General features: G+C 41.8%; 1 protein-coding gene and 1 long non-coding RNA gene across 5 annotated transcripts; one reads left to right on the top strand and one right to left on the bottom strand.

Annotated features, from left to right (window-relative positions):
• Nucleotides 1-54333: 54333 nt before the first annotated feature.
• tbx3a (T-box transcription factor 3a) lies at nt 54334-64365 on the bottom strand. Its single transcript, XM_042337505.1, has 7 exons — nt 63833-64365; nt 61695-61962; nt 60322-60468; nt 58066-58142; nt 57484-57644; nt 56056-56726; nt 54334-54880 (listed from the first exon to the last, which is right to left on the bottom strand). The coding sequence occupies exons 1-7, from the start codon at nt 64213-64215 to the stop codon at nt 54407-54409; spliced, it is 2181 nt and encodes a 726-aa protein (XP_042193439.1). The 5' UTR covers nt 64216-64365; the 3' UTR covers nt 54334-54406.
• Nucleotides 64099-107158, top strand: LOC103184375. 4 transcript variants are annotated; one of them, XR_006085263.1, is made up of 5 exons: nt 64099-64163; nt 68950-69068; nt 82192-82284; nt 104569-104652; nt 106859-107158. It is a non-coding gene; the product is annotated as an uncharacterized LOC103184375 (long non-coding RNA). The 4 variants fall into 4 exon arrangements; XR_006085264.1 differs by having other exon boundaries at nt 64101-64176; XR_006085262.1 differs by lacking the exon at nt 64099-64163 and adding an exon at nt 68456-68836.
• Nucleotides 107159-138631: the final 31473 nt, after the last annotated feature.

The raw sequence follows: 138631 nt of genomic DNA, 5'->3' as shown, positions 1-138631 counted from the left end.
AAAAAGGATTACAAAACTACTCGAGACATGAGCCGAAGGAGCTTGTAAGTTAGCCCGTGCCTATCTCTGTTCTCTCTCAGTGGACGATTAAAGGCCTTGTATCTTTAACACGGCCCGTTGTTTGGCGCCAAGTGATGTGTTATTAATCAGCATTTGTTGCGGGTTCGATTTTACGTAAAGGCGATCGAGCTATAATTCTTTGTGACAAGAGTTAAAATGGTTTAAAAGCATTTTTTTAAAAAAAAAATCTGTTTGCATTCGTATTTTAGGCACGTGAATTGCGGCCTGGATACTTTTGATACTCTGTGTGTGTGTATATATATGTATATATATATATATATACACCACTTCGCCATTTAAGACGCGTTGTGTGAAGTTTTCTAAATGTTGAATTGATCACATTACTTCGAGAGAAAAAAAATCTCTCTCTCCTTGCAGATTGCAAATGTACTTCCCTGCAGATTGCAAATGTACTTCCCTGCAGATTGCAAATGTACTTCCCTGCAGATTGCAAATGTACTTCCTCGCAGATTGCAAATGTACACGTATAAACACCAAGCCTCGAAGATGCAAGCAACGCAGTCTATACAGGAGAGAATCGTTGTGATACAATGCTTTGCAGTAGCGAATCAATCGGGTTCGATATCTTCACTCAGCGCTAACTCACATCGCAAAATTCAATGTGTTTTTTTTTTACCCCCAACCCCCTTTTTTTTTTGCTTCTGACGATTTTGCCAAATTGTCGAAACACAAAACGGTTTTGTTTTACCTGAAATGCGACGAGATTTAATTTATTTTTCCTTTGCAAGACTTGACAGATTGATATTACATTTGTGTTATAAATAATTATAGTTAGAAATAAAGTTTTGCAAAGAAAAATAAATTATCTTTACGTTATATATATATAGATGTATTTAAATTGATTTTAAGTACTTTTTCCCTGAAGCTGTATAAAGGTGAAGGCAAGACATGCATCCAATTTTGGAAATTTTCACTCCTTTTGTACAGCGGACGTCTCATATATTAATTTCAGTGTTTTTTATGCTCAAAGCACACATTTAACACGCACACGTCAGGATAGGACACACAGGCACCTCTCAGGAAAAAAATCTCTCCATGGCGAGCACACGGCTAAATACTTAACCGTCTACAAAATACACAGTCACTACACTTTATAGTGTATCCTGTGAAGCGCTTTGATGGTTCCTGTCGACGTGAAAGGCGCTACATCAAACGCAAGGAATATTATTATACTATATCATAATAATATAACAATATAATAATAATCTAACGTTCAATAACCCGCGATTTGAACTTAAACTATTTCGTTTAAACCAATCCTCGATATTCCACACGCAAATTAATATTGAAATCCAGTATTCTTAGGAGATTCGAGACATTTCTTTACTTCAATGTTTTTCTTACTTTTAAAAAAAATTCCCATTTTTTGTGTATGTCACAAATTTAATTGTATTGATACTGTAACAGCACCTTATGTCAGAGCGATCATACAACTTCACGATTGATGTGAATCTATTTATACATATTATATATATAAAGGCAAAATGTATACATCTAAAAAGAATTACGAAAGTTTGGAAAGATTCACAGATTATAATTATGTTTCGAATTTAATTTCTGATCAAATAAATGGGTAACATAAACTCGCCTTCGTATTGTTATGGTTCAGATTTATATCAATAGCAAGGCTGGGTTTGCCTTCAAAAGGAAAATTACATCAACCCATTAACAACCTAAAGCCAGTCGAGTTAATGGAGCTTTGGTCACTCAATCCACCACTGTTGTGGGACACGACTGTGCGCAATTGGCTGTTACGTTTCCCCCACAAAGTACACTGTAAATCCACAGTGTATTCTGTGAAGTGCTTTGAGACGTCTCAACGACGTGATAAGGCGCTATATCAAACGCAAGGCTTATTATTGTTGTTATTATTATTATTGTTTCTCTCTTTTACCTGAGTGTCTTTTTGTCCCGGTGCTTGAGGAAGATTCTCGAAGATTCGGGAGGATTTCAGAGGTCTTTACACACGATCATTCGAATTGAAAGTGGAATTGGTGAATAATATTTACGATAAACGCGCCTGGTGTATGTTGTGTGGGGTGGGGAGGTGGTGGGGTGGGGGGAGGTTGGGGGGCGTGATTGCAGCTTTCTCTGGTCTTGCACAACGCACATCCTTCTGTGCGACACAGAGTCGGGTTTTGATTTGATATGGAAACTATATTAGTTCCTAAAATGGCAACAGTATTAAAACTACCAACACAACACATGGTCTTCTAAGCAATGCGCCTATCACGTTCAGTTTTCTTCCTTCCCCCGGGGTAACTTTCCTCCTTACAGATGGCGGTTCAACAAGTCGGTGACTCAACAGATGGCGATTCAACTATTTTATTACTACCATTAACATTGGGGGAAAATGATATTTCAATTAATGTGCAAGGAGAGGTGCCTGGCGCAGATTACAACATAGCTGAAGAAATGTACGAGCGTGTAGACATGATGCGGCGTGTGATGAATCCTAACGTTTTTTTTAATTCGCCAAAGGCTGATTCAAGATAATGAGATAATATCTTTACAGGAGTAACGACAGTGACTTTTCAGCATTTACAATACCCTTTACCTTAGATTTTAGGATATTCTGTTCCGTTAACATTTTATGCTTCACACGGTTGGACATATAATTAAGCGATTTATTGGAACTATGTTAATGTATCGTATACACACACACATACATCTATATTAGAATGTATTATTATTTTCATATGTATATATATTTACATTGAGATGTTCATTGGAAATCAATTTCAGTGCAAACGTGCATATTTGATACTTTAAATCGGAATCTGTGCTCATTCCTTTCCAAAGACCCACAAAATGCAGTCAATCCACTTTACAATACTGTGCATTCTCTGAAGCGCTTTGATACGTCTCAACGACTTGATAAGCCACGATATCAGATGCGAGGAGCATTATCATTAATAAACAGGTCGATTATCGTGTGGTTTAAAGCTTTATGTTTAAAGCTTAAACATGAGAACATTTGCTCTTAAGCATAAAATAGCTACACCCTTATTGTCACAACATTGTTATCATATATTTTTCACGGCTTAAATTGCTAAATTGCCAGCACGGTTTTATAATCCCACTCCACTGTTCGGTTCCCCATACATTTGACTTGAACTTGCGTGGCCAGGGTTGAAAATACCATACCATATCGTATCAAATAGGTTGCAGCAGATGTAATGTTGCTAGCCAAAATATCATTAAAAGTCAAAAGCAGATATATTACGTGCAATAATCCATTATTATATTTGATTTGCTCCCATAACCCACAGACGCAATATACAACCAATTGCAACCCTTCATTATGGACTTCAACATAACAATTAAAACGTCCAGAATCGAAAAATATAATAATGCACACTGTAAAAAAGTCTCTCGTCTTTTTAATAAAAAAATGATTGCGGTTCAAGAATACCTTCTGCTTATTACAGCTCCGAGCGTTTGTAAGCAATAGCCTGTTTTGAAAATGATCTAATAATGAAAAAAATGCAGAAATTGGTATATACAGAGGGCGCCTGGATATTCTCGTTAACTCAACCCCAAGACAGGCGACTCTCGAGAGTAGTATTGGGGAGATTGGATGCTGTGGCCCATATTGCGTGGTTAGTGATCCAGAGATACTATACCTCGGAAAACCTGTTGCACTCAATGGTCAAGAAACCGCCAGTCACTTTGCAAACTAACAACAAGCTTTTATTTTTCGTTGCTGACTCTCTCCTGCAGTGATATATTCTTAACAGAGAACAGTCATAAAATTCCCAACGACATCACCCCGCAGCCCCCCCCCCCCCCCCCCCCCACCACCACCACCACACCCCCAAACACGCACACACACATTGAATACATTACTCGTTGGGTCTTAATTTAAGGAAATTAACTGCAAATAAGAAATGCGAAGCGTTTTCGTTTTCAATTCACACTTCAATTTCGATTCGGTGGATTTCATGTCTACATTCCGACTTCCTTCGCGTAAATAACATGACGGATAACTTCATAAATAATTCATAATTGGAGCGTGGATTTTTTTTTCCCTGCAAGTTAAAAAAACAGTGGCGGGTTCTTCGTTGTCTGGTGGCTATTTGCAAACTTAGTTTCTGGCCTGATATCTAGAAACTATCGTCTTGATAGGAGCATCGTTGCAGTATTCAGTTTAATGTAGATTTCCCTTCCAATACAATACAATAGCTGTTTCTGAGAGTTTGGAAATTTGCTTCGGGCGCATTAAAGACAAAATACGGGTTACAAATTGCCAGGCCTCGGGAAAAAAAACTCGTCAAACATATGTATTTTCCCTCTCTTTTTCCTTTTTTTGTTACATTTGAAAACAAGCGCCACAAATCACTGCTGATTTAATGCACTTCATCCAATAAATGGAGCTATGTGTATGACAGGCCCGGGCGAAAGCTTCCAAAGTTATTACTTCCCATGTAAAGACTTGGTTTTTAATTGCCTGAATTCCCCTTTTCCATAGGCAGAATCTGTTGTGGGAAATGTAGCCGGAAGAAATACATCCTAGCAGAGATAAAACACCCTTGAGCAGATCAGGATCTAGTCAGTGGGATAGGGTGTGGGGGGGGGGGGGGGGGGGGGAGAGGAGAAAGGGTTCCAGCGACCGCAAATGATTAGATCAAAACAGAAATGGTTGGAGATAGCAGGATATATACATTGCTGTTATTTATACACAGTCTCTCGTCCCAGCTCTGTTTTCTAGCAGTTCGGAAAATAACTTTGACTTGATGGATTGACCAGTATTTTTTTTAGCATTTAGAGTCTGCAGGTATTGACTTTGATATACTATAAAATGACTAAAGAAAAAAAAATGCATCAATTAATTGAAATGTGTAGTAGAACTGTATAATATCGATTGGGCAAAATACCCATGATCCCTCTAAACACTCGTGTGTCCTAGAAATTGCTAGGACTAACTAACCAGTAAGCAATTAGCTATTGTTCTGTGTTTATCATGTCCTTCACAGAAACATGCTTCAGAAATGATCTTATGAATGATGCTTTGCGATGAAAAAATACTACAACGCAGAAACAGGCCATTGAGCCCATTAAGTCTGTGTCAATGCATTTCTGTAAGTAATCAAATCCAGGGGCCCTCCATGATCATCCGACCTTTAATGTCATTTTTTTTCAAATATATCTAGCCATTTCCCTTTTAAAAAAAAGTTTGCGGACTCTGCTTCAACCAGGACGTGTGGCAGAAAATTATACATTCCGACTATCCTTCACGTAAAGGATTTTTCTCTCTAAAATTGTGCCCTTACATTTAGAATAAAAACGATCATCCTTGCATAAGGTTTAGAGTTTTCTTCTACTTTCCTTTGTTGTTGTTTATAGCAGATAGAGGCTACCTTACTCTGCCTGTGCCTGGATGGTTAGAATATTATCTTATCACCTCTTGAGATCTGAGTTTGAATCAAGACCAGTCCCGATGGGATGAAAGTCTTTTCTTGCCTGCCAATTATAAGGATTCTAAAGCAAGCGTGCTTGAACGGTTTTAACACAGTTCTTAATGTGTGAGAGTTCGCAGCACATAGCTACACACAATTCAACATTAATTGGCAACTAATGGGTCTATTATGCCATACAGTTTGGGCCAATTTCAATGGGATTTCTGTTCCAAATTGATGTTGCATTATTGTAGTTTCAGCCATTCCAAATTTGTATTCAAAGAAACATTGTGAAACCATCTCAAATATGTAGTCTTTCCTAGATTTGCTTATCATTTGCAATATGAATGTATTAATACAAATTATGAAAAATCAACTCAAGGTTGATTTTAAGATTTGAATTTTATTGAAGCGCCTGCAATATATTTGGAATTTCAATGAAGTCGAAAATTATCACCATGAGTGCAAAAACTGAACAACTTTCTTTTCCTTGCATTGATCCCAGAAAAAAATGGATGTTTGGAGCAGCCAGTTTCACCTCAGTCCAGAGGCTCACATGGCTCTGCAACCATCATCAGTGTCTGCGGTATAAACAATAGTAATAATAATAATCCTTGCATTTGATATAGCGCCTTATTCACGTTTTTGAGACATCTCAAAGCGCTTCACAGAATATACTGCATAGTGAATTGACTGTATATTTTGTGGGCGAAACTTGACAGCCAGTTGCACACAGCAATGTCCCACAAACAGTTGTGGATAAAGTGAGCAATGTTTTAAAGGAAATATTACCCCTGGAAAAGCGATCCACCAATTGACTAACTTACTGCTAGGTAAACAGAGACGTGTGGAGTAGGGAAACTTGTCCAATGTTTCACCTTGCTGGGAATCAAACTCAGGTCACTCGCTTGCGAGTGATCCATAAGTTGGCAATTTCATCCAGTGAGGGGATTGCGATGGCTAGTATAGGAAATCAGGAAAGTCCCACATGTGCAGTGTGAAGTGTGGGCACATTCCCATTGTTGTGAGGCAGCAGAAAGTGTTTTATCTGGTTCCTTAGTATTGTTAATCTTGGCAATTGACTGTTCTGGGTGCCCCAAATTGAAAAAGAATTGAATTCTCCAGAATGCTATATGTCTACCCTGACAAATGCAAATACCTCCAAAGTATTAATTATACTGTAAAGAACAGTACATATAAGTAAAACAAACACAGATGCTTTATATTTGTTACATTTATTAAGGTATTTATGGGGTGAATAGTAAAGCACTATTTCTCATTGTAGTCTGTGCCAAGCATGTTTAAAAAAAAAGACCAGGATTTGGTTGAACAATCGCACGGTATAATAAAAGTTTTTTTTAATAAAAAAAAAGGAAACACAGAAGTCTTTCACGAAAGGAACTTTGATTAACTACACAACTAATTCGGTCAAATTGTATAATTTATTTTTCTACTTTATTAGCTGTGTAAGCAATGTCATCTTAATCCAACAAATGTTAACTTTTATATTATACATTGAATGTTGATCTATAGTGAGTATATATGTTACAGAGGTTTACAAATAACATATTACAATATTATAATGTACCGTAAAGTGCAATGGGGTATAGATTTTATTCCATTTATCGATTAATCTTTATACTGCTCATTCTGTCTACATTTGCAAGAAAAACTCAATTGTAATTGTGCGTTATGACAAATAAAATCACCCAAAAATATTCTTCTTGATTTGCTGCATAAGATAAATTATTTTTGATTCCCTTTTAATCAAAACATATTCCTAACCTTTATGCAGAATCCACCATATTCATCTTCAGAATGTGACAAGAATTTCATCTATTGAAGTTTCAAGGATCTCATGTGTGATAATCATTGAGTGGTGATGCGACTTTTCTCATTTTGAGAGGCATTTACCATTGTTCACCATTGGTCATGACTTATATTCTATATGTTGAATATCTGTGGCCGGGCTTTCAGCCTCTCTGCCCCCACACTCTGGAACGCCATCCCACAGTCCCTTCACCTCACTTCCTCCCTTGCACCCTTCAAGGCCGGTCTCAAGACCCTTCTCTTCGACTATGCATTTGATCTCCCTCCCACCTCTCTGTCTTCCTTCACCCCTCCACCACCCCTCCCCCATGCTTGGGCCCCGACATCTGACTGTTTAGCGCTTTGGGACGTCCTCCTGATGTGAAAGGCGCTCTATAAATGTAATTTTGTTGTTGTTGTTGATCTGAGGAGCAGATACATCCAATATTTTGCTTAATAAACAAAATGTGCTTTAGCACATCCAGCACTCTGAAGTATTTTGAGGTGTCCTCCTGACATGAAAGGTGCTATATAAGTGTAAATTATATTGTATTCACTGCCAGCCTCCAGACTAAGAGTATCTTGATGGCAACAGGTGTTATCCTGGTGGCATTCTTGCCTATGTCAGAAAATTATCTACTTCATTCATGTGTCAAACCTGGAACCGAACAATCAAAATGTGCTTTTATTTAAACATTTATGGACTCTACAGTGCTCCAGAGGCAACTCTTCTTAAAATAACTATCTTGAAGGAATACTCTAGGAATGGCACCCTATGAAATTGCCCTTGTGTAATTATCCGAAAAAAATAAATTTCACTGTACATTTTTAATATATATATATATATGTTACAGAGTTGTAAGCCTTACATTGAGGCAGTTGACCTCCCATTCAAGGAGGCAATGCTTGCTGGATATCAGGGCAAGATACTGAAAATGAGTCAATGCCCCTCACATTGCATTGAAAATTCCATCGTAGCCGAGGCTAAGTGACGATCAGTTCCATTTCGGTGCCCAGCCTCAGCACTATGAAGAGGACAATCCCTGGAACTGGAAAATACATGATTTAAAGCAAAATCTAAATGTATTTTTTTTAAGTGCACATGGAACTGTTTTGGTCAGATGAACAGTGAAGCAAATTTTTGTTGAGAGCAAGTTTATTGGAACAGTTTATTGGCTCCAACTGCATTAATAGCATATTAGTTGGGACTGTTAAAACAAACTGGTACCCTTATGCTGTCTCAGAGCCAATGCTTCTGGCTACTGGTTAGGATGGAAACATTAATAAGAAGCCTTCTTATAATTTTGACTCTATGTGTTGATGGGCATATTTATTTTTCTAGTGACAACACTTTGTCAATGTAATTTCTGTGTCAATGTGAATCAGCCCCTTGTGCTGGAGCACAATAATAGATGAAGAAGCACAATTATAGGCTCAGTATCTCAAGGCAAATCTACCATAAGGAGTAATGATTGTATATATGGAAGTTTTTCTGATGCAGTGGCTTGTTTCGCCCACTAAACATACAGCCAATTCACTTTACAGTATGTTCCTTGAAACGCATTGAGAAGTCTTGAAGACGTAATGAGGTGCTATATCAAATGCAAGTATTATTATTATTTTATTTATTATTATACCATGTATCATTGATACATACCCAACTGGAGACATCAGAAAAAGAAACTGATTATTTCCTGATTGAACAGGAAATGGAATCCCAATACAGGAAGTAGACCAACATGATCTGAGCCTTGAGGGTCTGGCTGGAAAATTCACAGAGACCAAAAAGTTGGAGAATGGAGAAAATGGTTCTCATCAACACTTTACTGAGTTTGAAAGAGAAAAACAAAATTGAATCCAAATCGAGCAATTGGACTGTTTAGATAAGATTTCATAATACAAAAAATTCTCACAGTAACTTTGTATTTTTTTTAATGTAGGGAAAAAAACAAATAAATTTAACACAAATAATTAAACAGATTGAAAACTGAGAGGATACCCTGTAAGCAAAACACACAAAAATTGAGGTGAACCCACCCAGCCAAGTAGTTAGTGTCCCATAATTTAGCCCTCTCTCCCTATAATAATAATAATAATAATCCTTGCATTTGATATAGCGCTTTTCACGTCGGGAGGACGTCCCAAAGCGCTTCACAGAACACACTGTAAAGTGAATTGACTGTATATTTGTGGACGAACGCGGCAGCCAATTGCGCACAGCAATGTCCCACAAACAGTCATGGATTGAAAATGACCAATTTATTATTGTTTTTTTTTGGTTTTGGAGGGATTATTATTAGGCTCTGTGTGGAGTAAGGAAACTTGCCCAAGGTTTCGCCCTCTGCCTGGAATTGAACTCAGGTCTCTCACTTGCAAAGCGAGTGCTCAACCACTGAGCTACAGGACTCTATCTACATAGAGCTAATTTAGCATTCTACCTAGTGTCTCATTGTAAGTAACCAGGTCACCGATGACATGACTCGTGCATAATAATCCTTTGGTGAATCTTAGCAAATCACAGGGTGAGAAAAGATCTTTATAAAAGGGGTCCAGATTTATTTTCTGATCAATGTGGCTTTGAGATTTGCAACAGCACAAAGCACTCCAATTTCGATAGCGTTGTAACCATATGGAAATCAGACATCACAAAACTCCAGTATATGAAGTCTAACAGTAGAATGTAACCACGTGAAAGAAATGGGTGAAAACTGATCTCTGAGCGTTATTAATAATAATAAATAACAGTCCTTGCGTTTGATGTAGCGCCTTATCACTTTGTTGAGACATCTCAAAGTGCTTCACAGAATATAGGAATATACGGTGAAGTGAAGTGACTGTATATTTTGTAGGCGTATATTTGGGGGGATTAAAGTTCATGCAGTATACTTAAGTGTGAGCGAAGTCCATAGAGAAAATATATATCCCAGGTAATATTTTATTGGAAGAAGGCAAGAACCAAGCAAATGGGTAAAAGTGCCCTGTAGCCTCAGACTGTGGAAGTCAAGTAGACCGTATGGAGAACCTTGCTCGTGTGTGTTATCAGCCTCTTGATTTTGTAGAGTTTTGATGTGCAGCGTGTATTTTTGCGTTGGCTATATTCTGAGGTGTAGCATGAGTTGAGCTTCACGGGTGCAGACAGGTTAGCAACGTGTCCACGTGATGTTTTAAACGAGAGAGGGCATTTCGTCTTTTATTTGGGAATTAACTTTACCGCGCTAATAAAAACAAACCTGGGTATAAAATAGCAGAAAGTGACCTGTATAATCAAATAAAACGAAGGGATACTGAGCACTCAACAATCGTATGATAGCAATCCTTGCAATTTGATATAGCAATTATACATCAGCATCTCGCCCCACATTGGGACATATTAGCTCCAGAACATCGACAGCAGAAAAGTTCGAGAATGGTCGAGACTTGCTGTAAAGTCGAGGCTCGGGCATAAAACTGTGATCTGAACTGGTTGTATAAGGTGAAAAGAAAAATTCTTCGCCAAGTATCTTATTTACGTACATAGCAAACAAATGCAAGAAATACAAATTCGCTTGGCATTGCGGAATTGACATTATGTAATGATAACAATCCTTGCATTTGAGACAGCAAATATCACGTCGCCGAGACTGCTCAAATCGCTTCACAGAATACACTGTAAAGCGAATTGACAAATGATAATTGGTGTATATTTTAATAATGTACATAATGCGTTCAAACTCAAGTCACGGAGGGTTTGGCAAAACTGTAAATCCAGCATGTTTATTTGCAGAATATATAATGCGATTGTACAGTCAACAGGATCTACAGAACCAGTGTACTCTGACACTCATGTCTTCATAACACGTCTGCTTGCTTTTTAGGTTACCGTTATTACGCGTGAATTTCTCTCACGGTTTGACACCAGCATTTTATTCAGTCTTTATATTAGAATCTGAAATAAAGCGTGTGTGTGGTTTTTTTTTTAATAAAATGTACCGGGGCTGAGAGTTCAGTGACATTATGACTGGAAGGAAATATGGAACACTTTCATCAAGTGGAGCACTGGGCGGAGGAAATTCCACCTGGGTGGAGATTTACTAGTTTATTTAGCATTTGAGAGGGTCCGGAAGTTGGCAAATTGTCTTGACTTTGATGCCCGCTTTCAAAGAAAACGGAAAATATGAGTAAATCTTAACCCGGGTGGAATTTGTACACTTAAATGTGGAGATGGGGTGGGTGGGAGAGGGGCGATGGGGTGGGGGCGATTACCTAAACTAAGTGGGTCTATTAAATTATATTGTAGTCTGTGCTTGTGCAAAGCGACCTAAATGAGACGTAACTCTATTTGATAACAAGAGAAAATGAAACGATGTATACATTGACTTGGAGCAAATCAACATATTAGCTATTCTCCCAGAGGGAGAACAGGGCTTTCAAACGCATCCCATTGAATCACTATGTGGACTTCGCTCTCACCAAACAGTATTTGGGAATATTTTAACTGAACTAGGATAATAACTGTTCTGAAAAGAAGGGAATAAAAAAANTAGTATGGGTATTCTCGCTTCTACTCCTATTTTGAAAAGTCGAATGAAATATACATGAGACCGTGGCGCAAACGCTTGGAGATAGTGTGATGCGTATGGTACTTTCTCTCTCCAAATATGTAGTCATAAATGTGTAACAGAAAACGTTTAGTCCTCATTGCTGCTATAGTCATTGAAAAACAAACCCTTGAGTACTGAGGCCAGCCAGACTCGTCTGTCTCGAAGAGATAAATGTCCCTCCTACATTCACGGAAGAACACTGTTCAGTTTCCACCATCGATTCTAATTCTTATGTTGACATTGTTTTCGAGTCTACTTGCGAAGCAGAAAAGAGTGGTACAAAGCAAGGCGTAATATCGGATTACAAAAGGGTATCACATCACCTGTCACCCGGAAAGTTTGGAAATAGGAATCTAAAAGGAATTAACTTCTCCAGTCGTTCCAACTGAGTTATGGTTCTGGGCTGTTACTAACTCCCACTACGATTATCATATGTAACACATTCTTTAGACAATGCATAGCTGCCGTGTAAATAATGATAGAGTAAAGCAGACTGCAGACTGATGTCTTTTGTCGAGTGTGTGTGTGTGTGTGTGTGGGGGGGGGGGGGGGGGGGGGGGGGGGTGGAGTAGACCAAGGGAATATTAACTTCTGGAGTTTTAGACGTGTGTTCAGAACTTGTTCATTTGCCTGAAAATCTGGTGTAAGGCTCCGACATTATTCCACAATAACAAGCAGTCGATTCCCCCCAATAAGTCCTGGGAGTCCTATTGTGTTTCAGGCTTCTTTTTAAGTTAGGTCTTGGTGACGCTTGAAGATGTAGAAAGGAGGGTTATCTGATTCCCCCCCGTCCTAACTGCAGGTGCGAGATCAAACGCAAGGGAACACACTTTTTCCCTGAAGGAGGATATTGGCAAATGCTGGGAACGGTTTTCGAATCCAGGTGGAATCGATGCCAAAAGCCCTTGAATCGGAAATCTGCCAAAATGAAACTGCTCGGAAAAAAGAAGTTTAATTGCAGATAAGTGTCAGATTTGTCTCCACGTTGGAGATTACTGTTATGTTCCCCCCTTCCACCCGTCATATAGCTCGCAGCTCTACACTGATAGTACATTAAGGTCTAATCACCTTTCCTACTTGCGCAGAGAAAACACTGGAATCACAAAGGCTTATGGATGTATCAGACCAATTTCTCTTTTGCTGGAGGAGGAAGTGTATCCACGCCATGTTTTCAGGGGTGACCCGCTTATACCGGACGTGACCGGGGGCTATAAGAAGTGGAAAGCGCAGTCGCCCTTATAGTTAGTGCACAATGCGCTCTGCTCTGTCCCTCCTTCGCTTCCCACTTAACTCCAAGCAACTCTTCGCAAAACAGTGCCCAGTTTTATCCATTTCGGTGCCTTTGGGGGTAAGGAGCGACTTGCATTTTGGAAGCAGTGGGAAGCATGGATATTAAAATCAGATATGCATTGTGATGCTTAACCTCCCTCCCCCCCCCCCCCCCCCCCTCCCAACACACACCCAGAGGAATATAATCCCTTCAAAATAAATACAAATAATAATAATCCGGTCACTCAATCGACAAGATATACAGTCAAGTGACTTTACAGTATATTTTGAGAAATCTCGAAGACGTAATAAGACGCTGTATCAAATGCAAGGATTATTAACCACCCAATCTGGTAGAAACCCTCTCCCGAGCACACCACGATTTAGGACCAGACTCAAAAGGCCCACTGAACTGCGTGATATATATGTACGTGTATATATATATATATATCTATATAGGCATTGGCGTGAACTCTGACCACAAGTGCAGGGAAAGAACTGAGGTTTGGACTGCTTGCTACACCTGAGCCCTTGTTAAGCATGAGAGTGATCCCTTAGCAGCAGATGAGTAAACGCAACTGAGATTTTGCAGCCAAAACATGGGTCAGAACAAAAACCTTTCATGTGAAGGGTAGGAAGTGGTGCTTTAGAATGATGTATGCGAGAGCCGAGTCACTCTCGCAAACATGGTCTGAATCTGTTTATTCCTCCGCCATCTTCATTGATGGCCATCTTTACTTACTGACCCTTCGCTTGGGTCAAGCAGCGGGGAGCCTCGATATAACAGGATTTACTAACAATAGCAGTTAGTAAATTAACGGTCTTAACCTTGACACCGACCAAAATTGTGCCCCACGGTCATTTTCCAAACCGATTACAAGGCTTTCAGACTTAATTCTTTTTTTGGTGGTGGGGGAACTGAAGTGGCAGATTGAATCACTTCCTGGGGGAAGAGAGCGAGGAGAGAGAGAGAGAGAGAGAGAGGAAGGGTGGGAGGGAGAGGAGGAGTGGGGGGGGGGGGGGGGGGGGAGGTGGAGTGATAAAATGAACCGGTCACTGCCAACCAGGATCAGTGTGATTTATAAGTGGAGGCATTCAAAACCCATCCCCGGAATGTGCACCTATTTAATTAATACCCACGTTCATTTGGTTAAATATTTTTCACAGTGTTATTTCCCATATGTGCTCTATTTTATGAATGCGGGGTGTGTGTGTGTGTGTGTTTTGGGGGGGTGTATCATTTGTGCAGACCGATTGAACGCAGAGAAATTATATCAAAATACCAATTTAATCCTTTTTCTCTCCCCCAACCATTACCATAATTATTCCGCAATTTATAAGTAAACGCTTCCGATTTAATGGTCTTTGCTCTATGTCCATTCCATTTCACATTATAGCTTTTTTTTTTGGGGGGGGGGACACGAGAGCAATGAAACGAGGCTCATTTAAAGCTCCCAACCACCCTACTATTTCCGCTTGAGCAATTAGAGATAAGCCAACACACCGGTACTTTGTCGGACAGTAATATGGAACAAGAGTTGCATTTGCGCAGCGTTAGAAGGCGTAAAAGCAAGTTGTTGCATTGAATTGTTTGGAATCGTGTAGAGAGCAGCACAGTGTCGCTCTAAGCAGAATTTTTTTTAACGTGAGGAGGGGAACAAAATCTGTGGGGGTGGAATCGAATATCCCACCCGATAATGCACTGACTGTGCCCGGTTTGACCACTGTTCAATACATTTGGATTGAATTATCCAGTGCTCAGCCACAATTTAAATTATCTGGGCTTTAATGCTCACTTAAAGGCCCGGGTCATTAGAGAGAATCTACAAGATTTTTCAGTTGTTAAACGTGCCTGGCTGGTTATTTCTCTTCGGTACTTGCAAATTGCTACCCTTTAATACAAGGAGACTCGCTGATATCAACGCCTTGAGACCCGAGTTTCCACCCAGTCTTAGGCTGCAAGACTGTTTGGGTTCTAAAATTGTAAGATGGCGTAGTGTTGTGGAAAATTCAACACAGTCTTAATTTTAGAAAAGCCCGTTTTCTTTTTCTTGTCAAGTACTGCAACAAACCGGTTTGTGAACGAAGAATGTTTCACTGTGTTTAAATGTCCACCCAATGTCTAATTACCAGCCTTTGATGCCTTAAACTCTTTATATATTGTTAGCATACTGTACAGATTGTTAATCTGCTATTGTTACAGTGCCTCTTACTCAGTTCTAAGTTATTCTTAAGAGCACTCGACAGCGTTAGCCCGTTGCCAGCTGCTCTATTTAAAGATTTTTTCTTTAATTACTGTATTCGGTGTCATCGCTTTGTTATCCTCTGTTTCCAGTTCCGGGAGGAGAAGGGAAGAAACACGTTTTTCTTAGTCAATCCGCCAATGTTTTGCCACTTCGCAGTTATATTGCGACTTGGGTTTGCGTTAGCATCACATGCTGGCAGCGTTCACTCCAGTACTTCACATGCCAACCACATTCATTCAGTTATGGCCTATTACTTCACGCCATTCTTGCAAATAGCTTATCACACCAATATGTATTTATATAAGATAGGTTTCCAATTGAAAGTAGCGCGAATTGGGGTTTCTTGCCTCTAAATTGGACCTCAGATCCAACCGCGTCGCCCACTGGTGTTAAAGCGGCCAAAGATCTTTCACCATTAACGCCTGGTTTCCCTTTTTTAACAGTTATGATGTTAAAAATCAGTTAAAAGTAGTGTGTGAAATAAAACTAGGTGGTGTGGGTGGGTGCAAACTGGCATTGTGCAAAACAAATCAACCGCCTGGCTCATACCAATCAAAGCCTAACCGTTAATATGCTGAATTAATATCACTTTCGGCTCTCGCAACATTTTTCCCACTTAACTGTGAAACACGAAAAATAAAGTAGTGCTGTGCCCTCGATTATACACTTGGTTGTGGGAGCAAAGACAGTCAACTATCGAATGTTCTGGAAGTATGGAGCCGGATTTATGCAGCACAAAGCGGACCCCGAAATTTCCGACTACATTTGTTTGACAGTCCAATCATCCCATTCGGAGCGTATTAAATTAAATGACATTAAATATTACAGCCATTTTTATATGTTATCGCCACTCGTTGATACTTAAGATAAATTAGCTCGTCTTTTTTTTTCTAAATTCCCACGGTTTCATGAGGTGAGGCAAATGCCACCTTTTCGAATTTATTTTACTAGGGGTTACGCAAAAATGATACGGGACATGTCTCCGAACAGATTATTCTATTGCAGTCACTAACATAAAACCCTTTCACTGTTTCAACACCTAACACACACCATACTGCAAGATAAATAAGACTGCCTTGCACTCCAGTATATCACCTGCATTACTAAACCGGTTCCAGAGAAACCTATAAACTCGCAATAAGGCCGATTGAAGGCAGAAATATCTGTACTGAGAAACAAATAGAAGTGCAAAACAGTTTTTTTTGTAAAAAAGAAAGTTTTATTTTCTGATCAGATAAATATTTCTATGTAGATTATTTTAGATAAAAGGTAGGTCGGATAAAAAGGTAGATTGTATTTTCTGGTTAGTAAAATATTAGGGCTTTCGAAGTATGTTCTTGCGAACGCATTCTTGTATATAATGTAGTTGCTTTTGGAAGTTTCCAGAACCAAGCCAACCGTGAAGACTGTTTTAATATATTAGAGAGAGAGAGAGAGAGAATATTCAACCACATCGCTGCCTTCTACGTGTCCCGCAATGTTGATCTTTGCCTTCCAATATTCGACATTAAAAGACCGCTGGAATTTTTTTTATCAGCCCCCAAACCAGAAATACGCTTGTGGTTAATTTATTTTAAAAAAAACTATTTATTTCGAGAGGTATAAAACCGTGATGTCCCACTATCTGCGCGTTTTTGTGGTCTGTTTGCTGGGCGGGCGTTTGTGAGAGATTTTATAACGCACCGTCACCCCAAGTCGCCGCAAAGATGGGAACCTTAGGATTTTAACGCGAGATTCCTAACACAGTTCCTGCTTTGGGGAAACTTTTTTAAAGGTTTAAAGCGGGTGCAAGTTTACGGTTTGCGAGGATTATCGCCAGGAAGGCATTTTACGAAACGTCGCGAATTCAAATTCCAACTCAATGGTGGGTCGCAAATAAAGTATTGCCAAATATCGTCAACTTCCCCGTCTTATGCACAGACTGTCTCAAACGCAGCGTTAACAGAATACGTCAAAGCGCATCAGTTTTTGAAAACTTTTTTTTTAAAAAAAGAAGGGTTTATTGTCAGCATTTTACAACGGTGTCTTTTTTTACACCGGTTTCCAGCTAAAAACAAAAAAAACTGGGTTAAAAAATAACAATGGGGGGTTCTTAAACTTTCCAAGTACTGATCCAAGTCTTAAACTTTGCTTTGTTTCAAAGAAAAAAAGTACTGTTTTGGAATTCCTTCCCAAACTATAATTTTTTAAACATTTCTACTGCTGTTCATGTCAAGCAGAGGGGGTATTTGGGGTAAAGATTTGCAAAGCACTAAGTAGTTGCGATTTGCAATAAGGAACCCCTCAGCTTTGAACAGACAAATAATCAGAACCTGTTTTGGGGTGAATCTAAAACAACTTTGAAGAGATAATTGGCACAAGAGAAAACGATCATAATTAAGATAACCACTTTCCCCCCTGAAGTAGCGGATAGATTTGAGGGGGGGGAGACGCGATGAATACCAGAGGGTTCACAAATTCCAAGCCAAACACACCACAGTCAACTCGCCTCTTGCCTGCTTTTGGGGAAAGAGTGAGGTTTTGAGCGTTTGTGTGAAAACAAAGGGCCCATTTCTCAACCATCTTGGGATACAGCAAAAGAAAATGAGCCATACCCTCTCCCCACTCCCCCCTCCCCACAAAAAAAATCCTAACTGTGCAAAAAGCAGTGACCCAACCTCTTGTTATTCGGGAGTGGGGGTTGCGGGAGGTGGTGGTTGTGTGTGTGTGTGGGGGGGGGGGGGGGGGGTGGGGGGTGGGTGGGGGGAGGTGGGGGGGGGGTGGTGGCACCAATAGAAAGTATTTGACTGTGATTATGAAGCACTAAATAGCAGTTAAGAACGAATTCTGAATGCATGAAACGAAACTGGTTATTTTTTTAATCCATTGACCTGAGTTGTTAAAGAAATTTTAAAAAAAGGAAGTCAGTGTAGATGTGGATGTGCAACATATTCCTTTAGATCCAATTGTTATTTTGATATTTACTTTGGAATGATTGGCTTTCAAATTTACCTCTTGACAGTATATATTGGTTTTAAAGATGACAGGATAAGATTTTGTTCATTGTGTCAAACTCTATGAGGGGTGTGTGTGTGTGTGTGCGGCGAGGGTGATTTTTTTCAACCAAAGTTGTGGGGAGTGAGCAAATTATTGAGCAATTTACAATAGAATAGGTAACGCAACGCCTTTTTGAAAGCTGTTGTCATTGACACCATTAATTGTCATTGAGATCATTAATCTTTCCTATCCCATCACTCAGGCTAAGTATGGTCAAGTTAAGATTTTTTTTCTTTAAACAAAAGTGTTCTAATTTTCATTGGGAGAGAGGCGTGGAGGGGGGTGGAGGGGTGTGGGGGGATTTTTATAATTGTCAGCACCAGGGCTGTTATGTACAGGAGAAAAATTGAAACTCCCGACTACTTTTTGATGAAAGTATTCATCTAAAGAAAGGAACTTTTTCTCGGTCTGCAAATGGACTAATTGAAGTTATTTTAATTAAGTGCTTAGCAACCTTCGATTTACACTGAACTCAAACGAAAATGTCAACAGTTGAAGAAAGGTTACCTGAATTTGACACCAAACATAAAAATGAGTGGCACTTTTAACCTTGTTTGGAATTTTAATGAAATGTATCGAGGAGTTTGCCGATTCCGTTAAAAAAATATGCACTGCAGTATGAATTTGCTTAGCAAAATCGCAAATCATCCTTTTCCTTCCAGTAGACAACACATACGATAGAATACTAAACAAAATCTGGGGTTGTTTTGAAGAAAAAGGTCTTTATCGACCTGTTTTTTATATTTCGTAACGGCAACAATCAATTTTTAGTTTTTTAATTTAATTGTTTAGTGCAGAAATTATTTGGGAGGTAAAACTTGTTTCTATTTAATAAGTTATATTGTGAATTAAAGCAAGTGAACATACATTTGCATAGCCCTCTTTTATATCAAGCGAACAGTGCATAATAAGGTGCCAATAACCCAGGCAATGTGTTTCAATCTGTGTACTCTTCGCCATTTGAGAAACTTATTGTAAGGAATATTATGTCAATGATTTCAGGCACAAGTTCCTGATGATCATACTGTTTCGCCCACAAATATACAGTCAATTCACTTTACAGCATATTCCGTGAAGCGCTTTGAGACATCTAGAAGACGTGAAAAGAGCTATATGAAATGCAAGGATTATTATTATTATAACCTCAGTTTGCTTTGTTGTGTATGAGAATTAGTCAGTTTTGTGTATCTATGTTTGGTGCAGTTAATGGGAAAAAAACCTTCTTATGAATCTCTTGGGACTCCCTCCAATCAGCGCTCTACTGCGTTCATCCCATAAGTAGACTCGATCCTTGGGAGCAATTTTCCATCCCACAAATCATTTCTAAACCAGTATTTTCCACAGTTACCTAACCCCTTATAAGGAAAACAGAATTACTGGATGTGGCACGCAAATATTCTTAAACTTCGCCAAGGCACTACGGGTTCTTTGATGATTTGCTGCTTGTTAGGTAGAAATCTAATCTAAGTTGGTTCACCTTCTAGACTAGCTGAGTCAATCCTAGATCCTAAAACAACTCAAATGAAGATTTCGGGAGCAAGCACAAATGAATGCGAATCATTGTTCTTCCTGTTGCACCTACTCTTATCACAAATAGCTTGAACAAAAAATTGTTTGAAAGGTTGACTTTTTGCTTGGTTAAACCATTAATGAGCAATTCATCCAGGATTGAAGAGTCAAGAAATCACTTGGGCAAGACCGAACTACGACATGTCAGAGATGTTTCTATATTTTGTTAGTTTAACGACCGGAAATTCGTAAAGGCATCTGTAGCAAAACTAACAATTGAAAAATCACTGTACAGACTAGTTTTCTGCCTGTGAGTATGGCTGTGTTGGAATTGATTTCTACTAATAACTGTGGACATTGGTGGGAAGATCCCCCCACCCCGTTTAGGCTGTCGCAAATTTAAATTTCCCAAAAACAACACATTTTACAGTAGAGTTCCACATTGGAACTCCAGAGAAATCTCAGTTTTCTGGCATGTGCGCAAATACTGCTTACTACAAAGGCGTTCACAAGCCTGGCCTCAGTTTAATGTGTACAAGTGCCAGTTCTAATAATAAGCCGAATGAGTACAATAACAGTGCTCCACAAATAACACAGCATTTGGGAATTTGACTACTCGGTCTGAAGATTTTAACAAGATAATGATTGTAAAATATGCCAGAGGAAAAACACTACAATGTACTTGCATTTAACACACCATAACTCTCCATTACGACTTGCACCTTTCCACTTACTCAGTACCACTGTCTCCCCAGTTCTCAATACCCTGCCCTAATCTAACATCACCCACTATTGCTTTAAGTAGGGAGGAGAGACAGTCGGTGCTTGGGTACGGGTGCTCCTGTCGGTCCACTAGCAAGTGATCCACTTGACAAGGTTATCCTTCTTCTGTGAAGAGAGAGCAGGGTCCACATTTATCAGTTGAAATACACATCCAACCATTCAGCTACCGCATACTTGGGCTACACTACCCTGGCAAGGATGATAGCGTTGTTAGTGGAAGAGCATGTGCGCCATCAATGAACTAATACATTCTTGCAACATATCCCACAGCGCATCTGCCCGCAGTATATTATACCTCCTGTCCTCCCCTCCAAGGCCAACAGTCCCCCACATTTTTCAAGCTTTCCCTCCCGTATTGTTTAGGGTCTGGGGACTCTGTGTCCACTGTTCACTGGTCGTATTAATTTTGCCTTTGAACCTAATACTGCTGATGGGGACTGAGCCACTTGGGTTCCACGAAAAACCTTATTGGGGTAAATTCACTTACTCTGCATGGCTTGCACATACTGAAGGTATAGCTTATTCAAAATATTTTGTGCAGGTATTTGCAATGTATAAAGTATCAGCTATATGCTTGCAATTGAAACATGATTTAAGACAAGACTCGTGGTGTAAAACTAGATGGATTTGTTATAAAATATTCATTTGGGATCCTGTCTCCTATCTGCTGGCATTTTCAATCCAAATTCTCTCTGCAAATCAGGCTTTTATAAAGTTTACACTGAAAAAGGCCATTGATCCTAACTAGTTTTAGGTTAAAAATCAGTACATAACCAGAGCATTTTCATTGCTTCTTGCCGAGTTATAACTTGTACATTTAAAACCTTCTGAGTCGGGACCAATTAGTCTTCAATTATTCAACTATTTTCTGCACTAGCTGGCAGGTTATTTTACAAGTTAAATATTGTAAGTATAGACTTCTTAATGCATACTAAGCTAATGATTTCTTCCATAGAGTAGTTCTCTCAATGTTGCGTACCAGTCTCCAGCACCCTTCCTGCTAATCCATTCCAGTTGTTGGTGACACTCCACATGTGGTCAATGAGAATTCTAGGAGTAAGGTAAGTGATACATTACTGTGTATTGCAATGAAAAGGTGGGTGGAGGGAATTCTTACACAGGATAAAGGGTGAGTCAAGAAAAACTACATTAAAAACAAGTTGTGTTCCTAATGACAAATTATAAGAACGTTTTCTTCTTAATCAAAACAAAATTATTACATCTAAAAATAATCTTTGCATTCGATTTTGTGCCCTTAACATCAAAATGCCTGAAAGTGTTTCACAGTTAATTGCCATAAAGTGTAGTGACTGTGTACTTGTAGGTGAATGCAGCAGCCAATTTGCACACAGCAAACAACAGGAATTAATTTTATGAACTATTTTTATTGCTTCTTGCCTAGTTATAACTTGTACCAACAATTTTTGTCTCTAAACTTGGATCAACTCTATCCTCCACATTTTTGGAGGTGTGTGAACTCTGATTATTATGGCGTGCAGCAACAAAATGGAGTTCCGCTTTCTGTAGACAATGAATTCCTTTTGTCTAAATAATCCAGCAGTGGATCAACACTGAAAACATGTAGGAATATCACAGGATTTACATGTTCAAGTTGTGGATGCAACAACAACAACAACATTACATTTGTGTAGTGCCTTTCACATCAGGAGGATGTCCCAAGGGGCTGGGCAATCAATGTTTCAGATTTGAGCACGGGGTCGGGATCGGGGAGGGCAGTGGGGGGAAGGAGGGTGACCGAAGGCACGGTCGAAGAGGAGGGTCTTGAAGGAGGCAAGGAAGGGAGTAAGGCAGAGGGACTGCAGGATGGAGTTCCAGAAGGTGGGGGTAGAGTGGCTGAATGCCCTCCCGCCAATGGTGGGGTAAGCGAGCAGGGGATGTGAAGCAGATCAGAGCCTGCTGAGCAGAGGAAGTGGGCAGGTTGGTAGGGGGTTAGGGGGTCGCAGGGGTAGGGGTGAGCAAGGCCATGGAGGGCTTTGAAAGTGAGGACCAGGACCTTGAACTGTATCCATTGTGTGATGGGAAGCCAGTGGAATCGGGTGACGATGGGGATGATAAGGTTGTGGTGCCTGGTGTGGGAGAGGACACGGGCTGCAGAGTTCTGGCTGATAAATTTTGATTTATTTGATTTTTTATGACATGAATAGAGCAATGTGATTGTAAACGTTTTTCTCCCCCCCCCCCCCCCCCCCCCCCCCCTCTCTCTCTCTCTCTCTCTCATAGCTGTTCAACAGACCTGAGATCCAGATATTTGGAGTATACTTGAGTCCATTCAGCCACAGAGGTGCCAGGATTTGCAGTCAGTTTGTTACTGAGTAGCATGCTATCCAATAATAATAATAATAATCCTTGCATTTAATATAGCACCTTATCATGTCTTCAAGACGTCTAAAAGTGCTTCACAGAATATACTGTAAAGTGAATTGACTGTATATTTTGTGGGCAAAATGCGGCAGCCAATTGCACACAGCAGTGTCCCATAAACAGTCATGGATTTTAAGTGACCAATTTATTATTATTATTTTGAAGGAATTATTACCCCCAGAAAAACAATCCTCCAATCGACTAACAACTGGGTTCCTACTTACTGCTAAGTAAACAGAGACATGTGGAATAAGGAAGCTTGCCCAACATTTCTCCCTGCTGGGAATCGAACCCAGGTCTCTCGCTTGGAGGCGAGTGCTCTATCCATGAGCTGCAGGACAATTATTGTCTGTTAGCTGTGGTTATTAATCCACTTTCTATTTAAACAAATTGTAAGCCATACAAGGAGACATTTTTTTCACATAGACACAGCAAGTGGTCTTGTGAAACAAGATGATATCATCTTTTGATTGCAACTGAAGCGTGGGCCATTCAACTTCAGAGAAGTATGGGTGAAAATTGCAGTGTCTGATGTTATAATTAACGTCAATGAAACTATCACGTCACACACTACATGTTTCTGTTGCTAAACTAGACAATATTAGGTGCACTTAGCTCCGAGACACTGTCACATGTGAAAGGCACTATAAAAATACAAATTGTTGGTGTCATACTAAGAAAGATCCTATTTTCAGACTCTACCAAGACCATGTTATTATCCTTCCTTATTTGAAGCCAAATGTCAAAAACGGATGTTGTAGCATAAACATCTATTCTGCTCATAGAGTGTGATGGTAAGTATTGATCCATTCAGTCAACTCCCAATGTGAAGGGGCAAGCAGTGCAGCTCGGATATAGAAGGTAAGAAATGATCACTGGTTTTGTTTCAGCTACAAGGGTTTCCTTTGCCTTGAGAGTATCAAGCTGATGCCAGATGATATCAGCAATTGTAGGCTTTTGCATAGCTCAGAATAAGTTGACCATGGAAGCAACAATAATCCTGATCTTGGGAGGCTTTCCAATTTGCTGGGGTAGCAGCAGTATAGATGGTTGGGCAGGAGCACACCATCTCTCGGATATGAATGTTATCTTTTCAAACAGAGCAAATGGATTAAATATCAATAATCTATTGATCCAAGCACATGTCCTTAGTGAGCTGGAACTTGTTCACCTACTAGTGTGGGTTTACTGTAAGTAATCTAGTTTAATACAGGCTATTTTGGTCTAATAGCGCTGTGTCCTCTGATCACTTTTGAAATGTATTGACTGTATATTTTGTGGGTGGAAGGTGGCTGCCAATTGTGCACATCAGTGTCCCACAAGCAGTCATGGATTGAGTGACCACATTTTTTTTTCAGTGATGGACTGTACTGCATAATTATACAACCTTCCCTGTATCACAATTGTAGAAACCAAGTTGCATAAAGTAATATTCTATAACAGTATGGAGGGTGACAATAATATGACACCTGCACACTGACACAGACTAATAATATACATTTCCCTTAATTTGAGAAATAACTATTCTTATTCTTTACAGTGGACTTTGGTTTTAGTTTCAACCAACTGTTCCTCTAAGGAGTATGACTCTGCACTCTACATATTACCCTGACCACACGGCTAAATTACTTAAACCCCACAACTCATTCAAATGAACACTAACCACAAACTTGATGGATAGAAGCACTGAAAATCTCTGGCAAAAAAGGTCACTGAATTCTTGAAGATGCTCACTGAGTGCAAAAGGCAAACCTCAGATCTGGTGTTTCTGCTCTCTGGTATAAAATTAAATGTAGAGTTAAAATCAATGCAACAATTGAGTAACAACAATGGGGAAGAGTCAGAGAGAATAGGAAAATGTGAAGATGTGTGGAACAGAAGCAGAATGTTTATCTTGTATTAAATGCAATGTTTTATCTCTTGATATTTGTCTGTAGGCTTCATCCAAAGACAGCTGAAACGGTCAAGAGAAGTGGCAGTCTCCCTCACTTTACTTTTTTTGCAAGTACTGTATACTGTATACCATTCACAAATCGAAATTTTACAATTCTATGTTCTTAAAGGTTAAGACTGGGTGAAAAATTAGGCCCCAAATGACTTCTGTACTGTTTTACAATTAAACCATCTGTATTCTTAAACAATCCTTCTCTGTCAGACCTCTGAAGATGTAAGCCAATCTCACTGCTACTCATTTTCTCCAAGGTCTCCAGAGGGAGAATTGATGATGCCAAGTCTGAACTATGTGAGCTGAAATAAGATAATCAGCCAATTTGGTTTTGCAGCCAACCATTCCACCATTTCTGCATTATTGGAATTCACAGACTCTGTCTATCAATCACATGATAAAGGCTTCCTCGCTGAACGGCCTTTCTAGATAACAAAGGTTGGATGCTGTGAATCCTCCAGCAGCTTCTGTGCCTGTCTCATTTGCTGTCACTTCAGTAACATACTAGCCTACTGATTCTCCTCATAACTAACCAGATCAGGAGACTCACATCCAAGGGCACTGCATTGTATTCCATAAATGCTGAGATTGCAATGGCCCTGGAATTATTGTACCATGTTGGTAATGATGGGTTAGTGCCAGAAGTTTCAAAGTGATAGACAATCTAATAGTTAGCAGTACTTAAGGCAAAAGGAGTGGAAGCTTGAATAACAAGCGACATGGTCTTTTTTTCTGGATGAACCTTGCAAAGTCTAGATCTTTGCCAAGTTTTCAGAAGAATGGCAGAAGATGCCTAAAGTGAAGAAATGGATGGCAATTTGTGAGTTAGTATTGGAGGAGAGGAAAAGTTCTGAATTACTGGGTAAATCAGGCAAACAGGTAGACTGTTTGCACAGTTGTTGGATATCATTCAAGATAGGATCTACCCGATTGGTAAAAGAGGACTGACTGTGTATGAGAGTTAGTGATGTCAGCTCCTTCTAATGTAATTGAAGATTTACAACTTATAGTAATAAAAGTCTGAATTAATTAGTAGCCGAGAAAGATAGTGCGGGGATGATGAAAATGGTTGATAATAAGAATCACTGTTTTTTTAATGTAAAAAATACATATCATGTAAAAAACGGTGTAATCGAAAGACAAAAATGTTCTTTTATAGTGCCTTAATTTATGGAAAAGTCTCAAATTCCTTTACATTAATTACCGTCACATAGAGCAATTTTTCTTTGGGAAAGCAAACAGTGAGAAAATCCAAAGTTTGGAAAAAGTTTGCTAATGGCAAGCTCTTTCTCTCTCTATCTCTCTCTCTCGGGAGTGGAGAAAAAATAATACATATTTCCTCGCAGAGTAACGTGAAATGGGTACCAGGGGGAACATAAACCATCTGGAAGAGTCTGAGAAACGGTCTGAGCGTTGGAGTTCCAGTGCACCAAACCCCTGGGGAAGCTTAGAGACACCTGCACTGTCAGGGGCTCTTCATTGGAGTTGAGGAAGCAGATCGTATATTCATCCCAGAAAACTCCCATGAAACACACACTGCCTATGCAGGTTAGGGAGGATTGGTGACTAATGGAGTATCGCAAAGCGGAATTGAACCAGGTTACATAAACACAGCCACTAAATAGTCACTAGCCATACTGTAAGTCCAGCTCGCCCCCCGCCCCCGCCCACCCCCACCCCAGTCGTTGCAACCAGTGCAGTAAAACTTGCCTAAGTCTGATCTGTATAATCACCGAAGTCATACATCTGCCCAAGTCCCATTCAAGAGTTTGTATATTCTATGCAAGTTTGACATAACTCATTGTTACTATTAACTTATACTTTGGATTTAAAAAGGTCGCTCTACGTGACAATAAACTCAGTTACAGTAACCCTCACATAAGTCGTATCAGTCGGGACCATACACTTAACAGTGTGACTTACGCAAAGTATGAGTTATGTCAAACTCGCATAGGATATAATCTCTTATACGATTTACAGAGATCAGACTGATGCCAGGTTTACTGTAACCGGTTCCAATGGCTGAGGGGGAATGGGGGGGAAGAGGTGAGGTTCATCCATTTATTCCCTCCTCCCCCCCCCCCCCCCCCACCCCCCTTTCCCCCCTTAAAAAAATTGTAGATGGCTGGAAACGAGCTGAAAATACACCAATTTAGTCTCCCAGCTGCGGTGACGTCAGAAACCACTGGATGAAAGCCCTTAAAAACTCTTAAGTAGAACTGAAACGTTGAGTTATGGTCTCAGGACTCGCGTCGGGCATTTCTTACTCCCTGTACGGTACAAAATGCGGCGTATTTAACATAATAACATTCACTGTTTGAGTAACCCCCACCCCCCCAGCCCCCATCCCTCCCACCTCCAACCCGTCTCGGTGGAGGCAAACAGTGATGTCAGTTATCAAAGCACAAGTCGGGGTGAAAATCATGTCTTTGCGAATTTAATCACAGCTGCAATTCGCATGTGGTGTGTTGTGTGTGCGCAATAATCGTTCCAATGCCTGTTACATCCACGACTTTATTGCTCAATCCAAGTGTTTTTCACGGCCACAGACACACGGACAAACCCACTCACACACACACACACGCGCATACGCGCGCATAACCACTTGCCGGCCGGCGCATTTTCGCTGGCGAACCAGACGATTCGCAAACGATCGGTGGGCACACGTCTCGTAAAGTTGTCCGCGCTATTAATAGCTCGACGATAAGTGTTGGCGATTTCTTGACGACAGCGCGGCGCAAAATCCATTCGAGTCGCCTTAAATTGCGCTAGATTTCGCTTTCGATAAAACTTTTCGCTTTGAGGCGTTCTTGTGTGTGTGTATGTGTATATATAGTCTGTTTATATATGTCTGTACCGTACATATATATAAACATATGAGCAGACAATATTTTACTGATATATATATAACAATATTTTATTGATATACATAACAATATTTTATTTATATATGTTTATTTTTATATACAAACACACAACTCACATAGTTTCTTGGTAGACAATAGGCACCAAACGTAAACCCATAAGATGGAAACAGTAAACCGATGCTCTCAGAACAAAGTTCTGTGTCAGCAAAGTTCACGACCAAAGACGTTCTTTTTTTGTAATATATTATATAAATAACTTCGGTGCCTCTGTGCGCGTAACAAAAAACACGATCGATCTAGATTGAGAAAAAAATCGCATTTTAACACAGACACACACACACACACACACGATCTCTCTTCTCCCAGACCAACACCAACACCAGCACAAATCATTTGGATTTCTGAAACATTTCTAAAACAGAATGTTGTTGAACCCAGACTCATCCCCATTTATTTATTCGCCTTTTCGCGTAAATTTCCATTCATTCCCAGGTAGAGAAGTTGCTTGGCGCTTCATGGATTGAATTCCTTGCCAATGCAATTTGTCTATTGCAATTTTCTTCTCTCTCTCTCCCCCCCCTCTCTCTCTCTCTCTCTCTCTCTATATATATATATAAATAAAATAGATCGTGTGTGTCACTTACCGCAAAGCACTCATTGGGTTCCACTTTGCTCACACCCTTTGGGAAGTTCATGAACACGAATGTTTCATCCTTACTATTCGCTAATGGATCCAGCAACCAGCACAACCTCTCTCTCCCCACCCCTCCCCCCCCCCCCCCCCCCCACTAACACCACCACCACCACCACCCCCTCCATTCATCGTTTCCCCTTCAAAGCATCTCATGGACACGGGCACAAAAGTCGTCTCCAATTTGGTCTGGCGTTGTGTTAGAGTTAACTACGGGTCAAAATCACAAGGCATCTCAACAACAAACCCATTCATACTTTAGCAGTTGCATTGGGAATATGCTCGGCGCTTTATTGACTGAACCCCCTCGCCATCGTAGTATGTCAAGTGCAAGGATTATTATCATTATTATTATTATTATTATTACGAGTATTAAGGATAATAATACTCCTGTATTCCTGTCGTGGGTTTTAATCTGTAAGATTTTGAAATGTATTAAAATGCCAGCTTTACAGTTTGTTTATTTTTGCAAATCCAATTTGTTTCTACCCATGTGCAAAACAAATCCAAATGGGATTATTTGAAAGTGATGCTTTCAAATTATAATGATAATAATGATAATGCTTGCATTTGATATAGCGCCTTATCTCGTCGTTGAGACGTCTCAAAGCGCTTCACGGAATACATAGTATTGTCAAGTGAATTGACTGTGTATTTTGCAGGCGAAACGCATTCAAAGGTGCATTCTTTCGTTGTTTGAGCAAGTTTACACGTTTTTTTTTAACCCAGGGCGTTTCAAGAGAATTTTATATTATTTCACTTAATATGCAGAATGCATTTTCATTTAAGAAAAAAAAGTAAGTAGCAAAAAAAAAGGCGCGGGACAGTGTGTATTTTGTGCCTCCAAACTATAATGAAGCGAGAAAGGGGATCATACGTGCAGGAAATCGGAGTAAAATGCAATTAATTTAAACCAAACTCAGACCATGTAACTAACTACACGCCAATTGCATTGACTTAACGACTGTGTGGACAGCGATTTTTGCGACAATAATATTTCTGCTACGTTACACTCGAAAATTTTAGAATTGCATTGCACAGAAATAGATCTTTTTTTTGAGAAAACTCGTACTTACAGTCTTTCGACGATTCCTCACTTGCTTAGCCACGTCTCTCTATCGTTACAATAACTCTTTTCCCGTAAATAAATGTCGTTTTCAGGTGGGCCTTGGGTTCATATTATCCGTTCCAGAACATTCCGTTCATAAAAACATTTTTTTGGTTAAAAAAAATCTTGACGGTGAACGAGAATCCGTTGACGATCAATTCTTTGTCAACTGTCTGACATAACTGAACTGAATTATAATTGAAGTCAAAGTCACAACTGAAGTAAATTACAATTTCAAATCGACGAAAGTTATGACAAAAGTAACCATCACCGAAGTTATAGTAACCGCAACTAAAATTATAAACTAAAATTAAAACTAATGATTATAGTTACAATTAAATTTCCCTGACGACTAAAGTTTGTCACCACAAGGAAACCTCTGAGGCGCGTTTTATCAACTCGGTAACTGCAGAACTATTTGAATGATTATTTTACCACACAGAGCCACTTATTTCAAATCGACTAAAGTTATGACAAAAGCGAAAAAAAAAAACAACCTCAAATCTGGAAATAAGCGCCAATACTTAAACTTTCATGTGCCGGTAACAAGTTCCAGATTGACTCGGCGTTAGAGAATATGTCAGAGTGTTTTGAGAGAAAGAATTGGCACCTTTTTTAATGCGGACAAGTGCGATGATGTAACTTTTCCTTTGAATTTCTCTTCCTGCATTCCTTATGTGTTCCCCGCATTTAGTCTCACAGAGTTGGGAAGAGGCACTCGATAAATCGACCGTTCCTTTTATTTCCTTTTCTTTTATTTTATTTTCAATTCACCGGGAGGGTTTTAAAAACTAATTGCTTTCTTTAAAAGGGACTTACATTTTCGCAAACATATTTTGATTTATTTTGGTCTCGTTTTACAGCACACACACGCGCGCACACGCACACACACACACACGCACACACACGCATAAAAAAAACACGCACACGTTCTAGCAACGCGCAAATTGTTAGATTAGGTATTATTTTGCGATTTCTTTCAACGCAAACAGACCAAAGAAACGCGAAAGGGGCTTTAAGTGTGTGTCTCGTATTCAGTGCAGAAAGTTAGCGCGGTTGGGGAAGGCGTTAAGGCCAGAATATTGAATTAACTGAATGCACGCTGTGTCTTTGGGAGTGAAAATGTGGTCCTCACATTGAAAAACTTCCAAGAAAGCGGAACTGACTTTTTTTTCCAGTCACTGTGTGTTGCAGTTAACAGATGTGTCTCGATCAATCCACCTGACAGCCTCCAACACGGAGCTGCCTGTTACAGCGACCAATTTTGAACAGAGAAACAAGTGCCTCCGTTAAGTAAGTATCGCAGCTCTTAACATGTGAAGTCTTCAGTTCCATGTGTGTTGTACAACGTTTAATAAGTCTGTGCACGTTTGCCACGTTAGGGAGAGTTGTATGTACAGATCAGTTCTGAGTGGTTTTTTTTTCAATTAAACAGGGGGAGGAAAAAATTATAATCGTGGGCACGTTTTTATTTTGTTTTAATAAAGAAAATAGACGTGGCGAAAGTAACATCCCGTGAGGCCCTAGACCAAATAATAACAATAATAATAATATGATAATATTAATAATGTGATAATCATAATATGATAATATTAATAATAATAATAATGCATTTGATATAGCGCCTTATCACGTCGTTCAATCGTCTCGGAGCACTTCACAGAATATACTGTAAAGTGAATTGACTGTGTATTTTGTGGGTGAAACCAGGCAGCCAATTGCCAACAGCAGTGTCCCACAAACGGTCTGGATTGAGTGACCACATTATTATTATTGTTATTGCAAATGCAAAGAATGTTATCGTTATTACTAATAGCAATGTTGCATGGATGGCTTTTGCAAGTGACTGGACTACATTTGAACGACCAATATTGCAGTTAAACTCAACTCACGCCGTTGAATTATGGAAATGTTGCTTTATATTTGGTCGGCGTCTCTGGGGTCCCTAATGTGCGAGGAAAATGGTGAAATCAGAGAAAAAAAATGAAGTGCCTTGTATTGGAATCGACAACTCCTTTATGATTTACCGCAATTTAATCACATTTCCTGCTTCTCGCTCGCCCTTCCCTCACTATAAAACAACCTTCATCGGGCGTCGAGCTTTTTTTTGACTGAATTACAAGCCCCCCCCCAACCCCCCACCCAACCAACCCATTTTTTTAGCAGATTTATTTTTAATTTAAAAAAACTCATTCGAGATCGGAGACTAACAACACCAGACACAATCATTCCAGATAGGGTTGTCGCCCAATCTGCTTTTATTTAAAGTAACAATAAAAAAAACAGGCTGACCCCCCCCCCCCGATCAGGAATATAGTTTAGCATTAATACTACTACTACGGTTAATAATCGTTGCATTCGATACAGCGCCTCCTGACGTCTTTGAGACGTCTCAAAGCGCTTCCACAGAATATACTGCAATGTTGTGGGCCAAATCAATTTTAGGGACTCACCCCCCCCCCTCCCACCCCCCCATATGATTAAACCGTGTCTGCAAAGAACACATAGCGTTCATTGGCATCTCTGAGCCACTATCTATTTGGATGGAGCTGACAAGCCTTTACGTTCAGTTGACTCCTTTGAATTAAATTCGATTCAGACTCTTAAGCAGAACACCAACCTTATTTTTTTAGAGACAGGCACCGACTTAGGTAGATTTGCTCTGGACAAGGTGTAGGGGGGGGGGACGATTTTGTGCCTCGATATAAGGGTCTAACCGACTTTCCCTTGTGTCAAGGCGCAATAAGGAGTCACCGACATTGGACCAGCCAAATGGCTTCTAATGTTCTGATCATCACAAGCCACAGATAAGGACCTGGGCTCTTCGGGGTATGGGTCAGTGTGTCCCGAGAGCCTTTTTTTTTGTGTGTGAGTGAGCAATACTGTCAAAAAGGAGGCAGCAAATAAATAGAAAAAAATTGACTGGTTAATGCTTTTGAAATTCTGGGCAATATTCCCAGAGGAAAGTTCTGAGATGTTAATCCACACTCGTGTTGGGTTTTTTTTTGTGTGTGGCCGTTATCTTAAGTTCCAATAAAGGAAAAGGTCGGGTTCAAAGCAATAATTGCTGCCTATTATATATACTGTTGTATATATAGATATATATATAGTCAATCGATTGCAATGCGTCCGCGATGTAACCAATCTATTCCGTCCAGTGGGAAGGGGTGGGGTGTGTGTGTGTGTGTGTGGGGGGGGGGGGGGGGGGGCAACTCTGGATCATAAATCTATTGCATTATCATCTGCCAATTGCTTTGAAAACACTTAACACTTTTTGTTTGCATTTACAGTCAATGAGAAGATAGAACGAGGCGACCCACGTTACCCCCTAAATAGTGTATATCACACACACACACACACACACATATTGTGAGACACCCGGGGGATGGTAAAGAGATTGCGGCTGAACGATTCCCCCCCACCCCCACCCCACCCCTCAAACCTGCCTTTATACATTTTTCTACATGTACACATACACCTATATAAAAAGAAAGCAATTATTTCCAAAGCAAAAAACAAATCCCTTGAAGGAAAGCTCCTCGGTGTGAGATCGCCTCCTTGTGGCCGGTATGAGGACGGGCACCCTCCAGGCTTGGCATCTGCACCCGTTGGAGAGACGGAGGAGGTGCATTGAGAGTGCACTGGGTTGGAAATTGACGACGCCTGTCATTTCAGCATCATTCCTATCCAATATGTGCTTACCATGTGGTCACTGGTGTCCATGCAGACATTTTCGTACAGCGCTCCGAGACGCCACCCTGCGTGGAGGGCGCTATATAAGCGCACGTTGTGTGTATATACGTAGATGGAATATATACTTATAATATACCGTACATATGTGATATAACTTTATGTATGTTACATACATGGTATATACTGTATATGTGTAATGCATATTTCTATAGCATATCAGATCTATGTGATATAATATATATACTGTGGATCATATAGGATTATATATGCATATCATATCATATTGTATTATATGTGCGATGAGGTCCCAGTTAAGCAACAGGAGGTTTAATTTGACCAATTAGATTCTTGGGAGCTGGAGAGGTGGCAATGCCAGCCTCTGCAGAGCGCATGTGTTGCCTTCCTTCCCGTGGTGGGTGTCGAGCGATTTCAGGTGAACCCCCGCGTCTTTAATGGTCAGCCATTGAACCTGCCCCAGATACCCCCCCAGCAGCAGTGGGTGGGAGAAGAAAGGCACTGGATGTTCACATGGAAGCTCAAATGGGTCCATCAAGTTCCCTGAAACGTTACCTTTGGCGCACGCCGGTGCAGAAATCTCATCCGAGCGTCGTTTTACCCCGCGTATGTTTTGCTACCGAAATCAAACGTTGCATTTTTATTTCATTTCACTCCGCCTTTTTCACAGAGATTCCATGAAGTGTTATTGTCGCGGCGTTCTCCGCGAGTTTATTGTTTTTTTTTTAAAAAGATAATCATTTGGCCGCTCGATCCACGACTGTTCGCGGGACATCGCTGTGCGTATTTTGGCTGCCGCGTTTCACCCAATTTGGAGTTTGGATTGGAAGCATTGGACCGTCTTATTGAATGCCAGAAAGCGAGGCTGCTAATTACAGGTTAAAATGCCCTTCAAAGCTAAAGCGTTCAGACTTATTTCACAACTTTCCCTGCTGTAACAATAATAATAACAACAATCCTTCCATTTGATAAAGCGTCTTAGCACGTCTTCGAGCCATCTCAAAACGCTTCACAGAATATACTGTAAAATGAAGTGGAGTCCTGTAGCTCAGTGGTTAGAGCACTCGCTTTGCAAGTGAGAGACCTGAGTTCAATTCCAGGCAGGTCAGGGCGAAACCTTGGGCAAGTTTCCTTACTCCACACGCCTAATACTAATCCCTCCAAAAACCCAAAACAATAATAAATTGGTCATTTTCAATCTACGACTGTTTGTGGGACATTGCTGTGCGCAATTGGCTGCCGCGTTCGCCCACAAATATACAGTCAATTCACTTTACAGTGTATTCTGTGAAGCGCTTTGGGACGTCCTCCCGACGTGAAAAGCGCTATATCAAATGCAAGGATTATTATTATTATTATAAGTGATTGTATATTTTGTGGGCAAAATGATAATGAAAAGGTCAAAGCCCATTGTAGGGAATGAGCGAAGAGCTGTGGATGGAGTTCCAAGGCTATTATTTAATAAATAATAATAACATTGGATTTACAAAATCACAATCACACATGCTTGTAATGCCCAGTGAATTAATAGCAGACACTTTATGCTTTAGTGCTATGCCAATCCAATTGGCATATTAACCGCACCATTGGGTTCATTGCCAATGACCTGGATTTCTTAGAATTATAGGAACAGAAGGAGGTCATTCATCCTGCCAAACCTGTTCCATCCAGGTTATTAGATCAAGGCAGATCATTTAGTCACCTCCTTTTTTCTTGTACCTCTTTAATATTGTTACCTCGTAATATTAATATATCTCCCTTTTAACTACATAATTTGGTTGACATGCTGGTGGAGGGTTTGCATTTTCATCTGGGTGAGCAATCAGGGTAGCATTTGGTTGGCATCCACACAGCTCAGAAATGGCAAGGATAGGGAGTATTACAAAACACACAGTCACTACACTTTACAGTAAATCCTGTGAAGTCCTTTGAGACATCCCCTTGCCATAAGAAACTCTGTACCAAATGCAAGAATTATTATTATTGTTATTATCCGCACGCCTCAATCCCAACATGAAACCATTTGAGGTAATTAAGCGGCTTTGATCAGTGGGATCAAAGCAGTCTTTTTTTTATTTTACAATAAGTGCTTTTATAGCTTGTTTTGCTAAAACAATTACTTTACACGCTTGCAAATTCCACAGGCACGCTTGAAAAAGCTGCCACGTTTGAAATCAGTCGCTCGCGGCAAATAATTCAATGCAAACAAATATGAACAGTCATCCATATGAAATGCCACAACATTTTTAGACCAGAAAGTTTACTTTCCGGGTGCTGTTACCACCAATAAATCAAGAGTAGAGGGTGAGGGCACTGGTAACCTTTTTTAACAAGTGGGCACTACATTTATAAGAACATAAGAATTGCTAGATGAAAGAAGACCAAGATCCACACAATTCGCCTTGCCCCATCCTGGCAGTCGTCATGTCCCAAACTTATCTTATATATATTCAAGCAAAACCTTCACATTTCTTGTGGTTCTTTTGCAAGGAACCAACCCTTGGAGTTCAGAGAGAAAACAAACAGGCAAATGTATTGGTTTTTTGCAATTTGTTTAATACAACAGCATAAGTTTGATGAGTTTTACAGCTTGCACAGAACACACCTTTCGAGGCTTTTATTTTGTTTCATTTTTTTTAACATCAAAAGCTTTATTTGTTACCTTCACACAGCTACAGTCATCCCTGTGTTGGGATGCTTTGTGGAGCATTTTCACCTCTGATTAGCCAATGGACCTGTCAGTCAAGATTGTCTTAAAGGGGACTGACTCCCCACCCCCACCATATTTTCATCCAGTGCCTTTGATAGTGACTGTGCATTTGCAGCCACTTTGCACATAGCCAGTGTGTGAAGAGACCTGGTGGTATTTCTCTAACAGAGACTGTGAAATGTCGCTCTCTTCATAAAGACACTATTTAAATGCAAAGTACCATGAATGAAGACCTCAATATGGCCGTCTTATATCGCCCTCAAGTGGTTTCCATAAGCATGCGTTTGAACCAGATTTAAAGTGATTTTCGTGGATAGTTGGCTGCCGCGTTCGCCCACAAATATACAGTCAATTCACTTTACAGCGTGTTCTGTGAAGCGCTTTGGGACGTCCTCCCGATGTGAAAAGCGCTATATCAAATACAAGGATTATTATTATTATTATTATAGTAAAGCTTGGTGAATATTCAGTTCAGCCCAGGAGTAAGGCATTAAGACAGACTTTATGCACAGGCATAACGATGGATCAGGTTAACACACACCATAGTATAATTGCACTTAACAAATATTCTCACTCTCACTTTCGAATCTCTTCGCAACCAAGCACCTCCCTACCCCTCCGACCTGGTCACATTCCATTTCTCTACCCATCGCCTTCGCTCAGTTTGGCTTAGGCCTTCTGCAGGTCCCTCGTCCCCTCCGCTCCACAATTGGCAGCCGTGCTTTCAGCCACTAAGCCCCAAATCTCTGGACCTTCCTTCCACAATCCTTCAGTCTTACCTCCTCTTTGCCCGTCTTCAAATCACACCTGGAGACTTTCCTTTTTGACAGTGCTTTCGGGCACTTCTCCTTCTTTTCAGACTCGGCGTCAAGTCACTCCACTGTTAAGTACCCCGAGATGCTAACCATATGAAGGGCGCTATATGAATGCAAACTGTTGTTGGCAACAGCAAAGCAGCACTGTGAAATTTACATTGCATAACTCTAGGAAACCAGCACATTTGTAATGTTATTTTATTGTAGTTGCTACTTCCAATTTGGAAGTGCCGTTGGTGCGCGCTATTGAAATACAGTCAATTCACTTTTTACAGTATACTCTGTGAAGCGCTTTGAGACGTCTCTCGAAGACGTGATGAGGCACTATATCAAACGCGAGGATTATTTATTATTGCAAGTTTGAATACCAGTCTTGAGGCTGTTCTCAACAGGTTCTCAACAGCATTCCCGGGTAAGGAAAGGGGGAAAAATATCAGCCAGGATCCCTGCTCCTGGCTGCTGACTGGTGCCCCCTGCTGGGAGGTCTGTGCATTTGTATGTTGGCTGGGAACAGAATCAGCCTCGGCTATAACGCCCCCCAGTGGTCGAATACCGTCACCGCATACACATGGCTGACTACTTGGGTAAAGTAATCAGAGTAACGATGGAAGCGGGGCATTTGTCAAAAGGAAGAGGGGTTTTCAGCAGAGAAGGTGGAAGGGAGGAATAGAATTGTTGAAAGAAAAAAATAATTTGGCATTTGATTTCTATTTAACTGATACTGAGATGGGAAACTTCTGCACTGAAAAAACACCTTCTACATTCGCCCTTAACTCTTATGATAACTTTCCTCAGCTTGTTACTGATTCACTAAGCATCCAATAATCTTTTATCATTGACCCTCCAAAGACGTTTAGGAATTTTGAAGACCTCTCCTTAAATCCCCCTCTTACACAGCTCTGTTTCACCGAAAACAGACCCTTATATGTCAAGGCGCTCTACCCAGCTATAAACATTCATCCCTGGCATCACCCATGTGGACATTCTCTTTAATAACCCTTTCATGATGAGATCTCTAGGATCAGAATACTGTGCCCCAATTCCAGCCAAAGAAAATTTTAAATAAATTCAACATAATTTCCTTGCTTTTGCAATCAGCAAAATGTATGTATAAAAAGCAGAATCCCGTTTTTCCTTGTTTGTGTTTGAAAAGCTGTGATATATTTGATAAATCCTTTGATTGTACTTATGGTCACCTTCCCCCAACCCTATAATAATTCCTCCAAAAAAATTATAATTTGGTCACTCAATTCACTGCTATTTTTGGGACGCCGCTGTGCCCAATTGGGTGCCGCATTTTGCCCACAAAATACAGTCACTGCACTTTACAGTAAATCCTGTGAAGCGCTTTGAGATGTCTCAATGACGTGATAAGCTGCTATATCAAATGCAAGGATTATTATTATTGTTATATATATTATTATCTTCCTTGCTTGGAACCTGACCTTGTCATTGTAAAATACTCTGAGACATTATCCTACATGAAGGGTGATGTATGAAATGCAAGCTGTTGCTGTTGTTGTAATATCAACCATCTATAAAATACACAATCTTACACAAACAATCTTACAAAATACACATCTTACAGTAAATCCTGCGAAGCGCTTTGAGACCCACTATAAACACACTTACTTCATTTTAAGAAACCTCCAGAAAACTGACTTCAAAGCTAAGACTGAATTGAACAATTTGTCAAATTCTGGGAACCCTAAAAGAGTTTCGTTAAAGGGTGCTGTGTTAAAAGAATAAATTTAGACCAGGGGTGGAATTTGTCGCGTACTTAAATTGATTGGATTCTCAGGATTCACACGAATCCCCCTGTAAATTCGCCAGGTGGCGCTGGCACACGGAGGAATAAATGAGCAGAGCAATTGTCTGAGATAACACAGAGAAAATTATAATAATAATAATCTTTGCAATTGATATAGTGGTTATAACATCAAAACGCTTGTATGCTTTTTACAGTAATTGCTGTTAAGTGTAGTGACTGGGTATTTTGTAGGTGAACATGACAGGCAATTTTCTCGCAGCAATTCCCCATAAACGGCCATAAAGGACACGGAGAGACATTCCCTTCTGTTTTTAAATAATGCCACCGGATCTGTGTCCACCTGAACAGGCGCAGATGGGGACCTTAGTTTAGCGTCTCATGGAAAGGGTGCCACCAGCAACACAGCACTCCCCACACTGCACTGGAGCACCATCCTGAACTACTACACTCAGAACTGCAGGATCCACAAGGCAAGCGGTATTCGCTGCCTGCTGGTTCACGCTTGATTTCTTATTGTTATCAACATGACCATCGCTGTGTGCAATACAGTAGCAACTCCCTGTCTCCAATGACACAGCAAGTTGTGTCTCAGCAGGCATGCCTGACGCACGCTGCCTTTATACTTTCAATGTCAGTTTCCTGATGCTCCGATTACACGGGAATAGATCATATTCTAGATGAGTTATACTCACCACTTGGTGCTATCGGTGAGTGTGTGGAGGTGGAGAGAGAAGGGAGCATCACGCATGCATGCCTGTGCACTCACATGCACACTGATCACTGATGCAGGTTTATTCCTATTCTGATCCTATTGTGCTTAGGTTCTCACATTATAAATCAGTAAAATGTACTGATTTAAAAAATACACAGTCACTGCACTTGACATTGAATCCTGGGAAGCACTTTGAGATGTCCAATATCAAATGCAAGGATTATATTTTTTATTACGAGTATTAACAGTAAGGAAACTCGCTGGTGACTGAATCACTGAAGACAATTGACAAAAAGAGCTTTTACACTACCTTGGTTCAATTGCACTTCAGTTTAATATTGCATCGTCCAATGGATGGCTCCTGTGATAATGTGGCAGTTCCCCACCTCCATAACCGCTCCCTGGCACTGGTGTTTCAGCCTAAATTATGAGCTCAAAGTGTCGACGTGGAGCTTGAACCAACAACCTATTGACTCAGAGGCAAGAATGCTTCCAACTGAGTCAGGCTGACGCCCAAGTCTACCATTCTACAGTTTCATTAATAAAATTGTGTTCCTCATGTTCAGTATTTAATAATAATAATAATCCTTGCATTTGATATAGTGCCTTATCAGTCTTCGAGACGTCTCAACGCGCTTCACAGAATATACTGTAAAGTGAGTTGACTGTATATTTTTTGGGCGAAATGCAGCAGCCAATTGCGCACAGCAAATAGTCGTGGATTTAGTGACCATTTTTTTTTGTGTGAAAGGATTATTATCCCCAGAAAAGCAATTTCCCAATTGACTAACAATCGAGTTCCTACTTACTGCTACGTAAGCGGAGGCATGCGGAGTAGGGAAACTTGCCTAACATTAAGCCCGGGTCCTCCCGCCCGCACGGCGAGAGCTCTAACCAATGTGCTACAGGCCTCCACAATGATTTAGCAACGATTGGCTTTACATTAGAAAGTTTCTTTTCTATTTCTGCCTTTAACACCAAGAGCAGTATTTCTCCCTTCCCCTAAATGCTAAGGACTTCTCTGCCCTCCTTCCACTTGCCCTATAACAGCACCCCCTTGTGGTCACCTTTGGGTATTTTCTTTCTGCCCCCTGAATCAGCTTCCCCTTTGTGCGAGAGAGAGATGTCTATTTATCTCTCTCGTAAACTGATCGCTTTTCATCCTGTGGGTTTGATCATTATTATGTGCATTAGTGGCAGAGAACGCTTCCTGTAATTGAGAAGCATGTCTAGCCTTATCTAGTCAGCTTGTATGAAACTGCTTCTGAGACAGAATCTCGGGAGACTGTCAAAGTCTTAATTCAGGTGGATTTATTTTCGATTCTCTGCCAGGTTTCTTCTTCCTCCCTCAAAGGTGTTTAACTCCTTATTTTTTTCTATGGGGTTAAGGACTCCATTATCTAACGCAAGTGGTCATTATTTCATGTATGAGCCTTGACCGTGAGGATTGGTAAGCCTTTCAACCGCAGACAGTGTTAAGGCTAATTCTTCTCTTGTCCTCGCCCGATGTCCTGGTCACATGGACCTTCCAGCCAGGGATCTCTGGGTGACAATGAGAATTAGTAGCTCTGGCTGATTTCACCCTCCTTGATCCAATGGCTCTGAAGGAGCCCCAACTACTGATGGTAGAGGTTGCTGTAAAACAACCTGGATTGTCTGAATATCCGACTGTAATGTCCACCTGAACAGGCAGGCAGGGCCTCAGTTTAATGTCTCATCCGAAGGACGGCATCTCCGGTAATGCAACGCACCCCAAACACTGCATTGGAGCTCAAGCCTAGACTCATGTGAGTTCAAAGGCCTGCTGAAGTTGGGGCTTGAACCCACAACCTTCTGACTAATATGGGAGAGTGTTACCCCAGGCTGGTGCCTCATACTATTTGTATATGTTCATACACATTACATCAAAGCATTTGATCTGCATGTCAGCCTAAGATAACATGAGTCACAAGTGCTTCGAAGGATAGAGTGCTGTAGCACTATAATGCAGGGAGGAGACTTAAGATCAGAATGCTCTTGACATTTTTCTTTTGACCCAGGTTTGGGCAAGACATGTTTCAACTGGATGCTTTTCCCTACTCCAGAGATTGACTGATACATCTGTAGCTCAGTGCAAACATCTAGTTATAAGTAACAGCATGTTGCCATTGTAAAGAAGCTATCTTTAGAGTATGGCAATGCCCTGTAGCAAAGAACAAGAAAGTAAAGTGAGAATCTGCTACATATGTCTAATTTTTTCAACTAACTGCTGTAATGCATGTAAATCTTGCATGGGAGTGAGTGGTGGATACAGAATAACCCTTAACATTAAACATTGGGTAAAGCAAACTATATTTTATATTGGTGTTGCTCCTGGCTGAATTAGAACCTTATTTTTCTTAAATTAAAAAAATAGGACCTTCTAACTCATTGACAGGATTTGGAAGGGCAAAACACTGGGAGCATCAATTCTTCCCCTCTGGCTGCTGTTTACTCTGCAAGCCAAAGCCCCTAAGTATAGTGTGGAACTAGTTGGATAAGCTTGCTAGTGATGTCAATGGCAAACTACACAGTTTTAGGGGTTTAAATACCAGCAAGTGTCCCAACGCACAGTCTGTGGTCCTTGAGTCTTGGCTCTTGCCAACCTGCATTTTAAACGTAAACAAATTTAAGGTTAGGTAATCAGGGTTTGTCCCTCAGAGGTTAGAATGTGCATTCCATTCCACACCCAGGGAATTTGCATTTGTGGGATTTTCAGGAGGTTGAGTTGGACCCTCACAAGCATGGCGATAAGTTTACATGTGCATCAGACACTTGGCTGACCAAAAAAAAACCTCAAATCTTCTTCTGTTTATTGAAGCTAATATGTGTGAAGAATGAAAAGTTCCGTAAGAATTTTAATACAGCAACAGAATGCAGAACAGTATTGTCAGTAGCTGCACGATTCGATCTAGGCAGGTCGAATTCATATGCAGAGACAAATTGGAAACATTGAAATTCTCAAAAATTTATTTTTTCTAAGCATTCATAGATGGCATGTGAAAGCCAGATTACATCTCTACTGTAAATACCAGGATTTAGTGCACTCAGACATCTGCGCGGTTTATTATTTATTTTGAACTGTCATACACTGCTCACCACAAAGATCTGATATTGAAGGGGGATATCAATAGGACAGAACTCTATCTGTATTCAAATGGGCTCCAACCTGGCACCAACCCCACACCATGATGTATCCCATCGACCCACATCCAAAATCGGATGGAGTTCAGACTGTTTGTCCAAGTAAAGGGAGCTCATATTTCGGACCTGCTCCATTTCCATACTATAAACAGGGTAAAGCTGAAAAGTCAATCTGCAGCTTTATGGTCCTGCTGTTATGGTTGTTTATTAGCATTTGGTCCCTATTTTGTCAGACTTGGAGGTCTCCCCTGCTAATCTCCCCTCGAAATTGCAATGTTTTTTTTAGTGGAATACTGAAAAGGAATACTGTTAAAACTCCCATTCATACCCCCACCCTTCGGCAAAATGATGCACTAATTAAACAAAAATGATAGTGTAGTGCGCCGTTAATACAAACATTTTTGGTCAGCTGGGTATCTGACACATGTGGAAACTCATCACTATACTTTATTAGTATCCAAAAATATAAAAGAATGCCATAGATTGCTTCATAAATGAGATTCATTTGAAATAAAAGTGAATAATGTGTTAGTTTAGACAAAGAAGACCTTTTGATCAATTTCATCTCATCCTTCCAAATTATGGCTCAAGAGGGGCATTGTTGGAGGTGCCATCCTTCGAATGAGACATTAATCTGCCTGTTCAAGTGGACGGTAAAGATCCTATGGCACTATCCAAAAAGAGAAGGGAGTTTTTCTCTCCCGGAGTCCTGACCAAGAATCCCCCCCAAATAAAATTGGTCACTCACTCCATGGGGATGTAGCTGTGCACAACTGTCTGCAGTGTTTCACACACAAAAAGATAGTCAAAACCACTTTACAGTATATCCTGTAAAGCGCTTTGAGATGACGCAACAAATTGATATGGCTCTATATCAAATGCTAAAATTATTATTGTTATTATATTATTACCATATGGCTGAAAGATTCAACAGAAGTCTCAAACAATCCTGTCTGTCTGTGAAACACTCGAGAAATATTGTTGGAAACCGGATATCAGCATAACAAAGGCAGAGGGAGAAATTAATGCAGATCTGAAGTGCTTCGTAGAAAAATCATGCAAGGGCATCATTAAGTGCAACAGTAACTCATCACAAAAGCATTAACTAATACAGGGGGAAGAGAGAGATGGGGCTAGCATCCTGTGAAGTATTCCAATGACAGGTTGTTGATTCAATTGAAGAATATCCTAATGATGAAACCCATATTCCTGCAGTTAACCACTTGTCAGAAGAGCACTGTGGAGTTTGCCAAAGTAATGTAACTCCATTTCCACCAGGAACACAAAATGCAAAATGCAGAAAGAAAATGCAAATGTAAACTATTAGTAGCAAATAAAATTGATCGTTCACTTCAAGGCTGTCTGTCGGGATGTTTCTGATCTGTATGCAAATTGGCTGTTGGGTTCATCTATACAATACACAGTTACTACACTTTACAGTGAATCCCAGTGAAGCTCTTTGGGATGCCCCCTCATTGGGAGCATGATATTAAGGGATTGATGGAGAGACTGTGAAAATATTGGACTTGCATTAAAATGACTCCAGGACTATATAGGCTGAATAAACCCCATCAAAAAATAAAACTGGTCTTGAGATCAGCAATGCAATTGCTAGCACTTTGCAGAACACACAAAGCACACACTGTAGGGATTCATAATAATAATAATCCTTGCCCATTCTGACAAAGAGTCATGGATCCAAAATGTTAACTCACTTTCCTTTCTCCGTAGATGCTGCCTGACCTTCTGAGTGTTTCCAGCAACTTCTGTTTTTGTTTTCAGATTTCTAGCATCTGCAGTATTTTGTGTTTTGTTTGATAATAATCCTTGCATTTGATATAGCGCCTTATCATTGTCATTGAGCCATCTCAAAGCATTACACAGAATATACTGTAAAGTGTATTGACCATGCAGTCTTTTCAGCAAAATGCAGCAGCCGTTTGTGCAAAGCAATGTCACACAAATAGTCATGGATTGAGTGTTCAAACTTTTATTTTTTGGAGGGATTATTACCCAAGGAAAGCGATCCACCAATCAACTAACAACCGGGTTCCTACTTACTGCTAGGTAAGCTGTGTGTGGAGTAAGGAAACTTGCCTAAGGTTTTGCTCAGCTCAGGAATCAAACTTGGGTCCTTTCTTGAATCTTCAGGGTAGAGATGTAGTTTATGAACTGGGAGCTTGCTGGTTCAAATCCCGGTCAGTGCAGAGTTTTCTGCTCTCAGCCAGGGCTTTGTGGGAGGCTAACTTGGCTCCTGGCCTTCCTCGGGACAGGGAGGATGAAAACTGCTCCACGTCCCCCGCCCCAACCGCCCTACCATCGGTGGTCGGGCCTTCAGCCTCTTAGCCCCTAGGCTCTGGAACTCTATCCCCCAGCGCCTTCGCCGCTTCCTCCCTCTCCTCCTTCAAGGCCAGTCTCAAAACCTTTCTCTTTGACCGAGCCTTCAGCTCCCCTCTCGACTCTCTTCCCCCTCCTCGCTCCCTCCCTTCCCTCCCCTCACCCTGACCATTTCCCCCTGCTCGGATCATGACCCAACTGTGCAGCGCCTTGGGATGTCCTCCTGACGTGAAAGTCGCTTTATAAATGGAATCTTGTTGTTGTTGTTGTTGTAGCCTGGCTTCCTGCAAGTGGTCCCTCTAGTGTGTGTGTGTGTGTGTGTGTGTGGCAGCTGAGTGAGGTCAGACTCCCAATAAGTGGAAACTATGTTTCTGACAACAGTAAAACTTACATAAATTGATCTGTATAAATCGTATAATCGCCTAAGGCATACATCTGCCCAAGTCCCATTCAACAGCTTATATTCTATGGAAGTTTGACATAACTTATACTTTGCATAAGTCATATTAAATGCATGGTCCCAACTGATATGACTTATATGAGGTTTACTGTATTTCCAACGTGTTTTGACAGTGCTGGGAATTCCCAGAATCTAAGGATGGCAACTTTGTGGACTGCTATTTTGTTTCATGAAGGATAGGGGGCCCATGGTTGAAGTCAAAGGCATATTATGGAGAGCAGGTTTCTTCTCAAGGATTGGAACCACTCAGTTAAGGTTCTAAGTCTTCACAGGGCAGTTGCTGTGCTGGTTTCTTCTGAAGCATTCTTGCAACGTGAAAGGTGTGAAAGGTGAGTCATTTGATCTGAAGTCTCAAAGAAATAACCATGTAAAGAGTATGCATCTATCAGTCCTTTAAAACCTTTGTTCTTAATTGTGCAAACGACCTTTTTTTTGTTCTTTTAAGGATTATCTCCAAACCTATTTGAAGTTTTTTTTTGCTCTGTTTGCTGTAACCCAGACCAGCTTCAGGCTGTCCCGTTGAACTGGATGCTTTGTTGAATGTGTAATCCATGTCAGATGAATATTCAGCCTTGTCCCACGTGTCGCTTTACAGGGTGTGCTTGGATTTTGATATGTTCAGTGCAACAACAAATTACATTATGTTTCAGTCCATACTGACACTTCAAAGCCATGCCAGGGGGTGGTGGGGGTAGGGGGGGGCAGGGGGGGCGACATAGAGGGGGAGCGCTCCATTGTCGGAGGTGCTGTCCTTCAGATGAGACATTACACCGAGGTTCCATCTATTATTCAGGTGGATGTTAAAGATCCCAATGCTCTAGACATCTCCAAGTGCTTCATAGGATTTATTGTAAAGAGCAATGACTGTGTATTTGCTGGCAATTAAGCTCCCAGGCTATTGTTGCTGCCTTTCAGCCCATGGGGGGAGTGCAAGGATAATCATGGGAGGTGGGTGGGGAAAAAGTACCCCCTTCCTGACCTTCTTCCAATCTTCACGTGTCATCACGTGAAGCCATCTCACCCAGTGACAGCACCAGAAATTCGGTGTTAAAAACAAACAAGCCCCCAAAAAATCACTGCTCCAACATACATACACCCCCCACCCACCCATGCTGGCCAGCAGCTAAGCTTTCAACCTTTTTTGTGTTGCAATCATGTTGAAGATTACAACTGATTGCAATAAAAGCAAAATGAACCATGGAAAGAGATAAAAATCAATAGAAGCGATGGACTTCAAACATTTAATCTAATCTCAGGGTTCAGATGACAAGTATAAACTGGCCGAAGATTGGGTCTCCCAGTTTCTGTTGTCTAAATCCCTTGATTACTACCTTGTAATCTCTGACTGCTATTCAGTGTGTTGTGTGTGTGTGTACACATGGAATTTAGTGATGCGTTGACATTCTTCCCACCGGACAACAGTTTCCAATTGAACATTGCTCATTTCTATGGACTTTCGTACTTTCTAGTCATTCCTCAATTTCTCCCCTCCTATTTGCGCTCTTCTCTTTAAACACATGTTTCACTGACTGGAATATGTCTCAGCAAGGAACTGACAACCAGGTGTCCATTATTTATGCATGAATGAACCTTGGCAGTGAGAGTTCAACTGGTATGGTGGGGGTGGGGGAGTGTGGAGTGTGGAGGGATGGGGAGTACATTTTAACACTCCAATGTTTGAGTGGGTTCAAGACCTACATCATTGGCTCTTGAATGCATAATCCAAGCTGTTAGTGTAGTACTGGGGGAAGCATAGAAGCACTGCATTGTCAGAGGTGTCGTCCTTTGCATGAGATATTAAATCAAGTTCCCATCTGTGCCTGTTCAGGTGGATGTTCACAATCCCATGACTCTGGTTTCCCAGCCAACAGTCCCCCTGTGAATAGCACACTCACCTCGCAAGCGAGAGGACCCAGGTTTGATTCCCTGCAGGACAAAACCTTATATACGTTTCCTTACTCCACATGCCTCTGTTTACGTAGAAGTATAGAAGTAAGTAGGAATCTGGTTGTTAGTCGATTGGCAGATCACTTTCCGTGGGTAATAATCCCTCTCACCCCAAAAATTGGTCACCTCAGTCCATGATTGTTTGTGGGACACTGCTGTGCGCAATTGGCTGCCGCATTTCACCCACAAAATACACAGTCAACCCACTTTACAATATATCCTGTGAAATGCTTTGAAACATTCTCCCGACGTGAAAGGCCCTATATAAATATAATTTTGTTTGTTTGGCCCAATGCCGTTATAACGCGCTATATCGAATGCAAGGATGTTTACTATTAAATGTTGCTCCTCAAATTGTAAAGGTCCTATGTGCCATTGGGATTATTTTTTCCTTTTCTTGTTTAAAATGTGCTTTTTTTAAAATTTATTTTTCAAGAAAATGCAGATCAGATTTTTTATGGGATTGGGGGGGGTGGGGGGAAGCAAGGTTAGTTTTGTATTGCTTACAACCAAAGTAGTATTCAAAAGGCCTCAACCCCTAGACAACATTCCAGTGGAACCACTGATTGATACCCATTAAACTAAGGTTATTTACATCATGTGATTATTTTGCAATCTTGCAACGATTCATTGAAACCAACCCTTCAGGTTATCGTCTAATCTGACCATTTGAACACACTTGTTTATGCAAGATAAAGCAAAAACAAATGAGAGAGAAAGAGAGAGAAAAGTCGGGCATTGGCGTTCTGAAAGGATCTTTTATCAGTTTGATGTCGCGTTCCTGGGGTTTTTTTTGGTTGGGGGGTGGGGGCGGTTTGGCCTCCGATCCAAACTTGCCAAAATGGCATGTGAAGTTGCTCGTCTTCACGGTATCTTGGTAGATGGGATGCCATCAAGTGGCTCACACATTGCTGGGTGTTTCAGTGAAATGTACATGTGTCCATCCATCAATCATTGAAATGCCACATAAACCAGTGACAGCCTAGAAAAATGGGAATGTGTGTGTGTGTGTGAGAGAGAGTGTGTGTGAGTGTATGGGAGTATGTGTGTGTGTGTGTGTGAGAGAGAGTGTGTGTGAGTGTATGGGAGTGTGTGTGTGAGAGAGTGTGTGTGTGAGTGTATGGGAGTGTGTGTGTGTGTGTGTGCGTGTGAGAGAGAGTGTGTGAATGTATGGGAGTGTGGGTGAGAGAGAGAGCGAGAGAGTGTGTGAATGTATGGGAGTGTGTGTGTTGAGAGAATGAGTGTGAGTGTGTGTATGAGTGTGTGAGAGACCAGAGTGTGTGTGTGAGAGAGTGTGTGTGTGTTTGTGTGTGTGTGTGTGAGAGAGAGAGAGAGAGAGGCGAAGGGAATAAAAATAGACCAGAGGGAAATTTTGCAATCCTCATTTTTTTTCAAATGAAGAAGATTTGGGATTGGGATGGTTTGGTGGTCTCAGACCCGGGATCTTTGCTGTGCTGTGTTGATTGACAGCCAAGGCTCGTAACCCACTCTGATGGGCTTTTGCTTTTGTTCCGAGGTGTGATTTGGGTCAGTCAGTGGTGGACATAAAAGCGAGTGTCTCTCTCTCTCTCTCTCTCTCCTTGGCCTAAACAAAGTAATTAACACCTTCCTATAAAATAGCACCTCATCACTCGCCATATCATCAGGAACCCCCCAAGTGTCGGTGACTCAGTGACAAGTGTATTTTTTTTACACATTGAAAAGCGACGCATCATTTTGTTTTTGCGATCTCTCGCTCAAGTTGCGCGATTTTCATCCGTTTCCACCGATTCGTTTGTTTTTATTTCAAATGATGATACTCAGCAGCGTTTTTTTTTTGAGGGTGGGTGGGTGGGGGTTGCAACTTCATTCAATTCTGTTGTGTGTGTGTTTGTGCAACTTCTCGTCGGAAGCATAAGAATCTGAGTGGCTTGAATTTGAAGTGGTAAGGAGTCAGTTCCATGGCTCGTCTGTCGCCTTACCATTTCGTTCCTTTGCGAAGATGTCAAATTAACCTGATCCCCCCCCCCCCCCCCTACACACACACACACACAGTATTAACGGGACTCTGTTTCCCTCTACTTTCCAGTATTAGCTCCATGCGTATCTCAAATTGCATCTGTGGCTATTTTTTTGTTGTTGTTGCTGAAGTTCTTCGCGAGAATAGAAAACAACTTTGTTTTTTTTAAAAAATTGGGGAACAAAATATCCGAACGATGGCTTTCGAGTGAATAAGCCAACTGGGATGGGACGATTCTATATACATATATATATATATGTGTGTATGTGTACAGTAGTTATATATCCGGAGCAACAAGAGAAAGAGACAAGAGAAGAGAAAAAGACGGGGGGTTTATCTATGGGCCTAAAGTGCATAAAGGAACCACTAGGATTGAGCCAAACTCGTCCCCTCAGTCTGTGCTGTGCTGTTCGCTGATCTTAATCACGGTTGCAGTTGGGGAGTTAAAATTAGCCTCAGTGCCCCTGGGCTAGGGAGGAGCGGAGTCAGTCGAGAGTTCGTGCACCTGATCAGTATCCGCCAACCCCTTCGCTTGGAATGTGTTGGCGCGTATGGGTGTCGGGTGCAGACACAACCCAGTGTGTGTTGTGTTCTTTTTTTCCCTTCTGTCTAATTAGACTTGCCCAACACTGTCTGTCTGTCAAGGCTCGGACGTGAATATGATAGGCGGTTTGTGTTAAGAGCAGCTGGCACCTGTACTATCCCCAGCAAGAAAGAGACACACAGAGAGAGAGAGAGAGAGAGTTGTGGGATAGAAGTTGAGCAAAGTCAAAAGAAAATGGTTTGTGATTTCAACATCGCTACCTTGTCCTGAATATCCTTAGGCTTCCAACTCCATGCCACGTTCATAAGGGAGGAAAAATACAACTTGCTTTTATTTGCTCTCCCTCTCCCAGCAAACTGAAAGAAATGAAACGCTTTCAGTTTGCGCTTTTCAATAATCATAGTAATCCTGGCATTTGATATAGCGCTTAATCACATCTTCGAGACGTCTCAAAACGCTTCACGGAATATACTGTAAAGTAGATTGACTGTGTAATTTGTGGCTGAAACAAAGTAATCATTTCTATAAATGATAACCTTTATTTAAGCTTCTCTACCACACAAGCACATTGATAATGTGTTCCCTAACCACTACTACCTTTCTGCTTTAAATATTTATGAGTCATTCGTCAATGTTTTGAGGCATCATTCTTAAATGTATTGAAATATTTAGCGCCAACCTGGTCTACTTTATAATGCAATACAGTGAGAAGGCTTAAGAGAATACAGGGCGGGTAAAACATTCGAAGAAACACTGGATTTTACGGGGGAGGGGGGGGGGGGGGGACGACAGGAATGATCTAGCCCAGAGCACATGAGAGCAGACACAATATAGCAGTGATCTATATTCATTTGAGGTCTTTCCATCGCCTTCCCAACCCCCCAAAAAACTAATTAAATGATTCTCAATTACACAAGTAGACATGCAAGTACTTATGTTCTTATAAACGTATGGAGCAAGGCTCCCCTGGGGAGACGGTGGAAGCAGAAAGCGTTGTTTCTTTCAAGAACAAATTAGATAAGATTTCTGTTAGAAAATAATATCTCGGGATACAGTATACAGTTTGGAACACGACATGTCAAGCGACTGCCAAGGATAGTTGAAGGCGAACCGGGGTGGGGGGGGGGGCGGGGACACCTTGGGTCTTTTTTTTTCGCCCAGCGAATTCTTATGATCTTACGTTCTCATGTATGTAATTAATTTTTATGCGGACTGGCCAAGCAAAGTGACCTTTACACTCTGCCCGGGTCATGGGGGGGGGGGGGGGGTGGGGGGGGTGGGAGATGAATTGGAACTGCTGGCTCAGCCCAGCTGTAGGCACTCTCCTTCCTGCCCGCTAGATGGTACTCCATCACCAGAGAAAAGAGAGGCACAGGAGCGACTCCAGCAGCCGCCGGGCAGCCAATTAACCTGCGCTGCTCTTAACTTGAGCTGAAATCACAGATCAGATCAGCAGAGGCGCCAGGTGAGTAATACGTGACGATAATCCAGATATATTGTACATTGTTTACTCCGATCCACGAGCGCCTCGCTAGTTATATATTAACGTGGAGCCCCAAACAAAGAACCGAGAGGGGTAGATGGAACCATTTCGGCTGTAGATGCGGCATTTTTTTTTTGGGGGGGGGGGGGGGGCTGGTGTTGGGGTGGTGTGGGAGAGGGAGGAGGGTTTTTTTTTGTGTCATTTGAGGGTTTTTTTAAAGTCGTGTGATGCCTGTGGGTTTTTTTTTTGGGGGGGGGGGTGGTGGAAAGGAAAAGGAAATCTATCTCAAATTAAATCAAGTCAGGTTGTTTGCGATTAATAAGATTTTAAACAATAAGTTTTTATTTTGCATACCTCTCTCTCTCTCTCTCTCGTTGCGAAGAGAGAGAGAGAGAGAGTATTGGGGATATAAGTTAAGCAAAGAAAAGAAAATGGTTGTGATTCGATATTGCTACCATGTACTGTATATCCTTAAAGCTTTTAAATTAACCCCCTCTCACACACACACACCCCCCACCCCCTCACTAAAAAACTAGTATCTTTATATGCATCTTTCACATTGAAAATGAGCGTGTAAAATTGCTTGCGCACTATAAATGCAAACACAGAAAAAACTTGGGAAAATACAGATCATAAATAACCTTTGGCCTTACGGATTTCCTTTCCCCCCATGAAACTACCATTACACGTGTTCCCATTTCCGTATATGACCACGACATTTTTGATTAGTTCCTTCTACCCTATTAGGTCAAACTTTTTCGGATTTGGGGGAAGAGAGAAACCGCATGTGCACACACACATATATTAAAAAAAACACATAGAAACCCTTTTAAGAGGTCTTACTTTTAGCCCAGAAAGAGAGAGAGAAAGAGATCTTAACATGTTTCAAATCAAGTCGAATTGTGGGGCTGTGGGAGAAATATTCAATTCAGTCTTAAAGTAAGTTACTCTCACGTTAAGATACAATTCAAAGTGCCTCCCGCCTCCCCCCCCCCCCCCCCCTCCCCCCCAACACACATACATTTCTACTTGATTATTACATTTTTAAACAAAAAATGAATTTACACGCAAACGCTTGTTGGCAAAATTTCGGCATATTTAGCGGGGTCTTTTTTTTGGGGTTAGGGTGAAATGTTGCAGTTATTTAATTTTCAATTTAAATGTCTACGTTTTCGCTGAACTCTCAATAAAATCCCTCACCGAAATTGCATTTCCCCACCCACCCCCAAAAAAAACTAAACGCTTGGAAAGATAACTATAAATATTGATTGCAAGCGGTGGGTGTGGTAAACTATTGTTTTATTTTGCCTTATTAAACTTATTAAACTGTTGTTAAACGACTTTGGGAAGAAGTGAGGGCGCTAATGAGAAGAGTTACTGCGCTTACAGCCAAGCAAAAGTCAAAGCCATTCAACAAGGGGAAACTCTGGTGAATATTGGGTATAAAAAAAGTTATTTAGTGAGCTTAAGAGTCAATTTATGTAGTGTTAATTTCACTCTTACTGTAAACGTCCACTGATCTATACAGTAAATACAGTCTAACGTGACAGAGACATCTTTTCCATAGAACATTGTCTAAAATAAACCCATAGTTTTAACGAACGTTTGGTTGGATATCACTGCATTTATCAGTAGATTAAATATATATATCGTCAAGTTAATTATCTGTTTAATTTCATTCACAATAATCCCATGTTTTGCCGGTCCTCCCCTCCTACGAATAAGAGAAAAACGACCATACCATAGACTTGGATAGAAATTTATTGAAACTTTTGAGGACTTAAAAGCAAAACAAAATAGTACAAGAAAGGAACCAAGAACTTTCAAACATTTTATAACACAAAATATATACCTTCATTTTATTTTTTTTTCTCTCTCAACTCAACTCTCGGCACTTCCAAGCTGTTTTAAGCATAAAATCTCCATTCATTTTTATACTCACTCACACACATACACATACACACACGCATACATACATACACACATACATACACACACACACACAAAAACTCGAAAGCGCCTTCATTATTCTTCAAGCAAATGGTGAGCATTTCTTTTAAATGTTACTCGCTAACAGTAGCACTTTAACACTGAAACAATGGTAAAAGCTAAAAATGGCACGGTTTTTTTTGTACTCAAAAGTATTTTTTTTCAACGTAGCAAGGTGACACAGTTTTGTAAGGTAAAATAGTGAGTGGTAAGGATCGCCGGCACTGTGGTTAATACGAGTTTGTGTTTTTTTCTGAAATGAATATGACAAACGAATGAATGAATGAATTAATGAATAAAAGGGAAAAAAAGGGGCCTGGAAGCCTTATATACAGAATCTATGTACAAACAACAATAAATTAAAGTATAATTTCGAGTATTCTAATTTCAATATATTTACACGTTGTTATCAAATAATTACATAAATACTTTTATAATAAGTCTGTCTCCGTTTCTTTTTTTTCTTGTTATTGCATATATATGAAAAGCAAGATCGACTAACTCTAAAGCCAAAAAAAAATACAGATAGTGCCAACCTCTTTTGCACACCTTTCCCTTTCTCTCTCTCTCTCTCTCTCTCTGTCTCTCTAGGCTACTTTTTTTTTGTCGTTATGTCGGGTGGGAAAAGTCGGTGTCGTTAAGATTCTACGCTAGCAAAATTTTTTTTGTTTCTTTTTTTTCTATTTTAAAGAGAGAAGAAGAAAAAAAAACGATTATACGCGCGCGTGTGTGTGTGCGTGTGTTTGGGTGTGTGCGCGTGTGTTTGGGTGCGTGCATGTGTGTGTGTGTGTGCATGTGTTTGTGCGTGCGTGTGTTTGTGTGTGCGTGTGTTTGGATGTGTGTGTGTGTGTGTGTGTGTGTGTGTATGTGTGTGTGCGTGTGTGTGTGCGTGCGTGTGTTTGTGTGTGGGCATGTGTTTGGGTGTGTGTCTGTGGGCATGTGTTTGGGTGTGTGTGTGGGGGCATGTGTGTGTGTGTGTGTGTGTTTGGTGTGTGTGTGTGTGTGTGTGACATGCAAAGCCACATTTCAAGGGCTCTCTCATCTCCCCCGGTTGCTGATACCCATCAGGGCGAGTTTCCCCGGGAGGATCGCTCCTGTTTGCTTTCCAATCCGCTAACGAGGCGTTGGATGTTCTGCAGCTCGTTCGTCGTCGATTCTTTCTCGGAACACTGTTTGGGCGAGAGGGAGACCGAGCCGGTGGAGAGGGTGGAGGCCCTGCTATTGATCTCCGAGGCGGAGGAGTCCATGCTGGCAGCTGTCACTGGGCTGGGAGCCATTCTGTTCGGCTTGGAGGGGTCGCCCGCTGTCGACATGGAGGGCAAAGCGGCCGTGGTCAACAGGCTGGTGTCGGGCACCGGTACCGGGATCGAGTAAGGGCTGTACCTCAAGCGGGGCCGGACCGCACTGAGGAAGGGGTGACGGTGCAAGGCGGAGGCTGCTGTGGTGGGTACCCCACCGGGCAGAGCGGCGGCGGCGGCGGCGGCCATGTAGGTGTAAGGATATGGGAAAAGGCTGCCAAACGGAGACATCGCTAGACCCTGGGGAGGGGGAGGAGGGGAGGGGGGGAAGGGGGGAGAAGGGGGGGAACCAAACAAAAAAACACAAAAAAAATTGGAACAATTACGTTTCAATTTAAAAAAATCAACAGCCACAGAATTTATAGTTAAAAGGTTGAATCATTTCACAGTGGAGTGCAGTCACGCATCGATTGCGTGCTCACCGATCAAGGCGATCGTAATCATTATCTGCCACCCCGAACGTCTTTTATTATTAATAATAATAATAATGATGCATCATCATGATCTTTGCGTGTTTGATCCAGCACCTCGTCACGTCGTTGAGACGTCTCAAAGCGCTCCATTCGCGGGATCACCACTGTTAAGTGGAGTGACTGCATATTTTGCGCGTTTTCATTAGAAAGCGGATGAGCGAATGAAAATTAACATCAAAACCATTCGCTATGCAAAACACGCTCGCATTCTCTAAACGTAAGGAGTTTCAATTAAAACATAATCAACAAATAAGGGGAGGGATTTAATTATATCTATAAAACTCCAGTTATGCTGCAATAGAAGGTCTAACTTTGCTTGAGTAGATATATGAAAAAAAAGTGAAATGTCACACCGGAAATAGTGAAAGATTCACACCCACTGTCTACACCGTCCATTCTAATAAATATTTCAGCTTTGGCATGTCAAATGAAAGTAGTTTTTCCTTTAAACGTAACCAGACTCTTTGTTGTATCAATGTACCTGTGATTAAACCATTGCCAGATTGGGTGTCCCTTAGACACACACTCACAAGTCAAACCCACACACGTTACTGTTAAAGATGAATTAGAGTGGAAGAAAGGGGGAGGAGAGGGGAGAGGGAAGAGATTAAGCAGACTTTTTTTTCTTTCCCATAGTGGTACGTAATATGTAAATTAAAGAAAAGCAGAATTCAATATCGTTTCAAGTTTCAACTTGCTGCTAATCAAGAAGTTAAGAAAGGGGGGGTGGGCAGAGGGCGGAGGGATGAGATTATGAAGACATTATTTTCTTTCCAAATACAGTGGCGCATAATATTTAAATGAATAGAAAAAGCGAATTCAATATCGGATTTTGAGTTTCAACTTGCAGTTATCATGAAAGTTGAAGAAAAAGCGAGTTATTTTCTTTGGTGGAAGTTCCAAAGTTGATTCATATCTATATATATAATATATTTAATTTACCTGAGAGGCCAACATATGTTGCTGGAGATGGAAAGGTAGAGTGGCTGCGGACGCTGCAGACAGTCCCTGAGGTGATGAAATCCCAGTCGCATCCAGACCGCCAATTCCGCTGGAGGAGCCCGACATGGAAGCCAACAGGTGACCCATACCTGCTGCCATATTGGGGAAGGCCCCACCCATGGCGAACTGGCTGGGGTGAAAGAGCAAGGGATGTCCCGCGCCCAACGGGGCAAAAAACTGCTGGCCAGACATGTTATGGGAGAAGCTAAGGTTTTGCAAATGTCCGTGGCTCAGGTGGGAAGCGCTCTCAGTTTGCACCATCAAGGGCGAGTAGGGCTCCTTGCTCAGAGCCCTGGTCTCATCCGCCTTCCGATGTTCTCTCACTGGACTTTTGATCCGGGATCCCTCCTCATTAACCACTCTTCTACTCGAGTAGCTATTTGTCGGGCTCTGTATCTGTTGCGTGTCCTTCGAGTTCTTATCAGTTCTCAGACTCTCCGGCTCTTTGGTTCTGCTCACAGAGTCTAAAGGATATTGTCGAGATTTGGCGCAAACCGGGTCGTCCTTTCGCTCATCCGAGGCGGCGGCGGAGGCGCTTAGTGCTATTCCTTCCTGCGAAGGTTCATCCTTGCTGTCCAAGTCGCTCTCTTCCTCGCTTGGCAAAGCACCTGCTGGCGTCCCAAACACAACACAGAAAAACACTATCACACAAAGCCAAAGCCAGGGAGTGAATGGATCAATCTAAGCTTTTTTTAAAAAAAAAGCCTTTAAAAAATGCATGCACCTCAGCGTTGCGGTTTTAATACCATCTTTCGATCGTGCACCCAGTTTTTTTTTGCATTGATAACGCGACGCCTAACTGCATTGGTCAGATGATAAGCAACGACGCAGATGGAAATATCTTGATGTGGATTTTTAAAAAAAAAACATATATATGGAGTAGCTAGCAAGTTAGAAGCCCAACTTTACAACCTGTTGTGTTCTTTTCGAAGTTACTGGGACTCAAGGGGTGGGGGAAGGGGGGGGGGAGGGAAGAGGAGAGGAAAAATAAAGCGAATTAATTAATTTCCTTAGATAAGATGGAACTATTCAAAATCTGCCTCTGAACCTCTTGGATGCAACAAAACGCTCGCCTGCGCACACGCACAAGTTGACATCGTTTCGATGACCCAATTTCGCCCCCCCCCCCCCCCCCCACCCTCACACCGAGATAAATAATATATAAATAAATCTAAATGGACATCGAAGTCCTCTCCTCCATTGTAGGTGGTAAGCGATAAAGATGGTCAAAGGCTAACTGACACCATGCCGAATTAATGTGCGAGTCAACACATAGTTAGTTAATGGCGGCTCATAAAAGGGCACAAACAAACCCCCTCTCTCACTCCCACCCCACCCTCTTGTGTAGACAACAGCATAATAAATAACCTTTTAGGTTTGCAGTCCCTGTAGTGGAAACAGCGGGAGAGGCGGACTGACCAAAGCACTTGTATCCCGGTTGCTCACTGGAAGAGTCGTCCGATGTCCCATTTTCCTTCCCTCCTTTCTGGTCCTCATAGACTCGGAGCGACTGGATTGCCAATTGCTTCCTGCTCAAAGGGAGGCAAAATTGCAATTTTGTTTCGGGATTATAATTATTATTCCGCATTTGAAGCAGCACAATTTCAAACTGATCGCCCAAAACGATGAGTCGTTAAGCGGAGGGTCGGCGTTTGAGCGTTTCATCGTGATATTACTCTTTTGATACTGTACTTTTTTTTATGCTGTCTGGCGCAACAAAAAAAACCAACGACAAATATTACAACCGAAAGTACCCGCAATTGGCAAATGGAGCGCGCTCACTGCCTGTTTACACAGACTCAGCAAATATGTCATCTCCAATGTCTTGCACAGCATTGAAACATTTGACTATATACCGTCTCATAGTTTTAGTAAAAAGTCATAGCAGTTTCCAAGGCCTCTTTCAACGCTTTACCCCCCCAAAAAAACCCAATAGTGAATTCCCCTTACCTCTTCTCTCGCCTCCCATTGCCCGTGTCGCGAAAGCCTTTGGCAAAAGGGTTGTTGTCAATTTTTAACTGGGTTATCTGCACGTGAAAACACACACATAAAAATATATATATATACATATAAAGAGATCTGCTATTTTTCAGGCCTGGGTAATGCCTAATAGCGCAACACTTGCAACTACTGACTCAATACACAGAAAGAGAGAGGGAGTGAGAGAGAGAACACAACGTGGAGAGCTCTCTCACTCTCTAAGCAATGGTTTCGGATGCTATGTGTTGAATTTTACAAGCAAAATGAACATTTTGAATTAATAACAACAACGACGTCGCAAAGCGCTTGGCAGGATTTTACTGTAAAGTGCAGTGACTGTGCAATCTTTTATATCCAGCGGATGATTTTTTTTTGTTTGGTTCAAATCAGTGTAGCGTTTCGAGATAACTTTTTTCGTTTTGGGGATGGATAAAAGCCAAAGTTTCCAGATAATATATAGAATGTATTCGAAGAAGGTTGTGTGCATCTTAATGGTAGCTCAAAATGCGAGTTTAAAAACTCCACAAAACGTTGTTGTTAGTTTCATTCCACTTGAGAGTTTCTATTTTACCTTTCCTGCCTTTTTTGTTTTGTTTTCTGTGTGTGTGATGGTGTGTGTGTGTAGGGTGGGTGGCAATAGCACTTCAATCTTGAGAAAAATCGCGACTAGTTCAGCGAAAGAATGTAGTGTCTCTACTATTCTTAACTATTATCGTAGCTAATTCATTTATTTTGCAAAAAAAGGGCAAAGGGACAGAAATATACAAATAGCAGGATTAACAGGAGATTCCCGGGCTAAAATATACAACTGCTACAATGGATGGGAGTTAAAATCTATCCCCATTCGGGGAGTCAGATACATAAAATGACCCAGTAACAATGAGAACAGGTACTTTATTTTTAAAAAATCTGTGGTAAATTAAAGTTGCCCTGATGCTCGCAGTTTTTTGTTGACAACATCAGGTCAACGCTACAGACTCCAATATCAATTCATGAACTTCATTTCAATGGTGGGGGGGATTTAGAGATTTAGTGCCCTTTTGTGTGGGTGTGTGTGTGAGACTACAAAAAACGAGTGAATTTCATATCAAGAAAACCGTCTCTTTCTCTCTCACTGTCTCTCTCCTCTACGTTCACATCGTTTGCTATGTATGTTGACTGCTCTCTCGTTATCAGTGCTACTTTTCCAACTCCCTCTTCCCTTCCTTCTCTCTCTCTCTCTCTCTCTCGCTCTCTCTCTCACACACACCTCTCTTTTTCTCTCCTCTCACCGAAATTGCGACTGCTCACAAATCCCCAGTCCACTACTGTTCACGAATTATCAAGTCACCTCACTCGCCGCTTTCCCATTTGAAGTCGGCCCTCATTAACAGTACAATTAAGTGCTACACTCGGCTGGAGGCACACACGGTGTCAAGTCAAACGTCGGGAAAAAAACATTTAAGTTTCCAACTCCCTGTGAAAATTTGCGGACGAAATCCGGGTCAGCTAACTTCCATCCTACTTGTCCTTGGACAAAACACCCTATCACATAATTTTGATCTTAAAATCTTAGAGGATTTTCACCCTTAAACACAACTTAGTTCCTACTCTCTATCATGGCTCTCTCTCTCTCTCTCTCTCTCTCTCTCTCTCCCATTTCTCTTAAGCACGCGTATATTTTTTTCAAAAAATCCAAATTTCAATTGTTTGTCAATAAAATCTGAGCAAATGCTATCACTTAGCAATGCAAGATGTGTTTAAATTCTGGAATCAACATGCATCACGTCAAAGATATATATATATATATGATATATACACACACACACAACACACACACTACTAAATATTCTGCTCACTACCGTATCATTCATCCAAGCTTTCACTAATTGCCAACCACAAGCAGACAAAAAACCGAGTTTGCGGCAAATCTCGAGGATTTAATTAAGCTCAACCGCTTAGCATTGTTAATGCAATTGAGCGAAATCATCTCAACCATTACAATTTAGGAACCGAATATATATATATATATGTATGTATGACAAGATGCTTCCCCCTTTTTGCCACATTATTCAACCAGCGAAACAAGAGTCCATCTACCAACAAAATGCCAAAGCTTCCTTTTTTAGAAACATCCCGGTTCTTAAAAAAAAACACACATATGTATATATACACACGTACATTTATTTTTGTACACAGCGCACTTCACTGCAAAACATCCATCCACTGTTGTGTGACCGGGCTTACCTTATCGTTCTGGTATGCCGTCACTGCTATGAATTCGGTCTCCGGAAAAACGTAGGTGCGAAAAGTACTGTAAGGGAGTTTTAAGATGTCGTTGGCGCGAACGATGTGGAATCTGGGTTGATATTTGTGCATCGAATTCAAAATAGTCTATGGAGAACGAGGAAGGGAGGAGGGAGGGAGTGGGGGGGGGGGGGGTGGGGGGGGGGGTGGGGGGAGAGAGAGAGAGAGAAAATTACTACAAGTCGGCTCAAAACTAATGGGAGCTTTAAGTAGGATGAGACTTTCCCTAGGATTTAAGTGCTTCTAACTCTGGCTGCCTGTATTGTAAGCGTCGAGAAACTCTATGCTTATTCATAGATTTGCAGTCATGTCCATTAATAGTCAGGCGTAAGATTTTACTGTGCAAAGAATGAGACTTTATTTTGTATTAAGGCAAATGCAGACCCCTCTCTCTGCATTGCATTGCATTGCATTACGGCCGCTCGGCTGTTTTGAGGCCTTGCAAAGCTAAGTCGAGCATATGATTCCAGAAATGTAATGTTTTTTGCAAAAAAANCTAAAACGCTGGCACTTACTACTGTAAGGAACATAAAAATCATGGGTCGCTGGTATAATCTTAATCAAATCCAACCTGTCTTGTCTTATTCATTCCACTGGCTTAAATCTTTTGTGAGTGATGCATTAAAACAGAGTGTAGATTGTTACCATCAGCTGTTATGAGGGCTGAATTTTATACACATTCATTCCGTGTTTGTACATTATTTTATGAGAAAGTGGGGTTTAAAAAAAGGATTATTTCAGCCTCTTTTACGCTGATAACCACTCGCACATCGACTGCTTTTGAAATATCTAGTCTGAAATAGGAGAGGGGAAGCGACTTGACATATAGTTAACCCTTTGCTATTTTTTAGTGGCTCTGTAGAAAGTTGCAAAAATACGACCCTTATCATAAACCCCAAACTTTAAACACCACAGATATAAAATGGCCGATCTACATTATGTAATACTCTAGGTTAAGAAAAACGCAAGATGTGTACATTATTCCACCCCCCAACCCCCCCCCCCACCCCCAAAAAAATATCATGACAGTCAAAAAAAGTTTGCAGCAAATTAAAACGTTGCACGTCTCCAAAGAAAATGTAAATAAAAAATTGCTAACACTCTGCGCGGTGAAATGGGCATTTAAGAAAAAACAGTCACTGTAGTACATCACTCCCAAATCTTTTTCCCTTCCTCCCTCACACACTCTTCTCTTCCACACACACAACACACTCTCTTCTCTCTCACACCCCCACACGCTCTCCCTCACACACACACAAAACCTCTCATCAAACCAAAAGTAAAAAAAAAGAAGGGAGAAAAGTAAAACTCACAAAGCCGTGTTTGTCCGAAATGTTGTTTGTCAGCTTGAGTTTGTGAAAAGTGACAACTTTAGACATCCATTGCTCCCCAGTAGCCGGGCTGTCCGGGTGGATATACATTCGCTTGGGCATTTCGGGATCAGCTTTCCCTGCCACCATCCAGCGTGAGTTGTGGAATTTGTACCGGCAATCGTCCGCTGCTACGATGTCCATTAACAAAATGTACTTGGCTTTTTTATCCAGACCAGTGCATCTAACTTTAAATGGCGGGAACATTCGTCTGTTGGAAAAAAAACACACGAGTCGACCCCTTTTTTCACATTAAACTGTCAGTGATTTAATCCATATATATATATGTGTATGTGTGTGTATATGTGTATGTGTATGTGAGCGATTATGTGGGTGTGTATGTGTAAGGGAAGGAGAAAAAAGATTTGGATTATATATAGAAAAAGATACAGACAGACATGGACTATATATAAGCCATACACATATGTGTGTGTACAGTATATAACAAATCTCCGTCTTTAAAAAAAAGAAATGTTTATATTTTTAATGTTCTATGATTTTGGAGACTGTAGGCTTTGCTTTTGATACTGGAAAATTGCTGGTGTGAAGCATTCCAGAAGCCAAAAAAAAAGCTCACAGTGAATTATTTTCTCTTTATTGTGTGTACTGTACATGTATTGTGAAACTTTCTGGGTTCACAAACCTTCTCGCTTATAGGTGATCCTACGGGCATATATATAGATGTATATATAATATATATAATATATGGAGAGAGATAATACAAATACACATAAGGGCCTTTTTATATACGATTCAAAGGCTCAAACAATAGCACCTCAACCTCCTCCCCCCCACCACCCCCAGACACACACACACACAAAAACCTAACCACTTCTGGCCATGGCTGCACAAATTCACTCCCAACTCTCGCTTGTACTTAGCACACACAGACGACACATATATATATATATATGTGTGTATGTGTGCGTTTGTTACCTGCGTTACACGACAAACCAACTCACCGTTTATGGTTTTATAATCATCAATTGGTGCCATAAAAAAAAACTTGAGTGGAAGTTAAAACGTTACCAGTAAGGTGTCGTGGAAATAATTTACCAGTGCGCCGAGATAAGTTGCAAGTTTTTTTTTGCCCCCCCCCCCACTCTTTTTTAAAAAAAACACAGGAATGTGCTTGCCTTTTAAAAGCACACACGGCACTAATCGGGCGTAATCGTTCGACTAGTGCTTGGGTGCTCTGCTCTGAAGAGTATTCATGTTTCGACCTCTCTTTTACCTCCTTTTATTCATTCCGCACAGTTGCAGCGCTGCCACCAAATAAAATAAAACTGCTGTACAATGTAATCAGATTTAACCTCCAACAATGAGCACAGCCTCAATCCCCTTATGCAGCTCGAGTGTGACTCTCGCCGTCGCGAAATCAATTGAAATCAATTTTAATAACCTGTCTCGGCATTTGATATTTGGTGGTTGGTGATGTGTGTGTGGTGGTGGTAGTGGGGGGCAAGGGGGGTGGAGGGGGTGGGGGGGAGAGGGGGGTATCTGATCTCAACCCCCTAAAAAAAACTTGCACAGAATTTATTTAAAATAAAAGTTAGCAAATGACTCCCTCCCTTCTAGTCAATGTATATGACTAAATATATAGCACTCAGCTCGATGGCGATACAGACGATATATATATGTTCATAATTTTAACACGATTAGTTTTTTTATTAAAAAAAACAATTTGCAACCGATGTGTCTTAGGAGCGAGTGAGTGCAAATCTTCTCTTAATAATTCAATTGCACTTTTCAATTTTCCTTATTTTCATTTCGGCGAGGATAGAGGTGGTGGTGGTGAGGAGTGGGGGGGGGGGGGGGTAGCGTTAAAATTTATATACATATATAGAACCCCAAGACACGCCAAAAAAAAATATTTCGCATTACATCTAACCACAAGTTGGGTTGATAAAAGAACTTCCAACGCGAGAGAGGGGTGGGTGTCAGTCAATCAGTCTGGTCGCCTGGTTGAGGTGGTGTGTGTGTGTGTGTCTGTGTCTGTGAGGGGGGTGGTGGGGGGGGGGGGGGGGTGAACAGAAGAGAGAGAGAGAGAGAAAGAGAGAGAGAGAGAAAATGACTCGTACCTTCCAGATTTGGTGATAACCATTTCTGTCCCTCGCTTGTGAAACTGATCCCAAAGGTCCTTGGCTTCGAGATTAACTTTCGGATCATCCTCTACCTCTTCTTCGGGCTCCAGAGTCTTAAGAGGCCTGAGATGAGAAGGCGGATGGGCCAACGCCGACAGCGAGATCCCAGCCGCTTCCGAAGCGCCGGCCAGTTGATCCATCAGAGGTTTGCTCAGGCCGCCGGGGAGTGTGAGAGCCGCCGAGCCGTTGGGGGGCAAGGCGAGAGCGGGGAAGAAAGAAGGGTGATGCCCGAGCATCGTACTCATCGCGAAGTCCGGTGCTCGGTGAGGTAAGAAGGGATGGTAAGCCATGTTTGTTCCCGGAGTGGCTGTCTCTCTCATCGATTAAATTTCCATGCACTTTTCTGCCAAGGTCTTGTCGTTGTGAACCTCCTCGCCGGCTTTTTTTTTTTCACAGACACATGATGGGATGGATTTTGGAGGTGATTTTTTTTTTTTGGGTGGTGGTGGTTGTTGTTGTTGTATCGTTGCTGGGGTGGGGTGGGGTGGGGTGGGAAGAGAGTGGGGTGGGGGGTGGGTGTAAGGGTCGGGGGGGTGGGGGGTGGTGGTGGTGGCAGTAATATATTTTTTTCTTAATTCACACAAACAGAAAGTAAGTAAGACTGGTGGCTTGCGGTGTGGCAGAGGAGCAGAGAGGCATCTCTGCAACAGTGAAGTCCGGATCTCTCGCTCTCTCTCTCTCTCCCTCCCTCTCTTTCTTTCCTTCCCTCTCTCTCTCTCTCTCTCCTTCTCAGTGAGTGTGTGTGTGTGTGTGTGTATGTGTGCGTGTTACGAGCACCAGAACCCTACTGATAGGCTATTTGACGCTTCGGACCAATTGTGTGCCTCCATAGGCGTGGTTTTGACAACTAAGACCCAGGGATAGATGAGTTATAAAAAGGTGTCGGAAACTGTAACGTACAGGCAAGCATCACCGCTTTAGCCGTGTGGATATGTCAACATCATTAAGAAAGAACCAATGGCGAAGCAACGGGGCTGCCTCAGGTGGCTCGATTCCACCATCGACAGAGCAGGGAAAAAAATCAGCAAGAATATGTATCTGTCTATCTATCTATCCGTAAGACATTGAGGGAGTCTGAGCCAACCCCCCACCCCCCCCCCCCCCCCCCCACACACACACACCAAACCGGTATAACCTCGCCGTTATGTGTACTCTCTTAAAACCATCACATCTCCTATATAAGGTTGATCCCATTGTCAACCTACATTGGGGCCATGGCTTTAGCGATTGTATTTCTATGTGTTTTTGCTGGGAGTGTGGTTGTGGGGTGGGGGGGGGGGGGGGGGTGTATGCACAGGCCAATGAAGATGTGAAACAGCGGTGTCCCCATTTTTTCGTCCACAAAAACACACAGCTAATTCATTTTGCAGTATATTCTGTGAAGCGCTTCGAAGCGTCTCAATGACGTGATAGGGCAAGAATTATTATTATTATTATTATTATTCCCTTTCTCTCTCTAACTCTAGCACCGTCTCTCTCTCTCTTTCATTCTCTCTCTCTCTCAGGCCTATACTGTTAAGATAAGTAAGCGACCTGTATTTAATTTGTAAGACAATCTGCGAGATGTTCAGTGAATGGGGGCGGGGGGGGGGGGGGTTCTTGATTGTATGTGTTTCTGGCCCTGCTTCCCCCCCCCCCCACCACCACCCCCATCACCAAAAAAAAGCCTAATTTAACGAGGTGATTTAATTATCAGGGCCATGACGTTTAATAGGCTGATGCATCAAGCGCCTTTAAGTCAAACACTTTTCTTTTCAGCCCCCCCTCCCCAGCCCCACGTTAAAAGCCGCCAGAGAGACAGAAAGAGACATAGAGAGGCAGAGAGAAAGAGAGAGAGAAAAGAGAGAGTTGTAACTGAATGGGGGGAGAAAAAACACAGTCACATCGAGCTGAATGCACGGAGATAGGAGCAGAACATTTAAAGCCCCACCAACACTGTATTTTTGACGCTCTTGGCGCCGGCTTCCTGACGTCGGGAATGCTAAATCGCGTCTCGCTTGTTATGGATCACTTTTCGTTCCCCCCCCCCCCACCCAAAAAAAAATAAAGGCCGAGCCAAGATCGCGTGAGAGAGAGAGAAAGAGAGAGGGGGAGAGAGAGAGAGAGAGAGAGAAATAGAGAGAAATCCTTTTTCCGACCGGTAAAGGATTGTATCTTTGACAGGAGTCCAGTCACCAGAGCTGTTAACTGATGGTTAATTTGCTCCACAGCTTTGCAATGTCTTGATTCTTTTTTTTCTCTCTCTCCCCACACCCCTCTCCCCACACCCCCCCCCCACCCCCGCCAGACACAATCCCCCCCCGCCACCCCCCCCCCCCCCACCCCACGCCAAGACTCAACGCTTTTTTTAAAACTGTGATCTGTGCGGAAATTTGGGGAAATAGCCGACTCGAGTTATTGAATATATGTGTAATTATTATAATAATAATCCTTGCATTTGATATAGTGCCTTATCACGTCTTCGAGACGTCTCGGAGCGCTTCACAGCATATACTATAAAGTGCATTGACTGTATACGTGTGGGCGTTTATCATATTCTCATTATAATAAAATATGTTATCAATCATAATATTATTGTATTATAAAAGTAAATGCAATTCCACTTTGCTTGCACAACTTTTCTGCAACAGACACCAAAAGAGACCCCCAAAGATTTAGCATTCCCTATGAAGTTCCAAACTTTTTTTTAATACAATGCTGATGATAGCGTGGGGTGTATGCGTGTATGTATATGTGTGTGTGTTCCTTATAATACTGTTGATTGAATTATATTATATTGTATTGGGGGGTGGGGGGGGGAAGGGGAAATATCCTCCAACCCGGGCTATTTGCAAATTACACATTATATAAGGTAATGTTTTTTTTAAAAAAATGTTACACACACATATTTCCGCCAATTAAGACTGACCTCCCAAGATAAGCACCCTGGAGACTTCTATTATGAAGGGAGGGTGCCCTAATCTAAGATCAAAAGCAGGAAGGTGCGAACTCTCTTTGTCTCTCCTCGCCCGGCTCATTCACCCTCATGTGTGTGATAAATCTACACTGGCGCCAACTGCGTATGGGATGATTAATTTGCAAGCAAACAAAAGGGAATTGATGGCGAGCCATTTTAGTTAAACATTCGCCAATACCGCAAGCTACTTGTTAGCCGTCAGACCTTTTTTTTAAAAAAAACACACACACACCGAGAGTAAAGTGCACTGATGTGAAAATTAAAATGGCTTTCAAAGCCTCTGCGCCCGCATCCGAACGGCTCTGCAGTTAGTTTACTGGGTTGCAACCAGACACTTAATTTCATTAGTTGCAAAGCAGACAAGAACCCATAGCCTGAAATGATACAGGGCGTTTTGTTGATTGCTGTTTATCTGAAAGAGGCGGGCACCGTTTACATTGGCGAGTTTTCGTGTAAATAATTCTCTCTTTTAGTATGTGTGAGGTCTGGCGAATTTACATTGCTTGTTTCATTCTTAAAACTTTCGACCCAATTTAGCACGACGTGTCACTAAATAAGAGGCCCTGGGTTTCTTTAAAAAAACTGGCGTCCGTCTATATTAGTTTAAGGATGTCTCCTCTCTCAAGATCAATGTGTGAAATGTACTGTGTATCTAAACCCAAATATATATGGAGATGGATTTTTTTTAAATGGTGGATTTGCACACGTGTGCGACAAATCAGACTTTCTGTTGTTTTCTTGTCAACGTCCTACTGTATTCAATGGATTGCATCTGACCAGATACACGTACGCTACTTTGGCACCGAGATCCAATCAATTTAATATTTGTGGGTCTATATTTTGGCATTATCGGAAACAGCGGTGTCAAAAAAAAAGAAACGATATAATCGACACGCGTGTTTATGCTACATTGTGACAACTGTCAGGGATTTAATTTATTTATTGTGGACATTCTGTCTCAACTTATCCTTTGAAAGTATTTTAAACGCCCCATAGTTTATGTTGTGCTGGCAAGTAAATACGATTGTTGTTTCAACAGCACATTCAAGTGCTAGAGTGGACAGGGAAATAAGTCAGTCAATATGTTTCTAGGATTTTGGCCTAAATCTCTGCCTATCTATTATTCCACCCCCCCCCCCCCCCCCCCCCCCAATCATATTCCACTCTCTGTCTTCATTCCATTCATCCCATGTCTTTCCTATACAAACTCCCTGTCCCTTTCCCTATTGGCTGCCTTTCACTGCACTTTTTACTCCCTTCCCTCCTCCCCCCCCCATCAAAAATAACTATTCAACTGTGCTCGATTGTCTCCCCCCCTTTTTTTGCAGCCGTTTTATCTATTATTAATAAACACAAGCTACCCATAAATGCAATCAAAATACTACCACACCGAAACTTCCTTCCACTAACTAACCAAACACGCTTCTTTAAAGTCAAGAGTGTGTTGTGCTGTGTTGTGTGTGCGGTGAAATAAGACCAGTTTAAATTCTAAAACCACTCCACTCCCACTTCCAAATCACTCCGGTTTTCTCCCGGCTAAGAACAAGCGATGCGTTGTCTAGTGCTCGTGTTCCTTTTGTCACGACCCGACTGAATTATTAATTAAGCATTTTAATGCAAGAGAGTGGGAATTTTTCGCCGTGTGTGTGTGTGTGTGTGTGTGTGTGTGTGTTAGCCGATTCTCAAAGTTGTTGTCTGCCAGTGTGCATTATTTTTAGCCGGACGATCTTGGCTTTGGCGCCAGCGGGTTAAGACATGCTCACACACCATCATAAGTTACATCTGATCATCCGTTTGTCAATTCGCATTTAGGAATGAATATGTCGCTGGCCTCACACACACACACACACACACACACACACACACACACAAAAATATAATCTCGCTGGCCTTCAGATAATTATCAGCTTCCTTTTATCCGGTGCCAGCTGTCTTTTGCGACATGTTTTAAAGCAAATAATGATTCGGGCTTTAGTAAGGGAGATGTAAGTCGAAAATATTTTTCTGTGGAAATTAGACTAATTGGAGTTTCCGTGTGTAACTTATTCTGAGCTACAGGACTACTGTGTCAATGCTTGCTTTGTGTTCTTTGCTGCAGAAACGCGAGGCGGGCATTTGGTCTGCTATATCGCTCCTAAAGAACCGCTGCACAACACGATGGGTGACGAGTTTCACACACATTTGAAATGACAAGGCATTAGGACATTAAAATATAAGGTGACTTTTTTAATATATATATATATACCTCTTTTAATGTCTTATCTTTTGTTTCTCTCTCCTCTCCAAATCAAAACGTGCGCTACCTATAAACTCGCCCCCAGTCAGTCAGTCAGTCAGTCAGTTGTGAATTGAACTCTTTCCCCAGGTTATTTTAGCAGGTAAGTGACAACATTTGTGTGTGTGTGTGTGTGTGTGTGTATATGTTGTGTGTGTGTGTGTTTTTTTAAATAATGTGAAATCTCATAACGTTAACGCACCGTTCGGGGAATCTAAATCGGGAGGACACCCACCGATTTGATAGGTAGAATAAGTAGCTTTCTCACACACATTTATTGCACGTTTGCAAAAAAAAACGCAACGGAGCTATTGAACCCCAACTCCAATACAAGTGGTCAACAGACAGTTATTTGGTCTTTCGGGACTGTCAGCAATTATTGGTGACTTTTTACTAAGCAAATTTTAAGCAGATGTGATGGAGGCTTTAGGCAATCAATAGTTGTCGTTTCTTTTCGATGGAGGGTGGGGGGGGGGGGGTGGAAGTGGGGGGGGGGGGTGGGGGGGAAGTTAAAGGTATTTTGGAAAGAGGGCTACTACGAGGGAGGATTTTTGCAGTTAGACTCCTCAAGTGGTACCAGTCAAAATATGTTGACACCGGCTATTTTATCATCATGTATTTTCCGGGAGAAATAAGTAACCATTAGTGCTTTGAAAATGACATTCGCGTCCTATTTTCAGTCGAGAATGTCTGACAATATCGTCCGCGTCGTTCCCAATTGTACTTCACTTCGATTTTTTTGTTTTAAAAAAAAGGAGGGGGGAGTGGGGGGTGGGGGTGGGGGGAGCATTCTTGGGAGATATCTACAGTTGTGCACTCGAAACTTACAGCACTTACACATTAAATGCAGTGAAATATTAATTTCCCTCGTGATTGTTGCTTATTTTTAAGAACACAAGTAAGCGATTTACCTTCACGTGTCCGTTAGCTGAGCGCAAATTCCTGTTTCTAGAATTATTTTAGCACAGCATTGTACACGAATAAGATTCGAGCAAACGCAATCTCTGTTGAGATCTGGGATAATCACGAGTGATGATACTTGATGGTGATGTGAAACAAAGCAAACCTTTCCCAGATGTTAATCACGCCTATCTTCCACATTGCATCTGAAGGAGAATTAATGACAACACTCCCGGCGTGACATACACACACCATCGTTGGTTCCTCTAACACTGAAAGACTGGACAACTTCAGAATATTTCACCAGTCGTATATCATACAGAACGCCATACCATTCGTGAAATGATTCTGATATTGGAATAGATGGGCTGCGTGTTTAGATAAGACTATTCAACCGCCTTTCTATGTTAAGAAACTCTCAAGAAATAACACCAGTGCTATTTTCCTTTGACATAAGTGATTAGTGCTGTACAAATGGCAAAGGACTGATAAAGTTTGCTCTGAAAGGCAACATTTAGCTAACTCTGTTCTATTTCACAAGCTCTATGTTAAAACAAAATCGCTGTAACTCCCAACACTGCGTTTGTATGTCGGCCTTGTCATTAAAAAGTGAAAGCAAGGCACCCAGTAATATTCAGTTCCAAAACAACTTTCCCTTTTCGCCTAATAATATCCTTGTATACAAAGTGTAGTTTTAGTTCAGAAAGAAAGGACACTTGGGAGCAGTTGAAATGTAGAGTTAAAGGGATTGTTACATTGTATATATAAAGAAAAAAAGTGTTAAATTGGGATTTTTAAATAAATGTATTTTTACAAAGATGCGTGTGTGTAGAGGGTGGTGGTGGTGGTGGTGGGGGTTGTAAATCAGCGATGCCATTTGGCCCAATGTTGTGGCAATATTGCAGGTTAATCTTTTATCGATTTGTGGTCTAATTTTTGTGTATTTGCGGTTGTAACATATGTGCATCAGCTTTTCACACTCGCTAAGTTATTTTACACAACCACAAAAGGCGAAGAAATTAACACTGTTCGCTGTGGGGTTTAGATTGTATAATGAATTCACTTCTACCCTCGACCCTGTCTTACACTGTACTAAGTAAAAGTTGTGGGTCACTTGACTTACTTCTTATATATCACACAGTCCATATAGTCCTAACTCATACGTGTACCATATGATGGTTGTGTGTGTGTGTCGTGGGGGTTATATTTTTATTTATATTATTGTATTATATTTATATTTCTTTTCTATTGTCATAAAATCAGAGACCAGCAACTCATTTTGAAGAGCAATCGCCATGAATTTCTTGAATTGGTCCCAATTTGTACATCAAAGATGAGATGCAAAAAAATAAATATATGTATCATAATATCTCGTATATAATCTAAAATAATCCAAATTAAAGGGCAGTCGAATTTGAACCGCCCAGAAATTCATCACTTTGCTCCTAATGTTGCTTATTTGTTTAATTCCACTTGGGTTAACGTAGTCTAAACCTTCCGCTTACTGTTTTCTGAATAACTTACTGACTTTAAATAAACAAGTAAACATCGTGTTATTTGCAATTTAGAGCGTTCCTGAATCACCACTTATATATCCAGGGAGATGAAAAAAACAGGAGAATTTTAACGTGAAATTGTGATATTTACGTCGAACAATCCATTGTTTTAATGTATTGTGTTATGTTTGATATTACTTACAATGTATATCCATGAAAGTACCTTTCGCGATACCATTCAATATTATTATGATTTTATTAAGAGACAAACAACTTTCTCATAAGATGGTTCATATAGAGTGAGATGTATATAGTACTTGATGTGCTCTGTTTGTATACAAATTCATAATCTTGTCCCCCAAACCAGCAAAGATTGTAAATTTCATTCATATACATTCCGGGTTACCCAAACGAGGTTTACTTTGAAACAAAATGAATCTTCTCTGATGGGGTTTTTAATGTCAACAAGTTAATTAGGATCTATTTTTTTGTCTGGATACAAATATTTTTATTCACTAAATATCAAAGTTGAAGTTGATTGGAAATCAGTGCTGAAAATATTAGCCTCGATAATACACAGTACACCGTAATCGATTAGTTCCTTGTATTTTTTTAAAAATCAAATATAACTGTTTAAACTAACTGATGTGCTGTCGTACACGATAGACACGACTGAATTGGGACCCAACGTATTTTGTTCGTGACTTCTTTATTTAAAAACAACAACAACAACAACGCAGATTTCATCACTTTGTCAGTATCACCAAACTTAATGCTGAGGATTAAAGCGCAATATCAAATTTCAGTCAACACTTGAAGTCGAAATAGTAACAAAAATCATATCTGACTGTTCGATATGACACAGGACATGGCATTGTTCAGTTGATATTCGGTGACCTTTACGACACGATACATCTAAACATACAAACGGAGCATCATAACACCCAGTCGTTGACTGATGTGATGTTTGCTGGTTGCCTCACAGAAATCGAAAAGGAATTTGGTCTAATAGGGCTCTGCAGTGTCCCAGGCAACGCGAGCTAAGTCACGATAATACGGTATTATTATATTACGGTCATAAATAAAGCGGCAATTCTGAAGTCACTTGCTATTAACAACGATTCAGTAAATAAACAAACAGTCATATGAAGAAATTTGCAGAATAAGAACAGCGAAATATTACCCCCACACCCCTCTCTCTCTCTCGCTCTCTCTCGCAAATACCTAATAATACACCTTGCATTTAATACAGCACCTTATCACGTCTTCGAGGCGCCCCAAAGCGCTTCGCAGAATATATTCTAAAGTGAATTGACTGTATATTTTGTGGGCGAAACGCGGCAGCCAATTGTGCACAGTAGTGTCCCACAAACAGTCGTGGATTGACTAACCGCATTATTATTATGATTATTATTATTGTTAACAGGCACTTTTGAATTGGTCAGTTATTAATATGTTGGTGCATCTTTACAGAAACTGTTGCTATTCAGACCCCTCATTTAAGAAGCTGACCACATTTTAATAGCAGAAATACCCAACCAACTATCTATCTGTATCTATCTGCCTTGAATCCTATTCAGTTTGAATGGGACTGGAAAAGGCGAGCGTTGTATTTGGGAGAGCGGTTGAACTGCTATGAAAGGGAGATAAGAATATTCTCATGTCTAAGGAGTGGGGGGGGGGGGGGGGGGGGTGGGGGGTTGGTCCAATCGTCAAAATGAAAGCAAAAGGCAGTCTTCAGCTGAAATCACACTGAAACGTCCACAAGAACTCGCAGAACAATTAGCCCAACACCAATTGCCAATAGTGGGTGTGGGATGGGATGTGTGAGTTTTCGGGTATTTGGGACGTCATTGCTACCTGAGTAGCAATTGTTTGTAAGACACGCATCTCGAGGCTTGCTCGCTACACTGGTTTGCAGGAGGCTGTGTGTTGAAATTTTATTAAAGACAGATGATTCTGGCGTGTTGGAAACATACGGAAAAGATTTACAATTCAGTTAATTGCAATGCACTTAGGTCCATCATCACTCCACAGGTGTAAGTATAGGTCGTTTAGATGTGTGACATGTAAAGGGGGTGTGTGTGGGGTGGGGGGGGGGGGAGAGAGAGAGAGATTTTTCTTAAATTTACCCACGACAGATTTTTAACTGGGAACAGCCCCCCACCCCCCCAAAAAAATGATTTTTTTTAAAAAAAACGCAGCGTTTTAACGTTGGCAGCGTTTTTTTTTAAAGATGCGTCTGACGAGAGAGAATGAGTCGCAAATGAATGAAAAAAGTTCTCACACTGAGTCAGTCAGTCAGTCAAGTCAGTCAGTTCCAAGTCTGTTGGTTGCGGTACGAGAATAAGCGGCTCTCATTCTGCGTGGGGTTCCCCCCCCCCCCACCACCACCCACCCCCCAACACGATGGCCTTTACTTGTAGTCCGACTTACGGACTTGACCCGGGTTAAAGGGAGACTGAACGAGGCCACTCGCTTCGCCTTAAAACGCGACACGTTTCCAGGTTATTGCGGTACCTTTCCTCGCTACTGGGGGTCAAAATTGTTCCCCCCCGGGAAGATTACGCACTCGGGTCGCTTGGCGGCGCTGTCTCGGGTCGAGGTGATTTTATTTTGCTATTCTTACCTCACAGGTTCTGGGCAAAAGACACCTTTCACTGTTAAGTTGAGGTTAACAGCCACTAACTCTGGCTCAAGGGCCCGCGTGATCCGTGAAATATCGGGCCAGGCGACGACAATTTCACCCCTCTTTTGTTTTTTGTTAAATATTATATATGTGGATATTAAAAAAAAGAAAAATCATCAGTCAGAAACGAGACGTGGGGAAATCTGGCTGCTTACCTGGCTCACTGTTTGGCTATTCGTGTCAAACACGCTCGCTCTCACCGTCTACATATTTTTCGAGTTAATACAAAAGAAGTCCAATTTAAATACAACAAGTTCACCCGGAGTTCAACCTCTCTCTCCCTCCCTCCCTCCCTCCCTCCCTCTCCCTCTCTCTCTCTCTCCCTCCCTCCCTTATCGTTTCACCAGCGAGGCTATAACTTTTGCCAAGCTGTTAAGTTGCACTGATAATATATAAGGAACGTCAGTCAATCTGATTCATTCATTCATTCATTCCCCCCCCCCCCCCCCCCCCCACACACACCACCCACCACCCCCTCTCCCACCCCACCGACTAACCAACCAACCAACCAACACCTACCCAACTTATTTGAAATCAAATCTTTTGTAGAATATGCCAAGCTCAAAGGCTCCCGTTTTAAGGTGTTTCTTTTTAGTAAAGTGATCTCTTTGAGCAGAAAGAGGTTTCTTTTAAAAAAAAAGTTTTACCCTCTGTGGTTACAGAAGGCGGGTGTCGTACCGTTGATTAATGCATCGGTTGTTTTTTTCTCTCTGGGCTTGCATTTTTTTTTGGGGGGGTGGGTTACGATTTCCATTCTTTGTTTCTTTCTCTCTCTCTCTTGACTGCTAAACGCAACTGTTAAGAACGTTTCTCCAAATGCTCTCTCTCTCTCTTCTTTTTTCATCAAGTTAGCACTAATCAATTCGCAGGTCAAATGGCACGAAATCGGAGTCGATTCTAATGCATAAAATCGATTCATTTTGTTGCACCTAGGTTGAAACAAGAGACTTGCGCCTGGGTGCAAGCAACTACAGTACATTCAACCGGTAGTCCATTTCCTCTCGTCTTTTGTAACGTGTGATGCAATGAAGCGAGCACCACGCTTTAAATATATATGTATCTTAATAAAATATATACCGTATAACACATACAGTATACATAATGCATGCATATATATTAAACTGACAAATAAAAGCATTTTCAGTCTATTTTAAATCAAGGTACAGTAGCCCCCACCCCCCACCCACACACACACTTTTCAAGCTAAATCATCTTCAAGGCAATGTATAAATTAACTCGAATCAATAGCATCTCTAGTTACGCAGTATATATATATCTACATCAATATAACTATATGACACGAATGATATTTGTACTTACATCACAATTTATCATAATAGTTCCAAATTTATCCCCTTTTTTTAATTGAAATTATATTTGTGTTCAAACCCAGAGCTATGTGGCGCACACACACACAGATAAAAACAAATGACCTATCTTCGGAATAACCATTGGCTTCGCTTTAAACTCTGAGGCCAGAGACACGAATCCTATTATCAACGCTCCAGGTTAAAGACCAGTAAAAAAAACACACATACACACTCGCTCCACGGCTCTTTTTTTTTGCAAAAGAGAGAGAGAGAAAAAGAGAAAATGCCTTAATAAGATCAATATAGAGGAGACGGCGGAATCCTGAACGCAGGTTCACTGGAAGCCTAACTGACGACCTTTGACATACATTGCAAATTAATTGGAAAGACTGTAGAAGAGGAGGTGGGATTCCAGTTAATTAGTGGAGAAATGAATAAAAAATTGAACATTATATGATTTGTCTCCAGAGTGCCGCATTGTGAGTGAGGATTTAGGGACTCAACTTTTGTAGCCAGCAAATTGGATGTGAGTAGCGTGGTGCAGTTTTACACTGTCGTTTTTGTTTTCTCGGCGACAGACTCAGTCTTGGGAAAAGTTAAAGGGATCTTAGACTATCAGAGGCCTCATTATCTCATGTCTGAGCACATCTTTGAGAAAAAATCCTTAATGAACAACGACAACTCACAAGCCCAGAGACTTATTATAAGTTCTCTCTCGACAACAGAAAGTGGCGCGTTGTGAGCAGAAAACATTTGGTTATTTTACACGCCAGGCTGTGGAAAACAAATGATCATGTCCTGAAAGTTTTTTCTCTCCCCCCCCCCCCCCCCCCGCCTAAAAAAAAGTCTCTCCTTTGTTTGCTAAACAGCCACGGGGATGCATGAAATAGTTTAGATTTTCAAAGATAAATTTCATTTGCATTTTCTATAGTCGGGTCCTCTCTCTCTCTCTCTCTCTCTCTGTATATATATATGTTTGCTCCAAGACTATATTGTATCCTCACTAATGTTGTTCGCTTTGGTTGCTGAGTTTGGGAGTTAAAACCACTTGTTTTGCAATCTAGGTTAGTCGAATCGCTAAGTTGTTATATTGCGATGGTCAATGACTGGGAAAAGGCCGATGTTAGTTGTTGTAAGCTGTGAACTAATTACAAATAAACAGTACAAGTGAGGAGAAAAGTTGCAAATGTGAATGCTAACGTTACGTGAGGAGATACTGGGGGGGGGAGAGGAGTGTTTCTGTGGGGTGGGGTGGGGGGAGATGGTGTCTTTCATACAATAGTGGAACCATGTTATCAACACAAATCGCGCTGCTTAAACTAATAATAAATATCGTTCGTTGATCTATTTACTTACTAAATACACTTGTTTGTCCATATGTGATGACTGTATGTGGAAACTGCTATTTTCTAATTAAACAAATTAGCTAAATAAAAGACTCACAGTAAACGTGAAAGAACAACCTGCCTCAACATCCCCCCCCCAAACCCCCACCTCTTTCTGATATTTTTATAGCGTTTTAAAATGGGTTTAAAATACAAAACGGGGCGACAAGCGATAGCGAAACGCATCGAAGATCGCATAATGTACATTATAACCCAAATGCACATTATGAAAATAGTCCTATGGTTTGGCTCCAGGGTCGACACTTTCAGTTTAATACACAATGGTATCAGCAAACAGCGCATTTTTTTTAAAATATAAGAAATAAATATAAAATACGACACTTATCCTTCTTCTGGGATCGTTTTTATTCCTCTTGTTTATTCGATTCACCGTTGCAACTTTTTTTTTGGTGGGGGCGGGAGTCTAAAAAGAAATATCGCGATGCAATAGTATCTTTTTATGAACCCAAGCTATCATCAAATAGCTCTTTAATTTGAAAAGAGGGTTCCTAAACGCTTATTGACATCTCGAACGCAAGCCTTCATACTGTGTGTTATTTTTGAACACTGCACACATTTAACTCATTCAGTGCAAAATGTCAAACATGCTTAAAATGTCTGGATCGGGTGTGCAATCTATTTCCCCCCCCTCCTCCCTCCCCACCCACCCATCACATTTAATTTTTGTATATATATATATAGAAAATACTTCTGCAGAAACCTGCGAATACGATTCTATTTGCAACTCTGTCCAGCTGTAATCATTGCTTTGCGTTTAAGTAAAACCTGTTGCGCAAAATTGGCTTTGGTAGGTGCTAAAGATCGGATGCTTTTCAAACAAAGCCGGGGATATTCTGGAAATGACTTAACTTTCGAGAAAAAAAAGATGTGTGTGTGTGTGTGTGTGTGTGCGCTACTTGCGATTAGTGTTGGTTTAAAGAAAAACAATGAGTTGTTAATTTGCTCACCTCCAGTGAGTTTAAGATTCAGGTAAAGGGGTGGGGGAAGGGGGTTGGGGAGGGGGGGGGTGGTGGAATGTCAATGAGATTTACACCTGTCCTATAGCTTAAACTGACAGACCCATTGCCTACAGATCACCACTGGTGCCAGTCTGTCTAGGTCCCATCAACCTTACTTTGTTACTTTAAATAGACCAGGCGATCAAACCGATCCAATAACACATGGTATATGGCTTTATCTTCCAGAAATCGTAGCAGCGAATGAAGCCTAAAATATTTGTTTATAAATAGGTATCACAACACTTTATTTTCAATGTCAGATCTTAAGTTGCTCAAGGGGGTTTCTGTAGGTGGGGGGAGGGGAGAGGAGGTGGGGAAGGAGGGGGGTAAGGGAGTTTCTTCTGGCCCAACGATGCTGATCTATATCCCAACTACACCCCCCTCCAAACAAATAAGACCCGAGCAGTCATCCAAAAGAAACCACCCTATGGACAGTTTCAGTGACAGATATTAACCAGACGCCAATGGAATCCCGTCCAACAGCAAACGCTCCCCCCCTTTCGTTTTACACTCCTCACATCTGTTGTGTGTGTGTCTGTCTGTCTGTGTGTGTGTGTGTGTGTGTAGTGGACAAACTCCCATTTCGCAAAGGGCCTGTTGCCACCCTATAGGGGCTGTTGAAAGCATTCATCATATTGGTCAAAGTTGGAGCCAGGGCCACTCAGACACTGTGTATTCACACACAGGTAGCCTAATGATTCCATTAGGCTAGACTGCACCGTTCTGGATCACTAACCACAGGAGGAACTAACTGAAACAGGAACACTTTTACTGGCACCTTCATTTAAAGATTTCAGGGGTGGGGGGGGGTGGGGGTGTGTTTAGTTGGGGGAACAAGGGCTGGCGACTGGCAGATATACATTACCTGTGCTTCGATTAAGCAGAGTGGCAGCTTAATCCCATAAACCTTACTACAAATCCATAAAACGCTTGATTATTTTACCCTATATCCCCCCCCCCCCACCCCACCTCCCTTTTTCCCAATAAGCACTTCCTCGCAGTCGTGTCCTTTTTAACTCCTTTCTAGGGAATAAATAGCCCAAGGAAAATCCGAATGATTACAGGTTAGTTTTGAAATCATGATCACTTAATTTCAACATTTTTTAAAAAATAAAAGAAACAAACATACATCCCTTCTGGACGTTTAATCCACTCACTCCCGCTTATTTTTTTTGAATACCCATTTCAACCGTGTTATTCCGAATGTCTTTCGAAAGCTTTCTCGAAACTGTTAGATTTCAAATAGAAAGCTATTTTAAATGCTATTTAAAAAAATATCTCTCCCCCCCCCCCCCGAATATATCACTGTCAAAAGGAAACGTTTTTCCTTTGTTGTTTCGCGATTACATTGCAATGTATATTAGTGGAATTCAAATAAAATCCGAAATAAATTAGATTTTTTTTCCTAACATGAAAGAAAAGTCAGACTGACTGTCCAGACAGGGCAAATTAGCGAAATCTCAAAGCGCATTATAGATTAAAACAACGATTTACAAGTTAATACAAGTTTAAAACAACCAGTTGCTTCACTCTCGACTAAAGATGCGTAGTTTAGGGAAAAGGTACATGAGGGAAATAAAAAAAAACTTGCTTTGAACTTGATGATTAATTCGATATCCGAGAGGCAGTTAATGTCAAAATATTAATTATTGGGTAAAAATTGGGTCATAACGTGCGTTTTGCCTTTTTTGGTTACGATAAATTAAATGTTGCTATCGCGTAGAAAGAAAATATCAAAAGCCCCCAAAATTTAGCCACAGACGTTCAGCAAAAAAAAAGGTATTGAATCCATTCTTAAACGTGTAATTTTACTGTTAATTCGCGATACTGTACGCTGGTATCTGCAAAAAGAAGCGTGTGAGAACGACAGAGAAAGATTCTCAATGTAGATTTTTTTTAAATTAAATTAAACTGTGTGATTTGCAGTCAAGCAATCTAATTTATCCACAAAACACGTTTCAGTTCAGTTGCGAGATTTTGCGGGATTTGCTATGTGCTTTTCTTGTCGCTTTTCTCTGCAGCGTTTGATACGCTAGAAATAAACTTATTTGTCCTTTGCTACCAAAATCCTAGAATAAATTCAAGGTTTACTTTAATATCAAGCCTTGCGTTTTTTGATATTTCCCAGATACATATCCTTCTCCCCCCCCCCCCCCCCACACCCCGCCCCACACACACACCACCACCACAATATAGTCACAATATATATGACTTACGCAAAGTACTGTATATTCTCAACTTTATTACTGTACATATCAACGCAATTGACGCACATCCGCGTTGTTTTGGTCATTTCAATGATGCGCATCAGAAATGTGAAAAGAATAAATAACCGCAATATCTGGATTGTTTTTGTTAAAAGAAAAAAACATAAATTCTGTACCTTGAATCAAGATACATAAGTTGTGCTGTCAAATACATAATATAATACTGTATATATATGTATACATGTGAACAGGTCGAAATACAAAACAGTCTCCCAACTGTATCCCAAACAGCTAAAATCGTACAATTCGCTAAATACCTGTGAAAGAGTTGAGCGCAACATTGTAAACTATCTCGTGTGGGAATAGAAAAAAACACCCACACAAATGCAAGATATTGCGCAGTCTATTCGGAGCAACGCGTGTTAAACTTATACACTTCAAAGGTTTATTTTCATTTAATTTGAAACCGTATCCCCTGTTTTAAAAAAATACTTTGCAATGATCATTGGAATCAATCCCCCAGATATGTTTGTACCGTTCCCAATTTCCAACCTTGTTCTTCATTACAGTAGCAGTGCTATAAATTATTGCCACATCCCTATTCTTCTACACACAGGTTCTAATAATAATAATAATAATAATCCTTGCATTTGGTTATAACGCCTGATCACGTCCGTCGAGACGTCTCAAAGCGCTTCACGGAATATACGGTCACCTGAATTAACCACAGCAATGTCCCACGAACATTGAATGACCAGATTATTATTTATTATTGTCAATGGTTGCGTGGTTGAATTGCAGGTTGAATTAATTCTATTTGTTTAGCTCGACCACAGAAGTGCACACAATAAAATCTGACATTGTGGACACACTACAGGGCAGACTTAAAATGCGTTCCGTTAAGTTTTGCTGTAAGAGTTGTGATGAGGGGTGGGAGGGTGGTGGGGGGGGAATCCTATGTCTTATATGATCAACCACTTTTTCTGTAATGTCATCATCAGTTGAAATATTCAGATCGATCAGAAATTGACGAATTCCCTACGAATTGAGACACTTTTACCAAACTATCAGAAATGTTTCGCCCACAATATATACAGTCAATTCACTTTACAGCATATCCTGTGAAGTGATTTGGGACGTCTGGAAGGAGTGATAAGGCGCTGCATCAAATGCAAGGATGGTTAAAATAAAATACTGTAACATCCGAGTCTTCGAACCATCGTGTTAAGCGTTCCCAGACGTTAGCCCACGCGAAAGACGCGTTTTAAACTTTAGTTGTTGTTGCACATCCAAATAAAGTTTGAGATCCAACGTCAAGCGGTTTGTACAAGGAGTAATAATAATAATCATAATAATAATAGTAATAATCCTGGCTTTTGATGTGGCACCTGATCACGTCGTCGAGACGTCTCAAGGCGCTTCACAGAATGATGTAAAGCGAATTGACTGTGTATTTTGTGGGCTAAATTCGAGGAATGCCTGACGCATTAATATCAGGCTTATTAATGAGATCTCCCAAGCAAGGTTTAAAAGCATGTGAAAAAATCAGCAAGTAAACCAGGAAGTGTAGGAGGCTGGGCAGGTCAGTGGCTGTTTATAGTAACAGATCCCTGAAGACATTAATTATTATTTTTTGAATTTTATTTGACCATTTTATAATCCCCCCCCCCTCCGCCACACACACACACACACACACAAACTCCCCCCACCCAAAACAAAATGCCAACAACTTTGGTTCAAAATACACCCTATTAGTTTTTCTCAAGGGTGCAATGGGAAAATTGAATTGCAGATATCTCCAATGGAGGAGTGAGTGTGTGTGTGTGCGTGTGTGGTTGGGTGGGGAGGGGGGGGGGATATATTGGAATATCTCTGTTGCTCCCTACAAAAAAAGCAATCGAGTTATCTGACTAATCTAAAATCGTGTTTAAACCCATGTGTGTGTGTGTGTGTGTGTGTGTGATCCTGAGTTACAAATCTCTGTTGTTGACAAGACTATTTTCTCCCTTGTTTATGTCTCTGTGTGTGTGTGTGTGTGTGTGTGTGTGTCTGTGAACAGGGGTGTGGAAGGTGTTGAAAGACTACATCTCTAATACGGAAGATAAGCTCAGCCAGCGGTGACACGCTTCACACGCTCTCCCAACCGATAAAAGTAAGTGACTGTCTGTCTTTTCGAGCCGATAAAGTCACTTTCGTATCCTTGACTGTCTTTGGGAAGCTGTGAGCAAACACTTTTCTCAGCGACTAGGAATAGGATAAAGCTAATTTTGAGTGCGGATCAAATTAAGAACCGGCTACTTAACCCCCGCCCTCAAGGGAAAAAAAAGAAAAAAACAACGACTTATTAACCAGCACAACGATTTCAGCACCGTTTGGGTGTGTGTAAAAAAAAATAAGCTTAAATGCACACACACACACACATTATGTTGTAGTTGTTCTGGGGGAAGAGCTCAGCTGTGCAAAGCGCGCACAACAGATGAGTTGGTGCGTTAGAGTTAGTGAAGATTCTTGTAACATTACTTTGGGGAGATTTATCTTTTATCCTGGGCGGGCGGGGTGGGGGGGGAGGGGGGTGGGGGGTGGGGGGGTGTGGGGGGGTGAGAGAGAAAAACATTGCCAAAATTCCAATCGAAACAAATCATTTTCACGCCAATTTTTAAAAATATAAAATTAAGTGCTCACGCCGGTAAAGGGCACCTTGTGTCACATTACACAGTTGCAAATAACAGCTCTGAATTTTCTATACGTGTGAAACAAGCTTAATAATCATTTAAAGCACTTTCCTTCTCAATCTCTCTCTCCCTCTCTATCTATCTCCCACTCTCTCCCCATCACCTACTTGTGCATTTCAGCCCAGCCCAGGATGTGAATTAAACTGGGAAATTATATGAAAAAACAAGGAAAGCATATCATTGACAAAGAAAGAGTGAGAGGAGAAAGAGAGAGAGAGAGAGAGGAAGGAAGGAAGGAAGGAAGGAAGGAAGGAAAGAAGGAAGGAAGGAAGGAAGGAAGGAAGGAAGGAAAAAAAGCATTGGGGAATACAACTAAATGATGGGACTGAAATGAAATTGGAAAATGCTTTACTGTTCCACGCATGTCGTTGATTGAAGCTACACAGACACAAGCAATTGGTCGGCAAAACAACAAACACACACACACAACCCCAATTTTGACCAGGAAAGAGAGAGAGAGAGGGGGGGGGGGGGGAAGATCATCAAATTTAATTTGTTGTTGACTCTGACTGGAGTAAAATCGATCCTAAATTCATTTCAGCTTGTCAGAAATTCAGAGGGCTCTCTGTTCTATCAAAAAAAGAAGTCTTGAGGGTTCAATGGAGTCTTGGGAATACATGAGAGAGAGAGAGAGAGAGAGAGAGAGAAGGGGGGGGGGGGAGAGGGGGGTCCAGGGAACATGAAAAGGGCATGTCAGTTTCTGCCGGGGACACGACCATAAAAGTTGCTCGCAATTGCAACCAGCCTACAATCACCGCATTAAATTCTCACAAGCATCGCCTGTGCTTCGAATTTCTCCATCAAATATATAGCGATCGCATGTAAGAGAGAGAGAGGCAACTGTTTTTTTTTTGTTGCTAACTGTCCAGGCACTCGCTTTCTTAAGTCACTCGCCAAAGCAAAAGCAACAAGTGGCAAAAAATAACACACACACACACACACACACAAAAGCGCCACCGATATTGGACGAAATTCACGAGGGCTCACTTTTATTCCCTCTCCCAACACAGTTTCCATTTAAACTCAGTAGCACATTGCAGGGCTATCTCACGAGTTCCCAGTCTCTCTAAATCAATTGCCTTAAAAAATGTAAGTACAGTTCCCCCCCACCCCCAACACCCAACAAAAAAGTACGTTTCTCCCCACAAACCCACAGTCAATTCACTTTTCAGTAAATTCCGTGAAGCGCTTTGAGGCGACTCAACGACGTGATGAGGCGCTATAGCAAACGCAAGGATTATTATTATTATTACAATCCAACCCTCATTGCTTCGCATCTCGCTCCATCACTGTATAAGTGAGTCCTCACACAGTCCTAATGAAACGCTACGTCAACTCTAACACGTACAAAATAATAATAATAATGTAACACACGAATGGCTAATAATCCCTTTTGTTCAAAAAAAATAATATGGCCACGACTGTTTGTGGGACGCTGCTGTGCACAATTTGGCTGACCAGTTTCACCCACAAAATATTCAGTCGATTCACTTTACGGTATATTCTGTGAAACGCTTTGAGACGTCTCAACGATGCGATAAGGCACTATATCAAACGCAAGGATCATTATCATTAGTAGTATTATGATAATAGCGCACGAGATAACATTTATGATTGAGACTGGTTCGCGTTGAGATGTTTAATGAGGATGTGAAACAACCCCGAATCATTTGCAATAATAAGGTGCCCTTATTATTGTGTTTATACAGTCTGTTTTGATGATATACAGGCAATACAGCTCAGATATATATTACTTCCACGCAGCTTGGAACCGCAATATCACAATGATAATAATAATAATAATCATTGCGTCTGATATAGCGCCTTATCACGTCTTCGAGACGTCTCAAAGCGCTTCACAGAATATACTGTAAAGTGAATTGACTGTGTATTTCGTGGGCGAAACACAGCAGCCAATTGCGCACAGCAGCGTTCCCACAAACCGTTGTGGATTGACCAGTTTTACCCACAAAATATACAGTCAATTCACCAAATCAGTTTCTTAACCCAAGCTTCATGTAATCACAGTCGCCCGACCTGTTATAATAGATTGCGGAGATGTGCAGCGTTTTCTGAGGTGATAACAACAATAACCGCAATCAGCAGATTTTATTTTATTCTCAAAACAGGTAGAAAGAGAAAGAGAGAGAGAGAGAGAGATACTTGATTTGACTTTCTCTTCCATTACCCCGTCACACATACATATACACATACAAGCGCACACCTCCCCTCACAAAATAACCCCAACCAGACTAAAGAGAAGGCTGATTTGATTAGCAGTGGCCACAACCTCGCCAGACCAGTGAGTTAGTTAGTTGGAAGCCGGAGCCCTGCTAACGCGGTTTCCCCCCAATCAATTATTAACCAACAGCCGAGTGGCTCCAATGTCCAATTTATTTGATGCTTTCAATAGATTTCTGTCGCACCAGCCTTGGAGGGACGGGTGGTGGGGGGGGGGATACCAGCCTCAGGGAGTGGGAGGGGAATAGCCCAGGGGTCATCAATTTTACATTTTCTGTGAGGTGCATTTTTTAACCCATTTTTATAAAACAAATTCGGAATATGTTTATATTTATGTATTTAAAAATGCATCATTGGCAAAATAACCCTTAGGATAATATATATATAATGATGCATTACATACACACACTATATATGTATGTACGTATACACATATAGATATCGATACATATATGCATATATACTGTATATGAGTTATTTTGCCAATGATGTAATTATTGCATACATAAACACCCACTTTCGTTCCCCCCCACAAAACACACAGTCAATTAACTTCACAGTATAACCTGTGAAGCGCTTTGAGACGTCTCGAAGACCTGATAAAAGCGGTGTGCCAAATGCAAGGATTATTATCATTATCATTGTGTATATTTCACAAATTTTCGCTTGTCTCGGTTGGGTAAAATCGCTCTTTCACTTCTTGGCTACGCGTGTGTGTGTGTGTGTGTGTGTGTTGGGGGTGGAGGGGGCAGTAGAAATAGCTGTGTGCCTGATATTTACTCATCAGCGTCCACCTACAAAAGCACAGTCACCACACTTCACATTAAAAACCCTGTCAAGTCTTTTGAGTCGTGGGGTAAGGCAAATGCAAATACCGAATGCGAGTCTTGTTACATCTCCCCCCCCATCACCACACACACACACACACACTCGCTGTGGAGCTGTAAGGTGAAGCCCCCCCCCCCCCACTCCCCACACTTGTAATTTAAGAACAGACCATTCGAAGGATTATTATGGCATGAAGCTCAAGTGCAAAGCGACGTGGATTTTAACACTTGGAGAGGATTGCCATTGACACTCGGCTCACATCACTCACATCACGTCCAGTCGTTTGGTTGCATCTGTGTGGGGGTCCCGCTAAAACCTTTTTTGTTTCTTTTTGCGGCTCCCGCAAATAGATCCGCAGATCTATTCCTTCCCCACACAAAGTTGCAAATGATCTGTTTCTCTTAACAACTGTCCCCCCAAAACATGTGTCCTGTCTCGCAGAGCAGTTAAATGTCAATCACCCTCGGGATGGGAATAGAATATCGAGAGAGGTGACCATGCATTGCGATCAGGTGCCCCCGATTACATTGATTAATCGGTTCCAATCCGCTTTTTTTTAATATCGAGACAACTGTTAAACTTGCATACTTTTATATATATCTATATATATACATATCGATCGATAAAACCGCAGATTTTTATTTGACATGGACAGCGGTGCCCAATATATCGCCAGCCATTTCCACACAGTTTATATTACTCTATTTATTTTTTTAACAATATTTTAAAATAAAAGTAATTAATAAAAAAGACCACACATACACACACACATATATATATATGGCAAAACAACCTATATATATATATACATATATACTGTATGCGGGTTATTTTATATGTGTATATATATATGGGTTATTTTGCTATATTTTGCAATGGGTTATCATTTACTGTATATATATTTGTGTGTTTGCCATTAATGCATTTTATTTCATCCACTTTTTTTGTAAAGCCTTAAATCTCTTTTAACATTTCAATTCGACTTTACATTTCAAACTTGAAACTTGTCTGGCGCAAACCACGCCAAACACAAATACACACACGAATAAAAAAAACCCAGAAAAAAAAAGTGGGATGGTTACTTTTATTTGGGGAGGGGGCGTGGAGGGTGTGGAGGGGAGAGGAAAGAAAAATTAGTGGTAGCGAAGCTCTCTCTCTCTCTCTCTGTTGGTGTTTTTTTTGCATTTGAAACCCCCAGTTCATCTGAGTAAAGACAGGGGGGTTAAATTCCAGGACCGTAAAGGGGGGGACGTGGGCTTTGGGGAAGGTCAATACGAGTCTCTTTTGATCATCTTACGGGGAGGGATGTGAAACAGAGGTCACACATACTCATATCGAAAGGGTTTCGAGCAAACTGCTGTCTTTTCCGAGTCATGTAATACCTTTTTCACCTCCTCCCACGTCCTGCACTGCCACTCTCTCTCTCTCTCGCTCCCTCCCTCCCTCTCTCTCTCTCTCTCTCTCACCCCATTCCTCTCCCCCATCCAGTGTCCCGACGATATGAGTGATGTCCATTTCTTCGTGAAACATCACACAATCTGTCTCAGACGCTCAGCGAGAAAACTGAATCGCTTTAGCACTTGCAGACATAGTGTGTGTGTGTGTGTGTGTGTGAATGTTGGGCAAATAACCACTTACTTGAATAAAAATTAATCTTGTCTTTTTAATGCATTTATCTTTGATAAATCGGTACTAAATCTGATAGCGATTCGAGCTGTATCTTTTTATTTTTGGGGGGTGGGGGAGAGAGGGTAATATTACTATTCAGATCTTTGCACACTTACTAAAAACTCACTAAAACTTCTGGGGGGAGAAAGTTTCACGTTTCTTGAAATTCAGTCTGTCCTTTAAAATATATATTAAGATATATGAAAAGACACAGACACAGAGAGAGAGAGAGAGAGAAAAACCGGATGCAATCCTTCAGCCCAAACGATTGGGTTTAAGTTACTTTACGAAAGTCGCGCAGTTTTCACCAGCGTTTCAATTCGCTACGCAATTTAAGAAAAGGCGGAACATGCAACCTCACCTATTCCGACCAATGCTAAATGTGTCTGGGTGCTCAGCTTGCGCTATGCGTTCGCTAAAATGCGTGCTTCTCTGTTCATCGATTACTTAAAAAAATAATAGTAACACGACCGGCTCCCCCCCCCCCCCCCCCCACACCCCTCACCACCCCCCACCCCCCACAAAGAAAACATCAAACCAATCTTTCTCGAAATTGTAATCATTTCAACAAATGTTATTCATAAGCATCGACCAGAAAACGCAGCAAGATTCGTAAAGACGCGGCAAGCAAAGCTCGCAAACTTGCGGCTCGCTAACGAAACCCCTTAATTAGTACTGTTATTATTTTTTTTGCACCCACAGAGATATTTCCAGATACTTCGAGTGTGAAACGCTCACAGGTCAAAACGTTCACCATTTCGTTTTGCACACAGAGAGGTGTCAGGAATTTTGGGTGTCCGTTTCTGTCTGGGGAAGGGTTGGTGAAGGCGTTCAAGAGAGGGTTAAAAGAGTAAAGCTTTGGGGTAACAAGTTAGAATGAAATACATTGCATTGCATTGCCAGGAGAAAGGGGGCAGTTAAATGAAGCCCCTGCCTCTCCACAAGACAGCGAGCAATGTTTTTCTTAACAAAATGACCATCAACGTCCTGTTCTCTCCCCATGGAGATGTTTTCTTCTTATCTCAACAGAACAAGGCATAACTCACTTCATCACTCACAGCAACAACAACTTGCATTTATAGAGCGCCCTTCAATGCAGGGTAGTGTCCCAGAGCGCTTATTGGTGGTGGTGGAGCATGAGTCACCGCCCACCCCCTCTCTCCACCCCACCCCACCCCACCCCACCCAAAAAAAAAAATGAACAAGAGGGGCGCAGCAATTATTAAGACCTTTGGCACCTTTGAACTTGAAAGGCATTGTATCTCCCAGTTTGCCGGGTTGTAAGGGGTTTTAGATAGGATCAGATGTGCTGAAATGAGTGATGAGGAGTGAACTTTGCTAAGCCGGTGAAGAGTTGACAGAGGGGGGGAAAAAACTTTGACGGCGCGATGAAAAATGGTGGGCAACAAGTTTTAGCGAACGCTTTTGCAAAATGCCCCCGAGCGAATTTGCCGTTCATTCTCTCTTGCATTTTTTTTTGTACAGGTTATCAAGTCGTCAAATACCACCCCCCCAACCCCCACCCCCCGGTAAAATTCCAGTAGAAACACTTTAACTTCCTTATTATACACACTGGTTCAGTCTGTCACAGATTAAAGTTTATCGGAGGATGAAGGCGGGGAGATGGTGGCGGGGGGGGGGTGGGGGAAGGGTGGTTGGAAAAAGCCAAAATGCATTCCGAAAATTCACTTAAAAATGAAAATTTAAAAAATATTTCTCACTGGCATTTGTGTTATTACCTATTGCAATTTTTTTGTTGTATCGCGAATAACTGTACATTGTTTGATTGTCCAATCCAATTAAACGTTTGGCGAATAAATCATTTGTTTGGACTATCAAAATTATTTGTACATATTTTTTAAAAAATAAAAAAATTTTTAGGCGTGGAGTGTCTAATCTTTATATTATTAACGAAAATGTGTAACAGGCGACTGTTCCTTTATGACTTGACTCTGTAAGCACTTCGAGACGTTCCAACAACTTGCATTTGTACAGCAAGTCCGCGCACGTTGCATTTGATGGCACCAACAACAAAATTACATTTGTATAGCACCTTTCACGTTGGGAGGATGTACCAAGGCATTGAACCTCACTAAGCGTTCTGAGGATCCCTCCCCACGCGAAAATTGCTCTGTGATTGTTGTATTTCACTGGATTGTACAAATAAATCCTACAAATGTATTACAAAAATCACTCAACAACAGGGTTCCTATTTACTGTGGAGTCCTGTAGCGTATTGGTTAGAGCACTCACCTCTCAAGCGAGACGACCTGGGTTTGATTCCTGGGCGGGGCAAAATGTTAGGCAATTTTCCTTGCTCCCACACACCTCTGTTTACCCAGCAGTAAGTAGGGTCCTGGTTGTTAGTCGATTGGTGTATCGTTTTCCGGGGTAGTACTAATATTAATTTGGTCACTCAGTCCACGATTGTTTACAGGACACTGCTGTTCCCAATTGAAGATGTGATAAGGCCTATATCAAATGCAAGTATAACTATTGTTATTATTATTACTGCTAGGTAAACAGAGGCACGTGGAATAAGGAAACTTGCCTAAGGTTTTGCCATGTCAGTGAATCCAACCCGGGTCCTCTCGCTTGCGAGGTGAGTGCTCTAACCAATAAGCTACAGGGCTCCAATGCCAACAATTATTACTGATTTCTACAGATAACCAAACATACATGCCAGTAAAATAGGCTTTGAAGCTTGAAGATAGAATAGCATGGTTGAAAAGCAGCCAACAGTCTGTAAAATGGAAGTTTATTCTATTTATCAAATTGCTTGAGGTTTTTTTTCTCCAGCAGAGTGAATTTTTTCTTGCGGAGTGTTGCATTTTGACAAGTTATAATAATAATAATCTTTGCATTTGATATAGTGGCTTATCGTGTCATTGGGATGTCACAAAGCACTTCATATACTTTAAAGCGATTTGACTGTATATTTTGTTTCCTACTATTTTTTTTTAGCCAATTCACTCCCTCCCCTGCTATACAAAGACATCCATATTATTTTACTACAAATGACCTAGGGCACAGATAATAATCCTGGCATGTGATGCAGCACCTTATCACGTCAAAATATCTCAAGGCATTTTGTGTTTAACAATACAATATGATTTACATAGCGACTTTCACGTCAGAGGAAGTCTTAAAGAACGTTTAAAAGTGTAGTGACAGTGTATTTGTAGGCAAACAGGACAGCGAATTTTGCAAACAGGAATGACCGACAAATAACAACAACAACTTGCATTTATATAGTGCCGTTCACGTAGGGTAGCGACTCAGAGCACTCAAACAGCCATAGAGTGAATGTTCAATCTTATCCATGAGATTGTCGGCTTTCGTTTTACAAAATGGTGTTTGTGAGGGAGATGCAATACGAAGCCACTTTTAATGTATTGCCCTGACAGAGACAAATACGTAGTAAAGTGGGTTTAAAATAAATCACTTGTGTGGAGATTTAAGTGTGCAGATCTTAATTTGTGTAATGTTGGAGCGATCCAAATTCAGGGACCAAGTAACACTATATTATTCTTAGTTTTAGACGTGAAAGCTGTGTCCGCTTTATTAATGTGTATAATGCCTTTCCCACTGATTCCCCAACTCTCTCTCTTCGCAACTTAAGTTCAGTTATTGACTCAGTACACTCACTTAACGTGATTTGATACCTTAAAACTGTCATTCTGTTTGCCATTTCTTAAAGTTGTCAACAGTTGACTGGTAGCTCAAAACAACAAATGTTTCTGGATTTCTCCCAACTAGGCAACCGAGCTGACCTTTTAAATAATTAACTAATTCATTACTAATTAATTAATAACATAAATAAGCCTTAAAAGATAAAGAAAGAGACCTTTCAGGTACTGCTTTTTATTCTTCTCTGTGATGCTTTACTGTAAATAAGTGGTTGGTAATAATAATCCTTGCATTTGATATAGCGCCTTATCACATCTTCGAGATGTCTCAAAGAGCTTCATAAAATATATTGTAAAGTGGATTGACTGTTTGTGGGCGAAACTTGGCCGCCACCCCACACAACAGTGTCCCTTAAACAGTCGTGGATTGAGTGACCACATTTTTGAATTGATATTTGGAATTGCAGACAATACACACGCATATTACATTTATCGCTTTATCGACTTCAGCTATCTGATGAATAAATAACAGGAAATAAATACACAAATTCAGCCAGATCTGGTGATAAGTTGTGGAAATCCAGCTGAGAATCAGCGGTTGACCAAACATCCCTTTAAACCCTTTAAACTTTAAAGGGATGGTAATGTGTCTAAAATTTGCTTGAAATCTGCCAGGAAGTAAACATATTAAATCCACAACTTTAATCACAATATTGAGTGACTCACCCCTCCCCACACATATCTTTGATAACCGTACTGATCTTCAGTATATTCTATTATACTAACTATTCAATAACTTGTAACGTTCTGCTGTTACCTTTTTTCACAATACAATAAATCCAGCCAACATTTGTCACTGTAGTTCATCGCATTGTTTGTTTCACGCCTGGCAGTAACATTTAATAATAATAATCCTTGCATTTCATATCACATGGAAGTCTCAAAGAGCTTCTTGGACTATACTGTAAAGTGGAGTGACTGTGGAATTTGTGGATGAATATCCTTGGCAAACCATATTATTATTGGTATTATTATTATTATTTATTAATGCAATCATTAATTAATTAAATAGAAATAATTACATTTTATTATTATTATGTGAATGATGCGTACTTTTGATTCGTATGATTGTAGAAATACGATTCATCTTCAAGCTCCCTCAGAGCAAATCTTGCAATTTTTTTGCTTAGAAAAAAACCACTTATTTATTCATCCTGTGGACTAATGATATTTTTGTCAATGTTCTTCAAGGGCTAGTCATTTCTAACCCCGTTGTTGTACACGCAAGAATATCCTTCAGTGCAACAAGGCAAGCTCCCTGCCACTTAATAACTCCCTCCCTCCCTCCCCAAACCATATATTTGCTCACAGATAATGTGGGTTATGGTTTTTGTTGACTGCTATAATGGGAGAGAGAAAAAAATCCCATTAAAAATTATTGTCAACCAAATACGCCAAAGCTGTTTCCTAAATGGTCTCTGTGCTTTATGCCAGAGTGAATGAAGCAAATCATTAAGCGATGAAGCATAACGACTTACATTTACGTAGTGCCTTTCATGGAAACATAGAAACAGGAGTAGGCCATTCAGCCCCTCGAGCCTGTTCTGCCATTTTGTAAGCGAGGCTGATCTGTACCTCAACTCCAGTTACCCGCTTTTGTTCCATTTTGTGTATGACAAAGCTTCGAAGCTCAGAATGAGATTTATTAGAAATAAATACGATTAGAATAATAATCCTTGCTTTTATTACAGCGCCTTATTGCACTAAAACATCTCAAATTTCATCCCGTAAAACATCTCACAAAATATACGTCCCACAAAACATCCCACAAAATACATAATCACTGCACTTTACTCACTTCACTGTAAGTCCTGTGATGTGCTTTGCAACATCCTTTCGATGTGTATTTACATTGCAGCCAACGTACCTGCAGCGACGTCTCACAAAGAACTAGTAGATGAATGAGTAAGATAAGCAAAATCTGAATATCGAACCACTTTCTCCATTAAAAATATCATTCTTTCAAAACACATGGATTCAAACCAAAGAGCTGGATGATGGATACTCACTGCAGTGAAAGAGCATTGCATTGGGAGACTTATTTCTACCCAACAGGCTATTTGTACAACACTTGACATGCACCTAAAATAATGTAATGCTTGCATTTGATATAGTGCCTTATCACATTTTCACAGAATACACTGTAAAGTGAATTGATTGTATATTTTGTGGGCAAAAAGTGGCAGCCAATTTCACATAGCAGTATCCCACAAACTGTCATGGATTGATTGACCAAATTACCAAATTTATTTTTATATTAACTTTTTTTTAAGGGTTTATTATACCTGAAAATGATCCACCAATTGACTAACAACTGGGTTCTTATTTATCACCAGGTAAACAGAGGTATGTGGAGTAAGGAAACTTGCCTAAGGTTTCACCCCACCTGGGAATCAAATCTGGGTCCTCTCGCTTGTGAAACGAGTGCTCCAACTAATACACTACAGGATTCCATTGATATTACAAAATATCACTGCCCTGTTCTCCCCACCCTACACCCTTCCCCTTCACAAATACAATCTGTGGCTTGTTCAGGGTCAATTGGAAATATCATACTGATGTCAAAATATAGCGTTGAGAACATTCTGCAAGGAGTGTCAGTGTTAAGTGGTGCTGCAGCTGAGAATTCAGCTGAAGCAGTGTGATGCATCATGTAGATTTAGTGCTTAAGGGCATTTGCAATTTCCCCAAATAGTGTTTGAAATTCCGAGTGGTGTTTTATTTTCTACTACGGTCCATACTGTTGAAAGCATTTCATGGCCTGCATTTGGAAGGCACAAAGTTGTGTTCACAAGCTCATTACATATGCTAATGTTTGATATTTGTCAACAGCTGTTCAGCATCAGTCATACAATAATATGGTTTTATGCTTGTGTGGGAACAAATGCTACCTGCGCCTAATGTGTGTCAGAAGATTGTGGGATCAAGCCCCACATCAGGAATTGGAATCACATAGTCTAAGCTGACTTTCCAATGCTGAGGTTGTGTTGCATTGTCGGAGGTGCCGTTTTTCAGATGAGATGTTATTCAGATGACATCCGTCTGCCTATTCAGGTGGATGTTAAATATCACATGGCACTATTCGAAAAGAGAAGGGAGATTCCCTCTTCCGATGTCCTGGCCAACAATCCCCCCAAATAAACTTGGTCACTCACCCCATGGCTGTTTGTGGGACACTGCTGTCTTTAAAAAGATTGTCAAAGATGCTCTAAGATGTTACATAAATAGAGTAAATCTCTATCCAGGTAGAATTTCTCCCCTTGGGTAAGTTGGTATTCATAAGAAACAGCAGCAGATATGATTGTGTCCAATTTCTGAATGCCTTTACCACCTTGTCGCACCCAATCCTTCGCCCACAAATATACGGTCAATTCACTTTCCAGCATATTCTGTGAAGCGCTTTGAGACATCTAGAAGCCGTGAAAAGCGCTATATCAAATGCAAGGATGATTATTATTATTGTTATTATTATTATTATCTTTGTACCTAAACTACTCCCTCTGCTCTGCTATTTCTGAATGTATTGGTGTCAGAATCAACACTTCTGACTGAGATGAATGCACAAATGTCCTGATAGCTTGGTCTGATCAATAATGTTCTCCTATGCTTTTACATTCCTAGACTTTAACAAGCGTGATTTTGTGTCACCAGCTTGCTAAAAGCTTTCCAATGGACCGCGACATGAACACATTGACAAATGCCAATCCAATCTGTATTGTTACGTCTTCGAGAATATCACTTATTCCCACTCAAGCCTTCCTTTACCTTCACTGTAAATCAGAATGTTGGCAGCCAATTTGCACACAGCAATGTCTTGCAAACAGCCTTGAGATGTTAAACCCTGTTCAAGCGAACGTCACAGATCTCACGGCACTGTTCGGAAAGAGAGGGGAATTTCACTCAGTGTCCGAGCTAACAATTCTTCAGATAAAAATCGGTCACTCAATCAATGGATGTTTGCAGGACTTTGCTGTGCTCAAATTTTCTGCTGCATTCGCCAACAAAATACTAAGTCACTGCAATGTACAATAAATGCTTTGAGACATTTTGTTGACGTGATATAGTGCTAGTAAAGACTTGTAAGGATTACAAACCAAAGTGTTCTGGCTGTGCAATGGTTAACTGCACTTCGCACTGCAGGTGCAATAACAGTTGCCAAATATCAATTCATCTCTTTGTAAAGACAGCGACTTTAATGTGGGAAATAATACTGTGATTTATCGTGCCCTGTATGTATGTGTGCATACGAACAGAGAGAAGAACTGCAAATGGGAAGATTAGAAGCATAAAACTCATGTTGTATGTCGAATAATCATAATATACTACTACTGATAATAATAATAATAAGGATCTTCACATTTGATATAGTGCCTTTCAAACCCAACACAGCACAATCCACATCTTTGAATCTTTCCCAATATCTGCTCTCTGGCCTTGTCAGCTCCACTCTCCACAAGCTCCAGACAATTCAGAACTCTGCAGCTCGCATCCTCTCCCGCAGTCGACGCCGTTAGGCCAGCTCCCTCTGTTCCCCATGGATCAAATACAAGATCCTCGTCCTTACCTTCAACTTCCTCCACCACCTTGTCGCACCTAATCTTTGCACCCAATCTACTCCCTCTGCTCCGCTAACTCTGACCTGCTTAATTTCCCGCTTTGCTACCTATGCTCTAGCTTCAGTGGGTGGGATTTGCCCCGCTTTTCCCCTCCGCTTTCTTCATTGCTCTTCCGAAATCCCTCTGCCTCACCTGCTCCCCATCTGCCTTCCAAACCCATCTGAAGACCTATCGCTCTGCAACCAGACACCTCTCACCCTCCCCCATATCCCCAGCTTCGTCCCGAGTGTAAGGCAAGTGTAAATTATTTGTTGTGCTCAGTAGCAGTTATTTGCAACAATCAGGGTGTTCCCTTACAGTTAGTGTGTGGCATTTGACTTGATAAAAAGATATTGATGCAAAACAGTGTCCGACTGTTAATTGGAGGCTGGCACACACATATTTATGATAAATTTCACTTGTTGAGTTATAGAAATCACTAAATGACAGCCCCAATGGATTTACCCAGCAGAACAATCTGAAATATGGTTGGCATATACAGCATATAGTTTGGGACATGACATGTAAATGCGACTGCCAGGATGGTGCAACGCAAACTGGATGGACCTTGGTCTTCTTCTGTCCAGCAAACTCTTATGTTCTTACTTGTCTTCTTGACGAGAGAATTGCCAATCCCTATAGCAGTCGAAGGGCTAATTTGTAAATTGCCGTTTCTCGGGGGAAGGGAGGGGGAGGAATAAAAAATAGCAAAGGCACTAAATGGATTAAAAATGACATTTACTGTGAAATTCTTGTTTGGTGGCATTTTATGGGAGATGGGGAAGTCGTTAGCAAACTCAGGCCCAACCAAAATGTGTGGCTCCAAGGCACACACCAATAGTAATTAGATTGGTCAGTCTTGACTTTCTGATGTCTCGACTGCAGTCTCCAGGTTAAAGTGTTAAGAATCCTGAATGCTGTGCGGCAACCAGACTTAACAGATGATCGCGATAATATTACGGGCGTCTCTGTGGGAGGACATAGCAGATGTTTTTTTTCTGATGAGCATTCTAATGGGTTGTCTCTCTCTCTCTTTCTCTCTCTGTCTCGCTTGCTCCCTTTCATTTTCTGGCCACTGGGCAACATGGTGTTTCTCTCTTGAGGAATGTTTGACCTTGAAGTACGCAGGCTCCTCAGGGAAATTTACTGGTCAGCACAGGCGCAAGGTAGAAAGTGGCATCAGTGGGCGCGGAAAATAAATGATCGCCCTCCGCGTCATCAGGGTGGTGCTGACATTCACTTCCTGCTCTGTGCACGCACATTTAAATCTTACCATAAAATAATTCTTGCATTTGACATGGTGCCTTTCACGTCAGGGGCACATCTCATTTATATAGCACCCCTTCACGTCAGGGTAGTCTCCTGGAGCAAAAGCGTGAAGGGCACTATACAAATAACGAGTTGTTGTTGTTGTCGTATCTCAAAGCACCTCGCAGGATTTTCTAGCGACCGTATAGCTTGTAGGAGGATATTTGCAGCGATGTGTCCCCCGAACAGCCGAGAAGTGACATTTTTTTTGAACTTATCTCTTCTTCTCTGCTTTTGCTCAACCTACATATGAACGTGAACAACTCCTTGCATTTGATACAGTGCTTTATCACGTTTCAGCGTGCTTCACAGAATTTATTGCAAAGTGTAGTGGCTGTGAACTTTGTGGGCGAAACGCGGCTGTCAGTTGCGCACAGCAGAGTTCAACCTCCTTGCATTTGTTTGCATCAAGTTCCAAGCAAGAAACTCAAAATAAAAAGCAGCTCGGCTTTGAGACTGTTGTTTACAAACACAAACAACTCATTGGTGCCTTATAGATCAAACTTTTCTTGAGTCTCTTATGATTAAACAGCAGTGATTGATGGAGCCCAGAAAAACAGTCATTAAATGTTTCCTTCGCCCACACAACAGAACAGGGAACGTTTTTCGAACAGGGTATTTTTTTTTAGCTTGATTTCTGCTTCTCATAAACAGTCGTCTTCTATTTCTTTGCACACTTAGCCTTTTTAGGTTTCAAGTGCCACAGTTACGCAAATTATGATGGAGAAGGGCGTGAAGGAGAGATCACATGTCAGGCTGATTCAGTAGGTAGCACACCCGCGTTTTGCGACACAAGGTTGTGGGTTTAGGGCCTGCATTAGGAGCTCGTGGTCTAGGCTGACATTCCAGTGCCGTGTTGGAGGAGTTCTGCAATGTCAGAGGGGCTTGAGGATGAGACACTAAAATTGAGGTGCCTTTTAAATAATAATCCTATAATAATCCTTGCATTTGATCACGTCTTCGAGGCATCTCAAAGCGGTTCGCAGAATACACTGTAAAGTGAAGTGACTATGTATTTTATGGGTGAAACGCGGCAGCCAATTGCGCACAGCAGCGTCCCACAAACAGTCGTGGATTGAGTGACCAAATTTTTATTTTTTTTGAAGAACCAATCACGCGATTTGAAAAGCAGTGTTTTGTTATTAAACTAATCTGATAATTCATCTCAAATTAGTTTGGTAACCGTTTGGTTGTTTGTGGGCCTTGGCCTGCCGAGTTGGCCAGTCACCACACTACACTACACAGAAAAAGGTGCGTGAAACGCTTTGAGATGTCTTTGTGTAATATAGCGTTAAGTGTTAAGCGTTAAGCAATCAAGCATAAGGTTTCAAAATACCAATATTTGATTCGAAAAAAACTCAGCATTATCGCTGGAGAGAGATAAGACACTCTGCAATAGGTGATTTACATAGGTCTCGGTTAATTTAGTTGAAGTTTGCATTTCATACATCTGACAAGTTCCTTGATTGCCAACAAACTGACAGGCGAGGTTTGGGTATGTAAGAATAGCCAACTGACAGGTATTTTTTNGCAAAATATAATCCTCTGCCCCGTTCACACATGCAAATAAACTTAACTGAAAGACTCGCTCCACACAAGAATGTCTCCCGACAAACAGCGCTTTAGGATCCAGCTTTAGTGTTCTTGATCCTAAATCAAGCGAAATCTGAAACCGAGCCTCGTTTAAACAAACAAAATTCACCAGCGTATTCGAGAGGGAATTAGATTGCGTTTTGGCAAAGAATATGGATAAGAGCTTGCAGGCTAGAAAGGGCAATGGAGTTCAGTTTCAGCAATGATACCTCTTAATTGTGAATTGCTATTTTAAGGGGTTGGGATTTTGTTTGGGAAATAAATAGGTCCGATAGGGTTGGGGGGTGGGGAGGCCTCAACGTACAAAGCAGTAAGTTGACCGTTCGGAGATAAAAGTTGATTGAAATACTTCACCACTTGATGGAATAATAGCCAGCCCACTTATTTTGGAAAGAAGAAAAATAACGGTGGGGAAGTGCATGATAAAGTGAGAAACTTGGGTGAGAAAGTGCAACGACTTTGACAATGATGTGCATTGTCAGATCGCCTCACTTGGTAGCACTCTTGCCTTCGGGTCAGAAGGTTGTAGGCTCAAGTCCCCACGTCAGGACTTGAACTCATTATGCATGCTGATAATCCAGTGCAGTAATGGTGATGGTGGTCATGGGAGAGGAAGCGATCCATTGTCCTGTAGAGCACTACATTGTAGTGGTTAGAGCACTCGCACCGCAAGCAAGAGAACCTGGGTTTTTGATTCCTGGGCAGGGCAAACCCTTGAGCAAGTTTCCTTACTCCACATGCCTCTGTTTAACAAGCAGTCAGTAAGAACCGGTTGTTAGTCGATTGAGGGATCACTATCCGGGAGTAATAATCCCTTCAAATAAATAAACTAAAATAATTTGGTAACTCAATCCACGATTGTTTGTGGGACACTGCTGTGTACAATTGGCTGTCGCGTTTCGCCCATAAAATATACAGTCAATACACTTTACAGTATATTCTGTACAGAGTTTTGAGATGTCTCAATTATGTGATAAGGCACTTTATCAAATGCAAGGATTATTATTATGATTGTTATAAAATTAGATGCAAACCGCGAATCTCAAGCAATTTGTGTTTCACAGAAATCATGTCTGACGGTCCAGACTGTTCGAAATACAATGCCCTCAGGCTCATATATTGTATTAATAACATGTGGGTATTAGATTTGCCTAAGCCACTGGGCACTCCTGTCAGACACGTCTAAGGAAGAGCAATCATAGTCTGTACATGTGACACAGCACCTTTCAAGTTGGGAGGACATTTCAAAGTGCACTTCACAAGATTTGCTGGAAAGTAGCAACTGCGTATTTTGCAGGAGAACATGTCAAGCAGTTTGCATTCACTAATGTCCCACAAACAGCCAAGAAAGTGAATAAATAATATTATCTTGCGGGAGGGGGTTGTGGGTCATGACATCCCTTCAAAGAAATAATAATAATAATAATAATAATTTGGTACTCAGTCCATAACTGTTTGTGGGACATTGCTGTGCGCCATTGGTTGTTGTGTTTCGCCCACAAAATATACACTTTACAGAATATTCTATGAAGTACTTTGAGATGTCTCAACGACATGATAAGGTGCTATATCAAATGCAAGGATTATTATTATTATTACTTCGATTATTATGAATATTTATAGTAGTTGCTGCTACCCACCAACACTCATGACATGTTCATGCGACTGCCAGGATGGTGGAAGGTGAACTGGATGGACCTTGGTCTTCTTTAGTCTCACAATTCCTATGTTCTTAGGTTCTTATGAATTGTTATTATTGTTAACCTGAATTCATGGTGCACTGTTTGAGCCGTGTGAAAAAACTGATGCTTGATTTGCATCAAAGAAAACGTTGGTTGAAATGCAATAAAAAGTGAGCCTGGCATTTTCAGCAAAACGATAGCTATGTCAACAAAGTCATTGGCTATATTGAGGTGCTGGCCCCGTCTAGTTGAAAAATGTCTATTGTGCTGACTGGCTTTCTCGTAGTACCTGACATTTGGTTTGTTCAGACCTTGAATTTGTGGGGCAGACAGAGAATAGGAGCTTCTCAATTCATTGCTAATGGGTTGCTGACGTCAGGACATCAACTCACAGTCTAGACTGATGCTCCAATGCAGCATTAGGGTAGCACTGCACTGTTTGTGGCACCATCCTTTGTATGAGACGTTAAACCGAGTTCCCCATTTGTGCCCGTTCAGGTGGATGTTACACATCCCATGCCACTATACAAAAAGAAAAGGGAGTTTCTCCTGGTGTCCTAGCCAACAAATTCCCCCTCCCCCTGTCTCTCCCCCAAGATAAAATTGGTTAATCACTTCACTGCCGTTCATAGAACATTGCTGCGTGCAAATTGCTGCCCTCAAATACACAGCCAACTATACTTCACAGCAAAGATTTTAACACATCTTAACGAAGTTATAAGGCACTGACTCAAATGCCTGTATCTTTGTCTGACACTCAGTTTGAAACCTGTGCTCGTTTGAACTCGCCAAGCCATTGAATTAGATTTTAAGCACACTAACCTTTACATTGTGTCAGTCAATGAAGATTTTTTTTCTTAAACATTGCAAACCTCTCCACAGCATGAATTATTTTCTCTCTTGGAAACATCCGCCTTTACTTTGGAAATCAGGATAAATGGGAAAACATAAAAATGAGTTCAGGTCAAACGTGACAGGAATGAAGTAACTAACATTCAGGTGCAACATTTAGTTGAAGCATGAGCAACCGAGACTATACGGAAAAAAAGGGGGAAAAAAATTGGAAACTTTCAAACAATATCAAATCAACGTTTTGTAATGTACTTGTCGCAAGGAATAAGGGAAACTAAGTGAAACTCAAGTAGGATGCTTGAAATTGTTGAAATTAAATTTGAAATTAAATTTGCTCTGCTATCACTGATCAGCGCTTTCGCAATCGTGATCGCCAACTATTGTCTCCAAAAGAATGTACTCCCAATTCCCTTTCATTGTTTCTGGAGTGCTGTAGCCTAGTGGATAGCGCACTCGTCTCACAAGCTTGTTTGATTCCTGGACAGGGTGAAACCTTAGGCAAGTTTCCTTACTCCGCACACCTCTGTTTACCTAGCAGTAAGTAGGAACCCGGTTGTCAGTTGATTGACGGTTCGCTTTTTGGGGTTAATAATCCCTCCCCCCCAAAAATAATAATTAGGTCACTCAATCCACGACTGTTTGTGGGCATTACTGTTCGCAATCGGCTGCCGCATTTTTGTTCATTTCTCTTGACAGTCTTACCAATTTCTTAGCCTCTATGGATGAGCTTCCCAATTCAGTGCCACTGACAGTGTCAAGCAACGAGCATGCACATCTGTGTTGTGGACTGCTGCCCACTGAGAGATTATTTCTGATGAACCGGCTGAGTTGTGGTTTGGCGGATGGAACGCGATGATAGTTTTGACTGATTAAGTTTCAGCTTTCGCTGTGGAGCGAGACCAGAGAAGGGGACACAGAAGTACGTTGAAGATTGTCAAATTGATAAGGTAGAAAAAGCATTGAGAGTGGCGTAAAGAGGGGAGAAATACATACAGATACACGCAAACATAGCTCTCAGTGTTTGGGTGTCAGCCTGGCCTAGTTGGTAGAAGCACTCTAGCCTCTGAATCAAAAGGCTTTAGATCCCCTCCTCCACTGAAACTTAGAGCTCACAGTCAAATGTGGCACCCGAACTGTATTGTCATGGCTGCCGTCCTTTGGATGAGATGTTAAACTGAGATCCCGTCTCTGCCTGTGGACTGTTCAGGTGGAACGTTAACGATCCTGTGACCCTATTCGACAAGCGAAGGGAGTTTGCACATGTATGAGGACGTGCCGACAGTAACCCAGATAAAGGAAAAATTGGTCATTCACGTCGTGGTTGTGTGCGGAGCGTTGCTGTGTGCAGATTGTCTGTAGCAGTCGCCCACAAAATACACAGTCACTGCACTTGATAGTGAATCACACAAAGAGCGTTGAGATGTTCCGACGACAAGGTACAGTGTCAAGTACGAGGCATATTGTTATTAAGATTATTGAAAGCTTTCTGGAACAAATGCTTCTTTCAATTCACATCTTTTCCTTTTGATCCCGTTATAGAGATATCTCAGTCGGGAGAGACAGGGGGGACGGGGGTGGGGAGAGGAGCTATCGATCTCACTTTAAAGATTGTTTTGCTTGTGTGTTTAAACCTTTAAATTCAATAATTCAATTGCATCCGGATGCCCACCAACCCCCCCACCCCACCCCCCCGGGAGAGACATTGCATGCAGTACGTGGTTTGTTCATTCAGGATCAGCCTGTTTCTTGCCACTCTCTTTCTTGCTTCCCATCTGGAAGAATCATTAAGGAACCAAAAATTTTTCACTTTTTCAACTAAACAGCGGCAGCAGGTAGCTGTACCTCTGGAAGGGCTCAAGTTGATAAGTGAGGAGGTACTCTTTGACCTGTTTTGCATTGGCTCACGGCTTGAGTACATTTGTAAGCATGTCTGGTTATGTTTTGAGGCTCTTTTTGTCATGCAAATTTCGCTCGCTTGCTCAGGGGATAGAGAGTGTGGAATTCGACTTGTTGGCGTGTGTGTGTGTGTGTGCGGGGGGAGGGGGGGGGGAGGGGGTGGGGTGGGGACCTTTGTGCATTAATCTCTCTGCAATATCCCTTTGCATGACAGCAGAGTGCCCTCAGTTCATTCTGCCAAAGTTGTTCCCTTGTTCACAAGTACTTTGCAGACTGCTGCACCACATGATTGAAACAACATAGCCCCAAGCGATTACCAACCATTGATCGGTTGAAGCACATAGATCTCAGAAGTGCAACAGCAGGGTCCACACTTTCACTTCCATTGCAACAATAATACTAATAATAATAATTTAATATAGTTTTATTATGTTTTTGAGATGCTCAAAGCGCTTCACGTGATATACTGCAAAGTGGATTGACTATATTTTATGGCTGAAACGTGGCAGCTAATTATAATTGGGCCCAGCAGTGTCCCACAAGCAGTCATGGATTGAGTGACCACATTTTTTATTTTTTTTAACATATTGTCACTTTGTTTGCCTTGCCTTTTGCAGCAGTGAATTGAGAACAGACTTTTCCTCTATTTTCTGGTCCAATCAGCGGAGATTTTTACCATCTGAATTTTCGCTAGAGAAGAGACGGTTAAAGGGAACTTTAATAGAAGTGTTCGATAAGGTTAACATAAATAGTCTGGTTCCATGTTTCCACTGGTTGGGGAGTCCGTAACCAGGGGGCACAGATATAGGAATAGCGACTAGGGGATCTAAAAGAGAATTTAGGAGGAACTATTTCATGCAGAGAGTTGTGAGAGTGTGGAACTTGCTGCCTGAAGCGGTGGTTGAATCAGATAGTGTAGATGAATTCAAGAGGAAGCTAGATCTTCATGAGGGAGTGGGGAATAAAAGGATATGAGAGGGAGCAAGAAGCGGGGGAGACTTGTGTGGAGTATAAACACCAGCATGGACTGGTTGGGTCGAGTGGCTTGTTTCCATGCTGTACAGTCTTTATAAATCTTTGTAAACCTTCCTATTGCTAAACCCACCCCTCAATCCTGCAGGCTAATTTACTATTCAATCCACGAGCCTCAACTGTCTGTGAAAATCTCATTCCTGAAGCTTTTATCAATTATCTTTTGAAAATCCAAATGAATTATATCTACTGAGGGGGCTTCATCCACAGCTTTGATTATCTCCTGAAAGAATACCAGAGGATTAGTGAGTCATGACTTATTTCTTTAAACTGCTTCTAAATCTATGCTGACTGTTTCTTCTTGTCTCCAACCTCTTCAGATGAGCATTGATAGCACTCCAGTCCTTGGAAATCCTGGACTATTTTCACGCTCCATGGCTCTTAACCTAAGTGGTCAACATTCTGTAAGTTTTACTCTCATTCCTTTCCTTAAAATCACAATAACTCACCTTCTCTCGATCTCCGCCACAGTTCCCATGTTTGTTGAGCTTCCAATACTCGGAATCATGTAATGTAGTGCTCACTTCGCAAGCGAGAAGGCCCGGGTTTGGATTCCCGGGCGGGGCGAAACCTTAGGCAAGTTTCCTTACTCTACACCCCTCTGTTTCCCTAGCAGTAAGTAGGAATCCAGTTGTTAGTGATTGGTGGATCGCTTTCCAGGGGTAATAATCACTCCAAAAAAATATGGTCACTCAATCCACGCCTGTTTGTGGGATACTGCTGTGCGCAATTGGCTGCCGCGTTTTGCCCACAAAATACACAGTCAATCCACTTTAAATTATATACACAGTCAATCCACCTTTTAAAATAAGGTGTTATATCAAACTTAGGGATCATTATTATTATTATTTATTACTAAAATCGGTGGGGTGCCATGTCCTTTCACAGCCAATCTTGCTCCAATGACATTCTCTGTGGTGAATGCAAGAGGGGAACATGAAGTCACTTTGAGGAATCTCAACCCGTTTCCCACTGGACCCAAATTAAACCTAGCGCACAAAGCTTCCTATAATCCGCTACAAATTGACGCTCAGTTGGTTGGTTCCCTCTGTAAAGAGAGTTGGTGTGGAGAATGGGAATGTCACGCTGGCTCAGTAAGGGGTACCCTTCTGGAGTTGTGAGGCCAGGGCAGGGAGATCTCCACTATGCAGAGAGCTTCTGCTTATTCTCACCAGTCTTCGGTGCGCTATCTCGGAATGTCTCAAGTGTCTGAGTCTTAATAATAATGATATTATTATAATAATAATCCATGCATTTGATATGGCACCTTATCACGTCTTCTTCAAGACGTCTCCAAGCGCTTCACGGAATACTCAGTAAAGTGAATTGACTGTATATTTTCTGGAAGAAACGCAGCAGCCAATTGTGCACAGCAATGTCCCACAAACAGTTGTGGCCATATTTTTTTAAAAAAGGGATTATTAGCCTCGGAAAAATGATCCGCCAGTTGACTAACAACCGGGTTCTTACTTACTGTTGGTAAACAGAGGTGTGTGGAGCAAGGAAACTTACATAAGGTTTCGCCCCGTCCAGGAATCAAACCCAGATCCTCTTGCTCGCGAGGCGAGTGCTCTAACCGATACGCTACAGGATTTAAGAAGGAAATCGGTGATGGAGGGATAGCATTCTGTAATTAATCTTTGTGCCGTTGGGTCAAAGCAATTGCACGACAATGATTCATAGTCATAACAACCCTTGCATTCGATATCGCGCTTCTTCACATCGTGAGGATGCCTCAAAGCGCTTTGCGGGATTTTACTGTAAAATGAAGTGACTGTGTATTTTGTAGGTGAATGCATCAGCCAGTTTGTGCACAGTTTTGCCCACAAACAGCCATAAAGTGAATGACAAATTTTATCTGATGGGGGATTGATTGTCAGCCAGGATTCCAGGAGCGAAAAACTCGCTTCTCTTTTCCAACAACGCCGCAGGATCTTTAACATCCACCCGAACAGGCGCAGACAGGAAAAAAAAGGTTCCTGTAATTTACAGACGATTGCTCTGTAGTCCTGAAGGGATGCCTACTTGCCTAATTATATCACACGTTGTATACTGGGAAGCCACCTGACTTCATGTCCCAGCACTAAAACGAGTTCAAAAACGGAAAGGAAAAGGCACAAGCACAAACCTACACTAATTGTGTTCTTAACCATCTCCCCACCACACACACACACACACACACACAATTACAGACCCCAGAGAGCGGGGGTTTCTGAATTTATCCCCTTTATTCCTCCCCACCTGCCCCTCCCCCGCCAAACCAATCCTCACCGTTGATCTGCTGAAAGGCGTGTCAGTCAATGCCCTCCAGTTATTAACTGCTCCGAATTGCTCCGAGTTAATAATAATAATACTAATCTTTGCATTTGGAACAGCGCCCTATCAGGACATACTGTAAAGTGGATTGACTGTGTATTTCGTGGGCGAAACGCACAAACCAATTGAGCACAGCAGTATTCTACAAATAGTCATTGATTTAACGACCACATTTTGTTTAATATTGTGGGTAAAGAGTTGGGGGGAGCGGGATATGTTGAAGAATATTTGGCCCGCATGAGTGCAAGATGTAGTCTAATTGTCACAAATGCTTTTCTTTCGCTCTGTGTATAGATAGAGCCTGAAAAAAGACAATCCATTGGAGAACACACCCTTCCTCGTGAAAATATTGAACTATTCAGCCTGAAGATCAACTGCGGACATCATGTCCTCATTCACCTTGCTCATTCCCCGTGACAATGGAACTGCAGGTGCACTTATCCTCGATATGATAACTGGCGCGCGGAGATATTACTTTTGCTTTTAATGTTAATGCTAATGAATTAATATGCGGACACCAATCTTTGACATAAAGTACCCTGCGCTGACTGAAAACGACTGTAACACATTATGACCAGATCCACAATAAAGAGTCATGATAGATAACTATTCTTGTCTTAACATGGCAATGCCGTCATAACTCACGAGTTCCAAGGCGCTGAACAATCAAGAATTTGCACCCGAGCTGGGGGTTGGGTTAAGGAAGGGTGGAGGGCAGGGAGGGTGGGGGTAGGAGGATGACCAAAGGCGCGGTTGAAAAGGAAGGTCTTGAGACAGACCTTGAATGGTACAGCCCCTTATCACGTCAGGAGGACAGCTCAAAGCTCTTCAAAGGATTCACTGTGAAGTGTAGTGACTGTGACCTTATTTTTCTAGGCAGGTGCAACAAGCTAACAGTTATATATGGAGGGCGTGTGTTTTAAGGACCCAGAGAGATGAAGGAACTTTTCAACCCAAAAGACATGGTATAACGATTATCAAGTTCCCACAAATTGTAATTTCCTGCCACAGACTCCGAAGGGTTATCGGGATCTATTCTGTCTAGTCTGACATTTTTTGGACCAGATAATCCATTGTAGGAGTACTTTTGTCTCAATTCCACATGGAGTGTTTTGAGACCTGGCAATGAGAGAGACACAGGCGATTATTTTTTTTGGGAGGATAAAAATAACACAAGGCTATTGTGGAGTCCTGTAGCATATTAATTACAGCACTCGCCTCGCAGGAGAGAAGACCCGGGTTCGATTCCCGGGCATGGCATATCCTTAGGCATGTTTCCTTATTCCATCTATCTCTGTTGACCTAGCAGTAAGTAGGAACCTGGTTGTTAGGCGATCGGCCGATCACTTTCTGGGGGCAATAATCCCTCTAAAAAAATAATAATAATTTGATCACTCAATCCCTGACTGTATGTGGGACAATTGGCTGCTGCGTTTCGCCCACCAAGAACAGAGTCAATCCACTTTACAATATATTCTATGAAGCACTTTGGTAATGACATGATAAGGTACTGAATCAACTGCAAAGCTTACTATCATTATTATTAGTAGTAGTATGGTATATTTGCAAGTCAAATCCGCACAAAGCTTTACATTAAGTCGACGTGTCAAAGCTTGCGTTATATTTCAAAGGTTTGTTTACTGTATGATGAATGAAATCAGCTAGCGTGTCGAGCTGAAGAGGAATATTAAGGAAAGCGAAATGGAGTTCAGAAACAGCCATAAATCCCTAACTGTGGAACTAAAGGCTGCAGACAACCATTTCCAGCTCCTTTGGACTTAGGCAGATTTTGGAGACTGCTAAGCTTGTGAGATTTGCTTATGTGCTTGGTCATGTGGTGCTTTGCCTGCGCCTGAGCAATGTCAGGATAAGGAAAAATATCAGTCCCTGTGAATGGGTGCGATGTATTATGTTTCCATCAACAAACAAAATGTCCATTTCCTCTTCTATGTAAAGCTTCCTACGCACAGCAAACATGGGCCTGCTGCTCTGTTCCTCACTCACTGAGGGAAGCCAAGCCTTGGGGTTGAGGTACAGATCAGCCATGATCTAATTGAATGGCAGAACAGGCTCGAGGGGCTGAATGGCCTACTCCTTTTCTATGTAACCCCTGTGTCTCTCTCCTTCTCTATCTCTGTCTTCAAAGGCCTGTGGTCACCTCAACTGCACACTGCTCGGAGCTGTCACCACCCTTATTTAAAGCGCTCTGAGACGCGAAGGCGCTATATATACACAAGTTGCCATTCCTTACTTTGAGGATAACTTCAGATAATACTCTCAATAATAATAATACTCCTTGCATTTGATATAGCACCTTATTACCTCATTGAGAAGCCTTAAAGCGCTTAACAGAACACGCTGTTAAGTGCACCGACTGCATATTTTGTGGGCGAAATGCGGTAGCCAATCACACATAGCAGTGTCCCACAAGCAGTCGTGGATTGAGTGACTTTTTTTTAAGGGATTATTATCACCAGAAAGCGATCTGCCAACAACTGGGTTCTTACTTACTGCCAGGTAAACAGAGGCACATGGAGTAAGAAGACTCACCTAAGGTTTCACCCCGCCCGGGAATCGAACCCGGATTCTCTTGCTTGCGAGGCGAGCATGCTAACCACTATGCTACAGGACTCTACCTTTCTCCACCTTTCCTACAGGACTTTTATCTTTGTCCAAGTCACAACCATTCTGCACAATTCATAGTAATGCGAGAAGCAACAACAACAATGTACGATTATATAGTGCCCTTCACGCAGTGTCGTGTCTCAGAGAGCTTCAAGCTCAAAGCAGCTTTACAATCGCATGGGCCCTGATCAAACAGACTCATTATTTGGTCTTAACACTTCCCTAGTCCCCGAACATCGCCCTTCTTTCATCGCGTGATAAGTTGTTATGGCTGCCTCGTTGCAACTCTCTTTAAAACCAGAGCATGGCCTGATGCCTCTGGCTCTGTGCTGTGGTGACATTGGATGTAAACATTGCATTAGTGATCAATGGAGTGTGATTATGAGAGAGCCCAGGCAATAGGAAACATTTAAGGCAGGCAAGAATGCCATCCTTCTCCATAGCAGATCACGTGAGCACTACACACACACACACATACACACAGACGCACACAGGGACATTAATACTTACAAGGCAGAAAGTTTATCAGGTTTTTTTTTAAGGTGTTTTCTGTGATTTACCACAAACCAAATCGCCCCCAATGTAACAATACTTAGTTATAACATAGGTGCACAAATTGGCTACATGCCAGGTGTCAGTCTGGCTCAGTCGGTAGCACTCTCGCTCTCGCCTTTGAGTCAGAAGGTTCTGGGTTCAAGCCGTCACATCAGGACTTTGAGCTCACAGTCGAGGTTGACACTCCAATAGAGTGCTGGGGGCAGTGCTGCATTGCGGAGGTACCGTCCTTTGGATGAGACGTTAAACTGAGCTCCCTGTCTGTGCCTGTTCAGGTGGGTGTTAAAGATCCTGTGGGGGTATATCCTTCCATTTGATATTGTGCCTTTCACGTGTAAAAGCGCTTCACAGTAATGTGAAGTGAATTGGTTTTGTATAGGTAAACGCAGCAGCCAGTTTGAACATGGAAACATCCCCGCAAACAGTCATGACCATTTTAATCCAGGTGATTGTTGAATGGGACCCCCTCCTCTTTTTCCATGAGGTCTGCAAGCATTTTTAGCATTTTCCCGAACTGGCTCAATGGGGCAGCTCAGTTTGACTCACAAATAAAACGCGAATGAGAAAGATATAAACGATCGTGAAACATCGAAATTCACTTCTAATGGAAAATAAGATAACTAAAAATAAAACACACGAGGCTGTAAAAGGAAACTACAACTTTTAATATTGGAAAATGTGCAATAAAGTGGTGACTTGCGTAACGCATTGGCAGGCAATGGTTGTGGGAGATCCCTTTAAGAAGTTAAAGGGCAATTAAGACAGAGCGAATGAACAACAACAACACATTACATTTGTATAGCGCCTTTCACACCAAGAGGATGTCCCAAGACGCTGGATAGTCAGGGATTTGGACCCGAGCTGGGGGTTGGGATTAGGAGGGGTGGAACAACAGGGAGGGTAGGGGTAGGAGGGTGGCCGAAGGCACAGTCGAAGAGGAGAGTCTTGAAATGGGCCTTGAAAGAGACGACGGAGGGAGCGAGGCGAAGGGCCTATGGGATGGAGTTCCAAAAGGTGGAGGCAGAGAGGATGAAGACCCAACCGCTGATGGGAGGGATTATTACCCCCGGAAAACGATCCGCCAAACGATTAACAACTGGATTCGTACTTACTGCTTCGTAAAAGTAGGTGTGTGGAGTAAGGAAACTTAGCTAAGATCTCGCCTCACCCGGGAATCGAACCCGGGTCCTTTCACTTGCGAGGCAAGCGTTCTAACCACTACGCTACAGGACAGTGAGTAGAAGGCTTTCTCCTGACATGACAAGGCGCTGTACCAGACGCGAGAGTTATTTTGTTTTACTGTGTACGGCGCCAAGTTTCTGCATGTCGTAAGATGTTCCCCCACCACCCCCCATTCCCCCCCCTTCCACCCCCCCGTCCCTCCGCAGGCTTGTGACACTTCCTGTTTACTCTTCGTGATGCACTGATTTTTATCAATGTTCTTACAGAAACCACACACTCAAAAATTGCCTGCACCCATGAAGCTAGAGACAAGGGTCACAGAATAATATTTATAGGACATGGGAAAATAGGCTTGCAATACACACACACACAAATCTCCCTTCGCCGTGTCATATTAACCCCTTAGGTCATGCAAACCTAGTTTAAGATGTAGACAATGGTCACGCTAGACAGAATAATACTCATAATATTTCTTGCATTTGATACAGCGCCTTATCATGTCGTTGAAACGTATCAAAGTGCTTCAAAGAATATACTGTAACGTGAATTGACTGTTTATTTTGTGGGCAAAACGTGGCCGTCAATTGTGCACAGCTGTGTCCCGCAAACAGTCATGGATTCTATGACCATATAATTTATGTATTTATTTATTGAAGGGATTATTACCACCGGAAAGCGATCCACCAATTGACTAACAGCCGGGTTCCAACTTACTGCTAGGTAAACAGAGGCGTGTAGAGTAAGGAAATTTGCCTAAGGTTTCATCCTGCCCGGGAATCAAACCCAGGTTCTCTCGTTTGCAAGGTGAGTGCTCTAACCAATACGCTACAGGACTCTTATCCTCAGGTAAAACATGCACCCCAGAGTTAACGGGAGGAAGGAGGGGGGGGGGGGAGGGGTTTGCTTAGCCTCAACCTCAATCACTGGCCGGTTTGGGTAAGAGCCAAAAATTGCATTGCACTCGGAGTGCTGCTATTCTGCGTCTGAATTTAAGGTAGTTTTTGGGGACTAATTTGCGAAATCTCTTAACAAGGAATGGGCAGTTATCAAATGGCGGAAAGGTTAGATCTGAATATAATAATAATAAGGATTTACTCTAACGCGCAGTGACTGTGCATTTTGTAAGAGAAGGCGGCAGCCAATTTGCTCACAGCGACGTCCCCACAAACAGTAGCCATGAAGTGAATGTGCGATTTTACCTGAGGAGGGGATTTCTGCCCTGCACATTTTGAAGGCTTGTGTCACTCAGGAGATTATGTGCGATCAGAGAGATTAGACCATCTTGTGCGGAGTCTCTGCCTTTCTCTCATATTGACCTGCACCTGACCCAGAACTTCCATTGTAAGAAAGTTAGATTCCCGATGCTTCACTTTCTCCAAGCAGAGTTTATGCAGGGGACCGCAGAAGCCTTTCACGAGCTTTTCAAAGCATAAATATATAATAGTGTCAACTTCAGCAAGCTAAGTACTGCATACATCATGCATGCGCCTTGTCTGAAAAACGGAGAAATAATGTCAGGAGGCCTGGTGAGCGATATCATGACAAGATCACGCGTGTAAAAAAGGATGAAGAGTTGATGCCCATTACGGAAATAATCCTTGCGTTTGATACGGCACCTTTCACATCAGGAAGACGCCACAAAGCACTGCACAGGAGCGTTGAGTCGTGAGATTGGGCACTCGCTGCATGAAGCTTTGGTTGAATCAGATGGTGTAGATACATTCAAGAGGAAGCTAGGCCTTCGCATGAGGGAGAGGGTGTGGGAGGGAGTGAGGAATGAGCGAAAACTCATGTGGAGTCTAAACAGCGGCACGGACTGGTTGAGCCGAATGACCTGTTTCCATTGCTGTGGATTCTTTGTGAATCTTTGTCAGTGAAAGTCCTGATCTTAGCTGTGCACAATTAACTGCCGCGTTTTGCCCACAAACAAAATACACAGTCAATTCAGTATGTTCTGAGAAGCGCTTTGAGACGTCTCAATGACATGATAAGGCGCTACATCAAATGCAAGGATTATTATTATTATTAACTGATGGAGTCAAAGCTGTTAAAAGCTTGCTGATGGTGATTACTTAGGATATTCCTTCATCACTCACATGGCTTATACAGCTCGTTAATGCAGTTTAAGAACAAGATTTGCTGCTATCTCATGTCAATATTTAGTGGCGAAAGCTGGATAGATGGCAAGCAAAATAGTTTCCTGTTGATGGATATTTTCCCATGCGAGCATTGTAAAGTTTGCATTGTGCAAGATACAAAGCCACTTTCCCTGTCAGAGATGAGCACAACTGGTTTATTAGTGTGCTTTTTAGCCAACACTTTTGGCTCGAAACCTCATCTGGCTTTTGCCCACGAGACCACTTTGTCTTAGAAGTTAACATCGCACCAGAAATATGGAAGAAACACATCACTTCGCTCTTCGATTCTTAAAACAGACAGCTTTTGTCAAATTAGTTCTGTGCAGTATTATAATTTCAAGCAGGAATTTGGAGTCCCATAGTGTAGTGGTTAGTGCACTCGCCTCACAAAAGAGAAAATCCGAGTTTGGTTCCTGGCCAGAGCATAACCTTACGCAAGTTTCCTTACTCCACACACCTCTCTTTACCTAACAGTAAGAAGGAACCCGGTGGTTAGTCATTGGCAAATCGCTTTCTAGGGTAATAATCCCGTAAAAAAAAATTGTGGTCGCTGAATCCACGACCATTTGTGGGACACTGCTGAGCCGAATTGGCTGCCACGTTTCACCCACAAGATATACCTGACTGTTCAGCACTTTGGGACATCCTCCCGACGTGAAAGGCGCTCTATAGATGTAATTTTGTTGTTGTTGTTATTGTTGTCAATTCATTTTACAATATACGTAAAGTAGCACTTTACGGCACAGACACAACAGGGCCGAATGGCCTCCTTCTGTATGAAATGCAAGGAATATTATTACAAGGGTTATATTTTTCCACTCAGCTCCTGTTAACCCTGCCAAGCCCTACTGGTTAGCGGTGATCCTAGCTGGACAAGCGGTGGGAAAACTTGCCAGACAGTGCTCTCAATGGCAAGCTATGCGGTTTTAGCTGGTTAGACTGCAGCAGAAACCCCCAATACACACTCTTGGATTCCTCCCAAGCCTTGGCTCTCGCCAATCTGTGCCTAATACTCTCCGGAACGAGGTAAGCAGGTAGAGTGCACATTCCGTTCAGACACGTGAAAATTTCCATGTAAAGGTGATGCACATGGAATTCTCAGTCCGGCTAATTGTTGAGAGACTGTGTGGGGGTATTTTTTTTAGGCTCCTTTTAAATCTACGAAATGCACTGATGAACTTCATTGAGAAACCACTGCCATTTAAAATGAAATCACAGCCCTTTTTTTCTTCTCTCTCTCAGGATACTGTACGGGCCTGTAATTACAGCGGGAAGCTGTGTTATTTCAAACAAAGCATCACATAAGTAATACTCGCTGGGCTGAAGAAAACCATGATTTGATGGGTGGAACATTAAAAAAGAGAATGAATGTTTCAAAGCTGAATCAGAGGAAGTCAAAATCAACAATTATCCCATATGTTTCATATACTGTGAATATTTGAGGTTCTGTGTACAATTTGCGAGATTCTTTTTTCTTTGGAAGTGGGTCCGTTCGCTAGTGATTGCAGTAATAACTATAATAATAGTAATAATAATAATCCTCTGCATTTGAAACAGCACCTTATCACTCCGACAAGACGTCTCAAAGCAACTCATAGAAATCCGCTGTAAAGTGGTGCGGCTGCATGTATTTGTGTAAAATTGTGCCCACTTTTCTCCTTGTCAGAAGGGCACAAAAATTTGCTTCATGCTGCAAATTAGCATTTTAAAAGCACTGTTTTGGTCTGAATTTTTTTAACCCGTTCATTTCCATCTTAGGCACCGTCAAAAAGGTTGGTTCAGAGACGGGATTAATTAAAGATGGTGAGGAGGAGGGGTGGTTGGGGGGAATAAGGCAGAGGGAATGGGGTCAGGGAGTTCCAGAAGTGAGAGACACAATGACTGAACAAAGTTTAATCATGATTTTTCATTTTACGTTGCATTGCAAAACTTGTACATTTTAAACAGCTTACAATTTTAAAGCATCTCACACTTTTAAGTATGTATAATTTTACATGTGTCTCATCCTTTGCATTCCTCTCACCCCTCATATATGCGTGGAGACACACGTACACACACAAACACACACTTCAAAGGCTTTATAGCAGCCTCAATTATAATCAATCTCTCTGAGCCAGTCCAAGCAAGTCTTCACATTTAGATGATTTAACGTATTTTCTACATATGCATTTTTGAATCACACGGAGGTTTAAACCCATTCCGTCACAAAGGGTGCTCTTGAAAGAAAATAAAACCCGGGCAAGGATTTGCAATGATTCTGGACAGGGATATTACATGACATGTTAATAAGTTGCGGTAATAGAAATCTGTGGGAAAATGTGGTTAAATCTGTGGGGAGTTTTTTTTTCTCTTTTCCGTGACATCTGTGGAGAATCTGTGCAGCGCTGTCTTCAAAACACAAAGCTCTCTACGAACAGCCATCATCCGCTTTGAAGAGAACACAAAAGGGTGAATAAGAAAGAAGGCAGAACATTTTATTAAGAAGTTTCTATATCTATATTTCCAAGACTTTCTTTATTGAATAGGCACAGTGCCTCAAAGCTGTGATAGTCTTAACTTCTTCATACAAATATACAAACTTATCATTCAAGGTCACGCAGTTGGGTTTATAATCCCCATTGCGCCAAGTTCCCAACCCTGGATGTGCCATAAGGAGAGGCAGTGAGTGATGTTCAGGTATTTTATTACAGGGAGGAAGGGAACACAGGCTCTCTCTCTCTCTCACACACACTTCCCTTCCATCTGATTTGTGATCAGCACTGACTGACTGAGGCCTGTGAGTGAGTTGGTTCTTTGTCCCATTATCCCGGCCACAGTGTGTGGCCTGGACGTTGGGAGAAATGGGAAGATTATTGAATCTAATGTTTGTAAAAATAACAACAACTTGCAATTATACAATGCCCTTCACGCGGGGCAGCGTCTCGGAGCGCTTTACAGTGGCGGAGCCTGACCCCGAGCCAGAAGGGAGGGAAGGAGGGAGGAGGTGACCATAAGCACGGTCGAAGAGGAAGGTCTTCAGTCGTGATCTAAGAGAGGGGAAGGATATTAACACATCAATCATGTCTTGTATTTAGCCCACAAAATACACAGTCAATCCACTTTACAGTATATTCTGTTAAGGGCCTTTGAGACGTCTCAACGACGCGCTGTATAAAATGTAATGATTATTATTATCATTATTATAAACTAGCAGAACATGCTCGATAGCCTGAATGGCCTCCTCTAGCTCCTGTATGTAAGAAACACCTCGGTTGAGGAGCACAAGGCATCGTGGAGCACTCTCCATGTCAGCCTCTGAGCCCAGGCATTATTCTGACACTGGGCAGGTGGTCTGAGAACTACATGTGTACAATCAATCGGGAGTTAGGCCATTCCAGAGAGCTGGCGTTCTGGCAAAAGTCATGTTTGACCTTCTGCTACTGTTGTTGACCTTTGAAACCAGATATTTCAGGACACATTCACCCAACAAAAGCATCTGTCACCCAAGACATGTAGCATCAGATGGATGCCTGGCTGGTGCCAGCTAAGGGCCTTTTGCCTAAGGGTCTGACTGGTGATCTGACATACTGGATGGATGGTCAGAGCATTGCCTTCCAGCAGTGTTAGGCTGATACCCGTGAGCTCATGATCCGAGGCTGACTGAGGCTTTGTGAACTGGTTTTGTCTGTAATTCAAATTGCCTCTTGGGTCCCAGGAACTCCCACAGTGTGGTCGCATAGATATTTAAGCTCTCCGAGACACTGCCCTGCGTGAAGGGTGCCATATAGATGCAAGTTGTTGTTGTTATATTAGGGCAGGAAAATTGTGCTGTGGCTAAATCAACGAAGAGCCCAGTAACAGGTTTTCATAGGATTTTCAACCCAATATTCCACAAAGTGGGGAGAGAGTGCAGGCTGAATGGGTTTCGGGGTGATGATTGCAAGACAGAGAAAGAAGGAGAGAGGAAGAGAGAGAAAAAGAAAGAAAGAAAGAAAGAAAGAAAAGAAAGAAAGAAAGAGGGAGAGAAAGGAGAAAAGAAAGAGAAAAAAGGAGAAAAAAAGAAGGAAAAAAAAGAGAAGGATCAGCACCATCTTATATTTCAATCTGGAACAAGACTAGGACTGAGACCAGGTGGAATTCGAGCCTCACGGGTTAACTTATTTGCCTCTCGCAAAGCAAGCCGCTAAAAGCCAACAGCCAAGGAGTCTCAACCCGTCCACGCAAAACAAGACGGGTTAAGATAAAACAAATGGAAAGGCTTTGTTTCGTTTCGTCTCGATCGCTAACCCCCTCCCCCCTCCCCACCCCCGTCCAAAATAAAAAGGCATACATAAAGCTGGTGTGTCTGAGAACGTGCTCAATGCACTTTTCACACTGACAAGTGACAAATAGTGGCACGAGGCTGGACACTGTCTGCAAGCTCCTGAAATTATGTATGAAGGGATTTGAGCGATTTCACGCTTCATAACTGACCTTGCGATGCTCTAGTGCAGTGAAGTTGTCAGCATTTACACGCTCCTTTCAGCTTTTTTTTTTGTTCAGGGTACCCCACCGCCCCCGCCCCCACCACCCTACTCCTCGACCAAGGAAATGTGAGAGATTCCATTGAATACGGAAGCCAGATGGTATTTTTTGTTCATTGAGAAATGAACGGGTTCTGGCGAAGCAGCCAGCCCAAGCGTGACACTGTGCATGTACTATTTCACATCTCGCTGAAAGCCACCAGTCAGTGCTCATCAACCCCTCTCAAATTACCTTCTCAAAGAGTTACATTGAGAGACACAGGCACGGAAACACGCAACTAGTCCTTACCTAGTCCTTACCTGAACAAAACACAAAATACCGCAGATGCTGGAATCTGAAGCAAAAGCAGAGAGAGCTGGAAAAACACAGCAGGTCAGGCAGCATCTATGGAGAAAGGTTAGTGAGTTTCCCAGCTCTCTCAGTCCTTACCTGCCTTTATACTCCACACAATCCCCCCACACCCGCTTTCCCCACCCTTCTCCTGCACCCTTTTATTCCCTTCCGTTTAAATACTTTCATGCCTTTGGTTCACCTCGCAAGTGAATCCAGGGCGAGGTGAAACTTTAGGAAAATTTCCTTACTCCACACGTCTCTGTTTAACTAACAGTCAGGAGGAGCCTGGTTGTTACATGATTGGCGGATTGCTTTCCAGGGGTAATAATCCCTTCAAAAAAAANCGACAAAAATTTGGTCATTCAATCCACTGCCGTTTGTGCGATACTGCTGTGTGCAATTGGCTGCAGCGTTTCACCCACAGTCACTCCACTTTAGAGTATATCCTGCGAAGTCTCCAAACCTTGGCTCTTCCCAACCTGTGACTAGGCAGGGTGCATTCCAAACATGTGAAGGTGGCATGCATGGAACTCTCAGTTTAGTTTGAATACTCCTAAGAACGGCAAACGGGTTTCTGCATGTGTCAGACACCCGGCCGAACAAAAAGCAAAAGTTAGAATATCCTCCCTCCTGTGTTATGGAAACAAGCCATCTCTTTCAGTGTGTCAGTGTTGATGGAAAAGCCCAGCTATTTATACAAGGTTGGAAAACAAAACCGTATAGTAGCTCACAAATTATCGATCAAAGCTCTGTCCACACGATCTAGACAAAAGCACCTCAGGCCTGAACATTGTAGGAGCCTCTGTTGAAGGTATTTTATTATTTTTTGCTCACAATATATGTAGTCAATTCGCTTTATAGTATATTCTGTGAAGCACTTTGAAATGTCTCAATGACATGATAAGGCGCTATGTCAAATACCAGGATTATTATTGTTTTTGAACAGGATATGTATGAATAAATAACAATTGAAACTGGGCTGAGGAGGGGGAAAGATTCAGTGCTATACATCTGATTAATACGGATGATGCAATTTACATGCAGAGATCAAACCTTCATACAATCTTCGAATCCTACAGCACAAAAGGAGGCCATTCAGCCCATTGTGCCTGTGCTGGCTCTTCAAAAGAGCTATCCAACTAATCCCACTCACCCGCTCTTTCCCCATATCCTTGTAATTTTTTTCCTTTTCAAATATATACCCAATTCTCTTGAGAAAGTTATGATTGAGTCTGCTTCCACCGCCCTTTCAGGCAGTGCTGTATCTGTCTGGAATTCCTATTTTGCTCGCAGCGTGTTCTTTTCAATAGGCCTTTCAAGGACCTGTCGATTCTTACAAGCAATGTATCAATTTATACCAGGAAATTATGTTATAAATGGCTGTCCGCCTGACCTCCAGCCTTCCGAAGCCTGCTGTCTGTCAAGCCCCTTAAAAGCTCCGTGAGGGCACACTCGCGCTCTCTCTTTGTGGTTCCCATCGGAGGTGCAGGCAGTACACCTTGCTCCCACGACAGAAGAGTCTTGACCCACGAGACCATCCTTTGACCCTTGTTTCTGACCCTTTCCATAGGGCCACTTCTGTTCTGTACAGAAATCTCTATTCACTACCTGTCACTGGCACCTGCTCGGAGGGGCTTTGAGAAATTAAACTCAAAATGGGTCCCTAGAGGTCTCTTGATATGGCTTGCAATGTTCTGGCCTCACGTACTGAATGATGCAGTTAAACCAATCTCACTAATCGCCCGTTGGGAAGAAGCTCTCTCCTTATTTTCTCTGCGCAATTATAATTATGAAAAGGGCCTTTGAATGGAAATAAAAGAATAATAATTTGGTCAGTCAATCCACGACTATTTGCGGGACAATGCAGTGCGCGTTTGTCTGCTGGGTTTCGCCTGCAAAATATACAGTCAATTCGCTTTGCAGTATATTCTGTGAAGCGCTTTGAGACGTCTAGAAGATATGATAAGGCGCTATATAAAATGTAAGGGTTATCATTATTATTGTTAATATGACGCTGAGTGAATCTACAAAACAAATGGATGGAAAGAAAGATGTTAGAAAAGTCACTAACAGCCACACACAAACGTATTATAATAATATATAATTTTTTATATGTACTTTATTTTTTTTCAAGGGATTATTACCCCCGGAAAACTGATCTGCCAATCGACTAACAACCGGGGTTCCTACTTACTGCTAGGTGTAGAGAGGCTAAATTAGAATTATAATCCTTACATTTGATACAACACTTGCATTTATACAGCACATTTCAAGTGGGGTAGCATCTTGAAACACTTAACAGTGGCGGAACCTGGGGCTGAGCCCGGGAGAGAGTGAGAGATGACCATAGGTGCGGTCAAAGAGGAAGGTTTTCAGGTGCAATGTTTGAGACAGAGGGCTTGAGGAAGAGAGTTCCAGAGCTTTATATACAGGTGGGAGGACACCTCAAAGTGCTTCACGGCGCATACTGTAATGTGGAATGACTGCGTTTTTCTGTGTGCCAAGTTCAAAAGGGGGTTAATGACATAAAACCATAAAACTCATTCAATCTGTGTGTTGCACTGAAAGACCACCCGAGCACCTGTTGTTAAATGCAATTCAATGAATTGTTAACGACCAAACTAGCCACGTTATCTGTTTGGATCATTTTCAACAACACGCGGGGAAACATTTTATACCACTTCAATGGATCAAATAGTTTCTTTTCGTTGAAGTTAATCTCGAACTGTGGGGATCTTAGGAATGTATAGAAAAGGCTACTCGACTGGTCCCAAAGTAAAGCAAAAATCCTACGTGGTGGGGGGAGGGTAAAATTCCACCTGGGTCGAAACTTCCTCTGTTAACGTGACATTTCACAGAGTGCTGAATTTGACGCATTGTTGAATTCAGTTTTGACTTTTTGAAGCCTGTTTTCCACGCTTGGCCACGGAATGTCTGAACCAAGCCAGTCCTCTGTGACGGTCTCATCCCATCAGATCCTGTTAACCCTGCAAGCCAAAGCCCTAATGGGGAGGGTGGTCCTTGCTGGACAAGCAGCTGGAAAGCTTGCCAGACAGCAGTATCAATGGCAAGCTATGCGGTTTCAGCTGGTTAAACTCCAGCAGTTACCCCAACGCACACTGTGGGATTTCCCCCCTACGCCTAATACTTTCTGGAATTAGGTAAGCAGGATGAGTCCCTCCAGGAAGAGAGTAAGAGCACACTCCATTCCAACAATTTATCTCTGGAATTTACATGTGTAGATGGGATGCATGGATTTCTGATTTGGTTTGGGTACTCTTAAGCATGGTGATGGTTTTCCGAGTGTGTTAGACACTTTTTTTCCAAAGGAAAAAAGATCCTTTCCCACTTCTCCTGTGGGAGAGCTTGGCAATAATAATAATAATCCTTGCATTTGATATAACATCTTATCACATCGTCAAAATGTCTCAGAGCGCTTTGCGGGACTTATTCCTACTTACTGCTAGGTAAACAGAGGAGTTTGAGTAAAGAAACTCGTGTAAGTTTTTGCCCGGCCCAGGAATCGAACCCGGGTCCTCTCGCTTGCAGGGTGGGTGTATTTTGTAAGTGAACTCAGCTACCAACTTCTGCACAGCCAATTTATCCTGAAACAGCCATGAAGTGAATGACTGATTTTATCGGGGGTGGGGGGGGGGGGGGAGGCGGGGAAGGATTGTTGGCCAGGGACACCGGGAGAGAAACTCCCTCCTGCAGGCTGACGGGAATTCTAACAATTGCTGTTAAGAAATACCACACATTATACCCCATTGTTTCTTTAAGTGGAAGCTTAAGCAGGAAGTAACTTTATCCAAACCTGACTTGTTTTCGTGCCAGACTGTTGCCAGCGATGCAAAATTTCTGAAAATCACATACAAATGCGAATCTATCTGAAACCGTGTAACCGATTTGGTATAATTGTGGCTATTTGTGTGCTTATCCTTTCATTTCAGGGATGCCTTGAAAATTGATTATTTTCTGGCTCCCCCAATGGTCATCAATGGAATTCTGTGGCATAGTGGTGAGAGCACTCGCCTCGCAAGCGAGAGGACCCGGGTTCGATTCCTGGGCCGGGCAAAAACTTACACAAGTTTCTTTACTCTGTTTACCTAGCAGTAAGTAGGAATTCAATTCTTAGTCAAATGGTAAATTGCTTTCCCAAGGGTAATAATCCCTCAACGAAAAATTTGGTCACTCAATCCACGACTGTTTGTGAGACACTGCTGTGTGCAATTGGCTGCTGTGTTTCGCCCACAAAATACACAGATAATCCACTTTACAGCATATCTGTGAACAACAACAACAACAACAACATTCCATTTATTGAGTGCCTTTCACGTCGGGAGGACGTCCCAAGGCGCTGTACAGTTGGGTCAGGACCCGAGCATTGGGGGGAAATGGTCAGGGTGAGGGAAGGGAGGTAGCGAGGAGGGGGTACAGAGTCGAGAGGGGAGCTGAAGGCACGGTCAAAGAGAAAGGTCTTGAGACCGGCCTTGAAGGAAGAAAGGGAGGAAGCAAGGCGAAGGCACTGGGGGATAGAGTTCCAGTGCCTAGGGGCTGAGAGGCTGAAGGCCCGGCCACCGATAGTAGGGAGGTTGGGGCGGGGGATGTGGAGCAGACCGGAGCCAGAGGAACGGAGGGTACGGGCGGGTAGGTAGGGGGATAGAAGGTCGGAGAGGTAGGAGGGAGCAAGGCCGTGAATGGCCTTGTAGGTGAGGGTGAGGATCTTGAATTCGATCCTCTGGGGATGGGGAGCCAGTGGAGGCGAGCGAGGGTGGGAGTGATGTGGTCCCGAAGCCTGGTGCGGGACAGTACACGAGCTGCAGAGTTCTGAATGACCTGCAGCTTGTGGAGGGAGGTGCCGGGAAGGCCGGCGAGGAGAGAGTTCCCATAGTCCAGCCTTGAGGTGATAAAGGCTCTTTGAGGCATCTCAACGACATAATAAGGCGCTATGTGAAATGTAGGATTATTATTATCATTTATTATCAGCTCACAAGATTGGTTTGGGTGAAGAAGGTTTTCATTGACTCATTTGATCTCATCCTTCCAGAATACCTTTGAATGACTCCCACCAACCCCCACCCCCACCCACCACCATCACACACAAAACACACACTGAAGTGTCCTGTTTCTCCCCCACCTCGACCCCCCCCCTCCCACTCCCCACTCGAAGCCTTGGTTATTTCCAAGAAAGAGAGAGTGCACATTCCATTCCAGTCACCGGGAGATTTCGACATATGCATGGCGTACATGTGTAGAACACTCTAGGCCTGGTTTGGATACCCTCAAGCATGGTGATGGGTTTCCGCATGTGTCAGACATCGGGCTGAACCACCCTACCTCCCCCTCCACCCACAAAAAAAACATGTCATATCATATGACACGCAAAGCAAGAATAATCAACCCTAAAAGATCCTCTTGCTAATAACAAGCTGCAGCTTGATTAAAAGCAGACAGCAAAACTAAGCTTTAAGTTATGCCTCTTGTTTGTTCACTTAAGATGAGCATGATGGCACATACTCTTTAAGGACAGCAAAACCAACATTGCTGTTTCAACTTACTTTTCTCTTTGATTGAACTTATGTGACTGCGTGAGTCAACTTTCATTTCAATAAGGTCGCTTTTTGAAGTCCTTCCTTGCCCCGTTTTAATTTTACCATCTTTGGCTCCTTTCATGTGGAAAAGTAAAGCAATTTAATGCGTCGCTGTTAAAATCAGATCATGCTATTTCAGTGAATGGTGCATCCTGACTTCACAGAGCAATAGGACCAAACTGCACTCATTGCGAAAGGCTGGTCAATGCCAGTCCATGTCAATGCAGTACGCTCTGTCTACACTGAAGGATATGGCAGGCCGGATAATTAGATGACTTATGCCAACGTTTAGTGCACACATATGCAAGAAATCAGGGGCTAGGGAGGGAGAAAGGTATTAAAGGCATATGAGCGAATGGTGCCCAGTTGTCAGACGATTGCAGGATCGCTTTTCAAGGGGTAACAAACCCTTCAAAAAAAAAGATAATAATTTGGTCACCCAGCGCTGCATTGGAGTCAATGTGCGATTCCAATTCTCGACGTGGGGGCTTGAACCCACAAAACCTTATGACAACCCACCCACAACCAGGAAAAGATCTACAGCAACAACAACAACAACAACAAATTACATTTGTTTAGCGCCTTTCACGTCAGGGGTAAGTCCCAAGGTGCTGGACAGTCAGGGATCTACACCCGAGCTGGTGGTTGGGATCAGGAGGGGTGGAGGGCGGGGAGGGTAGGGGTAGGAGGGTGACCAAAGACATGGTCGAAGAGGAGGGTCTTGAGACAGGTCTTGAAGGAGGCGAGGGAGAGGGTGCGAGGGCGAGGGACTGTGGAATGGAATTCCAGAGGGTGGGGGCAGAGTTTACATAAGAACATAAGAATTGCTAGATGAAAGAAGACCAAGGTTCATTCAGTTCGGCTTCCACCATCCTGGCAGTCGCACGCACACGTATTGTCCCAAACTACATACTGTATGGAGGTTTAAGAGAAAGTGTGTTGAACCAACCTAGAGAGGCAATGTGAGAGAGCTGTGCTTCTGTAGGCTGACGCACTGGTGTTGACAGCTCCTATCTAACAAGCCTTCCATTCTCCCGACTTTCCCCCTTTGTTCTCCTCTGCGCTGGCTCCTACTTTGTCTTTCTCATTCCCTCCCATCTGTTCCATATCTTTTACACCTCTGCTCGCTTTCCCTGCTTTTCTTTTTCACGGGAGGGTGGATCGATTCACGCCTCATCTTCTTTGAACCTTCCCAATAATTCTTTAATCTCCCTCTGTTCTTTTTCTTTTCATCTTCACCTGACATGTCTGGCATCTCCTGTCCATTCTCACCACCCTCTCCCCCATCCTCCCCCTCACCCCCGGAAAAAAAGATTTGGTTCTTTTCACGTTTCTCTGTCACCTAACACTTATCAACATAAAGATTTGTACTCTTGTGGCACCTTGTGCGTGATCGAAACGCTGTGTGCAATTATCTGAAACGTTTCATCCAGAAAATACTCAATTCACTCGATAGTATATTCTGTCTAGCTCTGTGAGACGTCTCGAAGACGTGATAAGGCACTGTATCAAATGCAACGATTCTTTATTTACTTATTAGTCAATCCACTTTACAATATATTCTGTGCATCGCTTTGAGACGTCTTGAGATGTACCGACAACATGATAAGGCGCTATATGAAATGCATGAATTATTATTAATTTTACACTTTTTGCTTTTGATTAAAACTTATTAGTGCCTTTTTTTGAAATATACAGTATTGGTTACAAACCTAAATCTGCACACAAAATAACACATTCTCACAGTAAGATCCTGTGAAGCATTTTGTGATGTCCCCCAATGTGAATGATGATGTATTTAATGCAAGGATTATTATTAATAAAAATAATCAGAAGAAAATTATTAATAATTATTATTAATATTAACCACTTGTCTTCAAATGTCCAGGGCACCTCTTTTCAAAACAGAGCAAAAGATTTCATAGCTATCTGTTCTGTAAGAGTGAGTGTATGTGTGGTTGTGCGCTTGTGTGCATAAGCCATTTTAATTTCAATGCTGGTTGGAAACTGTTCAAAGAAATTAGGAAAGAAATTGCAAAGGACATAAGTAGAGTTGAAAAATATGATGATGTCCTATTTTTTGCCCTACCCCCCCACCCACCCACACACACACACACACAAGCAGTCTGATAGTCTACTCTGGTCTATCCTGCATATAGGGATTTTTCACTTGCAAGCCCTAATTTCTGGTGCCATTGGTCCTTTCATTGATTTATACTTCACTGCTAATCTACATCGGAATTTGATCGGTTGTCTAAACTATTTACCTTCTTGTTACTAACTGAGAGCTGAAACCACTTAGCATTCACTGACTGAATGGACTTTAATATCATAGAATTTCCAAATGCCAAACTATTACGGAGTATTTCTCAATAATATTTTCTATTGTGTCCCATTATAAAATCTGTTTTATATCATACGTTATTTTTTAGATCTAAACATGATCTGATGTGCAAATAAACCCAAACTGTATTGCTTTCTAGCTTCTTGGCTAAGTGCAAATGGTACTCTCAAATCTTTTTGGAAATATTAAAGAATTCTGCAGCAATAAGTAAATAGTCCCTCCTCCTCAAAGTGCTTCACAAAGTTGAATAATGATCCTTGTGTTTGATATAGGGCTTTATCACGTCTCAAAGCGCTTCCCAGGATCTTGCTGTGAAGTGTGGTGACTGTATTTTGCAGGCAAACGCGTGCAGACAATTTGTATGCAGCAACATCCCGCAAACAGTCTCATTGAGATGTCTCAAAGCTCTTCACAGAATATACTGTAAAGTGAATTGACTGTATATTTTTGGTGTGTGAAAAGCAGCAGACAATTTTGCGCAATAATGTCCCACAAACAGTCATGGATTGTGAATGGATTTTTACGCCTAGAGAGCGATTCGCCAATCGCCTAACAACTGGGTTCCCTACTTACTGCTAGGGAAACAGAGGCGTGTTGGAGTAAGGAAACTTGCCTAAGGTTTGGCCCTACCTTGGAATCAAACGCAGGCCCTCTCACTTGCGTATTGCTCTAACCAATACGCTACTGGACTCCACATATCAATTGTTGTTGCCATTGGATTATGATACGAAATGTTTCATACTCTATCCTGATAAAGTAACTCCCGTCTTATTGTGCAACTCAATAATTTAGATCAAACCTACTTTAAAGTACACTCCATCATGCGGATGATATAGCTGCACACAGCTGGGAGGAACGAGGGGAGGAATGAATAACTGGGTACAGTGTGAGTTTAATGGAAGAAGGAAAGGCGGAGGGTTTGAAAGCAAGTAGAACCAGCATCGGGACATCAATTTATTATTATTCAGCATTCCATCGCTGTTCGCGATTAATTATATACAAGACTCTGCAATCAGCAAGTCTGCACAAAGTAATCTGTGTGCTATTTACTGGAATCCCTTGTTTGTTAGTTTGAGCTTTTAACATAGAGGCTGATTAAATACTGCTGTTGGATGCACTCTGAAAACAATTTCTAGCATATTTCTCGTAATATGACCCGACTGCTCGCCTTATTTTATCCATAGTGCCGCCGCGACACACGATTACGAAAAGTCTTTGAATGCCTGGTGGGGCAGGGGCTAAACAAGGTCAATACCTCCTCTTGGTCACCCGTACCACATTGCTTATACCTGGGCAAAGAGCATCTCGATATTTATAACGTAACATAATAATAATAATAATCCTTGCATTAGATGTAGCACCTTATCACTACATCAAGACATCTCAAAGTTTTTCACAGGATGTACTGTAAAGTGGATTGACTCTGTATTTTTGTGGGTGTGGGCCAATTGCACATAGCAGTGTCCCACAAACAGTCGTGGAGTGAATCACCAATTTTATTTTGGGGATTGTTGGCCAGGACACCAGGAGAGAGAAACTCCCATCTGTTTTCGAATAGTGCTCCAGGATCTTTAACGTCCACTTGAACGGGCAGACAGGACTTGGGTTTGACATCTCATCCAATGTACATTTCTGTGAAGTGGGACTAAGCCGGTCAAAGTTTCCAAAGGACAGCAAACATGGTAACATGTTCAGTGTCAGAGTATATCATTCGTACAGTTACATAGAGTGAAACGGGTCATTCGGCCCAACTGGTTTATGTCAGAGTTTATACTCCACACAAACCTGCACACCCCTACAGCCCTCTCATCCCTTCTCTCTCCTGAGCTTTCCTCTTAAATACGTTGATGCTTTCTGCTTCAAGCACAACTTGTGACAGTGAGTTTCACAACACGATACTTGTATAGCACCTTTCACGTTGGACGTCAACGAGCCTGAGGTGCTACTCAAAAACAGAAGGGAGTTTCTCTCTCCCGGTGTGCTGGCCGACAATCCCTCCAAAATAAAATTGGTCATTTACTCCATGATTGTTTGTGGGACACTACTGTGCGCAACTGACTGTGCAACTGGTAACTGATTTAATTGCTCATTCATTTCATGCGGCTATTTGTGGGACATTGCTCTGCGCAAATTGGTTGCCGCGTTCATCTACGAGATACACAGTCACTACGCTTTACAGTGAATTCATCTTGATGATGTGATAAAGTACAGTAATCAGCAACTGTGTCAATATCTACAGTATTTGGGAGTCTGCATATGTTGACCATTCCACACTGCAACGGTTAAAAAAACATGCCACCTTCATTATTTATCTTCCAAAAATTCAAACCCCGCACTTCAGGGGAAATATACATTATTCAAAGAAAAATATTCAAACTGGGATTTTAGATAATGTAAAACGTTCATAAATTTTAAAGCCAAAATATCCATCTCTGACACTTCTCAAAGGAATCTGTCTTTGAGCTGAGAGAGTTGTCTTAAAAGTCCCTCACGCTCAATTCACTGTGAGGCAGAAGGCAGCTGTCTGATAGTGTGTAAAAACCAACGGATTGCACTTTCAACTCATGGACAACTTCTGTCAAACACAGCAAAGTGTTTATAAACCGCTAACTTTCCCACCCTCCTGATTTCCTCGCTATGATCTCTGGACCAGAGGTTTGTGGATTAATTGCCCCCCCCACCCCACAGTGGCACTTTAAACTCTCAGTCTAGGCTAACACTCCAGTGCAGTGCTGGGGGTGGGGGGGGGGGGCGAGTGACGCATTGTCAGAGGTGCCGTCCTTAGGGTGAGATGTATTACACTAAGGTTAGCCTGTCTGTTCAGATGGATGGTAACTATTTCATGGCGCTACTCGAAAAGAGAAGTGAGTTTCCCCGACAATGCAGTGCCTCCCCCCACCCTCCAGCAGGGTGTCAGACACCCATCTGACCATAAACCCGCCCACATCCCCCCACCCCACCTCCAGCACAATAGATCACAATGTCACAAGGAAAGGACATTACACAAACAGAACAAATCTAGACCCAGATGGAATTTCTTTAATTGCATTAGCAAACTGATTCCTGATCCCCCAGGGCTGATGCAGTGATTTACAACAGGTAAACCTAAGTCTTTATAAATCGCTAACTTTCCCTCTCTCCTTTTGTCTTTCAGCTAAATATTGCACAGATTTAAGATAATTGGCAAAACAACCAGAGGGGAGATGAGGAGAATTTTATTTACACAGCGAATTGTTACGATCTGGAAAGCAGATCGACTGAAAGGTCGGCGTAATAATAATAATTTCAATAATAATTTTCAAAAGGGAATTGGATATTTGCTTGATGGAGAAAAAGTTGTGAGGCTATGGGGAAAGAGCGGGGCATTGGGACTAATTGGATAGCTAGTTCAAAGATGGGGCGAATGGCCTCTTTCTATGCTGTGAGATTCTATGATTCTACAAAGAACTGTTTTTTTGAGGAAGGGGAAAGATACGAAACTTAAGTCCCGAAATGTGCTTGTATCACAAGCAGAAATGCACATCACACCTTAATGAATAATTTAATGCGGACATAATTAATACATGCCCATGAAAGAATCGCTATCCACAGTTATATCCTACAAAAAGAAGTTTGTTAAAATATTAAACCCACCATATGGATTTTGCTCTCCACTTTGCCATTCAATGTACAACACAACAGTGGAATTGAAGATGGCTATTGCAGTTAATGCAAATTTTGCAGGATTTTCACTATAGTAATCCTTGTACTTCCGTTCCTTATAATAGTGCGGATGTAATAGTGTCTAATGGAGCACTGGGAATCTGTCCTTTTAGGTTAAGTGCTGATCAAGCTCTGGATCTCTGATCTAACACACCAAAATACTGTGCAAGTGGACTTTATTTATGTAGCAATTGTTATAATAATAATAATCCTTGCATCTGATATAGTGCCTTATCACATCATTTAGGCTTCCCAAAGTGCTTCACGAAATATATTATCAAATGGATTCACTGTATATTTTGTGGGCGAAACGTGGCAGTCAATTGTACACAGCATTGTCCAACAAACAGTCGTGGATTGAGTGACCACATTTTTTTAAAAGGGATTATTACCCCCGTAAAGTGATCCGCCAATTGACTAACAAACGGGTTCTTACTTATTGCTACTTAAACAGACGCGTATGGAGTAAGGAAACCTACCTAAGGTTTCTTCCTATCCGGGAATTGAATCTGGGTCCTCTCGCTTGCGAGTTGAGTACGCTAACCAATGTGCTACAGGACTCCACTATTCATAGCTTCCAGGATTGGCAAACCCTTACTTTTGACGCCTTCTTTTCTGTAAGTTTTACCAATTTTTTTTAGGGAGGGAATTAGCTGGGATACACTCGGAAATCCATCGCCATGCATAAGAGTATCCAAACCAGACTGAGAGTTCCACAAGGGTTTGCTTAACCGATGGAAATGCCGGATGTACAGTGTACAGCAAATGTAGGCAAGCGAGCATAATAAGCTGATTTAAATACATTTCACTCTGAGTGTTCTGACGATTAACGGGACATTTATCCTCAGCCTGATAGGTGATGACAGAGATGCACTGTTGAGCTCAGTGGGGGTGACGTGGAACACTGTCAACTCTTGTCCCTGTTTGTTGCGTGTTCAGCACGGAGAGGTAAGGGGCGTTAGCAGGGAGAGTTAACATAAAGCAATTACAAACACTTTTCATACTGTACATCAGGTGTACGAAAACTCCACTTCCATCACCATCAATATTAAACCAATATGATTTAAATCTGTTATTGGTCATAAAATGGTGACTTATAGCACTGCTGTAATAAACTAGTAGGTTTGGTGATCCCTTGCTGATGTGTCGTAGCTACCTTGTAGCTTGTTAAGATAACTGACAAAAGTAATAATAATTCTAGTGGTGATAATAATAATAATCCTTACATTTGATACAGTGCCTTATCACATTGACGTAATGTGAAAGGCACTATATAAATGCAATTTGTGGTTGTTGTTGTTCTCTCTGCTGTTGAACGAGTTTAGCTTCTCACTTCAAAACAGCAATAAAATAAAATAACGTAATCCTCAGAATACAATTAATGACCATTGTGCATTAAATAGACTCGAACACAGATGCAACGGCCAGAGAATTTGAAAGAGTAGCACATTAACGTCCCATTAGCAGAGCCTGAATAAGTAGGGGTGGGGGGGTGGTGGGGGAGGAAGCACAGCCTCATGAGAATGGAAGCGATGACTCAAAAATGCTTCTTATAATCTGGTATTTTTCCAAATATCTGAACATTGGATACAACTGGAGAGTATAGAGCGAGTGTACAACATAAAACAACTATTGATCAGTGAAAATCACACTGGCATCAAGTCAATCATTATGGCTAGTACGCTTAGGGGTAAAGCTCCACCTGGTTATTATGCTATTAACATAGCATTTCGGTGCGCATTGTTGTTGGGCTCAGTTTTAACTTTGAAGCCGGTTTGAAGCAGGATTGGGAGGGGGATCGTCAGCTAGGATGACAGGAGAGAGAAAGTGCCTTCTCTTTTCCAGTTGCTCAATTGGAGCGTGGAATCAGGGGAGCTGAGACACTGAGAAGCATTAACAAAAGTATAACTCACTTTCAGTATCTCGCTGAGACGTGCCGGGCTGCGGGACCCGAGCTGAATAGAACAGAGCTTAATTATGTCAACAAGAACCTCGAGGAAAGATGAACAGACATGGTACTATTGAAGCCTTCGTTTGAGAGGAAGAGGAGGGGGGGTGGGTGGGGGTAAATAATCAGCTTATAGAACAGTTGTCAAGTATAAAGATACGATTGTTAGGAGCCAACGCAAATCCGTTGCGTGTCATTAGCACAACAAAGGCAGATGATGCTAAGTGTGAGACACAGTAAAACAGGGGAGGAGGGTGGGGGGTTGGGGGGGGGGGTGCATTGGTGTTCAACCCTAGCAGCGATACGTGCCGTTGTGTGTTGCTGCTGTCAGCGCAGGCGTTGCACAGTTACTGCCTCGGCTCTGGTTCTTTCATGCAGCAAACAGAAATTATAGACGTGTCTACCGACGAGGCTGTTCGTGTGAGCAGGAGCATAAAAATAAACCGCAGTAGTCTGGATACCCAGGGTGTGGAAAAGCAGTGAATGAGTGATGAAACAATGCTGGAAAATCCTGCATGTGTTTCCAATAAGCGTCTGTGCAGAACCATGACTCAGTTGCATTGCACCAAGGTGAGGGAGGGGAGAACTGCAGGTAATGAGTCTGCCTTGACGTCAGCCTATGGCTCAGTGGCAGCACTCCGAGCCAGAAGGTTGTGGGTTCAAGCCTCCCACGTCAGGACATTGAGCTCACAGAATCCAGGCTGACAAAAACTTAGGTCTTGTTTTCCTGTTCAGATGGACATTTAAAGATGCTATTCGAAAAGTTTAGCGGGTTTCTCTCTCCCGGTGTCCTGGCCAACAATTCTCCCAGACAAAAAGGGTCATGGTCACTTCATTGTGGGACGTTGCTGTGTGCAAAATAGCTGTTCAAAATGCATAGTTACTGCAATTTTTAGGCAAATCCAGTGAAGCACTTTGAGACGTGCTCTGGCTGTGAAAAGCGTTATATCAAATGTAAGGATCAATATTATTATTTAATAAAGCCCTTTGTCCTATGTAATCTCATCCTTTTAGAATACTTGTCCTCCCATCACAGCAAAGAGCTGATTTTAAGTGAGTTCCAGTGTCCTGCCCTCAACCACCCTTTGGGGTAACCCTGTTCCAATCATTTATTATCCAATTGTTTTGCCCACAAAATATACAGTCATTTCACTTTACAGTATATTCTGTGAAGCGCTTTGAGACGTCTCAAATATATCAAATGCAAGGATTATCATTATTATTATTATTAATCATTGGATAAAGAAATACTTCCTGGTGTCTGTCCTTAAGTTACCCTATGCAACCCTTAAGCCTGTTTTGCTGCCTCTTTGCTTCCGAAAGTATTGTTCTAGGTTTACTTTCTCAATCCCATCTAAAATCTTATATACCTTAATAAGGTCCCGTCCACCTTAGAGATTGCTATGGTCCCCTCTGAGACATAAAAGTTTATCACCCACAGTGGTACTTACTGTGAGAGCCCTGGAATAGACTGTCTGATCTAACCTTTGCCAAGAGGTAGTGCTGATTAATCAGTATGGTTTTAATAGGAATACTATAGTTTATTAACAATTGATTGTTCAATCTACTTAGCCGGCCTATAGATCTGTGCTCTGGAGGTCCCAAATTCCACCTAGTCTTAGCTCTAAAAGTGCAAATTCTTTCCTCTGTTCTTTTTTTAATTCCTTCCTCCTTTCTTTCATGTTTTCCCTCCCTCCCTCCCTCCCTCCCTCCCTCCCTCCCTCCCTTCCTTCCTTCTAGTTGGGCCAAATGGCTTATTTCCAGGCCACATCGTATAAGTCTTTGGAATCCTCTCTCTCAGTCTCTCTCGCTTTCTTCACCTCCAAACGTCCACTAACATCAAGAGTTAAAAAGCATGTCCTTGCCACACAGCAGCACAAGATGATATGACAGGTCATCACCATCCCCAGACACATTGCATCGCCAGCAACTTTCATTGTCCTCGGTGTTAGAATAATTCCAGCTGACAGATAGTTGACATTTTACAGGCAAAGTCAGCCGTGCGAACCTCTTATTTTTTCCCCAGCCGCCTTACGATTATTATGAATTATCGTTGACTTTTAAGCACTGGCTTAACACCGGAGAGAGAGAATGACTGGTACAATTATCGTAGCATTATTAGAATAATTATGAAGTTGAGGATGGATCTGAGACCTCTTCGCCACCCCCCCACCGCACCATCCCCCCTCCGGTCTTTTTCCCACTGTTCCGCGATGACGGTGACATAATCCTTTTAATGCAAGATTAAGTTGTGAACCCAGTTCTGCTAAGTGTTAGTGATCTCTGTACGTTTTGGTCTGATCCCATCACTTTGATCGCTATTCTCTGCCCCCTTTTCTCACCCCCTCTCCGCCCCACCCCCCCTGACACACACACACACACACAAATCTCGCTGGTCTTAGTCTGTAGACCACTTGCTCTTAAAATTGGAGATTGTTTGGAATCAGTGGAAAATTTGAATTATAATATTAATAAGCTTGCATCCGATGAAGTGCCTGTCACGCGGGGAGGACGTCTCAAAGCACATCACTCGATTCACTACAAAGCGAGTGTATGTTTTGTAGGCGAGCGGGGCAGACAACTTGTCAACTTGCGAAAGTGAAGGGCTCTATATAAATGCAACTTGTTGTTGTTGCTCTTGTTGTAATTCAGTTCCGATTCAAAACAAAAGAATCTCAAGTCACCTCTCATCTCAGCGCTGAAAATATTTAAGTTTTCTCTTCAACTGTGCAGGAGCAAAACCTTTGCCTGTCCTTTTGTGAACTTCATGCATTAAAAAACAGAAGGGCTTCCAGTAACTATTAGCTGTTGCCTTCCCAAGGCTTGCAGGCTGTAACAGATCTAACGGCTCCTGGAACACAGCCACTCATTGAAAGCCCAAGTGGCTCTCAGCCTTCTGAATTATTATGCTGTTCTCCGCCAACACTGCCCTTACACTGCATATGTTTATTTAAGGAAACTGACTCTGCCCTCCGCTCCCCGTCCCCCCCACCCCCTCACTCTGCCATCTCCATCCCCATCTGACGAGTCTTTCGGAAATCTCGGACTGTCGACCTCTCTCATTTCATTAATGTTAATCGATTCACCTTGGGAGAGACAGACTCACATCAGCTGTATTTTGATTTCTCCGTTGATGATAATAATTTTTTTTTGGTCAGCCAGGTGTCTTGACACATGCGGAAATCTATCACCGTCTTAAAAATATCCAAACCAAACTAAGCTGAGAATTCCACGCATCCCAACTACACATGGAAATTCCAAAGATAGACTGTTGGAATAGAATGCGCGTTCTCTCCCTGGAGGGACTCATCCTGATTACCTAATTCCGGTACATATTAGGCAAGAGCCAAGGCTTGGGGACCCCAGAGTGTACATTAGGGTAACTGCTGGAGTCTAACCAGCTAAAACCACACAGCTTGACGTTGATATGATAATAATAATCCTTGCACTTGATCCAGTGCCTTATCAGATTGCCGAGATGTCTCAAAACCCTTCAAGGATTTTTACTGTAAAGTGTAGTGACCGTGTGATTGTGGGCGACAATTTGAGTACAGCGACATGCCACAAACAGCCATGAAGTGAATGAGAATTTTATCTGGGGATTGGGGCGGGGGGGTACTGTTGGCCAGGTCGCTGGGAGAGAGAGACTCCCTTCTCTTTTCCAATAGTCCCGCAGGTTATTTATGTTCTATCTGAACAGACAAATGGGACCTCGGTTTAACGTCTATCTCACCGAAAGGACGGCAACTCCAACAAAGCAGTTGAAACAAGCTGTCAGGGATGCATTCTGCCTTGTCACTCCATCATGTTACAGAAGATGTGGCACCAAACATGGCGACGGATCATTATCTGCCATGAAAATGAGGGCGCTCACACACACACATATTCTCTCGACCTTTAAATACAGTTAGCATCATTCTTCCACATGTTTCAGTTGTTGGTCAGTGCACTGTAGAGAGAGAGCAAACAAACACATGGACAGAGAAAAAGTAACAGGGCTTTGTGGACTCCCTGTAGATCAGTCTCGACCCCAAAATCCCTGGAGTGCGGGAACACGAAAAGTGGCACAAATATTTACTAATTCTATTAACGGAATACAAATCTGTCCCAGGGAAATATTTTGGCCCCTTGTTAATTCAACCAGTTAACTCTAACCCCTTTCCCCCAAAAAAATCCCAAGTTCAAGTCAAGTTTAGAGGTCAAAAAGGCATCGAGAAGTTTTCACAGACAGATTTGCAAAGAATCCAGCAGGGAATTAGTATAACTTATCCACAGTCCGCCTTTCATCTGCTATATTAGATGCATTCTACACGAATGCAGACACGCCTGTGTGTTCATTACTGTTTGTGATCTCGTTTCCTCCTTAGCTCTCGTAGTGCAAGTGTATCTGTGTGTGTGTGTGTGTATATACATATATTTTGCCAAATGAAATTCTTTGACATCTCAAGGCTAAGAAGAGATGTTGGACTTTATGCTTCCCTTCCTCCGAATCAAACCTTAAAAGTACTGGCTGTAAAGTATCATATTTGGAAAAAAAAAAGGTCTAGGTTATGGCTATAACACAGGGAGCTGCAACAAACTGATTAATCCTTCTCCTCTAAGTAATATGTCCAATTTTTTTTTCTCTCTCTCTCCGAAGCAAAATGCCACCATCTGCCAGGAAGTGGAGGACGGGAAGGAACGCAGCCTGGGTCAGGGTTGGGGCTGGGAAAGTTTTTTTTTATTTCTTGACTGATTGAAAAAATCCATGCCCAGAGGCATTTCAGTGGATGGGACTGTGTGTGTGTGTGATACCCAGGCAGCAGATGCTGAATGTGTAACTCTAGCCTACGTTCGCAATCCAATTTGTTTGGAGAAACACGAAGGTCATTGGTTTCCAATTGAAGGCATTAAAAAAAAACTCAGCGTTTTTTTTGAGCTGATTATTTCCTAGGTTTGGGAAAAAGTCTTAAATGCTTCACCCCCACTGGACAGGATTTCTTAAAGAGACTTCTAAGCGTGACATGGAGGGAGGGAGGAAGGGAGGGAGGGAGGGAGGGAGGGGAAGAAGAGAGACAGAGAGAGAGGGAGAGAGAGAGACAAAAGTACCTCTCTCACCTTCATTCAAAAGTGTAACTCTGCAAGTGACGGGGTGGTATGTATCCATCAAGTGGAGTATAAATCTGCCTTTGAAAACACATGACACGGAGAGACAATGATTTATGGAGTTCAAGCCCCACTCATTGCCAAATGCAACCGCAGTTATCAAAACAGTTTCTGGGAGAGCACTTCACTTTCCTGACCCCCCTGTGAGGTACATTCAGAAACCACGCAAATTAAAGTCAATGAAATATACAGTACACCGTTAACTGTTTTCCACCTCCTTTGCTTTTTTTTGTGGTGGGGTGGGAATGGTGGTGGGTGGGCGGGGGAAAGAGGGCTAGCTTCTACTCTGAATTTGGGAAGAAGTTTTGCATGTAACTTGTTTTTCTAAGCCTTGATCTTTTGTCCATTGATTTCCCGTCCCTCCCTCCCTCCCTCCATTGTGGAGTCCTGTGGCGTATTGGTTAGAGTGCTAGCCTCGCAAGCGAGAGGACTCGAGTTCGATTCCTGGGCGAGGAGAAACCTTGGGCAAGTTTCCTTATTGCACACGCCTCTGTTTACTTAGCAGTAAGTAGGAACTTGGTTGTTAATTGATTGGCGTATTGCTTTCCAGAGTAATAATCCCTACTCCACAAAAATAATAATAATTTGGTCACTCAATCCATGACTCAATCCATACTCTGCTGTACGCAATTGGCTGCCCACAAAATATACGCTCAATTCACTTTACAGTATATTCGGTAAAGTGCTTTGAGACGTCTCAACGACATGATAAGGCACTATATCAAATGCTAATGATTATTATAGTATTATTATCATCGCCCTGCTCCACTCTTCATTTAATGGTTTATTTTCAAACCTTCACCAAATCATCAGGTTCTCTCTCATAAATTTGGAGTCTAAAATGCATCGATTTCTATGGAGATTGCTTCAAAACATTAGAGTTGCTATAAGACAGTCACTAGAAGGGAGCAGGGATTCTTCCCATTCTGCCCCTGTTAACCCTGCTAGCCAAAGCCCTAATGGGTAGGTGGTTCTAGCTGGTCTCGCAGCACAAAGTTTACCAGACAGCGCTCTCAACGGTAAGCTATGTGGCTGTAGCTGGCTTAAATTCCACAAACTCTTGTACAGAGGTGGATTTCCGCATGTGTCAAACAACCAGCTACCCCCACCCACCACCCCCCCGCCCAAAAAAAAGAGAGCCAATCTGCACTGCTTAAAGCCCAATATCTTCTAAGATTCAGACTAAAGGACAGAGGGCGAAGTATTGTTCGGTGGGGAAACAGTGGATGGAGAGTGAGTGTGAAAGAAGGAGAGAAAACTTTGTCGTAAACATAATCAAAATGACCTTATTCGGAAGATAAACTTCAACCCACTAAAATATTGTTGACGAAAGCTCCACCATTTTAAGAGCTCCTGATTAGGGTGTTTTAATAGATTGTCTGTCGCACTAAACTGTTGGGTATATGTGCAATGTCTGATTTTATACAGTTGTGTTAGATTGCTCCCAGGACTTCTTCGAGGGATGTGCTTGACCAACAACAAACATGCTTTGAACTCATTTAACAAACTGTCTGTCACAGTGTTATTTCTCTGTGCAGTAAGTATGTATGTCCAGAGTGAGCCTGGCTCAGTTGGTTGGATTTGGTTTCTGAGTCAGAAGGTTTGTGGGCTCAAGCCAACCCTCACTCCCACATTGGGGTTTTGAGCTCACAGTCTAGGCTGACACTTCAGTGCAGTGTGGAGTGGGGTCGACATGACAAGGCTCCATATCAAATGCAAGGATTATTTCTATTATATTTCTATTATATGTTACACGTAAAGTGCAGTTAGTGTGTATTGTATTTGGAGTCCTGTAGCTCAGTGGTTAGAGCACTCGCTTTGCAAGCGAGAGACCTGAGTTCAATTCCAGGCAGGGCGAAACCTTGGGCAAGTTTCCTTACTCCACACAGAGCCTAATAATAATCCCTCCAAAACCAAAAAAAACAATAATAAATTGGTCATTTTCAATCTACGACTGTTTGTGGGACATTGCTGTGCGCAATTGGCTGCCGCGTTCGCCCA

This window comes from Callorhinchus milii, unplaced genomic scaffold (assembly GCF_018977255.1).
Source record: "Callorhinchus milii isolate IMCB2004 unplaced genomic scaffold, IMCB_Cmil_1.0 Scaffold8, whole genome shotgun sequence".
NCBI lineage: Eukaryota > Metazoa > Chordata > Chondrichthyes > Chimaeriformes > Callorhinchidae > Callorhinchus > Callorhinchus milii.
This window is presented reverse-complemented; position numbering and strand designations above follow the sequence as displayed.

Bases quoted from the DNA above. Each gene is read 5' to 3' on its own strand.
- tbx3a (XM_042337505.1), bottom strand. From the start codon at position 64,215: ATGAGAGAGACAGCCACTCCGGGAACAAACATGGCTTACCATCCCTTC. The intron at 58,143-60,321 runs GTAAGCCCGGTC...TTTCACGTGCAG, and splicing joins CGGCATACCAGAACGATAAG to ATAACCCAGTTAAAAATTGA. The intron at 56,727-57,483 runs GTTATTTATTAT...TTGGGACGCCAG, and splicing joins AGGGACTGCAAACCTAAAAG to CAGGTGCTTTGCCAAGCGAG.